The sequence below is a fragment of the Salmo salar genome, chromosome 14 (genome assembly GCF_965601325.2).
Source record: "Salmo salar chromosome 14, fSalSal1, whole genome shotgun sequence".
In the NCBI taxonomy this organism is placed as follows: domain Eukaryota; kingdom Metazoa; phylum Chordata; class Actinopteri; order Salmoniformes; family Salmonidae; genus Salmo; species Salmo salar.
Window position 1 is genome coordinate 37,223,333 of NC_138304.1, and position 143,160 is coordinate 37,366,492.

Sequence of the window (143,160 nt, forward strand, 5' to 3'; positions counted from 1 at the left end):
ACTGTACACTTCCTTAAAATGAGATTAACTTCAAAAAGTAGAATGTTAATGCAAATGTAATTTTGTTTGCTTTTATTTATAAGAATCTTTAAGGGTGCCAATAAAAACAAAACAGAGCATTGTAAGCAGACAACGATCAAAGCTATAAACAGGTGTTGTCAAACAGAATTAGCATAGAAGGTCCTTGGATAGCTTTTCTGAACAGCCCAGTCTTTAGCTGTGCCTTAAACAAGACCAGAGGCTCTGCAGCCCTGACAATGACTGGGAGTGTGCTCCACAGCCGAGGAGCCGCAGTACTGTGTTTCCCTGGGACAGACAGAGATGTCTGACCCAAATCACCTCCCAGAGATGCAGATCATTCTCCTGGGTAAGAAAAGGGCTGATAAGTGTCAGGCAGGCAACACCATACCTGCCCGAGTTGAGTCTGAAATCAACAGCGAGACCGTGGACAATGTAAGGGGACAGAGGGACGTTGGGGGAAAGTGGCAACTCACCGTAGTGGAAACTCTAGGATGGTGGAAGACCTGGCACTGGTGATGACAGAGGTATTGCACAGTGTGTCTCTGTGTCCCCCAGGCCCCCATGCCTTCCTCCTGTTCATTGATTTGGACTCAATACTGGAAGATAAGAGCAGGAGAGCTGTGGAGGAACACCTGAACATGGTAGACCTTACCGTGAAGGGCTTGTCTTTGTGTCCCCCTCGACCCCATGCCATCCTTCTAGTCATTGCTGCAGGTATTGCCTTCACTGAAGCCCACCTGAGGTCAGTAAATGAGCACATCAACGCCCTGGTGATATTCAGCTGGTGTGACACAATGGGTGACACCTCCATACAGCAGTTCATTGAGAGTGATGGGAGAGCCCTCCAGTGGCTCCTCAGGAAGTGTGACAACAGATACCACATCCTCAATGTCAAGAACAGGGTGGATGTCACTCAGGTCATAGAGCTTCTGGAGAGGATTGAGTTGATGGTAAAAGCGAAAGTCAGGGAGTGAAGTCGGGTGAGGTGCATATGTGACAGCCGAAAGTTGGACACTGACATGGCAGTGCCATGTTCATAAAAGTTGTTCTTTATAATGTCGAAATAAACATGTAGAATATATGTGTGTATGCTTCATTGTACAATCAATTGGTGGGAGAGAGCCTCAAATATCACATTAATTTCTACATATCCATTATAAACATGAATTGCAGCAAAGTTGGTTCCTGTTTCAGTCACGTCTTTGGTCACTTTCGTGTGGGTCAAACACAAACAGCCTAATGATTAGTTGACAGTAGAGCCTCCCACAATGCAGGCAATCACTGCAAGTGGACCACAGTCAAAATTCATGACCAGTGATCACATGATTTTTGTCAAGTTCATGCAGTCCACATGTAGGCGCAAGTCAGACAATTTGTATCCCCATAATGCAACAAACTTTGAAAGGCGGGACCAACGATGGTCACCAACTCGACAAAAGTGATCCGCTCAAACGTGCCCAATGCGTTCAATGGCTGCAACACAACCTTGTTTTTCATGTTAGTGAGCCACCTAGTGGACACATTCCTCTTCATGAAGGTTTTACATTTCATAAATTACTGCTTGCGGCTTGGCTGGGGTAGACCAAATACACTCACCTTGAATATGCAAGTGTGACTACCATCTAAAACACAATGCGAGACTATCTACTGGGTTTAATAATAATATATTGGCCTACACAGCCTGATAATAACAGTTGCATTGGTGGGGAGTTTAGTAGACCTACATGTCTGACCAAAGCCTGAATAGGGGCATTATATTTTCATAGACCTGTAATTGTCTGAGATGTGGGATGATATTTTGACTACTAAAAGTTAGGCAGTGGCACTGACTATTGTTAACATTCTTCATTTGCCATTTAAATGTGCTGCATATTTTGCTATAGGCTTACTGCATTATTTTCATTGTCTTTAATGAATTTCCTCTATGTAGCCTACTATGTATGCATTTAGAATAAAATAGAATAGAAGGTTCTATTCTAGGGAGACACATAGGACCATTATAATGTGACCACAAAAGATAGCCAGGTGGAAAAATAACATTCCTCCATTGTAACTTCTAGGGGTAGGCTGGGCCTTATCCAAATTGTGCCTGGGTGTTACACAGGATTTGCACAATGCCCCCATGGGCTAATACGGGAAGATTATTTAATTCGTTACATTTGTGGTTTTCAGAGCAATATGCGAGGCGGTAAAAATGCTCAGTGGGTTAGGCTCGTCTACTCAGGGTCAGACTGTGTCCTAGGCCAAGTCACGGTGGCGACGAATGTCATTAATTATAGAGGGAGAGTGTCCCGATAGGACGGACAGATCGCCAAACAGACAGCCGTCACTGCCGCAGAGACTACAGACGCAGGCCGAGTAGCAGGCCGCCCTCGCCAAATAGTCTACAAAGAGGGTTGAACGGGGAAGGGGAGGAGGATGACAGGAACACTAATCCAATTCCCTTTCGTTACCGCATAGTGGCTTATCTCCTCCCCCGGCTGTTTCTCTGGGTCAGTCAAAACAATGAATTGATGGACTACATTTACGATATCAAATAGTCTCAATTCACGGCGACGATATAAATAAATAATTTAACAATGCGGTGTTCCGCCCGGCTGTCAAAGGGACGACTGCGCATCTTTGTGGCTGTATGCCGGAAAAGGCTATGTTGATGTCCCGACTGGGAGACGTAGCCTATTGCCCAACATATTTTATCATTTTGTAAACCACTATCAAATATCATCGATTCACACATGGTGAGTAATTTCCTTTATCTTATTCATGTCGACGACGCAAACTAAGGATATGAGCAATTTGTAGCGATATTTTAGGGCAGTCATAATAATTTATGAAATCATAACTTGTTATGATCAGTGCGCGCGCAGGGATGCAACAGGTCGCCGGTACAGTAGCGGGACAGCAGAAGTTATCGCGCTGTTCTGACTTGTATGAAAACGTTAGATCGTCGCTTTAAATGTCACGGTGCGATGGAACGAAAAACACAAATGCTTTGTTGGCACAATAGGCTATGTTTTAATAGAATGAAATAGTTTGCGAGACACGCACAACAGATTAAATTTGTCTTTGTATAAACCTTATAAATATTTTTCTAGCTATAATACGCTGTCTAAATATATCGTAAGCCTCTGAAAAGGGAATTCTAAAATGTAGGCTAATGAATGTGTAGGCCATATCAAACAGTCAAATCAGGACATACATCACTGTCCGGCAGCATAGACACGTTGATCCCAAACCATAAATTCCCTTTTCAATGCACAAATTATGGGAGGCAAGGATTACAAATGTGGGCTATTATGACAAATAGGCCCCTAAATATATTTTTTGTATCGTTATTGACTCAAAGCATATGGTGCCAACTGTGAATCGGAAACCTACATTCTAAGAAAAAAAGGTGCTACCCAGAACCTAAATGGGTTCTTCGACTGTCCCCATAGGAGAACCCTTTAAATAAAAAATGTTGATTCCCGGTATAACTCTTTTGGTTTCAGGTAGAACCCTTTCGGGTTCCATGTAGAATCATTTCCAGAGGGTTCTACCTGGAACCAAAAAGGGTTCTCCTATGGTCACCCTTTTTTTCTAAGAGTGTATTTTATAGATACACTTAAATAGGCTTGGTGAATACCAGGCTTTCTTAATTTAATATTTAGATGTTTGTATAGGCCTACAATCCACAATGCTAAATTATAATTACATTTCTTGATATGTACAAGATTTATGTTATCAATCGATTTTCAATTATTATTTAAAACTGATTTGGGGTAACAGCAGAGGGTGCAACACAGTTAAGCCTGGGTTTGTGTGTATTTGGGGGCGATGTCCGCCCAAGATGTGCGGGCCTGTGTGCAGACCAGGACACGGTCAAAATCAGAGATAAGAAATATGCATTATTCATGTACAAACATTTGCAGAATTACGCACAATCATGAACACACATTTGATACAATATAGGCTAGCCTAGGCCTACTGTACATGTATGTAAGTTTCATGTTGGCCTATGTGATAAGTTTAAGTATAACACAGGGAACTGAGCTTGTACCCATATTTGCGGCCACTGGGGCTTAGACTATATGGTAGGTAACCATGCCTAATAAGGCCCTGCATTTCTTTACGGTATTGGCTTGTTTCCAGTTTGTTTTGCGTAAACTTCATTGCAAATCGATTGTGTAACAGGCCTGCAGTATAGCCTATATATTGTGTGTATGAAATTGGGGAGGCAGGTATCCTAGTGGTTAGAGCTTTGGAATAGTAACCAAAAGGTTACAAGATCGAATCCCCGAGCTGACAAAGTAAAAATCTGTCGTTCTGCTCCTGAACAAGGCACTGTTCCTAGTTCGTCATTGAAAATAAGAACTTGTTCATAGCTGACTTAGAAGCGATGCTTGATGTAAAATGTGTGCGTGGTAACGTTCCTCCATCCAGCAGTAACGACTCAAGTCCTATAATCGTTGAGTTGAAATTACCTACAGTAATTTACTGCTTGTTGTGGCTAGAGAACATTTGACTCACAGGGGACCAAATGTATTGTGTGTGCGTGCCTGGGTACGGGTAGGTCCAGTAAAAAAAAAATATGTTTCCCTCAATCTGGCTATCCCTCCTTTTCATTACCTTTCCACGTGGTAAGCAGTAGAGCTCGAGTTTGAAAAGGAAGCATTGTGCGTCGCGTCAGTGGTCCTGTGTATTCGAGAGGCTCGCAGAGGGTGATGCTCATTCAGCTGTGTCCTAGCCCCATTGTTGCGAATTCCTGTTCATTCAGGGGCCTGTTAATGGAGCTCGTGCATCCGAAAGCTGGTAGGGAGGTCATTCGAATTCCAAGTTGGGGTTCCACCAATCACCGTCCGCCAATCATCCTTTCCAAGCAATTGACTGGAATCACCTACTTGAATAGGACATACATAATGAAGGGAGGATGCTATTTTATGGGTAGAGCTACTTGTACCCAAACACTCGCGCGCGCGCGCACACACACACACACACACACACACACACACACACACACACACACACACACGTTGTATACAATATAAAGAGAAACATCTAATCAAGGGAGAGGTGTACATTAATTGGTCTGTTCTTCATCAAATGTATAGGGACTATAAATGTAGCACATGGGGACACAACACTTTAGTATATACTGAAATCAAAACTTTAGTATATACTGAAATCATACTGAAATCAAAACTTTAGTCATATACTGAAATCAAAACTTTAGTATATAATGAAATCATACTGAAATCAAAACTTTAGTATATACTGAAATCAAAACTTTACTATATACTGAAATCAAAACTTTAGTATATATTGAAATCAAAACTTTAGTATATACTGAAATCATACTGAAATCAAAACTTTAGTATATAGTGAAATCAAAACTTTAGTATATACTGAAATCATACTGAAATCAAAACTTTAGTGTATACTGAAATCAAAACTTTAGTATATACTGAAATCATACTGAAATCAAAACTTTAGTATATACTGAAATCATACTGAAATCAAAACTTTAGAATATACTGTAATCAAAACTTTTGTATATATTGAAATCTAAGACAGCACTTGGGATACTCACGATTGTGTTTATCTGAAGGACAGAACGTGATGGCTTTTGTGGGTGAGGTGGGTTACTAGAAGGAGGCAAGTGGAGTGAGGAGGGAGTCATGGCTCAAAAGAAGTGTTCATTCGCCATTTGAATGCAAATGTAGTGGTTGAACAAGAGGACTGTGTGTGTGTGTGTGTGTGTGTGTGCGTGTGTGTGTGTTTTGTGGGAGGAGGAGGGGGGGGGGGGTCTAACGGTGAGTTTGAGAAAAGAAGTCTTGTTGAGAGAAATTGACACATATGCCTGTAGTCTTCACACGTTGTTCTCTTTTACACCAAGATGCCACCAACGGAGTTGAACATTTGTGGCGGAAAATTCACCCGCGCATCGCTTCTAATTCGGGCAATTTAGCTAACCACTTTTGCAGTGTGCAGGGAGAAAACATCTAAGCATTCTGTTGGCCCATGTGCAGCTGAAGCATGTCTCGTCGGAAACAGAAACGGCCTCAGCAGCTCATGAGCCCGCTCCCTTCAGCCTCTCAGATATTAGACTATGGTGAGAAATTGACTACTATTGATATGCAAGTTAACAATAGAATACATTAGCTATTATAGTTTTCTATGTTTTCCAAAGTAGTTCAACGTATTTTCCAATTAATAGTTGTTATATTTTTTGGAAAGCTATTTTTGTGGGTAGTTAATGCCTTTATTTCCTCAACATAACAGATTGTGTAGTGGCACATGTATATAAAAAAACGTAAAGAGGCAGTATATTTCTACGTGTCTGGACAGTTTTGGTGGTAGTTTGATTGAAAATGTTGACTCCCATCACTGACAGTTCAAAATCTAAAGTTATGGCGGTGCTTTGATGTTCCGTTTATTAATGTAAGCAATCATGTAATATTATTTAATTTATGGTGTCTTAGGAGTCTGTTTTCTGATCTTATTTAGATCACTGCCCTCACCAGCCCTCCTCCTATTGCCAGGCTCAGAGGCACAGACCACCCAGTTAGTGGGCGGATAAAGAATAGAAAAGACATGAGAACTTAGAGGCAATAAAGTGTATATAAGATTTTATTTATTTAACCCTTATCAACTCTATAATTCCAAATATTCATACTGAGTTTTGGGAGACTGAGCAATGAGAGGGAAATGGTAAAGGAACGATGACCGTGAGAGGTGCTGTATAAAGTGTAACTGCAATAGCATGCAACCCCATTGTCCATCTGGGCTTTGTGGTTGGGTAGTGAGGTATGAACATACACAAGAACTACTGTGAATCTCCAAGTGTGTGTGTGTGTGTGTGTGTGTGTGTGCTTGTGGGGCTGTGACCAGTCACACAGGGCTAGTGGGGTCTAATAGTGTAGTAACATTGTAGTGATAGGGTGTAGTAATATTGTGTTTGTACATGTAGGTGTGTGTTTGTGTGTGTTAGTGTGTTAGTGGATTCAAATAAAGAATTTCAAGTGTTGTGTGTGTGTGTTAGGGAAGTGTGGTTGTTGATGGTCTGTTTGTTTTCTTGTCTGGTAGCCTGTGTGTTTTATTTTGCCTCCACCTCTTGCCCAGAATCTAGGAGAAAGAATGTGACCCCAGTGTTCTTAAGGTCAAGTATGCCAGCCAATTACAGCCTGACCCCTGATACCCTAAAGGGTAATGGGGGAAGGGTGCACCAAGAGATGAAAGACAGAAAGAAAGAAAGACAGAGAGAGGAGAGAGAGTAGTGTGTGATAGAGTGCATGTGCATGTCTATGTATGGTCAGTTTTAGGGTCAAGGTAGGCTGGTCATGGTGTAAGTTGGAGGGGGGTGCAGACGAAGACGGCGAGGATAAAGAAGGGGAGGGGGAGTTAGGAGGATGAGGTGATGGAGAAGAGAACAATGTGAAATTGGATCTGGATCAGGAGTTCACCTGACAGAATGGTCTCATAATGTATAGTTGTTATCTGAGGGCTTCAGTCCTTAGCTGTTGTGTTTCTACCTATCTGCCATTACTTGCAAAATCACACTTTTAAGAGGGCCATTCTTTTCTATTTGGTTGTTGTTACCTCTATGATTTGCCAGAGTTGCATTTCTGTGCTATCCACTGACCATCATCAGAGTGTGATAAGGTCGACCTGTGGAAAACACTCACAAAAAGGGCATTCTGAGTAGTGCTCACTGCTCGAACAGACTTCCCTGAGGTTTATTTAAGCGAAAGTGGTAACAGTGTGTAAAGTAGATGAAAAGCTCTGTCATGCTCAGTAAGACAATAACTAAGTCAACTTTCTCATGTCTGCTTTCTCTTCTTTTCTCAGATGACCAGTTTTCATTGAAGTTATCCTCCTTTCCTCTGACCACAGATTCCTCTTCTTCATCATCTTCCTCCTCTCCTCAGAGTTACCAGCCATCCCTGGCTCCGCGTCCCTACTTTTGGGGGCTTCACACCCGCTCTCTACCCAGTGAGGGCTCCCCCCTCTCCTGCTGCCCCTGCCAGCCCACCTCCTGCCCCATCTCCCTCACAGACCCCCAGTCCTCCCTCTCCCCTGACTTCCCCCACCCCTCCTTCTTCTCCCAGACAGTCCTGCACCTCCCCAACACCTCCACATCGCCCTCCAGTCAGACCCACCCTCCTCGTTCTATCATGGCCTCTCCCAAACTGGGCGTGTCAGCCACCACTACCACCTCCTCATCCTCTTCCTCAGCCTCCCTCTGCCCCCCGCCCCACCCTGGTAGCCCCAGCCCTGTGCCCGAGGGCCCTCCCAGCCCTGTGACACCCTCCCCCAGCCCTGGTGCTGCCTCTGCAGCCCCGCCCCGTGCCCACCTGAGCATTGCGGTGATCCTGGATGAGCTGCGAGTGCTGCAGCAGAGGCAGATCCACCAGATGCAGATGACGGAGGAGATCTGCAGGCAGGTTCTGCGGCTGGGCGGGGCCTCCTGTGGCCTGGAGGCGCCCCAGATCCTCCTGCCTCCTTTTCCCCAGCTCTGTCTGGAGGGCAGTGAGAGGGCCTCCAGTCCTCCCCAGCCTACACCCACCCAGCCTCCCAGCTCTGTAGCTCCTCTCCTGGCCTGCTTCTCCTCCCTGCTCCCTCCCCAGCCTGCCTCCAAGCCCTCCAAGCCCAGCCACCCACTGTCCCATGTCCTGCGGCCACACAAGACCCAGATGGAGGGTGCAGGAGGGGCTACAGGGTCTTATCTTTACCCTGGGACCAGTATCCGCCCTTCCTCCTCGTCTTCTTCCTCATCTGCCTCCTCAGCCATCTCTACCATGGCATCGTCCAACTACCCCCTGGCCCTCTCCCTGGCCTTGCCTACCCGTTACCTCCATGAGAAATCCCCCAACACCACCTCAGCCAGCGGCCACGGTGGCCTGTCCTTCCTCACCCCGCCCCTGCCCACCACTGCCTCTATGGCACCCCCCTCCTTTCAGGAGCCCCACCTGTCTGTCTCCTCATCAGGGTCCTCGTCCTCCTCCCTGGGGCGTCTCCAGCATGCCTGTCGGTTCTGTGGCAAGCTGTTCAGCAGTGACTCATCCCTGCAAATCCACCTGCGCTCCCACACGGGCGAGAGACCCTACCAGTGCCCTGTCTGCCTCAGCCGCTTCACCACCCGCGGCAACCTCAAGGTGCATTTCCTCCGCCACCGCGAGCAGAACCCAGAGCTCTCGCTCTCCCTTCTCCCCCCTTCCCTGTTTGGGCCGGGCATGGGACCAGCGGGGGGGTCTGAGCCCCAGGGTCAGCCCATGAGCAGCATTGGTCTGAGCATCAGTGCAGCGCAGGCTCAGAGACGTCGTAAACGGCGGGCTGAGGATGACCCGTATGGAGACGGTATGGAGGTGGGAGGTGCCGGAGGAGGCTTCTCTCTGGGGGCGTCCACCAGTGCTCCCCCCTCCTCTCTCCCCCTGCCCCCCAGTGTGGACCTGGCCCTCATCTCCACCGCCCACTCCCTCCTGCGGCTCAACCAAGCTGCTGCTGCAGCCGCTGCTGCATCCATATCCTCTGCTGCTTCCTCACTCACATCCTCCTCTTCCTCCTCTGCGTCCTCCTCCCTCCTCTCTGTCCCCTCCTCGTCCACCTCCGCCATCGCTGGGTTCTTCAAGGGGGCAAAGCAGCAACGCTTTGATGAGAACACGCCCCCTCACCCTCCCATGATGTCGCACTCTGCTTACTCCCAGTTGGCCCACCTCCCTAAACTCCTCTTCCCCTCTGGCTCCCCCCACCAACACCCTGCCCTGGGCCTGCTCCGCCCTCCTCCCCCTGCCCAAGGCTCCTCCCACCTCTCCTCCACCCACTCTCAGCTCTCCTTCCCCTTCTCCCACTACCCCAAAGCCCACGCCTCCACCTCCTCCCCCTCCGTCTCTACCCCCACCTCAGACACCTCCAAGCTGCAGCGGCTGGTGGAGAAGCTGGAGAAGGAGCCTCCCACCTCCTCTCCCTGGGCCTCCTCCTCAGGGGAGACCTCCCACAGCAGCATGGCCTCTACTGGGTTGTTCAACAGCGGCCTCATGGGCGCCAGCACCTCCAGCACTTATGTGATGGCAACCCCACCATCCTCCACCCATGCCCCCACCTCCGTCTCCAACTTCACCAGGGAGATGGTGGCCGCTCTGGGCATGAGTGCAAACGGGGGCAGCGCTCTGGCAGGCGCCATGCTCCCCGGCCTTGGCATCATGAGCACTGGCTCCCTGGCCCCCAACCAGTGTGGGGTGTGTCTGCGTGTGTTGAGCTGTCCCAGGGCACTGCGTCTGCACCAGGCCACCCACCTGGGAGAGCGCCCCTTCCCCTGTAAACTGTGTGGACGCTCCTTCTCCACCAAGGGCAGCCTGCGGTCCCACCTGGCAACACACCGTGCCCGCCCACCGAACTCTCGTGCCCAGAACTCTTGCCCGCTGTGCCAGCGCAAGTTCACAAATGCCCTGGTGCTGCAGCACCACATCCGCATGCACCTGGGAGGGCAGCTGCCACCGGAGGGCAGTGCAGAGTCTCTATCAGAGGCCTCAGCAGAGCCTGCCACTATCTCTGAGCTCCAGACCCATTCCCAGGCACTGTCTCAGTCCCAGCCACAGTCCAATGACACCCCCAAGGTCTCCACTGAGAGCTCCATTGCAGCCTCAGGCAGCCAGTCAAAGAGCTCAGCAGCATCCACACACTTTCAAACCCTAGTAGGAGGCTCTGCCCCCGTATCGGTCAGTGTGACATCACCTAAGTGTGTCTGGGAGCCTAACAGATCTCACTCCTCAAGCCCTGACCTGATCCCTCCCTCTGACCTCACCCCTGACTCCTTCCTAAACTCCACCTCACACACCCCTCCGCCCAGCAGCGCAGACCCCCCAGTCCTGTTTGTCAGTGTGCCTTCCCCACCCCCTCCTCTAGGAGATACAGGCTCCCCAGTCAATGATGACAACCATGCTGAACTCCTTGATTCAACCATTGGTACCATTGGCCCTGCTCCCACTTCCTCCAGTGTTACCAAAACCACCCCCTTGTCCAGTCTAATGATGTCAGACTGTCTTTTGGGTCAGAATGCTCTTCCTCTCAATGTCTTCCTCCCCGGCCCTAGATCAAATCTGGAGGATCTACTGAGCACACCAGCCCTCTGTGCCCCAGTAGCACACCCCAGCCCAGCCCCCTCCTTTACCCCTGTCCTTAGCCCAGAGCATCCCCCTAAACTCCCAACCCCCAAGCCCACAGAGGAATACAGGGTTGAAACCCCCCCGCCTGCAGCACCAAAGCATGACCAAGCTCCTGTATCTGATACGGACCCGAGAATGGCACCACCATCAGAGAGCGCAGACACAAGCGATGCTGAGGCTAGGGAAGTTCCTCAGAAAGCTGTACCCTACACCAGGGAGACGAGTCAGGGGGCGTACCTCGGCTCCCATGGGAAGGAGGATGGGATGGGCGGTGTCAGTGACCAATTGGAAAGCACATTTCCCATCAGTTTGGCTCCCACTCTCCCCCCTCCCCTGTCTCGCCCTGAGAAGAAGACCTACAGCTGTGCCGAGTGTGGGAAAGAGTATGCCAGCCGCAGTGGACTGAAGGTAAGAGGATGTGGGTATAGATTGATGTGTGGGTTGGTAGAGAACTTAGCCATCTCTTATGGACTACATGTTTATGGACTTCATGATAGCTGCTTTGAAGTGATTTATTAATCTGTGGAATTGTTAATGAGATGTCCAAAACATTGCAACCAATGAACCCAACATTACTACTAAAACTATTTTAATCTGTTAGTTAGGTGTCAGGTTACATTTACCTGAAACATTCACTGATGATAAATCTCCTTCCAGACTGAGGGTAATCAGTCAAGCTAAATGTTTGTGATATAAATGTTATTTCCAGCCAGGGGGACACAGAGGTTGGTCGGAGTGGCACTTAAACAATCTGTTATTTTCATATTCATCTACAGGGACACATGAAGCATCATGGAGGGGTTGTCAAGGCACCACGTCCCCCTGTACGGAGCGGTCGCTCAGCCTCTGAGCGACTTCCTGCTAACACACCGACAACATCCTCCAACCCCCCGGCCACCAGGAGCAATGTGGGCTTCTGGAACCAGTACCAAGCCTTTCTCAACACCAGCAACGACTCGGCAGACGACCCGGCACAAGGCCCGGCCAGTGGTAGCCAAGGAGAGGATGGGGAGATGCCCCGATTGGCTAAATCTCCCGTTAGATCCCAGCTGTCGAAAGAACCGACCACTGGAAGGGGTTCAGAAGATGGGTCTGACGAAGGGTCTACTCTAGAGTCAATGTAATTGGTGCTATCAATGGACATTCACTGTACCTTTGAGTCAAATCGTAGGGACTTTTGTATTGTATTGCTTCCAAATTCAGTTGAGTAGTCTGTCGGTTTGTTGTCTGTGAGTAAATTGCTTAGTTAATTTGTGATAACTGTAAGTTGGCCATCCTGGCCTTTTCTTTTTAAAGAGGAGAAAGTTGAAGGATGCATAAAAGACGACATAACTACAGGATTGGAAGATTGAGGAGGTCAGAAGTCACTGTCAAGACAATGAGAGTTGGAGCTGGGCTCTAGAATGAGAGCTCTGTTAGACAAAGAGCTCTACTCTAGATTTAGGGCTCATTTTCCTGAACAGTCTGACTCACTGTTTATGTGATAGATATTAACTCAAATGAAGACATGTATTGGAAAAGGAGGCAAGGTAGAGAGGATGTGATATTGTTCTCACATAAGCAATTCCTTCATTCAAACATAACAGGGAAAAGGAGGTGGAACAGAATGGTAAGGGTCACTAAACTAAACTTGACATGGTAGCTTCAACCCTGGCAGTCTATAGAGATGCAGTCTCTCATCCTACTACTGTATAAAACCTAATCTTTCATGCCATCGTGGTTCACTTTTGAACTCGTGAATACTCCAGACTCCTCCTCCAGCTGATAGACAGAGAAGCACAGAGGAGTGGGTGTTGTGGTGTGCCAGGTGGAGAAAGAAATGGACAGACAGTTTCCTGTGTGACCCATTTTCCTTTGGATCTTGTGAATAAGCTGATTGTCGTTTGGTCTCACAGTGATGTCCGTTCTCTGTAACTTGTTGTCTTTGGTTCATGTTGTATCTTTATAACAAAACAAAAAAAAATCAGAGGTCTATGTCTGATATTGTTGTGAGTTGTACTTTCAGTGTATTCCTGTGAAATAAGGGGGATAAAAAAAGACAAAAAAGCTGGGAAACAGTTTTCTTTTTTGTTGTTGTTGTTGACTGTGGCTGTTTTCTTTGTTTTGGACGTCTATCGTGCCTGTTCTACATTCTCCTGTAGAGCTGTTTTGATATTTGTTTATTTGTCACACACTGCTCTTAGTGACACCAAAACAATGGCACATGCACAAACATGCCAGATGCACACAGCTGTTTTGTGCATATAGTAAGTGTGCATTTGGCAATTTTTTTGTGCAAGTGGGTGTGTGTGTTTGTGTGTGTGAGCGAGCTACATATGTGTGTACGTATGTGCCTATGTGCGTGTGTGTTGGCACAGCAGTGTGTAGTCTCTAACTGCCTCGGCCTTGCCAGGTTTCCTCACACACAGGCCTCATTAATCCCTTCTCTCTCTTTCAACACAATTAAACTTCTCTGCCTTCCTCTGTGTCTGTCACATCAACCAAGAGGAAGAGGGGGGGAGAGACCAGCTGTCCCCACTTCGGACCCTAATCCCCTCAGCAGTGTGTGTGTGTGTGAGAAAGGTCAAAGGGGGGGCTGATGGCTCAGACTGGTCACTGGTCATTGAGGGTTAAAAGGATTGCCAAGGTGTAAGCATCAATTAATTAACATTTAGGAGTGTGGGCACATACAGTAAGGTACTGAATATTATGTGGGTGTGCAGTCTTTGTGGATCTGTTTAGCTGGTGCTCCTTCATCTTACCACTTACAAAAGGGAAAATGTACACTACCGTTCAAAAGTTTGGGCTCACTTAGAAATGACCTTGTTTTTGAAAGAAAAGCACATTTTTTGTTCATTAAAATAACAGCAAATTGATAAGAAATACAGTGTTGACATTGTTAATGTTGTAAATTACTATTGTAGCTGGAAACGGCTGATTTTTAATGGAATATCTACATAGGCGTACAGAGGCCCATTATCAGCAACCATCACTCCTGTGTTCCAATGGCACGTTGTGTTAGCTAATCCAAGTTTATCATTTTAAAAGGCTAACTGATCATTAGAAAACCCTTTTGCAATTATGTTAGCACATCTGAAAACTGTTGTTCTGATTAAAGAAGCAATACAACTGGCCTTCTTTAGAATATGTGAGTATCTGGAGCATCAGCATTTGTGGGTTCGATTACAAGCTCAAAATGGCTAGAAACAAATAACTTTCTTCTGAAACTCGTCAGTCTATTCTTGTTCTGAGAATTGAAGGCTATTCCATGCAAGAAATTGTCAAGAAACTGAAGATCTCGTACAACGCTGTGTACTACTCCCTTCACAGAACAGCGCAAACTGGCTCTAACCAGAATAGAAAGAGGAGTGGGAGGCCCCAGTGCGCAACTGAGTAAGAGGACAAGTACATTAGAGTGTCTAGTTTGAGAAACAGATTCCTCACAAGTCCTCAACTGGCAGCTTCATTAAATAGTACCCGCAAAACACCTGTCTCACTTCAACAGTGAAGAGGTGACTCCGGGATGCTGGCCTTCTAGGCAGAGTTGCAAAGAAAAAGCTGTATCTCAGACTGGCCATTAAAAAGAAAAGATTAAGATGGGCAAAAGAATACAGACACTGGACAGAGGAACTCTGCCAGAAGGCCAGCATCCAGGAGTCACCTCTTCACTGTTGACATTGAGACTGATGTTTTGAGACTGGTGTTTTGCTACCAACTGATTAAATGCATCGCTGTTGATCGCTGTTGATCTTCTGAAATGTCCACTTTCAGACAAACTCGTCAGTTTATGTTCATTAATAAACTTTTGTTTTCTTCTTCAGTTGCAAGCTACTGTAGGTTGAAAATTATTTTGCATTTGGAAGCATGTTTCGTGTCTTGAAATTTGTTGAATGGATTTTTGCAATTAATGTTTTGACAAATAGCTAGTTGAAGAATCAATCAAAAGTCATAGAGGGAAAAACAGTGGCTTGTCATGATGGAGGAATGGCACTCTGGATAGAGGCGTTTGGCCAACTGCTGTTAGTTAAGGGTTTGTAAGTAAGCATTTCACGGTAAAGTCTACACTTGTTGTATTTGGCGCATGTGACAAATACATTTTGATTTGATTAGAGCCGACAAAATGTTAAACCTGAAGTGAGTGGTCAAAATAACATAAAGGAGAATGTTGGCTTTATGCCAACTCGGCCATTATTAAGGCGACCCCGGAGCAATTTGGGTTATGTGCCTTCCTTAAGGTCACATTGACAGACTAACCTTGTCAGCTTCGTGAGTTGAAATAGAACCTTCCAGTCACCAGCCTTACACTCTAACCGCTAGACTACCTGCCGCCCATATAATCACCGCAATAAATACACTGAAGTTTATACCCTACCCTATGTGACAATGTATGCACACATGATCTTCGTTTTGGATAAAAGCGTCTGCTAAATGGCAGATATTATTATTATTTAGAGAATATAGGCAGAGAATATGCTGCTGATGATGATGATATGCATTAAGATGATTTAAACTGTTATAAAGCAATAGGCCCTCCTGTTAAAAGAGTTGAAATCATTTCCCAGGTCTGGGATGTCATACTGTCAGTTAAACTAGCCTCTCGAGACAGACGCTACTGACTGGAGTACACCTACGAGGGTTTTGATGGTTAAAATGATTGCCAAGGTGTACGCATTAATGAATTAACATTTAAGAGTGTGAGCGCACACACAGATGAACCTTTGACATGTTTTATACTTAAGTCATTTAGCAGACGCTCTTATCCAGACTGACTTACAGTAAGTTCATTCACCCTAAGACTCCTAGGTGAGACGTCCACAGATCACAGTCGTAGTAAGGTACTGAATTTTCTGTGGGTGTGCTGTCTGTCTGTGTGGATTTAGCTAGTGCTCATTCATCTTACCACTTACAAAAAGGCATGGCTTTGCTGATAACAACTTTATTGAAGGAAAATGTACTTGCTACGACTGTGATATGTGGTTGTCTCACCCAGCTATCTTAAGATGAATGCACTAATTGTAAGTCACTCTGGATAAGAGCGTCTGCTAAATGACTAAAATGTAACATGTAAAACATGTAAAGCATCAGTGTATGTGCAACTGATCTCCACATGAATGACACGTATACTAAGTAGAAAGGTTTAGTATGGCTGTACAGCAGGTGGCAGTGTCCACTTTTAGATGTTGATCCAGACACCATACACCATACGTAAGGAGGAGCGGTGGACAAAACAGCCCATAGAAAAACCCTAAAGTATGGCTGTCAAGGCATTATTGGAATGTGTCACTTGACTTGGAGGTTTCAGGCGATGCAACATCCACTATGTAAAAAAATTAAGTAGTGTTAAACAAAACCTTCAGGTTAGAATTTTTTTTGTAATATTTTATAACATACTATTGGTTAAAACCACAATATGGCAGTGTTTAGCCAGGCCTTCAACATGAAAGAACCTGTTGGATTGACCAAGTGAACTAAGTGACCCATTTGGGCTGAGGTAAGAATAACCCCTCGTTCATTATCCAATATCAACGGCCCCTTGTGCATACCTGCCTGATGATAACTGTCATTCAACTGGGAGCAACAATCATCTATCACAGGACATTTGAGCATGTCTCCAGACTACTAAATGTTTCAGAAAGAATGTGAAAGACATAAAACAAAAATATTTTTGTCCCCAATGATGAAATCAACCATTTGTTACTCACATGTGATACCAAAGACACCACTTCCCTGATTTTGGAGTCATGGGTAATTGCATATGTGTCTGAAAGTGGAAGTGTCTGCAAAAGTGGGAGGTTCAACAGAAGTGGGTCTATGGAACGCAAATCAGCTAGTTGGGAAGATTTGTTGCCACTCAAGACCGTTTTGCTTGGCTGATTGGGATACACGACGAGTTGATTGTTGACTACTCTAGCATTTTAGCTGAGCCTAACCCTAACCATTTCCTTAACCTTAACCTCAATCTCCTAACCTGTAATGTTAATTCTCCTAAGCTGATACGCATTTTAGCTAAACCCTAACCTTTTTGCTAACCTTGACCTCATTCTGTGTCAGTTTCCCTAGCTAATTCCCTACTTTTCACACGCACACAGTAATAAACAGCTCTAATATAACCAATAATGGAGTGCTGATCTTACACCCAACCCTGTTGAGCCACCCACAGATCTTACACCCAACCCTGTTGAGCCACCCACAGATCTTACACCCAACCCTGTTGAGCCACCCACTGATCTTACACCCAACCCTGTTGAGCCACCCACAGATCTTACACCCAACCCTGTTGAGCCACCCACTGATCTTACACCCAAAAGGGTTATTGAGCCACCCACTGATCTTACACCCAACCCTGTTGAGCCACCCACTGATCTTACACCCAACCCTGTTGAGCCACCCACAGATCTTACACCCAACCCTGTTGAGCCACCCACTGATCTTACACCCAACCCTGTTGAGCCACCCACTGATCTTACACCCAACCCTGTTGAGCCACCCACTGATCTTACACCCAACCCTGTTGAGCCACTCACTGATCTTACACCCAACCCTGTTGAGCCACCCACTGATCTTACACCCAACCCTGTTGAGCCACCCACTGATCTTACACCCATCACTGTTGATCTTTTGAAACACCCACTCTCAGACACACTCCAAGTATGCAGTTACCCACCCATACTGCGATTTTGAGGGAAATTGGATGAATCATGCTCCTTCCTATAGAGATTAGGTATATACACAATTACACTGAAAACTTCGAACAAGCATATCTCCTGGACCGTTTGAGCTACAGTCATGACATTTTGTACATAGGCCTATATGCAGCCTCACATGAGCAACACATTTCCCATTAGGGCCTATAAGCTGCACCCATTCTGTTTTTATTTTTTATTTCCAGCAGGGGAAAAAGACTAGAGTTTTTACTCACCCTCATTAATCCGCGCAACATAAATTTGAATAATTGTCACTAATTGGCCTGGAGGGGACGACGACAGTGACGACGACAATGACGACGACATGTTTACTGCTGCCTTACACAACATATCTCATGTATTGATACTTTTATGGAATGACGTCATGTGTGACTGTAGACAGTGTTGGTGATATATGCTTACTAACTAGTAATAACTAGTAACCCCTTATAAAGGCCTACAGCAGTGGAGGCTCCTCAGAGGAGGAAGGGGAGGACCATACTCCTTAGAGAATTTCACAAAAATGTAAATAGTGAAACATAAAAAAAGTTATCCTTTTGATAAAACTATAATAAGTCACCAAATAATTGATTAAAACACACTGTTTTGCAATGAAGGTCTACAGTAGCCTCAACAGCACTCCAGGGTAGCACCATGGTGTAGCCGGAGGACAGCTAGTTTCCGTCCTCCTCTGGGTACATTGACTTCAATACAAAAACTAGGAGGCTCATGGTTCTCACCCCCTTCCATAGACTTACACAGGAATTATGACCATTTCTGGAGGACGTCCTCCAACCTATCAGAGTTCTTGCAGCATGAACTAACATGTTGTCCACCCAATCAAATAATCAGATAATTAATCTAGTACTGAAAGCATAAGTTACAGCTAGCTAGCACTGCAGTGCTTAAAATGTGGTGAGTAATTGACTCAAAGAGAGAGAAAGACAATAGTTGAACAGTTTTGAACAAATTCATGTAATTAAAAATGAAGGAAAAGCAAGAGATAGACAGAGAGCTAGCTATATTTCATAGTATTTTCTTCACTTTCCCTTAGCTAGCGAATGCAGATAACTAGTTTAGCCTACTCAAACACCCAGCCCAAACAGAGAGGGGTGCTATGTTAGCTAGCTGGTTATGACTATCCAACACAGGAACTCTTCCAAGTCAAGGTAAGCTTTTGGTTGTATTAATTTATTGCCACCAGTGGCCCGCTGGTGTAACTGCTAAACTGCTTACTGGCTGTACACTGTACTGCATGATTGTATCGGGTTAACTAACGCGTTAGTTCTAATAGCTATGTTGATTATGACGCTAGCTAATATGGTGACAACGATGCTGGTTGTGTGTAGCAGTTAGCGGTTATGATATAAAGCTTTTTGTGCCGGGTCACAGGCAGCTGTTGTGTTGTGCACTGAAGTCCACAAGCGAAGGGAAAATGTGAGAGGAGGAGAGCGTGTAGATACGAGAAGGAATTTATACCAGGGGCGCAACTTTCACTGGGGATGGTGGGCTAGTTTTATCATTGCAATGTAACACAAAAAGTGGCAACAGTGTACTTGCGGTCACCTCTGAGTGGTCGGGAAACACTGTTTGCAGTGTTCAGATGGCTGGATTTAAGAGCATGCAGAGTGGGCTGACAGCCGGTGTAAAGGCAAAGCTTCTCGAAGGCTGACTGGACCAGCACTGGAGAGTTGAGCATAGTTCAGTGTGTATGTGTTGCCTAATCATAGGCCTATTTAGGAAATACATTTCCTTGGAAAGATAACTGCCTCGTGCTTCTCCGCCCATGCATAGGATATAGCCTACTCTATTTAACTGAGACCACACGCGCACCTGATCTCACAGGTATAGCTACTGAACTGGAAGCAGCAAGAATTATGACAGCGACACTTGGTAAGTTTTGCATAGTCCTATAGGATATAGCTTACCTTTTAGGAGGACGATTTGCAGGCAGAGACAAATAAATGGGTAATCGATACTTACTGAAAATGAAAAGGTTCAACGCTTGCTCACCATAGTAGCCTAACCTATATGCGCATTGTGCCTTCAATGATGATACAAATTTTTGATTGCACTTTGATTCATGTTGGTTGAGCGCCCTCCACTTCTTTCCATGATCAATATTTATTTACAGACACTGTAATAAACTACAGTCTAATCATATCTAAGTTAATTTCATAATCAATTTAACTGCCACTTGATTCTCTGCCATGTAAGTAGCCTCATCTATTTCAATGAGACCACACATACTAGGTGCACTTGAACTCTCATGCCCAACTAGGAGAGGTAGGCTACTAAAGTTCAAGCAGTGAATTCTGAGTGTGTGAATAATGTTAAAAAGATGTGATTTTAATACAATAGCTAGGCTAACACATACAAAGCAGAAAGAGGACTGTTTCCAAATAGTCTGTGGGACAACTGCCCACTCCAGCCCACAGCATGAAAAATGCAGACCGCGCTGCAATGATCTCTGTCGGACCCGCCGGTCCTGCAGGCATCCTACGGAATGCAGCCCTCTAGTGCAGTCAGTACACATGTCACGTCCTGACCATAGAGAGCTCTTTTTTTCTATGGTAGAGTAGGTCAGGGCGTGACTGGGGGGGTTTATTCTAGTTTTATTTTTCTATGTTGTTTGGTTCTAGTTTCTATTTTTCTATGTTGGGGTTTTTGGATGATCCCCAATTAGAGGCAGCTGGTCATCATTGTCTCTAATTGGGGGTCATATTTAAGAAGTTGTTTTTCCAACCTTTGTTTGTGGGAGATTATTTTGAGTTAGTGCATGTTGCACCTCTGTCGTCACGGTTTGTTGTTTTTGTTTATTGTATGTCTTGCATAGTTTCACATTATAATAAAATATGTGGAACGATATTCACGCTGCGCCTTGGTCCGTTCCTACACACAATCGTGACAACACAACACTATGCTCATCATGTCTTAGCAGGATCAGATGGTGACAGGGGTCCCAGCAGGGTCAGACAGCCAGCGAGCTCAAGTGAATTTAGCAGTATATTAATAATATCAGTGAATGATACAAAGATTCCATCTTGAATTGATGGGTAGACCTAAAGCAGCAACAGGACAGCAGCTTAAGTTTAAAGCTACAGTCTGGGATCTGGGAATAATGGTCATTTCAATTATTGAACCATTGATTATATTCTTGGATAATATAATGTATAAATGTACACCAAGGTAATGCTTTGTCATGCCTCATTTTAGGAGGATCAGATGGTGACAGGGGTCTCAGCAGAGTCAGGCAGCCAGGGAAGACCAGTCTTTGACAGAGGTGAGGTGATTTTTTTACAGATACAACACTTTATTCTCTCTGTGCAGCAAACACTGGACGAGCCAGATGCTATTTTAAGGCAGTCTGACATACCTCCAAAGTTAATTTCCAAACTGTATCAAGGGTTGATAGAGGCTTTTATCGATGACACAAAACATGTAAAACAAAATGTGAGGAAGACCTGGCAGAAGCTATAGATGATGATGAATGGATACAGATATGTTTGAATGCCCAGTCATGTTCATATCATCTCAGACATAAATTACTGCAGTTTAAGACCATCCATAGAAGGTACTATATGCCAGTGAAACTGAATTACATGCACTCAGAAATGTCATTCCTCTGCTGGACTAGTAAAACACAAAAGCAGACATATTTTCATATGTTAAGGTCTTGTGAAGGCTGGCTGAATTCTGGCAAAGAGTATGTTGTTTTATTTCAGCATGTCTACAGATTGTCCCTTCTCCCTGTTTTTGTTTGCTTGGAAATGTTGATACTGGAGACTGTTATCGGAAGAAACTGTGTAACCAAGCATTTATAGCAGCTAAGAAATGCATTGCCATTAATTGGAAGGTTGGTTATCCTCCCACAATGTCATGTTATGTATCACTATATTTGATTTATTACAAGATTAAGGGTATACTGGGCAACTTTCATAAGGTCTGGATGCCTTATATGGAACACAGTACGACTAAAGGAGTCTGTATTGAAAACATGCCCACGTCAGGGGAGATACCTATTTAGGCAATCCCTAGCAGCTGGGCTGCTCAGTGCTGGCCCTGGGGGTCTGCCATCCTGTGGGTTGGCACTATGGCCTAGGCCTAACACACGCGAAACAAAAAATGTATGTTTCACTAAGATCCTAAAGCTGAGTGGGGTGCGTTGGGTTGGGGTGCTGCAGGGTGTTGGACCCCTAGGGACAGGACGGGGCGACCCAGCTATATTGTGTGCAAGTAAAAAGAGCTCTACAGTACAACTAGTCATTTGAGATTAATTATATGGAGGATTTGCTGTTTCTGTGTGTTAATGTATATTTGAGGTGTATGTGTTTATTTTTTTTTATTTTTTTCCAAACCTTACCGTTGGGAATGAAAACATTTTAAGGTGTGACCTGGGAAGGAAATTGTGTTGGGAGAGAGGTGAGTTACTGATTAGACTGGTGGGGGTCGGGCGTGCAGGCGGCTCGGCCTGGCTGGTCGGTCTGGCTGAAATTTGATACAGAGGATGTCTTAATAAACACAATCAAAAGTCTGTATTTTTTCAAGAGTTGTTCATTTTTTAGGCTATTGGTTAAAGGTGCAACACAATATTTATTATTGAATTACCTTTGATCTAGTTCAGTCTTATTAATCACTTAAACATATTTAATAATGATCTCTTAACTAGCTTGATGACTGTGCAAATGTTTGCTGACTTTTTGTTGTAAATAAAGACAGCATATTGGATTGTATGAAAATGCAGGAAATTAGCTTTAGATTCCGAAATAAATTCTGGGGGAGGACACGCAGGTTATGTCCCCCCACACTTCCAAAACCAAAGTGGCGCCCATGATTTATACAATAAGCAAAGTGATCATGCTGTTTGTATGTGGCTGCCATGAAAGTGAACTGTGTTTGTGTTTGATCAGGGGTGTATTCATTCTGACGATTCTGTTGAAAAACATTTCTTAAACAGAAGAAAACGGAACGAAACGGGGATAAACATACCTGAATTTGTCCAATAGAAACTCTCGCTTGCAACTGTTGGACTAATGATTACACCCTTGATCAGCTAGATCAAGGCAAGAGATAGCAAGGTGGTATTGAATGTGTCACTGTCTGTCACCTAATTTTCCTCTGGACCTGTGCATCTACGTTGTAAACTTTCATTCATAGGATAGGAAGTAGCATCCTCATGATGGGTGTAGGGAAAAGTTGAGTATCATGTAGTAGCCTAAACCTATAGATGTTACATTGTGCTTTGTGAATGGAATATGAATGACAGTCATCCAATATGCTGTAATAGAAATAACGCCATGTTCATTAAAAAAATCGTCCTCCCTCATCTTAAACGTTACCGACAGCCACTGGCCTACAGAGGCTGACTGGGCACCATTTGCCCAACATCTCTGCGAAGGTCATCAGCTAAATTATCCATACCCCTTTATGCCAAGGCAGAAGGGAAAGCCCCATGTTGAAGTGGGAGGTCTTAGTAGTTTTCAGCAAAGGCCTCGAGAGGGACTCTCAAACTACCACATCTGCAGCTGTGTGAGAGAGGAATCAACATATCACAAGGAAAAGTTTGGGGAAGATGCAAAGAACTAGATAAAACGTTGAGGACTGCGGACAAAGAGAAACAAGTAGGTCGATTATAGTTAGAGTGGAAATTTAGCGTTAAAACGTCGGATGCCAAATCATTGATGCAACCCGTCGCACCTCTTTCTTTAATCAAGTTAATCCTGCGTTTATAAATATATGTTTTTTCTTTAGAAGCAAGCTACGTTGAATATGTATATTTTCGACATAGGATGCAAGTGATAATAATATTTTTGCCACCTTATTTTGCATTTGAAGCATTTTTCCTATATGTGTAGTCTAGTAGGCTCTTGAAATTTGTTGACAAATACATACTTGAAGAATCTGGCAAAAGTCATAGAGGGGAAAACAGGGCCTTTTTGGACGGGTGTCGTGGTCAAGGAATGGCACTCTGGATAGAGGCGTTTGCCCAACTGCTGTTTCTCGTGTTGGCATGGGACCTGAGCGCACAAGGAGCGGCACCACAAGATGTAAAACACGAGGTGAGTGGTCAAAGAACAAATAACAACGGTAGATGTTGCCTTATTGAAAATGTATGCATGCATGTATGACTGTCACTTTGGACAAAAGTTCTGCCAAATGGCATATATTATTATTAAATATATGCAACAAATATGCATTATTTAAACAATTTGCATTATGATGATTTAATCTGTTATAAAGCAATAGTCCCTACTGTTAAAAAAGTGGAAATCATTTCCCAAGTCTGGGATGCCAGACTGTCAGTAAAACTACGCTTGTGACTAGATGGAGTGCAGCTACGACCAGAAGTTACTTTTCGTAGTAGGTTAGGAGAGAATTTTAGCTAACCTTAACCCTTTTCCTAAACTTAATCTAATTACCCTAACCTGTTACGAAAAAGTCACTTCCGATCGAAGTTGTATTGCACATATTCATAACCTAGCGGGACGGCTTACTTCCAATGTCATTTACACAAAATGTACAGTCATATTCCTCTACATTGTACAGATAAATATCATTTAGAATATTAAAATGGTTCTCTTTAGCCTTGGGTGGTGTAGGTAAAGACAATTATTGTGTTCTTATTTACTTGGATTCAGATACATCAAACATTTGACAAATATAATTCAGTTTTAAATGTTCTGGGAAGAATTCTTTGGAAATAACTTGTCTGACATGTTTATTGTTACACCTCTTGTCCCACAAACACCAGCCACCTATGTATACGCATGGTAGGCAAGGAGATGCATCTGAATATAATAGCATCCCTTTCATGATTGTACAATTTCAAAAGCTTAATAATAATAATAATATATATATTTTAAAAGACTGCTTACTTCCGCAATCTTTGAGTGCGGTTGAGGATATCCAAGATTACAGTAAAACTGGGTGGATGTGGAATTGATCTAACCTCAGCCAAAGGAAGCAGGCCACAATGCTGATGGCTTGCATGACAACACTTAGAAATGCTGAGGCTGCAAAATATGATGAGATGAGAAAAGAAAAAGAGAAGAAAGCAAATGGGAGAAATACCATGGTCTCTGTATTGTGGTCAGGTACAGAGGCACTTTCTGAAAGGAGAGGGCATTTAGAGTTGTGGTATAGTTGCAGTATAGAATCCAAGTTCAAAGAGATGCAGAGATAATTGTTGACATCTGTCCTGAGTTAGGGTTGAACTGGGGGAGGGGAGTTTTACAGAGAGAAGGGCTGCCTCTGAGGATATGATAGTCTGGTGGTCAGCAGTGGAGGAGGACTCGCCTGTTTCGACAACAGGAAGTTACCATGATGTTAAACCCTTACACACCCCACCCTCTACTGACAGACATCTGCCATTTAGGACAATGCAGTTAGCTAGATCATGTCCCAGGAAGCTCTGACTTCATCACTGCCCTTTTGATGTTTTTAATCTGACTGCTGGCGCATTAACTGTAATCTTAGCGTAATGTAGGTGCCTGGATTGTATTTCCAGCTGTGCATATGTAAAGAATAATTGAACTACATTGACCTAGATTAGACTGTCAATTTAGCAGAAAGCAGGCTACTAGGTCTCTCAGAGGGAACTGAAGCACTGATAGTGATAGTTTGTCATTTAGACAGACTGCTTTTTGCTGCTTCTCCTTTAAATGCTTTGGGGTAAATCACCAATAAACCACTTAATACTACTGGTAAAATGAGTCCCTCAAACAGACTCTTACAGGAGTAATGCTTGGCCATCATTTTGCACCAGAACACTCACTAGCTTACACATTAGGTATTGAGAGAGTGATAATACCCTAAATGAACGGTAAATCAAGATCAGCAGTTCTGTTTAATAGTCCGTTAGACTGGGCTCAAAGCAGCTGTGTGAAGACCATAGTACCAGTCATGGAAGGTAGGCAGGTGTGGCATATCCTGTGGCCTCAGGGAGAGATAGGGAGTGGGCATGGGATTTCCTCTTTGCTTGAATTAGTCTCACTGCAGCCTGACCATGACAACACATACAGTGACTGACACAGAGATGGGGGAGGGAGGGGGGAGAAAGGGAGGAGTGTTAGTCAGTACAAAGAGGGAACCAGTTTCAAGGAAATGTGAATGAGTGGGAGATGACGGAATGCCAAAGGAAGGAGAGAGAGAAAAAGAGGGAAGGGGGTACTGCCCACATGAAAAGGAACCGAAAATAAGTCATTGTGATGATGCAATTTGGGAACAAGATGGTTTAGGTTTATGAATGATGTAATTAGGCAATACACAGTGTGACAGGATGTTACTCATAGGTCACATACACTTAGTAGACATCCGCAAGCAGCACTGCTGGGTACTAACATGGCAACGAGTCTACATCCCAGTTTCCTGACCACACAACCTGACCAGGAAATACTCAGGGTCTTAGTTATAACCTTATCATAATGATAATGTAATTAAGTATATTAGACTGACCTTCTTGTTTTTGCTTTTGAGAAGAGGATTCTCTGTTATTAAGATATGCAGACAAATTGGCTAATGCTCAAATGACTTTGGCATCAGTGGGATGTTTCAAAAATGTTACTTATTATACAGTTGAAGTCGGAAGTGTACATACAACTTAGCCAAATACATTTAAACTCAGTTTTTCACAGTTCCTGACATTTACTCCTCGTAAAAATTCCCTGTCTTAGGTCAGTTAGGATCACCACTTTATTTTAAGAATGTCCGAAAAATTGTATAGAGAATGATTTATTTCAGCTTTTATTTCTTTCATCACATTCCCAGTGGGTCAGAAGTTTACATACACTCAATTAGTATTTGGAAGCATTGCCTTTAAATTGTTTAACTTGGGTCAAATGTTTCGGGGAACCTTCCACAAGCTTCCCACAATAAGTTGGGTGAATTTTGGCCCATTCCTCCTGACAGAGCTGGTGTAACTGAGTCAGGTTTGTAGGCCTCCTTGCTCGCACACGCTTTTTCAGTTCTGCCCACAAATTTTCTATAGAATTGAGGTTAGGGCTTTGTGATGGCCACTCCAATACCTTGACTTTGTTGTCCTTAAGCCATTTTGCCACAACTTTGGAAGTATGCTTGGGGTCATTGTCCATTTGGAAGACCCATTTGCGACCAAGGTTTAACTTCCTGACTGATGTCTTGAGATGTTGCTTCAATATATCCACATCATTTTCCTTTCCTCATGATGCCATCTATTTTGTGAAGTGCACCAGTCCCTCCTGCAGCAAAGCACCACCACAACATGATGCGGCCACCCCCGTGCTTCACGGTTGGGATGGTGTTCTTCGGCTTGCAAGCCTCCCCCCTTTATCTCCAAACATAACGATGGTCATTATGGCCAAACAGTTCTATTTTTGTTTCATCAGACCAGAGGACATTTCTCCAAAAAGTACGATCTTTGTCCCCGTGTGCAGTTGCAAACCGTAGTCTGGCTTTTTTATGGAGGTTTTAGAGCAGTGACTTCTTCCTTGCTGAGCGGCCTTTCAGGTTATGTCGATATAGTACTCATTTTACTGTGGATATAGATAATGTTGTACCTGTTTCCTCCAGCATCTTCACAAGGTCCTTTGCTGATGTTCTGGGATTGATTTGCACTTTTCACACCAAAGTACATTCATCTCTAGGAGACACAACGCGTCTCCTTCCTGAGTGGTATGATGGCTGCGTGGTCCCATGGTGTTTATACTTGCATACTATTGTTTGTACAGATGAACGTGGTACCTTCAGGCATTTGGAAATTGCTCCCAAGGATGAACCAGACTTGTCTACAATTTGTTTTCTGAGGTCTTGGCTGATTTCTTTTGATTTTCCCATGATGTCAAGCAAGGAAGCACTGAGTTTGAAGGTAGGCCTTGAAATACATCCACAGGTTCACCTCCAATTGACTCAAATGATGTCAATTAGCCTATCAGAATCTTCTAAGCCATGACATAATTTTCTGAATTTTCCAAGCTGTTTAAAGGCACAGTCAACTTAGTGTATGTAAACTTCTGACCCACTGGAATTGTGATACAGTGAATTATAACTGAAATAATCTGTCTGTAAACAATTGTTGGAAAAATGACTTGTGTCATGCACAAAGTATATGTCCTAACCGACTTGCCAAAACTATAGTTTGTTTACAATAAATTTGTGGTGTGGTTGAAAAACGAGTTTTAATGACTCCAACCTAAGCGTGTGTAAACTTCCGACTTCAACTGTATATATAATAACAATATATGCCTTTTAGCAGACACTTTTATCGTAAGCAACATACAGTCATTTTACATATTGGGGGTGGTGGGAATTGAAACTACTACCACTGATGTTACAAGTGCCATGTTCTATCAACTGAGCTGCTTCTTTTGCTCAGTCTTGTTGATGCTGGCTAGAGGACTGTTTGCATAGACAGCTGGAATCCCATACACACTATGTGCATGTAGAGACGAGTCAGAAGTCAGGGAGGTTTATCAGTAACATCCACATAGAAGATCTATGACGATAATGTTGTAACACCATCCAGACACTTTTATGTTTATTGACTCTTATGATATACACTACATGACCTAAAGTATGTGGACACCTGCTCGTCGAACATCTCATTACAAAATCATGGGCATTAATATGGAGTTGGTCTGGCTTGCAGTCGGCGTTCCAATTCATCCCAAAGGTGTTCGATGGGGTTCGGGTCAGGGCTAGAATGTCATTGTATGCTGTATCGTTAAGATCTCCTTTCACTGGAACTAAGTGGTCTAGCTCGAACCATGAAAAACACCCCCAGACGATTATTCCTCCTCCACCAAACTTTAGAGTTGGGGCAGGTAGCGTTCTCCTGGCATCCGCCAAACCCAGATTCGTCTGTCAGATTGCCAAATGGTGAAGTGTGATTCATCACTCCAGAGAACGCGTTTCCACTGCTCCAGAGTCCAATCTGACGAGCTTTATACCACTTCAGCCGACGCTTGGCATTGCGGATGGTGATCTTAGGCTTGTGTGCCGCTGCTCGATCATGGAAACACATTTCATGAAGCTCCCGACAAACAGTTCTTGTGCTGACGTTGCTTCCAGAGGCAGTTTGGAAATCGGTAGTGAGTGTTGTAACCGACGACAGATGATTTTTTACGCGCTACGCACTTCAGCATTCGGCAGTCCCGTTCTGTGAGCTTGTGTGGCCTACCACTTCGCAGCTGAGCCGTTGTTGCTCCTAGATGTTTGCACTTCACAATAACAGCACTTACAGTTGACTGGGGCTGCTCTAGCAGGGCAGAAATTTGACAAACTGACTTGTTGGAAAGGTGGCATCCTATGACGGTGCCACATAAAAATTCACTTAGCTCTTCAGTAAGGCCATTCTACTGCCAATGTTTGTCTATGGAGATTGCATGGCTGTGTGCTCGATTTTATACACCTGTCAGCAATGGGTGTGGCTGAAATAGCCGAATCCACTCATTTGAAGGGGTGTCCACATATTTTGGCCATGTAGTGTATGTGTGTGTTGTGATTTGTAATACTGTGTGCTGTGGCTCCTAAGCCAAGTGTCTTGTATGGGCCAGATCATTGTGTATCTAGCTATGAGCTATGAGGCTTCTTTCTCATGCTCTGTTGTTGTGTTTGTTGGTAGTCATTGTGACACACTAAGTGGATCAGTAATCTGGAGAACCGAGCCAAATTTCATGTAAGTCTTTTTAAGGTCAGAGAAGTCATATCCTTACCTCTAAAAAGCCTAGGCCTATTAATTTGTTACTTTGTTAATGTAAAATGTCTATATACTAGTTCTGACTCACTCAACTAACTAAAGCAAATAAAGGGACCACTATAACTGCCCACTGCCCACTCACTCTCTAGGCTTCAGTGATCAAAACGACTAGAGTTAGGAGTAGCATACCCTTATTGAAGAACACTTAAAGACTGTTCTTTGTGGACCCACCAATGGGACCATGGATGGGAGGAGTGGGACTCACTAGGCTTATGGTTGAAACAAGTATTCAGTGTTGATCAATGGCTCTCTCGCTCATACATCCATTTTAAATACAGTCTAACAACAACACACACTATGAAAGACCTAGATAGAAGACTGGAATGAAAGATATAGTGGCCTCTGAAACAGCAGCTGTGGCCTTATATCAAGCATAGAATTGAATCTTGTCCTGAAACAAACTATTCCTCTAAGAAATGTCCTCACACCTCCATTATATTTCTATTATCATAATCCATTAATTACACGCTTCACCATCCCCACTTTTTCATGATGAAAGACCTCTTTCACATATTAAGTCTTAACACAGAGAGCAGGGTCTCCCCGAGAGAGATTAGTCCCCTCCATTCAAAGCACGCACACGCGTCTAGAGAATTTTGTGTAATCAATATGACAGATAGTGACACATTCAATACCACCTTGCACACTCTTGCCTGCATCTAGCTGAAGTGGGGTGTAATCATTAGTCCAACAGTTGCAAATAAGAAATTCTGGTATGTTTATCCCTGTTTTCTTCTGTTTGCTTCCGTTTAAGAAAAATGTTTTTCAACAGAATCGGCGCAATGAATACATGTCTTGTATTCAGCTAGATTACTTCCTGTTTATCAATAAAATTAGGTACATTTGTGATTTAGGATAAATATAACTTAAGTAAGAGACGCGGTGTCGCTCATCCCGAACGGACTGAAGGGCCACGGTTAGGAGTCGTGAGCTGTCCTCCACAACACCTGGGCTGGGCTTCACCGGCATGATCACTTTTCTCGTTGTATATATAATTCCTTCTCGCAACTATCTATGCGCGCTCCTCCTCTCCCCTTTTCCCTTTGCTTGTGGACTTCAGTGCAGAACACATCAGCTGTCTGTGACCAGGCGAGAAAACCTTTCCAAGCCAAACCTTCATATCATGACCGCTGACCGCTACACACATCCTACAGCATTGTCACGTCATAGTCTAGAGCGTCATAGTCTAGAACTACTAGAACTAACGCGTTAGTAAACCCGCTACAATCATGCAGTTCAGTCAATGCAGTTTAGCTGTTACACCAGCGGGCCACTGTCGTAATCAATTAATAAAGCCAAAAGCTTACCTTGACTTGGAAAAGTTCTAGTGTTGGATAGTCATAGTCAGCTAACTAACATAGCATCCCTCTCTGTTTGAGCCGGGTGTTTGAGTAGGCTAAACTAGCTAGCTGCATTTGCTAGCTAAGTGAATGTTGAAAAAGATACAACCAAATATAGCTCTTTCTCTCTGAAAAAAAATATATACTTTGAAATATAGTTAGCGCTCTCTCTCTCTTGCTTCTCCTTCATTTTTAAATAAATACTTTTGTTCAAAACTGTTCAACTGTTGTCTTTCTCTTTAAGTCAACTACTGTCCACATTTTATGCACTGCAGTGCTAGCTAGCTGTAGCTTATGCTTTCAGTACTAGATTAATTCTCAGATTATTTGATTGGGTGGACAACATGTCAGTTCATGCTGCAAGAACTCTGATAGGTTGGAGGACGTCCACCGGATGTTCAAATCAAATTTTATTCGTCACATACACATATTTAGCAGATGTTATTGGTCACATACTGTCACGCCCTGACAGAGCCTTTTATTCTCTATGTTGGTTAGGTCAGGGTGTGACTAGGGTGGGTTATCTAGGTTATCTAGGTTGTTTTATGTCTTTGTTGGCCTGGTATGGTTCCCAATCAGAGGCAGCTGTTTATCGTTGTCTCTGATTGGGGATCATATTTAGGCAGCCATTTCCACACTGGTTTTTGTGGGATGTTATTTGAGTTAGTGCATGCTGCACCGCTTATGTTACAGTTCGTTGTTTGTTTCCTTTTTGTTTTTGTAAGTTTCACATAAATAAAGATGTGGAACTCAGAGCACGCTGTGCCTTGGTCCGTCTCTCCAGACAACCGTGACACATACACATATTTAGCAGATGTTATTGGTCACATACACATATTTAGCAGATGTTATAGGTTATATACACATATTTAGCAGATGTTATTGGTCACATACACATATTTAGCAGATGTTATTGGTCACATACACATATTTAGCAGATGTTATTGGTCACATACACATATTTAGCAGATGTTATTGGTCACATACACATATTTAGCAGATGTTATTGCGGGTGTAGCGAAATGCTTGTGGTCCTAGCTCCAACAGTGCAGTAGTATCTAACGATTCACAATACACAAATCTAAAAGTAAAATAATGGAATAAAGAAATATATAAATATTAGGACGAGGAATGTCAGAGTGGCATTGACTAGCATACAGTAGAATACAGTATATACATATGAAATTAGTAAAGCAGTATGTAAACATTATTAAAGTGACTAGTGTTCCATTATTAAAGTGGCCAGTGATTCCATGTCTATGTATATAGGGCAGCAGCCTCTAATGTGCAGGGTTGAGTAGCCGGGTGGTAGCTGGCTAGTGATTGCTATTTAACAGTCTGATGGCCTTGAGATAGAAGCTGTTTTTCAGTCTTTTGGTCCCAGCTTTGATGCACCTGTACTGACCTCGCCTTCTGGATGGTAGCGGGGTGAACAGGCCGTGGCTCGTGTGGTTGATGTCCTTGATGATCTTTTTGGCCTTCCTTTGACATCGGGTGCGTTAGTTGTCCTTGAGGGCAGGCAGTGTGCCCCGGTGATGCTGAGGCCTGCGGTTGCGGGCGGTGCAGTTGCCATACCAGGCAGTGATACAGCCCGACAGGATGCTCTCAATTGTGCATCTGTAAAAGTTTCTGAGGGTCTTAGGGGCCAAGCCGAATTTCAGCTTGTCAAGTTGTCATAATTACTGTGTAAGTCTATGGAAGGTGGTGAGAACCATGAGCCTTCTAGGTTTTGTATTGAAGTCGATGTACCCAGAGGCTATACCATGGTGCTACCCTACAGAGTGTTGCTGAGGCTACTGTAGACCTTCATTGCAAAACAGTGTTTTAATAAATAATTTGGTGATGTGAATATATTTTGTATAGTTCTAAAAATGAGAACTTGTTTAATGTTTCACTATTTTTATATATATGAAATTCACTGAGGAGGATGGTCCTCCCCTTCCTCCACTGAGGAGCCTGCACTAGTATAATGAAACTGCTGACATTTTACTGTTGATAGAGAAAATGCTGAAATGGCATCATTACTAGTTAATTAAAAGTGTTGTGTTCTTTATGTTCCTGGAACATGGACACCAACCTACCAGGCAGTTACATACACTATGGTAACGATATACTGGCTGTGCACAGGGTGTGGTTGTTCACAATTATTTACCCTCAGGCCTTTGGGTTTTCCATATTAGAAAAGAGAGGGAGAGGGGAAGGAGGAGTGGGGAGAGAAGAGGACAGAGAGACGGGTAGGGGGGAGTGGTTTTGACTTTGAGGTTTGGATGGGATCATAGAGAAATTCCCAGTAAAATGACTGACTGACTGAGCTGTTTCCATAGAGACTGACATTAATGCAACTGAAGAGTTTAGTCTACATTTGTGAAGAACTAAATAGTTCAAGGTCAAACATACAATCAAACAAATTGTATTTAGAGTTGTGAATAACACTTCCTGGCTGTGTGCTAGCTTATTGACAATGTTCAAGTCAGGATGTGTTCGGTAAAGAATATCAGAGAGGTATCAGCTTTCACTACCTCCAACTCCTGTTTGGGGGGGAGAGAATGGGTAGAGATTAAACTGCGTGGGAGAGGTTTGGTACCCAGCCACTGGTTCTGCTCCAAATAGGGAGAGGGAGGCACCAGAGTTTAATAAGCTTCCAGGGGAAAGTAAGGTCAGATATATAATCATTCGGCACCTTCTCTAGTGCAGCTAAACACTGTAATCTTACAAGGAGAAGCCTGGAAAGCAAGGCCACCCTAGACCTATAGGGATGTAAGGACACCCCTTACTGAAGAGGCGAGACTCGAATAAAAATCTCTGCTCAAACAATTATGACATATATTTGGAGCATGGTCTCGATGAAAAACTATACCGCTGTAGTCCAATAGAGACCATGTTTGCCATGTACACACAAACACAATGAAAAAGCCACCAGAGTCCTAGAGTTCGTAGCGTATAATGTGGACATATTTTACCAACAGAGTGTTTTCAGTTTCACTGTTCAGTTTTTGTCTACCAGGATTTTGAATTTTCCCTACAAGGGCTTTAGTGAAATCTGAGCTGTCTTTGTAGGTGCCATTTTGTCCTGGTTTGGTTTCAGTACATCAGCTTTGGTCAAATTGACCAGAATCCCATTGGGCTGGCTGGACACAGTCACGGAAGAGTAGTGTTGATGTTTGAATACTTTTATACTTACCCATTGGAATGACCAGCACCTGTTTGTGGACATTGTGCTTCTCCTGCAAGCCAAAACATATGAAAACCTAAATTAGAGCTTATTTGTTCTTTATGTCATTGTGAAATGTATATCAACACCAGAGCCCACTCTGTCTTATTTGAAGACATTCAACAGATGTTGAATGAGCATCCATATACTATACATACAGTATTCTGATTTATTCATAGTATATTAATTCTTCACCCATTTGAGACATGTTGTAACAGTACAACCTCCATGTTTCAGGTGTGGTTGCAGCAATATGGCTACCTGCCGCCAGGTGACCTGCGGACACATGCTGCCCGCTCCCCTTACTCCATCACCACGGCCATCACAGCCATGCAGAGATTCTACGGCCTGACCATCACCGGCTCTATCGACAATAACACTTTAGAGTGAGTCCCTTTCATGCTGAACAACTGTTGCAGGTTCAGTACCATATTACCCTACTTGTAGGAGTTTTTTCTGGTCAGGTCATGTGGCAAGGAAAATGCATGGTCTTACCTGTGTGAACTCACTGATTCAAAGTTAAATGAATCAATGACCTGTTTCCAAGATAGAGATTCTACTGGGCATTGTGTGACCAGTCCCTGAATTGTGTTTGCCAGGGCGATGAAGCGGCCGCGCTGTGGAGTTCCAGACAAGTTTGGCACTGTGCTGAAGAGCAACCTGAGAAAGAAGCGCTATGCTATCCAGGGCTTGAAATGGGACAAGACCGATCTCACCTATTGGTAGGTTAGCCCTCCAACTCTAAGTGCATGTGTAGGGTAAAAATGAAAAGAACACCCACAACCCATATGGTGAAGTCATGTCAAGTCATACTGTAAATTCCCCTCACCTCAACCAGATTTTCAGAAATTCCCCAGTGACTTAATATGCCAGTAAAGTGTATCACCGTTTCCTCTCTTATTCCCCCTCTGTCTCCATCTTCCTCCTTTCACAAACTGTTCTCTTTTCTCTCTAACGGTGCCTCCTCTCTCCCTCTCTCAGTATACAGAACTACACCCCTAAGGTGGGGGAGTATAATACCAATGAGGCTATCAGGAAGGCCTTCAAGGTGTGGGAGAATGTGACCCCTCTACGCTTCAGGGAGATCCCCTACAGTCACATACGGGACAAGGTGGTGGACATGGCAGACATCATGCTCTTCTTCGGTGAGGGTTTCCATGGCGATGCCAGTCCCTTCGATGGCGAAGGGGGCTTCTTGGCACACGCCTACTTCCCCGGTAACGGCATAGGGGGAGACACTCACTTTGACTCTGCAGAGCCCTGGACGGTCGGCAACAGTGATCTGTCAGGTGAGTGACCTTGAGTGTTTGGAAGAGGAACATTATGACGGGAAATTCATGTTTGATTCCCGATGTCAGGAAAACCAGTTTAACCTGTTGAGAGTTACCATGCTCCCCGGGCAGTTGTGAGCAGCAGGCCATAAAACACACCATCAACAGGCCCCAACGTTTTTGTGTTTTGAACTTATCTCCAGGCCGTGTTTGTGCGGGGAATATGAATGATCTACAGATTTGTTTAGTTTTTAGTTTTGATGGTGAAAGAGAGGCCTGCTATTTAAAACCATAGAAATAGGGTGTCGATACTTTAGATGCTTCTAGTCAGTTACATTTGAATAGTGCTTTTGCTATACATGCACACTTAAGCTATTGTTATACAAGATTGAATTTCATGGGACAATTTAAGGTGATGGTGATGACATGGTGCCTTCTTTCTAAGATACTGTGTTATGGTATTGACATGGTTCTGTTGGTCTTAGGCAATGACGTGTTCCTGGTGTCGGTACATGAGCTGGGTCATGCTCTTGGCCTGGAGCACTCCAACGACCCCTCTGCCATCATGGCTCCATTCTACCAGTGGATGGACACCGAGAACTTCCAGCTGCCTGAAGATGACCTCAGGGGAATACAGCAAATCTATGGTGAGCAAAGGCTAAGAGAAAATGCATTATCATTCATTATCATTACTGTTAGTTGTTCTACTGTATCTAGGCTGTAACTAGGGCCCAGAGTTCATTTTTATCAGATCACAAAAGAAGAGCCTATGTAATGATAGTAGTAGAGGATTACATTGACCATTTATTTCTATCTCCCGCTATCCTGCAGGGGGTAGATCAGGTGGTGGACCTCGCCCTCCTCCACCTACCCCACGCTCCCCTCACCACCCCCCCAAACCCACTCACACCCCATACAACCCTGGCTTTGGTCCTGACATCTGTGAGGGACACTTTGACACCATCGCCATCCTCCGAGGAGAAATGTTTGTGTTCAAGGTACTTAATTACAGATATGTATAGCTGAAATCAGCTTTGTCGTTGTGTGTACAGTCGTGGCCAATAGTTTTGAGAATGACACAAATATTAATTTTCACAAAGTCTGCTGCCTCAGTTTGTATGATGGCAATTTGCATATACTCCAGAATGTTATGAAGAGTGATCAGATGAATTGCAATTAATTGCAAAGTCCCTCTTTGCCATGCAAACTGAACTGAATCCCCCAAAAACATTTCCACTGCATTTCAGCCCTGCCACAAAAGGACCAGCTGACATCATGTCAGTGATTCTCTAGTTAACACAGCTGTGAGTGTTGACGAGGACAAGGCTGGAGATCACTCTGTCATGCTGATTGAGTTCGAATAACAGACTGGAAGTTTCAAAAGGAGGGTGGTGCTTGGAATCATTGTTCTTCCTCTGTCAATCATGGTTACCTACAAGGAAACACGTGCCATCATCATTGCTTTGCACAAAAAGGGCTTCACAGGCAAGGATATTGCTGCCAGTAAGATTGCACCTAAATCAACCATTTATCGGATCATCAAGAACTTCAAGGAGAGCGGTTCAATTGTTGCGAAGAAGGCTTCAGGGCGCCCAAGAAAGTCCAGCAAGTGCCAGGACCGTCTCCTAAAGTTGATTCAGCTGCGGGATCGGGGTACCACCAGTACAGAGCTTGCTCAGGAATGGCAGCTGGCAGGTGTGAGTGCATCTGCATGCACAGTGAGGCGAAGACTTTTGGAGGATGGCCTGGTGTCAAGAAGGGCAGCAAAGAAGCCACTTCTCTCCAGGAAAAACATCAGGGACAGACTGATATTCTGCAAAAGGTACAGGGATTGGACTGCTGAGGACTGGGGTAAAGTTATTTTCTCTGATGAATCCCCTTTCCGATTGTTTGAGGCATCCGGAAAAAAGCTTGTCCAGAGAAGACAAGGTGAGCGCTACCATTAGTCCTGTGTCATGCCAACAGTAAAGCATTCTGAGACCATTCATGTGTGGGGTTGCTTCTCAGCCAAGGGAGTGGGCTCACTCACAATTTTGCCTAAGAACACAGCCATGAATAAAGAATGGTACCAACACATCCTCCTAGAGCAACTTCTCCCAGCCATCCAGGAACAGTTTGGTGGCGAATAATGCCGTTTCCAGCATGATGGAGCACCTTGCCATAAGGCAAAAGTGATAACTAAGTGGCTCGGGGAACAAAACATCGATATATTGGGTCCATGGCCAGGAAACTCCCCAGACCTTAATCCCATTGAGAACTTGTGGTCAATCCTCAAGAGGCGGGTGGACAAACAAAAACCCACAAATTCTGACAAACTCCAAGCATTGATTATGCAAGAATGGGCTGCCATCAGTCAGGATGTGGCCCAGAAGTTAATTGACAGCATGCCAGGGCGGATTGCAGAGGTCTTGAAAAATACGGGTCAACACTGCAAATATTGACTCTTTGCATCAACTTCATGTAATTGTCAATAAAAGCCTTTGACACTTATGAAATGCTTGTAATTATACTTCAGTATTCCATAGTAACATCTGTCAAAAATATCTAAAGACACTGAAGCAGCAAACTTTGTGGAAATTAATATTTGTGTCGTTCTCAAAACTTTTGGCCACGACTGTATATACATGTATATTTAGTTTGTAGAGGTATTGATCCTGTCTCTCTCTCCTTCAGGATAAGTGGTTCTGGAGAGTCCGCAACAATGCGGTTCTGGATGGGTACCCAATGCCAATAGGCCATTTCTGGAGGGGCCTGCCGTCAAACATCAATGCTGCTTATGAAAGGGATGATGGCAACTTTGTATTTTTCAAAGGTAAATTTGACTTTACTCTGTTTACATTACAACCTCTGTTAAGGCTCCGTCACAATATTTACGTAGCCTACTATTCCCATTAAATTAGATATCATTACTGTATAAAACCACTCATTCAGATTCTCTCTCTCACTCTGTGTAGGAGCCAGGCACTGGGTTTTCAAGGAGTCTCTTCTGGAGGATGGCTACCCCAAGCCTCTGAAGGAGATTGGAAGTGGTCTACCCAAAGACAAAATAGACGCTGCTCTCTTCTACACCCCCACCGGCAAGACATACTTCTTCAGAGGACACAAGTCAGTCTTTTTGCATCTGATTGTCTCTGTGTCTTTGTTTAGGTCAACATTACATGACAGAGTGGAGTGGAGCGTACAAGACTAAAGAACGTTGAAAACATCATATTTCTCTGTCATGAATTGCTCTATTTGGCCATAAGATGATAGCAAATTTCCCAAATAAGTGCCTCTGACTTTTGAGATGGAGAACTAAAACCAGTGATGTGAAACACAGAAATGGTACAATGATACTATTCACTATTCAGTTTCTCACTGTTGCCGCTTGCTATAGACCTCTCTCTGCCCCCAGCTGTGCCCTCGATACCATATGTGAATTGATTGCCCCCCATCTATCTTCTGAGCTTGTGCTACTAGGTGACCTAAACTGGGACATGCTTAACACCCCGGCCATCCTACAATCTAAGCTTGATGCCCTCAATCTCACACAAATTATCAATGAACCTACCAGGTACAACCCCAAATCCGTAAACACGGGCACCCTCATAGATGTCATCCTAAATAACTCGCCCTCCAAATACACCTCTGCTGTTTTCAATCAAGATCTCAGCGATCACTGCCTCATTGCCTGCATCCGTAATGGGGCTGCGACCAAACGACCACCCCTCATCACTGTCAAACGCTCCCTAAAACACTTCTGCGAGCAGGCCTTTCTAATCGACCTGGCCGGGGTATCCTGGAATGACATTGACCTCATCCCGTCAGTAGATGATGCCTGGCTATTCTTTAAAAGTACCTTCCTCACCATCTTAAATAAGCATGCCCCACTCAAAAAATGTTGAACTAGGAATAGATATAGTCCTTGGTTCACTCCAGACCTGTCTGCCCTTGACCAGCACAAAAACATCCTGTGGCGTTCTGCATTAGCATCGAATAGCCCCCGTGATATGCAACTTTTTAGGGAAGTTAGGAACAAATATACACAGGCAGTTAGAAAAGCTAAGGCTAGCTTTTTCAAACAGAAATTTGCATCCTGTAGTACTAACTCAAAAACAATCTGGGACACTGTAAAGTCCATGGAGAGTAAGAGCACCTCCTCCCAAATCCCCACTGCTGTGTGGCTAGGAAACACTGTTACCACCGATAAATCCACTATAATTGAGAATTTCAATAAGCATTTCTCTACGGCTGGCCATGCTTACCACCTGGCTACCCCTACCCCGGTCAACTTCCCGGCACCCTCCACAGCAACCCGCCAAAGCCCCCACCATTTCTCCTTCACCCAAATACAGATAGCTGATGTTCTGAAAGAGCTGCAAAATCTGGACCCATACAAATCAGCCGGGCTAGACAATCTGGACCCTCTCTTTCTAAAATTATCTGCTGAAATTGTTGCAACCCCTATTACTAGCCTGTTCAACCTCTCTTTCGTATCGTCTGAGATTCCCAAAGATTGGAAAGCTGCCGCGGTCATCCCCCTCTTCAAAGGGGGTGACACTCTAGACCCAAACTGCTACAGACCTATATCTATCCTACCCTGTCTTTCTAAGATCTTCGAAAGCCAAGTTAACAAACAGATTACCGACCATTTCGAATCCCACCGTACCTTCTCCGCTATGCAATCTGGTTTCAGAGCTGGTCATGGGTGCACCTCAGCCACGCTCAAGGTCCTAAACGACATCATAACCGCCATCGATAAGAGACTTTACTGTGCAGCCGTATTCATCGACCTGGCCAAGGCTTTTGACTGTCAATCACCACATTCTTATTGGAAAACTCGACAGCCTTGGTTTCTCAAATGATTGCCTCGCCTGGTTTACCAACTACTTTTCTGATAGAGTTCAGTGTGTCAAATCGGAGGGCCTGTTGTCCGGACCTCTGGCAGTCTCTATTGGTGTGCCACAGGGTTCAATTGTCGGGCCGACTCTCTTCTCTGTATACGTCAATGATGTTGCTCTTGCTGCTGGTGATTCTCTGATCCACCTCTACGCAGACAACACCATTCTGTATACTTCTGGCCCCTCTTTGGACACTGTGTTAACTAACCTGCAGACGAGCTTCAATGCCATACAACTCTCCTTCCGTGGCCTCCAACTGCTCTTAAACGCAGGTAAAACTAAATGCATGCTATTCAATCGATCACTGCCCGCACCTGCTCGCCCGTCCAGCATCACTACTCTGGACGGCTCTGACTTAGAATACGTGGACAACTACAAATACCTAGGTGTCTGGTTAGACTGTAAACTCTCCTTCCAGACTCACATTAAGCATCTCCAATCCAAAATTGAATCTAGAATCGGCTTCTTATATCGCAACAAAGCATCCTTCACTCATGCTGCCAAACACACCCTCGTAAAACTGACCATCGTACCGATCCTCGACTTCGGTGATGTCATCTATAAAATAGCCTCCAATACTCTACTCAACAAACTGGATGCAGTCTATCACAGTGCCATCCGTTTTGTCACCAAAGCCCCATACACTACCCACCATTGCGACCTGCACGCTCTCGTTGGTTGGCCCTCGCTTCATACTCGTCGCCAAACCCACTGGCTACAGGTTATCTACAAGTCTCTGCTAGGTAAAGCCCCGCCTTATCTCAGCTCACTGGTCACCATAGCAGCACCCAATCGTAGCATGTTTCTCCAGCAGGTATATCTCACTGGTCACCCCCAAAGTCAATTCCTTCTTTGGCCACCTTTCCTTCCAGTTCTCTGCTGCCAATGACTGGAACGAACTGCAAAAATCTCTAAAGCTGGAGACTCATATCTCCCTCACTAGCTTTAAGCACCAGATGTCAGAGCAGCTCACAGATCACTGCACCTGTACATAGCCCATCTGTAAACAGCCCATCTATCTACCTACCTCATCCCCATACTGTATTTATTTATTTATCTTGCTCCTTTGCACCCCAGTATCTCTACTTGCATATTCATCTTCTCCACATCTACCATCCAGTGTTTAATTGCTATATTGTAATTACTTCGCCACCATGGCCTATTTATTTCCTTAACTTACCTCATTTGCACTCACTGTATATAGACTTTTTGTTTTCTTTTGTTCTACTGTATTATTGACTGTATGTTTTGTTTATTCCATGTGTAACTCTGTGTTGTTGTATGTGTCGAATTGCTATGCTTTATCTTGGCCAGGTCGCAGTTGCAAATGAGAACTCGTTCTCAACTAGCCTACCTGGTTAAATAAAGGTGAAATAAAATAAAATAAATAAAACTGAATATCAGTTATCCGGCTGAACTCAAGAGGCCAAGCTAAGAGAACCAGAACATCTGTCTCCGGCAGGTTTTGTCTTTCAGTGGCTCACCAGGCTTACATCTCATAACCCAGAGCATACCAGCTGAGCAACCACATCTTTGGAAGAATAATAGGCCTGTAGGTGTGAGGTCAGCACAGACCAGAGATAGAGCGATATGCGGATGCACTGAGGTTGAACTGAAACATGTCTATCTCTCCCCATGTTAGGTACTATCGATACAATGAGGACTCACGCTCTGTGGACCCTGAATACCCCAAACCCATCAGTGTGTGGCAGGGCGTCCCAGACAATATTAAAGCTGGCATCATGAGCAGAGACCAAGGTAACCATCCTGTGTGTTTTTGTGTACGTGCGTGTGGGTGCATGCATGCGTGCAGTGGGTCTTTTTTCTGTTTAAATCTAGAGGAAAAAAAGTTATCCCAACTCTGGATTTATTTTGTTAATCTTTATCTCCACACTGTATTTGTCTCTCAGGACACACCTACTTCTACAAAGCCAATGAGTATTGGAAGTTCAACAACCAGAAGCTTCGTGTTGAGCCTGGATACCCAAAGTCTGCTCTTAAAGACTGGATGGGCTGTCCAGAGGAGGACCCCAAGACTGATGGAGGGAGAGGGGGTGGAGGACAAGACCGGGAAGACAGAAAGGAGGATAGAGATGAGACGAAGGTGATCATTATCGAGGAGAAGGGAGGATCTGGCGGAGGTGCGGGCGTGGCGGCGGCGGTGGTGGTTCCCCTCATGCTGCTGGCGTGTGTGATCCTCACTCTGGGGGCACTGCTGTTCTTCCGCAGGTACGGCACCCCACGCCGTCTCCTCTACTGTCAACGCTCACTACTGGACAAGGTGTAGAGGGGAGGAAAGCGAGAGCGAGAGAGAAGGAACGAGAGGAGGTTGAAGAGTGGAGAGGGACTGTATATGAGAGAAAAGAGCAAGCAGAGGGAAATGCGAGTGGAGATGAGGGAGAAAAATGAGAGAACTAAAGTCAAAGGGATCTGTGGACTGTGAGCGAAGGTTAGCCAGAGCAAGATATATTTGTTAGCTGTAGCTTAGATATTCCTTACCGGGGCAACTTAAATATGGAATAGATTCCTTTTTCTCTTTCACTCCCACTCTGTTCCTCTATTTCTGCCCCCTCTTCTGTTCTCTCATTGTGGTTGTTGACGCCAGCTCATCGCTGTTTGTTTAGCCTTTTTAAATTTTGTTTTTCAGTTGTTGTCGTCAGTGTTTGTGTCCTGGTAAATTTCAGCTTTATTTGAACATAATTATGTTCAGTGCCTCCATCCATTCATTCCAGCCCCTATTGTGTTAAAGAATACAACCAGCGTCATGTGATGTTCTGCTCCATGTTAGTAGAGGATGCTAGATTCTGTCAAAGCCAATCACCTATTAAGTGTTGCCTCATATACAGTATCTCAGTTATATCACATGAACTATGAACGGTCTGAAGAGAGAGGGGATAAACACTGAGTTTACCAAACATTAGGAACACCTTCCTAATATTGAGTTGCACCCTGCCCTTTTGCCCTCAGAACAGCCTCAATTCGTCGGGGAATAGACTCTACAAGGTGTCGAAAGCGTTCTACAGGGATGCTGGCCCATGTTGACTCCAATGCTTCCCACAGTTGTGCCAATTTGTCTGGATGTCATTTGGGTGGAGGACCATTCTTGATACACACAGGAAACTGTTGAGCGTAAAAAAAACAGCATCGTTGCAGTTCTTGACACAAACCGGTGCGCCTGGCACCTACTATGGAATTGGGGGGCCAGACCCTGCTTTCTACACAATGAGAATAGTCTTTACAGCAGATACTGTTTTGCTGTGAATTATTAGTATCTTTCATATGAATCTTAACCTTGTGACCCATTCTATACATCTGGGATTTGTCATGAACATCCAGAAGGATGGACTTTTCTATCAAATGCTGTGGCTTAGTCCTGCTGGTTGGGCTCTCATTGAATCACCTACGGGGGGCTCGTTGACAAGCTCCATTACTGCAATAATGAAATAATAAAGTTGACTTGTTTTGAAGAAATGTAAAAGTCTCTCCTTCTGATTAGAATGATTCCACGACAGTGCTTAATATTCTTTAATGTCATGCAGTGTTTTAATGATTATTATAATGATTATAATTATGATTATTATTATTATCAATGATGAAGTCATTATTATTATGTCTAGTACTATTGTTTTTTGTTCTCCATGTATAGAATGTGTTTTGTGTACATTGTCATTAAATGTCCTGCTGGACAGGGAAGTACATTTTGAAAGTGGCCTTAAATGTATATTTGATTTGGGGGAAAGGGAATGGGATGGGGATATTATTTTGTGAAACTTGATTGTTTTTCCATCTCAATGCAATAAATAGAAGATATGAAAATGACTCCTTTTTGTCATTGCACTTGTTTACAGTTCTCAAATCATGGTGCTGTTTTTATTTTTCAGGGACGCAAAGGTTTACTAGTATTTAGAACAATAATAATGATATCCATTTTTATAATTATAATAATTATAACTACTGTATTTAAAGTATTTGAATAAGATTGTGCCTATCTTTTTCACTTTAATACTTTTCTTTAAAATAAAATGTTTTTAAAAATGCATAGTTATATGTGCTCTTTATTTTTGTTTCAGCACTAAGTGGTCAGTCACAGACATACACAGGCATATACACTCACGCACTCAGAGGCACTCCTTAACAAATGACTTCGTAAACAACTTACGCAAGTAAAATCCTAACTGAAGCTCAATATCACCCTGGTATTGTAATCATTCACCCTTACTGCTTACCTACTCTCCATATTGCTCCACCTTACCATCGTTCAGCAACTGGTCCCATACTCACCCTTCCTTTACCTCCAGGGTTCTTGCTCCCCAAAAGCTCCACTCTCTTACTGCTGCTTGGCAACTGCCAGGCCTGAAACTGGGTCGGAAAATAAAGACCATGTCCAAGGATTAAATGAAACTAGGAATGAAGAGGATTGTGTAAACCATATGGCGTTCATGGCAGGAAAACATATCTCGGCTATAGGGGTGTGTGTGTGTGTGTGTGTGTGTGTGTGTGTGTGTGTGTGTGTGTGTGTGTGTGTGTGTGTGTGTGTGTGTGTGTGTGTGTGTGTGTGTGTGTGTGTGTGTGTGTGTGTGTGTGTGTGTTATATGAGCCAATAAAGCAAAAACAATCAAATCATGAAGCAACTGGCTAAGGCGTCTCCTAACCGCTAATGAGCCTTTGACAAACAAGTGATTTGTGCATGGGAGAAAGAGAGAGAAAGGAAATCATTTTAGTTAACATATTCAATGTTATGATTAAAGCATGACGTTTGGGCAATTATGTTGAGGTAGTGCATTTTCCTATTGTGTTAAAATGATTTAGGTCGACCAGCCTTTCCATCTGCTGGAGACAGTGTGTTGTGGAGTTGAGTTTTGAACTGGGGAGAGAGTCATGAGGCTCACTTGGTTGGGATGGGGAGGGAGAGGGAGGGTTTAATCACATTTGGAAGCCAGAGATGGAGAAGAATTCCATTAACAACATCTGGAATTCCAACTGCATCTGAACTGCCAGACACACAGCAGGCCAACAGGATAGCGGTTGGAGGGGGTATTTCCATTGTGTATGCTGAGTATATCACTGTAAATGCACAGTACATGTTTTATGTGTATGAGTCTACCTCCATGCCCTGCGAACTTGTCAGACGTGTGTTTGTGGGGATTTGTGTGTGTGTGTGTGTGTGTGTGTGTGTGTGCACATACTCTTTTCCCAGCTGATTCTTCAGTATGAAAAACAACCTCAGCATATTCCTCCCCACAACTCCCTTTCTATCTCTCTCCCTCCCTCTCCTTCTTCCACTCTCTCTCTTTCCTCTCTGTGTAATTGGAAACAGTTTCTTCCCTTTTGGCTAAATGACAAACTTTTTTCACAAGCCCTAACAAAGACCACTCCGCTCAATAACCTCCTCCTCTCCCTAGCCCTCTTTCATCATCCAGCTCTCATTTCTCTTTCCAAATTGATGAACAGATGAAAACCCACTATTTTCTTAATCTCGCTCTCTTATCCATCCATCTCTCTTCCCCTCTCTATGGGGCCTACATTTCTTGCAGTCTGACACATTATATGCATTATATGCACCCCAGACAATGTCCCTGCTCTCTCTTTCTTTTGCTTTCCCTATATTTCCCCAGTCTCTCTATCTCTCCAGGAGAGACTTCCTGGGGCTGTTTTAGTTGCAGTGCCGCAGACCTGCTAATGAATGGGCCTTGGTGATGAGGAAGTCACCGTCTGTCTGCCACAGAATGACATCACTGTCTGGCCAGGCAACCCATGATGAATAGGACCTAGAATCTTTGCTGACCACATGACTTGAACAGGCAAAACTCTGGCCCCAAGGCCAACTGAAGTTGTTTTGGTCAGGTCAATTGGTCAGGAAGAACAGGATGGTCTCATAGACTAGACGAATCATAGTAAATGAAAATCTGGGACACTCAAATGAGCATGATATGTTATGTTTAATAAGGCTACATAAGACAGAAGATTACTTAAGACAAAAACAAAAGGAGGGTGGTTGGTTGGGGGTTGGGGGGGCGTATAAAACAAGTGTCTAGCAACCCAAAGGTTGCACGCTCTAATTTCATAATTGACAACTTTAGCACTTTGTGACATCTGCTGATGTAAAAAGGGCTTTATAAATACATTTGATTGATTGATTTTAGCTAATTAACAACTTTGCAACTACTTAGCTAACCCTTTGTCACGACTTCCACCGAAGTCGGCCCCTCTCCTTGTTCGGGCGGCGTTCGGCGGTCGAAGTCGCCGGCTTACTAGTCATCACCGATCTATGTTTCCCTGTTCGTTTTGTTTTGTCTTAATTATACACACCTGTTTATGATTCCCTGATTAGGTTCATTATTTAACCCTCTGGCTTCCCTGGTTGTCTTGTCCGTGATTGTTCATGTTTTATGGTTGTTGGAGGTTGTCATGGATGTCGTAAGAATTGGACCAAGGTGCAGCGGGAACGTGTATGCACATCTTCTTTATTAAATAAAAAGAAGGAGAAAAACAAACAAAACACGTATACAAACGCAACGAACGACACTAACAGACCTGTCAGGCGAACATACACTAAACAGGCGACAACTACCCACAAATCCCAATACAAAAACACCCCTATACATAGGACCTTCAATCAGAGGCAACGAGGAACAGCTGCCTCCAATTGAAGGTCCATCAAAACCCTAAACATAGAACTAAAAGGACTAGACTAGAACATAGAAATAACTAACATAGAACATAAACCAAAAAACCCCGGAACACATAAACCAAACACCCCTCTACCTAAATACATAGCCCGAACCACATAAAACAAACACCCCCTGCCACGTCCTGACCAAACTACAATAACAAATAACCCCTTTACTGGTCAGGACGTGACAGTACCCCCCCCCCCCCCCCCCCCCCCCGCCAAAGGTGCAGACCCCAGATGCACCTCACACAACAAAACAAAAACCCTAATAAAAAATTTTCAAAAAAAGTAAAAAAAATAAATCCCCAACTAAAAGGAGAGAAAGGAGGGTGGCTACCGTCACCGACGTCTCCCTTGCTACACCCCCCCTCCCTAAACCTCCAATATTGGAGGTGGCTTAGGCCCCGGCCTTAGTCCCCAACCTAACCTGTCCTCTCCCGCTGAAGACACAAGGCTAAGGCATGTCGCTGGACACCTCGGGCCGAGGCGCGTCGCTGGAGACTCAGGGCAGATGAGCGTCTCTGGAGACTCAGGACTGATGAGCATCTCTGGAGACTCAGGGCCGATGACCGTCTCTGGAGACTCAGGGCCGATGAGCGTCTCTGGAGACTCAGGGCCGATGAGCGTCTCCGGAGGCTCAGGGCCGATGAGCGTCTCCGCAGGCTCAGGGCCGATGAGCGTCTCCGCAGGCTCAGGGCCGATGAGTGTCTCCGCAGGCTCAGGGCTGGAGGGCGACTCTGGTTGCGCCGGTCCCGAACTGTAGGCCGACTCTGGCTGCGCCGGTTCCGGACTGTAGGGCGACTCTGGCTGCGCCGGTTCCGGACTGCAGGGCGACTCTGGCTGCGCCGGTTCCGGACTGCAGGGCGACTCTGGCTGCGCCAGTTCCGGACTGTAAGGCGACTCAGGCTGCGCCGGTTCCGGACTGTAGGCCGTCTCTCTCGGTTCCGGACTGTAGGCCGTCTCACTCGGTTCCGGAATGTAGGCCGTCTCACTCGGTTCCGGACTATAGGCCGTCTCACTCGGTTCCGGACTGTGGGCCGTCTCTCTCGGTTCCAGACTGTGGGCCCTCTCTAGACGGGGCACTGTCGCCGAACACTCTGGACGGGGCACTGTTGCCGGACACTCTGGACGGGGCACTGTTGCCGGAAGCTCTGGACGGGGCACTGTTGCCGGAAGCTCTGGACAAGGCACTATTGCCGGAAGCTCTGGACGGGGTACTGTCGTCGGAAGCTCTGGACGGGGACTGCGCACTGAAAGCCTGATGCATGGGGCTGATACTGGAGGTACCAGACAGGTGTAGTTTGCGAGAGGACGTTCGTAGGGAGCTAGCCTGCAGGGACACCACCCTCAACCTGGACCAGCTGGTGGACTTATCTATCCGGCTGGATAACCTGTTGGCCTCCCGCAGACGTCCAGATCGGGGTCCGTTAGTTCCATCCCCCAGCCCCTTAGACCCAACACCTATGGAGTTGGGAGGGGCTGCGACGAGGGGGACCGGAGGGGGGACCATTCCCTGCACTAGCTGTGGCCGCAGAGGGCACACTGCTGGTCGGTGCTGGGGAGGTTCTCCAGGAAGTCGAGGTGGTAGGCGGAACACTGGTGGTTCATCTCAGGTGAGTAGGTACACGACTCACCCAGACCCCCCTGTTGCTCACGTGGTTATCTATAGGATTTCCGGGGTTTTCCCCGCATTCCCAGCATAAGGCGCTGGTAGATTCAGGCGCAGCTGGGAACTTTATTGATCGGTCCTTGGCCCATAGATTAGGGATTCCTATTGTTCCCGTTGATGTTCCCTTCCCTGTACATGCCCTAGATAGTCGTCCTTTGGGGTCAGGACTAATTAGGGAGGTCACAGCTCCCATTGCTATGGTAATGCAGGGGAGTCATGAGGAGAGAATTAGTCTCTTTCTGATCGACTCTCCTGTGTTTCCCGTTGTGTTGGGTCTTCCCTGGTTGGCTTCTCATGATCCTACTATTTCGTGGCAACAGAGGGCTCTCAAGGGATGGTCCTGTCAGTGTTCAGGGAGGTGTGTAGGTGTTTCCTTAGGTGCCACTACGGTGGAAAGTCCAAACCAGGTTTCCACCATGCACATTCCCCCTGAATGTGCCAATTAGGCAATCGCCTTCTGTAAAAAGAAGGCGACTCAATTACCACCCCATCGACCGGGGGATTGTGCGATAAATCTCCGGGTGGGCGCTGCACTTCCCAGGAGTCATGTGTATCCTCTGTCACAGGAGGAGACAGCGGCTATGGAGACATATGTCACCGAATCTCTGGGACAAGGATACATTCGGCCCTCCACTTCACCTGTCTCCTCGAGTTTCTTTTTTGTGAAGAAGAAGGATGGAGGTTTACGCCCGTTCTCTGACTATCGAGGTTTGAACCAGATTACGGTAAAATACAGTTACCTGCTGCCTCTCATCACTAGTATGACAGAGTCATTGCACGGGGCGCGGTTCTTCACAAAAGTGGACCTCAGGAGTGCGTACAACCTGGTGCATATCCGGGGAGGGGATGAGTGGAAGACGGCATTTAGCACCACTTCTGGGCACTATGAGTACCTCGTCATGCTGTATGGGTTAATGAATGCTCCATCCGTCTTCCAATCGTTTGTGGATGAGATCTTCAGGGACCTGCATGGGCGGGGTGTAGTGGTGTATATAGATGACATTCTAATATACTCCACTACCCGCGCTGAGCATGTGTCCCTTGTACGCATGGTGCTTGGTCAACTGTTGGAGCATGACCTTTACGTCAAGGCGGAGAAATGTCTGTTCTTTCAACAGTCCGTCTCCTTCCTAGGGTACTGTTTGTCCACGTCAGGGCTGGAGATGGAGACTGACCGCATTTCAGCCGTGCGTAATTGGCCGACTCCAACCACGGTAAAGGAGGTGCAGCGGTTTTTAGGGTTTGCCAACTACTACCGGAGGTTTATCCGGGGTTTTGGGCAGGTGGCAGCTCCCATTACCTCCTTGCTGAAGGGGGGACCGGTGTGACTGCGGTGGTCGGCTGAGGCGGACAGAGCTTTTGGTCACCTGAAGGCTCTGTTTACCACGGCTCCAGTGCTAGCGCATCCTGATCCCTCCTTAGCGTTCATAGTTGAGGTGGACGCATCCGAGGCTGGAATAGGGGCTGTGCTATCTCAGCGCTCGGGTAAGCCACCAAAACTCCGCCCCTGTGCTTTCTTTTCGAAGAAGCTCAGCCCGGCGGAGCGAAACTATGATGTGGGGGATAGGGAGTTGTTGGCTGTTGTCGGGGCTCTGAAGGTGTGGAGACACTGGCTTGAGGGGGCTAGACACCCTTTCCTCATTTGGACTGACCACCGAAATCTGGAGTACATTCGGGTAGCGAGGAGACTGAACCCTCGCCAGGCAAGGTGGGCCATGTTTTTCACATGCTTTGTTTTCATCCTTTCCTACAAACCAGGTTCCCAGAACGCGAAGGCAGACGCACTGTCCCGGCTGTATGATACAGAGGAGTGGTCCACGGAGCCCACTCCCATAATTCCAGCTTCTTGCCTGGTGGCACCGGTGGTATGGGAGGTTGGCGCGGACATCGAACGGGCGTCACGTGCAGAACCCACTCCCCCCCAGTGTCCCGTTGGGCGCGAGTACGTTCCGTTTGATGTCCGCGATCGTTTGATCTGTTGGGCCCACACATCACCCTCCTCTGGTCATCCTGGTATTGGTCGGACGGTGCGCTGCCTTGCGGGGAATTACTGGTGGCCCATGTTAGCTAAGGAAGTGAGGGTTTATGTCTCCTCCTGTTCGGTATGCGCACAGTGCAAGGCACCTAGACATCTACCCAGAGGGAAATTACAACCCCTTCCCATTCCGCAATGACTGTGGACACACCTATCGGTGGATTTCGTGACGGATCTTCCCCCGTCACGGGGTAACACCACGATCCTGGTCGTTGTGGATCGGTTTTCTAAGTCCTGCCGTCTCCTTCCTTCTGGCTCTCGACCCTTCACCTGCCCCTTCACCTGCCCTGCCGGAAGCTGGGTCCGCGGTTTGTGGGGCCATTCAAAGTCCTGAGGAGACTGAACGAGGTTTGTTATAGGTTACAACTTCCTCCTGATTATCATATTAACCCCTCGTTCCATGTGTCTCTCCTCAGGCCGGTGGTGGCTGGTCCGCTCCAGCAGTCTGAGGTGCGGGAGGTTCCTCCGCCCCCTCTGGACATCGAGGGGGCCCCGGCGTACACAGTACGAGCCATTATGGACTCCAGACGTCAGGCGAGGGGCCTTCAGTACCTCATGGAGTGGGAGGGGTACGGCCCGGAGGAGCGAAGCTGGGTCCCGGCAGAGGACATCCTGGACCCATAGTTAATCCAGGAGTTTCATCGCTTCCGCCCGGATCGCCCTGCTCCCCGTCCTCCAGGTCGTCCCCGAGGCCAGTGTCGGTGCTCTGCTGGAGCCGCGCGTCAAGGGGGGGTACTGTCATGACTTCCGCCGAAGTCGGCCCCTCTCCTTGTTCGGGCGGTGTTCGGCAGTCGACGTCGCTGGCTTACTAGTCACCACCGATCTATGCTTCCCTGTTCGTTTTGTTTTGTCTTAATTATACACACTTGTTAATGATTCCCTGATTAGGTTCATTATTTAACCCTCTGGCTTCCCTGGTTGTCTTGTCCGTGATTGTTCATGTTTTATGGTTGTTGGAGATGTTTCTCCCAACCCTGTTATTTTGCTGTGGGAGAAGTTTTATTGTGGTTTTTTGAGTAAACACGTTTGTTTGCACTCATCCCTGTGTCCTGCGCCTGACTCCGCTACTTCTCCAAACGAAAGCGTTACACCCTTCCCCTAATCCTTTAACCTAACTCCTAACCATAACTTTAAACCTAACCTTAACCCATAGTCTAGCTAACGTTAGCTACCTAGCTAACGTTAGCCACAACAAATTATAATTTATAACATACTGTTTCATACAAATTGCATCTAAAAATATCTGTTCAAAATGTAATTCATAACATATGCAAATGGATCGACATCCACAAATTAATACATACCTTACCAAACGTAACATGTAATAATTTGAGTGTCCCGGATTTTTCTTTACTGTGTTATGTTTATCCCTGAGTCCAGGTTGAAAATTGAAGGTCCTACTCATGACCATTTCTGTAAAACAGTGGCGGTCAGTGACGTTTAATTCGTGTGTCATTCATATTCCATTCACCCAGCTCAATGTAACATCGATAGGTTTAGGCTACTACATGATACTCAAATTTTCCCTATACCCATCATGAGGTTGCTACAATCTAGCCTATGAATGAAAGTATACAATGTAGGTGCAGAGGTCCAGAGAAGAATTTGGTGACAGACAGTGACACATTCAATACCACCTTGCACTCTCTTGCCTGCATCTAGCTGATCTAGAGTGTAATCATTAGTCCAACACTTGCAAACAGGAGTTTCTATTGGACAAATTCAAGTATGTTCATCCCCGTTTTGTTCCGTTTGCAAGAAATGTTTTTCGGCGGAATGAATACACCCCAGATCATACGCAAGCACAGTTCACTTTCATAGCAGCCACATACAAACAGCGTGATCATTTGCTTGTTGAATAAATTCCTTCTCGCATCTACGTGCTCTCCTCCTCATACACCTTTTCCCTTTGCTAGTGGACTTCAGTGCACAACACATCAGCTGTCTGTTACCAGGTGAAAAAAAAATTCCAAGCCAAACCTTTATATCATAACCGCTAACCTCTACACACAGCCTATATCGTTGTCACCATAATAGCTATTAATCAACATAGCTACTAGAACTAACGCATTAGTAAACCTGCTACAATCATGCAGTACAGTGTACAGTCAGCAAGCAGTTTAGCATTTACACCGGTGGGCCCCGGTGTAAATGAATTAGGGCTGACCCCATTTAGTTGACTGGTTGATTGTTTGGTGAATAGGCTGTTGGTCAACCGAGAGTTCTTTCATCGAGCAGTAGCAAAAAATAAAAATATATATATAAATAATATAAAAAAAATAGATAGTTGTTGCTGTCCGTGGGTCAGACACACATCAGTGCGCTGTTGAATTGACACCTTTTCCTAGACCACGTTGCTATGTGCATGATAGCAAAGTTAACCAGCATATCGGTGTTGAGAACAACGCAGCAGAGGCAGCAGCAGGATGAGTAGATGAGAAAACAGCCCAAGCCTTAGGAGAGAGGAAACCCCAACTTAGGTCTATAATCAATAGTCTAACTTCAAATGTGCCTGGCTTTATAAATCATCAATATATCTACGAAATAAGACAAATCCTGCTTGCGTTGCATATTTAAGTCTGTGTTTAATAGTCTACTGATTCCGTAAGCACCAAGCCTGTAACAACATGTCAAGTAAACAATTTTACAAATTCTGCTGTTTTTAAGCTTTGCTTTGCTGTAATAAAGGCTTTACACTTATTTTTCGTCAGAACAGCCTCTCTGGTATTATTTATAATTGATTTAGTGTTATTTACACTGTTCCAAATTGTCAGAAAAATTATATTTAGAATGATAATAATAATAACACTCATTTTTCTTGATCTCCTTATTGTTATTATTACTATTATTATTATGATCATAAGTAATGTCATTATCATTAGTAGGCTTAGTATAGCAGCCTTGTATAACCACCATTGAGCTGTAGGCCTAACAGCGCATCCTGTTTAGTCCTAATACCATAACTTACTTAGGCCTATATTTCAATATTTATATAGGCTACTGTATCAATCAATCATACATTTTTTCATGTCATCACACAGCATATGACTCATTCATAATTTAAAATGCAATCAAGCATTTTAGTTTTAAAATAAAATAAAGCGAGCCTTGAATAATTAGCTTAAACAATAAATAAACCGTTCCATTTTGGAAATTGCATTCACAAATGAATGCGATTGTTTTTAGTCTTTGCGGTAATTAAAGCTTAACATAAAAATGTTGCAACAGACTCTCTGGTAGGCTTAAAATGTATTTAGTGTTGTTTACATTGTTCCAAGCGGTGAGAAATTATATTGTAATTTATAAAACACTTGTTTGGCACACATCATATGCACGCAGCGCCTGCTCCTTACCTTCTTTTCTTGATCTTACATTTGTTTCCACAACTAGTCAAATGTATTCCACACATCTGACTTTCCCATAACCTCCTGAGCAACCAGTAAACATTCACACGTTTCAAGTTTATTTGTCACGTCCTCTGCATTCATTTTGAGGTCAAACAAAATACAATTTTATTGGTCACACACACATATTTAGCATATGTTATTTGCGGGTGTAGCAAAACGCTTGTGTTCCTAGCTCCAACAGTGCAGTAGTATCTAACAATTCACAACAATACACACAAATCTAAAAGTAAAAGAATGGATTTAAGAAATATATAAATATTAGGACAAGCAATGTCGGAGTGGCAATGACAAAAAAAATACAGTAGAATAGAATACAGTATATTCACATGAAATGAGTAAAGCAGTATGTAAACATTATTAAAGTGACTAGTGTTCCATTATTAAAGTGACCAGTGGTTCCATGTCTATGTACATAAGGCAGCAGCCTCTACTGTGCAGGGTTTAGTAACCGGGTGGTAACTGGCTAGTGATTGCTATTTAACAGTCTGGTGGCCTTGAGATAGAAGCTCTTTTTCAGTCTCTTGGTCCCAGCTTGGATGCACCTGTATTGACCTCGCCTTCTGGATGGTAGCGGTGCGAACAGGCCGTGGCTCATGTGGTTGATGTCCTTGAGGATATTTTTAGCCTTTCTGTGACATCGGGTGCTGTAGGTGTCCTGGAGGGCAGGCAGTGTACTCCTGGTGATGCGTTGGGCAGACCGCTCCACCCTCTGGATAGGGTTGCGGTTGCGGGCGTTGCAGTTGTCATACCAGGCGGTGATACAGCCTGACAGGATGCTCTCAATTGTGCATCTGTAAAAGTTTGTGAGGGTCTTAGGGGCCAAGCCAAATTTCTTGAGCCTCCTGAGGTTGAAGAGGCGTTGTCTTCACCACACTGTCTGTGTGGGTGGACCATTTCAGATTGTCAGTGCTGTGTATACCGAGGAACTTGAAGCTTCCCACCTTCTCCACTGCCGTCCTGTTGATGTGGATAGGGGCATGCTCCCTCTGCTGTTTCCTGAAGTCAACGATCAGCTCCTTAGTTTTCTTGACATTAAGCTGTCTCGTCATTGTTGGTAATCAGGCCTAATACTGCTGTGTCGTCTGCAAACTTGATGATTGAATTGGAGGCCTGCGTTGCCATGCGTTGTCATGCAGTCATGGATGAACAGGGAGTACAGGAGGTGAAGGTGTTGTTTCCTACCTTCACCACCTGGGGGCGGCCCATCAGGAAGTCCAGGACCCAGTTGCACAGGGCGGGCTTCAGACCCAGTCTGAGGTTAATGATGACCTTGGAGTGTACTATGGTGTTGAAGGCTGAGGTATAGTCAATGAACAACATTCCTGCATAGATATTCCTCTTTTCCAGATGGGATAGGGCAGTGTGCAGTGCGATGGCAATTACATCGTCTGTGGATATATTGGGGCGGTATGCAAATTGAAGTGGGTCTAGGGTGTTAAGTAAAGTGGAGGTGATATGATTTTGATCTCCCAAGTGGTGCAGCTGTCTAAGGCACTGCATCTCAGTGCTTGAGGCATCACTACAGACATCCTGGTTCGAATCCAGGCTATATCACAACTGCCTATGATTGGGAGTCCCATAGGGTGGCAAACAATTGGCCCAGTGTCGTCCAGGTTTGGCTGGTATAGGCCGTCATTGCAAGTAAGAATTTGTTCTTAACTGACTTTCCTAGTTAAATAAAGGTTAAATAAAAAAAATCCTTAACTAGCCTCTAAAGGCACTTCATGATGACAGAAGTGAGTGCTGCAGGGCGATAGTCATTGAGTTCAGTTACCTTTGCTTTCTTGGGTACAGGAACGATAGTGGACATCTTGAAGCAAGTGGGGACAGCAGACTGGGATAGGGAGAGATTGAATATGTCCGTAAACACTCCAGCCAGCAGGTCTGAGCATGCTCTGAGGACACGGCTTGGGATGCCGTCTGGGCCAGCAGCCTTGTGAGGGTTAACACGCTTAAATGTCTTACTCACGTTGGCCATGGATAACGAGAGCCCACAGTCCTTGGGAGCGGAATCCTGGATTCATTCTCTGATCCTTTGATTGGGTGGACAACATGTCCGAGCTCTGATAGGTTGGAGGACGTCGTCTGGAAGTTGTAATAATTACTGTGTAAGTCTATAGAAGGGTGGTAAGAACCAGGATGGGGGTGAGAACCATGAGCCTCTGAGGTTTTCAAATCAAGTCAAATCAAATTGTATTTATCACATGCGCCGAATACAACGGGTGTAGACATTATCGTGAAATGCTTACTTACAAGCCCTTAACCAACAATGCAGTTTTAAGAAAACTAAGAGATAAGAAGAATATTTACTAAATAAACTAAAGTAAAAAATAAATGAGCAATAATAAAATAACAATAACGAAGCTATATACAGGGGGTACCGGTACCGAGTCAATGTGCGGGGGTACCGGTTAGTCGAGGTAATTGGGTTAATATGTACATGTGGGTAGGGGTAAAGTGACTATGCATAGATAATAGATAATAAACAGCAAGCAGCAGCGTAAAAAAAGGGGGGGTCAATGTAAATAGTTTGGGTAGCCATTTGATTAGCTGATCAGCAGTCTTATGGCTTGGGGGTAGAAGCTGTTAAGAAGCCTTTTGGACCTAGAGTTGGCACTCCGGTACCACTTCCTGTGCAGTAGCAGAGAGAACAGTCTATGACTAGGGTGGCTGGAGTCTTTGGCAATTTTTAGGGCCTTCCACTGACACCGCTTGTTATAGAGGTCACGGAGGTCAAGAAGCTGGACCCCAGGGATGTACTGGGCCTTACGCCTTACCCTCTGTAGCGCCTTGCGGTCGGAGGCTGAGCAGTTGCCATACCAGGCGATGATGCAACCAATCAGGATGCTCTCGATGGTGCAGCTGTATAACTTTTTGAGGATCTGAGAACCCATGCCAAATCTTTTCAGTCTCCTGAGGGGGAATAGTCGTTGTCGTGCTTCACAACTGTCTTGGTGTGTTTGGACCATGATAGTTTGTTGGTGATGTGAACACGAAGGAACTTGAAGGTCTCAACCTGCTCCACTACAGCCCCGCTGATGAGAATGGGGGCCTGTTAGGCCCTCCTTTTCCTGTAGTCCACGATCATCTCCTTTGTCTTGATCACGTTGAGGGAGAAGTTGTTGTCCTTGGACCACACTTCTAGGTCTCTGACCTCCTCCCTATAGACTGTCTTATCGTGATCAGGCCTACCACAGTTGTGTCACCGACAAACTTAATGATCGCGTTGGAGTCGTGCTTGCCCACGCAGTCGTGGGTGAACAGGGAGTGCAGGAGGGAACCAAGCACACTATGGTGGTCTGCTTGAAACATGTAGGGATTACAGACTCGGCCAGGGACAGGTTGAAAATGTCAGTGAAGACACTTGTCAGTTGATCAGCGCATGCTCAGAGTACACGTCCTGGTAATTTATCTGGCCCTGCGTCCTGTTTAAAGGTCTTACATCGGCTACGGCGAGCGTGATCACACAGTCGTCTGGATCAGCTGGTGCTCTCATGCATGCTTCAGTGTTGCTTGCCTCGAAGCACGCATAGAAGTAATTTAGCTCGTCTGGTAGGCTTGTGTCACTGGGCAGCTTGCCACTGGGCTTCCCTTTGTAGTCTGTAATAGTAATAGTATTGAAGTCAATGTACCCAGACGAGGACGGAAACTAGCTGTCCTCTGGGTACACTGTGGTGCTACCCTACAGAGTGCTGTTGAGGCTACTGTAGATGTTCATTGCAAAACAGTGTGTTTTAATAAATTATTTGGTGACGTGAATATATTAAGTATAGTTCTATCGAAAAAGGATAATTTTAATGCTTCACTGTTTTTATTTTTATGAAATTCACTGAGGATGGTTCTCCCCGTCCTCCTCTGAGGAGCCTCCTGTGCTGTAAAACTATCCTGAGATATAACACAAATTGAATTTACTGTACTTGTACAGTTTTCCCCAAACCTCTCCTCCAGTACCCCCAATCATTGCATGTATTCAGTGTATTCCAGTACCCACACAGGGTAAAGGCCTGGTGTAGCGAGTGAGTATATAGGCTACACATGACTTCATTTTCAAACAGCCATGCCACATCCTGCACAAGCTCTAAATACACAAAATAAAACGTGTCATTATCTATACTCAACACCACACATGTTCATTCAAATAGGCACACTGACACAAAGACACCTTGTACACACAGAAACAAAGACACCTGCACTTGTTTGTATGGTATTTGCCCTGTGTGCATATTTGTGGTGTGTTGCTGGACTCAATGGAAAAGAGAAAGGGTGGAAAGAAAGATGGTATGTCTAATATTCACAGTCTTCAATTACATATTCTATTAGTTTCACTGGAAAGACAATTTCCTCACTTATAGGTCTATAGTGTGTGTGTGTGTGTGTGTGTGTGTGTGTGTGTGTGTGTGTGTGTGTGTGTGTGTGTGTGTGTGTGTGTGTGTGTGTGTGTGTGTGTGTGTGTGTGTGTGTGTGTGTGTGTGCGTGCGTTTTTGTTAAATTATCCTTGTGGGTACCAGAAGTCTTCACACGGATAGTAAAACAAGGAAAATACGGACAAGTGGAGACAACAAATGTGTATGTGTGTAGCTTGTATTACTATCCTTGAGGTTACCGGAAATCCCCACCAGAAGTCCCCACAAGGATAGTAAAACTAAATTCTCCCTTGTGGGGGAAAAGGCTATTTTAGGCTTAGGGTTTAGGGTTAGAATTAGGGTTAAGAGTTAGGAGTTAAGGGGTTAGGTTTAGGGGTTAAGGTTAAGGTGTTAGGGAAAACAGAATTTTGAATGGAAATCAATTTTAGGTCCCCACAAGGATAGTAAAACAAACGTGTGTGTGTGTGACTGCATGTGTGTGTTCTTGCAGATGTGCTAATATTCCTCTTTTTCTCCAATTCAATAAATCATATCTCCTTACCAACTGTTTTATTTCTAATCATTTCTCTGTTTTCCTTTGTGGTGCAATATGTCTCTCTCCCACCAGTGATGAACCTGCACACAGCTATCACGGTATGGTCGAAGTGGCTGCATTAATGTGCTATGCTATGTAAGTTATACCGTCTGTCTGCACTTTGACTATGGTGTGGTGTTAGTTATTTTTAGTCAAACAAGGTATTGTGTGAATATAATACAGGTGGTAGGAAGTTGAACAATCATGCTTTTTTTCTTATATAGCACCGTTTCCCAAACTAAGCAAGAAGAGACTTCCCAGCAAGAGCTGCTGAATCACTCTCCCTCCTTCCCTCCTCTCCTAAACCCCAGCCACCCTTGCTCTGACTCAGTCACATCCGTTAGGAAACCCCCTTGCTTTAATCTGGGCCTGGTCTGGACTACTGGCACTTTTAATCTGGCAGCAAAATATGCACACAATGTTAGTCTAGAGCACATGAGAGGGCAGAGAGACGTCTTTTACCTCATGCTGTTTCCGATTACCCAGATATCACTCTTTCAAGTTGTCTGCATCTTATCTCTGCATTGTCCTACAGGTCAAACTCTTGTCAGAAAAAGGACTAGAAGAAAAGAAGAGCAAGAGCGAAAGAGAGACTGTTCTGAGCAGCCACATCAGAGGTAGCCTTTGAAAGTGGAGCCGTGGGCCCGTCAGTGTTATGTTACAGTGAGCGCTGGTCTGGAATCTGGACACAAAGAACCATGTGGGCCTAAACCATGTTTTTATTGCCCAGTCATCAGAATGGATTGGCCTGGCTCAGTTTCCAGGGAGGGCTGGAGAGGCCTGTACTGACGAGTATACTCCTGACAGAGGTGGGGAGAGGTTCTGTTAGATTTAGCTACAACCAGAGAGCCATGCGTTTGAGCTCCATCTTCCCATGTTCGGGAAACTAAATTGAGTCGGACTATTGGCAACCCAGAGGGCGAAAATAGCCAAGCATCCTTGTCCTCCTCGAGGCCGCCTGGCGCTGTGTCCTGTAGAGCACTTAGCCTACTTGGCCAGCGGACCTTGGTCCTTGTCCTCTTCAGTCTCTCTTTCCACAGAGAGGTTTGCCAAACTCTCCCGGCCTCACTGCAACTATTGTCTCATACACCATCGCAACAGACTCCAGGCCCACAGAACATGTACAAACCCCACACCCTCCATACTGTACACCAGGGTTCCCCAACTGGCAGCCCACGGGCCAAATTCATGGTTTTATTTGGCCCCCCAAGTTTTCTGAGCAAAAAAAACATTTTTATTGTTGGACATAATATACTAAATTCACTAGATCAACTCCGAGTGATTTTAATTTCAGAAATCTGTTCCCAAGTATTCCCACACAGAGAGAAACGTGATCATATACAAACGTATACAAGGTTTGAAATAATGTTTTAGTCAAACATATCTGTTTGGGCTTCTAGCGGTCAATTTGCCATTTACAAATTATTTGTAATTATGTTCTGGACCCTTGACCATCTGCTTGCGGCTGAATCTAGTTGATGATCCCTGCCGTACAGCCACCCACACTGTCAACACTTTGCTCGACCTTTAACCTCAAACCTTTATTGTTACTCCCAAACACACATAATAATTGTAGGAACAGGCTCTCATCTCATCCTTCGGTCTTCACTCGGTCTGACACATAAATGAGCACACATGGCTGTTGTTAATCGAGTAAAACACTATCCTGCTAGATAAGCACTTAATTGAAAGATATGTGTCAAACACAATTGTCTCATTTCTAAAGTGGGGTTTTCCATGGAGTGAGCTGATCACAGGCTGGCAGGAGTGTGCTGGCTGGGCCGGGGTTGACGGAGCCAGGAGGGTCGACCCAGTTCAGTTGAGCCGTCCTGCACACAGAGTTGCATCAGGGCACAAAAATGTTCCGCTCAGCGACCAGAGAGCCGTAATTATAGAGGAGCTCTGCTGAGCTCGACAGGAAAAACGTCAAGGCCTGAGAGAAGTAGCAAGGGACGGGCCAGAGGAAGAGGGCACTTCATGATGCACAAAATACTAATGAATGAGAGGAAGGGTGGGAAAGAGGAAAGTGAGGTAGAGGGAATTGTGTGTAAGGGGTGAGATTATGTTAAAAATTGTAACTTGTTAAGTTTCCATTGTAGTCTCTCAATTAACTTAAAACTGTATTTAGTGGTAGATACACAAAGTAATTAGGGGGTTTGGCAGGTCATGTTTCAGAGGACACATGACTCGACCTTCGCCTCTCCCGAGCCCATTGGGGAGTTGTAGCGTTGAGACAAGATCGTAATCGGATATCACAAAATTGGGGGTAAAATACAAAAATAAATATTGGCAGCATTGCAGAGCAAAATGCATGTATTTTATTGGCTTGACAAAGCCATATGGGGGAAAAGCTATTCTAACCATCACATATTCCTCATCTGACAGACTTTTTAGAGCCATTTGCTTTCAGTAATAAATAAATGCACTCCCCCAAAGTGTATGCCAGAAAACCTTTCCATTCATCTTTCCTATTAATTACTCATCTTCATCATGGCCCTAAGCCCTTCCTACAAATGCCTGTTGTCCATCACTGACACCTTGTGGATCTCCAATATTACTGCAATTTTTTATTTTTTTTGACCCGGCATTGGTTTAAGGCATTTCCATGTTCAGCTTCTTAGTAATAGCGGATTAAGAAATGAAGAAGTTACCTGGAACATGAAAAATGTTCAACAGTTTAAAAAAATGTATCCATTTCACTCTTTGTTTTGCTACAATGATCTTTATAAGTATGGGCATCTCCAACTGATAGAAGTTAGCTCTTGCAGAAAACAAGTGCAAAAGCTTTTTCAAACTTATTTTATTTGTACATTCACAGGAGTAAACAAAAAAAAGTAAGCTTTAATAATGATTTAAAAAACTATTAAAACCATTTGTGTGGAGTTTTAATATGCACCCTTCTCCAGCTTGCGTTGACCGTAGAGGGAGAACTATTGGACGAGCAAAGAAGCGTTTAGAAGATGAAGAAAAAAAACAGATCAGAGGAGCGTGTAATTTCTAATATCTTGCAGATAATATAGTCTCATCCCTCAAACTAAACAAAGACAGAGGGGACAGAACACTGCACAACCACATCAGTCCTCCCTAGGACACAAGGCTGAGGACAGTGGACTGGGACAGCATGCAGCAATGATGAAGCACCCCACAGAAACCAGTTGTGGAACACACACACAACACTGGTGAAGGCCAAAAACCAGTGTGTGTATGCATAGAACTCTACGTAAAGCACTTACGCATGGGGGGGGTGGTTGCCTTACTGTCAATCTCACAATAATCTTTTTTTATTTTTATTTAAACGAATAAGAAAACAGTCAGGCAAAATTAAATAAAATCTAAACTTTCAGACTAGAGCAAGACAGATAGCAGCATGGGGAAAAACACTACTAAACCATGGTCCCTATCTGTATGTGTGTTGATGAGTGTTTTAAAAAAAGTGACAGATAGTGACTACATCTGTTGGTCTACTGTAGGGTCTTATATTGTAACAAAGTAAATGTAGTGATGGGGAATGGAGGGGGTTATTTTAAGACAGTTCCAGCCACACCGATTCCCTCTAGCGTCGTCTGTCACGAGGTGGGGGGTCACTGCGGCTACGGGAGCGTCTGGCCCCCCCTGCACTGCGGTAGCAGTCTTCTCTGTGTTTGTCACTCTCTCCATCTCTGCCCCAGTCTCTCTCTCGCTCTCTGTACCGCTCCCCCTCGCCTCTTTCTCCAGATGCGGCACTTGCGGCTTTCATCCTTTCTTTGCGCTCTTCCTCCCTTTTCTTCTCCACCTCCTCTTGCTGCTCCTTCCTCCTCTTCTCTCGCTCCTTCATCCTCTCTTGTCGAGCTGTCTCCTTCTGTGCAAACTGGCCACAAAGAGACAGAACATGGGAGAACGTCAGAGATGTGGACTGTGAACAATTGAAATCAATACTTTCAACAAATTTAAGGAAGGACACGTGGAACCCATATCAATAAGAAATGAATGCATGATCTTGTTCAGATAGTGGAGTTGCGTGTGTATAACCGACCTGCTCTTCTGTGAGGGGGAGCCAGTATATACAAGGGGCTGCTTTGGTTTTATTAAACAGTTCATCCAGCAGTTTGACAGGAGGTTCGTCTGCAGCTTTCTCTGAAGAAACAAACACAAAGAGTAAACATACAGCTGACACAACAGGGCACAGATCGAAAGCCCCATCTTTCCATCACTAACTCGTCACCTTTCTTGTCCATCTTCCTCTCCTTGCGTTTCCTCTCTCTGGAGCAGGATCGTCTGGAGACCGCTTCCTCTCCAGGCTTTCCTGGACCAAAGTCCCGGACCTTGTCCCTGTCCCACTCCCTCTCAGCCCGGGTCCTCTCCCTGTGCTCCATCTCACGCTCTCGCTCCGCCCACTGCTCCCGTTCGGGCAGGGCCGCTCCCTGACCAGGCACCGCCGCAGCCCCCCGCTCACCCTCCCCAGCCCTCTTAGGGGGAGGCAGGCCTCTGTGGAAATCCAGCTACAGACAGAGGAAGGGGAGAGTTACCATAACGATATGGGAATGATATCCATCATCAGGTAGGGCAAAACCATGAGAACGCAGATAGTCTTACCTCCTCTTGCTGAATGAAGTCCAAACTGAGGAACTTGGGGTTGCTCTGAGGCCATTTCACCCCATGCAGTGCTGCACGAGTGGCAATTGACTCCTCTGCACTGGAGTACTGGAAGAAAAAGGAGAGCAAGACAGGACATCCATGAGGAACAGTGAGGCTTGCCTTAGATAAGACAGAATATGGAGATGTAGGTGCTGTTCTGGGCTGCACCTCAAATGACACCCTCGTCCCCCCCATAGTCAAATACACTAGCTTTGACCACAGCCTCCGACGGATGATAACAAGAAGTGTACTATATGGAGAATAGGATGTCGGTTGAGACACAGCCCTGGATCCAGGATGACGGCCAACAGACAGAGACGTACTGTGACGTAGCAGTGAGATTTGATCTTGTCGATCCAGAAACCGTCCTCGAGCACGGTGCCGGTCCTCCCGAGCAGCTCCTTCAGCTGGCCCAGGGTGAACGGACGAACCAGGTTGGACAAGTGGACGATGTTGGACACTTTGCCTCGTGGAGGAGAGGGCTGCTTGGCTGTGCGGACAGGGTCATCTATGGTGATGGACACGCCAGACTTCTGCTGGCTGATGGAGCGACGGATCAATGTGTCACTGGGGGTCACTGAGGGGAGGAAAAGAGAGAGATACATCAACCTGAACTCACTCAACATATCAAAGGGTAGAATCTAGCCCAGGGTTAGAGGTTTTGATCTGATAAGAAAATGAAGTTTGATCCAAAATTGAAGATAATCTATCACCTGTTTTCATCTCCATGTCATGGCTGGGGGGAGAGTGGCATTGTGTCTCCGTGGAGTCTCTCTGGAATGAGCCATCCATCTTCTCCTCTCTGTCTCCTTTAGCCTCCCCTCCATCCTCTCGGTCTTCCTCCTCATGTTCACTCCTCTTGGACTCCTTCTGTCCATTCTCCTGGGTCACTGACGGGACCACCTACATTACAGGTGGGTGGGGAAGAGGCGGCACACACATTTTAATATGACATTCACAAATGCTAATACCTTTGGGTCAATTAAGGATGTTAGCCGTTATAGTAAATCCTACTGAATGCACCTTTATTAATGAGTGCAGCAAAACCAATTTCCAGTAATACATTCCTACTATCCTTGAAACTAGATAAATGTATAGTCCACAGACCAGGTGAAGTTAAAGTTGAACTCTGACCTGTGTGACTGTGCGTCTGATCTTGAGGTCCTGCTCACCCCGCTCCCTGCCCCCCTCCTCCACCCCAGAGAGGTGATCCTCCTCTGGGTGCAGATCCACCACCATCTTCTGGCCTGGACACAGTCTGATGTCTGGGATCAGAGACTGGGGACAAACAGAATCAACAGATTAGGGGTGGGAGAAGGGGGGGAAGCATCAAGACTCAGATAGTAAAACGTTTGTAAGTTTTCATTCTGAGGTGTTTTAGATAAGTAATATGTACAAGAGTATTTTTTGCAGTGTACTGATGCTATACCTTCAGAGAGTCTGTTGTGATGCTCATGGATGATTTCTTGGCTGTGACTGCAGTGCTGGATCCCCATCGCCTCTTCCTCCCAGCCCCAGACTCTGTCTCGCCCTCTGCACTGACAGCTCCTGGAGAGGCCTTGCTGCCTGGAAGACATAGGGGAATTGAACCATGGCCAAACGCACAATCGCAAGCACACACACACACACACACCACCGCATATATAACTGGCTCTCACTCACACATATGCAAACTAAACAAAAAACCAAGACTACCTACTGGGCTGAAAAAACAAAAACAGGCATGAGCGTTTAGAGGGAGGTATACTCACTGCTAAGGGAGATCCTACGGGCTGTGAATGCCTTTGGTGTCTCACACTGAAACAAAAAGGAATAAACACCCCAAAGTACAGAGGGGAAAAGGTGAGCGGTAGAGATGAAGAGGTGCATGGACAGATTGAAGGGAAGACAGGACAAGAGAAAGTGGGTGGGTGAACAAGGGAAGAGAAACTAGATGAGACTGCAGGTCACTTTCCACCTCAACATAACCAGAGTCATATAGAATCGCTATACATGTCTCTCAATGGCACACTGTAGTGAGCATACTGTGGATTATATATATGCTTGGTCTCAAAACAGTGCGTATGACTAAGATAATGACTGAAGCCAATGTGTTTATGATTGGTGTAGAATGGTGTTAGGGGAGCCGAAGTCTCACACACACAGAAAGATATAGTAGCCTGATGACAATACTGCAGTTTAAATTCATTTCACTTTCATAGAACATCTGAATGGTGTAGGTGGTAAACCAAGAAGCTGCCAGGATTACTGAGTCATAAAACAAGACTATGAAATATTGGGTGGTTTTTAACCGTTTTTCATTCCAAACTGCAGTAGCCATAAATATGTAAATTAATACATTTGGATTTGACAATTATGTCAGAATCAATTCCCCCATTTTAGGGTAAGAGGAGGGAGTCAACAAAATAAATATAGTTTTTTGGTAAAAAATAACATTGAGAAAATTACTACTTATTCCCTGGTACCACTGACACCTGATCCTTACTGGGATGGATATGGCCCAATCTTGACTGCATGTACTGTATCTAGGCAACAAGGGTCCAATCAAAGGAGGTTGTCAAGTTTGGGTGGAAATCTGACAGCTGGTTGGCAGGCAGGATGGGCTCTGTAGTTCAGTGGTGGCGGGGCTTGAGTGGCTTTTGAAAAGGTTCTGGAGTCAAGTCCTTAAGAGCTCAGATATCAGTCCTTTCAGATCTTTGTCATGCCTTTCTGTTGTGACTGTCCAACTGAGGTTCAATGGAGATGGGATAAGGATAATCAATAATTAACAAGAGTCACTCCAAAAACTAGAAGGGGCGTAAGCAGACACCCTCTTCCTCAGGGGCATCAGGAGACAGTGTTGAGTGACAGGTAGTAGCAGAAAAAGGGATCCAATTGGCAAGTCCCTTTTTCAGCCAACAACTAGACATTTGGTTGTGAGTCCAAAGAAATGCTGAAGACCATTGAGAAAGTTAACAAATGTCCGAGATCATGTCTTTGAAAAACAGCCATGAAGAGAGGCCCCAAGTTGTCCTCATGAGAGATTCATTTGGATCCCATTCTGAACAGTTGGAGAACAAAATCCCAAAATGTCCTTTCTCAGAGAAACGGCTTAGTCCAGAACAAATATTGACCAGTTAAACTGTCCATTAAGCAGCACATTCGTGTGTAGATGGTGAGAAGACAAATGTACTGAAGTGACCCCATGGGAAGACATCTACAGGCCTGTCGTTGAAGGGTTTCAAACAGTCTATTGAGTGTCTGCCTCTTCATCTTCAATCTGACCCCTCTGTGTGGTGAGATTGTATGTGGCCATACAGGTGTGTATGAACCAGTTGAGCCAGGTGTTGGTGACAGACAGACGAGATCAGTCATCCCAAACCCTCAGCCCATTAGTCCAATCAAGTGCCATCTCCGTGGCAACGTGGCTTTTGTTGCCACAGCTGTTCCACTGCAGTGCAGACTCGGGGGCCTATCTGTGGTATACCCAGGGCTCTTGGGGACAGTAGTAGTATGCAGGTACCATTATGGGCAATGGAAGAGGCATGAGCACCTTTATAACAAAGCAATCAATGGGGTTTTAAACATCAGCCACAGTAAGAGCATATCCCCTGCTGGTTCTGTCTGAGAGAGCATCAGCAAAGGTTAAAAATAATACACAGCTAAGTAAAAAAAAAATAAACACCTTGCTCATTAAACTTTTTTTTTTTTTTAAGACGGGGCAATGTCACCGAATCAGTATCTTAACACTACAAAAAAAAAAGATGTAACTTTCATTTAGAAATAAATAATATATAAATAATAATAATAATAATAATAATAATAATAATAAATATATATATATATATATATATATATAAAAACACACACATCTTATCACTTAGAATTTTTCATGACCTAAAAGCACTTAATTGCCTACAACGGGACAGGGGATTTAAGCAAAAAGAAAATTAGACATTCTTAACTGGAGAAGATGGAGCACTGGTACGCTCAATAGTGCCACCAAAAAATATGACCAAAAACAAACACCTCATCTCTAATTCCTCACTGATATGGTTCATTTTGATGGCTGACACCTGGAGTGGTGCCTCACTGGTTGGCTAGCGACAGTCCAAGCCCTCTTTACAGAGTCATGAAGTCCCAGTGTTCCTCAGTGGCCTTACCTCCTCACTGCTCTCAGGAGCCTTCTTAGGCTCAGCCATGGCAGCCTCATTCACCTCCCTATGGAGAGAATGAAAGAATTGAAAATGAGTGATGACAGGATGAAAGGTTAATGAGACAGGAGGATTGGGGGGGGGGGGGGGGTTCTGGTTCATGGCAAAAAGGTATTCAGAAGAGGGTCAAAAAATATATGCAATATGGGGATAGGATGTACAAGCAATATGGTAGTGTCCTGTCCAAAAAATAATGGCCTGCCTAACAGGGTGCTCCATGCAGATTGCTGTAGCAGAGACAATAAGAGCTGCAATATCTGGTGCAACTACTACATATAACCAAATAAGGTGGGAATCCCTCATCTGCACATTTGCTTTTTAAGCATTTACTTCCATAAGAGAACAAGCCTCATTGATAAATTATTAGGCGTTTGTTTTGCGCTAAATCAAAACCTAGAACTTGCTCTATTAGAATGTAATCACGCTTCTGTAAAAATATGTACTTGATGTATGAAATGAGGTCTGCTAAAAAAAAAATAGACAATAGATCAAAAAATGTGTATGCTTATGGTTGCCATTCGCGCATTCTCTTTCCAATTCATGCAGATTCTGCAGTCACTTTGAAAAGCAAGGCACTTTGGAATATCCTATTCAAGCGCAATCCCTTTTCACTTGGTTCATTCATTAATTCAGTCAAGGAGCGGCACAGTACAATGAGAGCGGTGACTGAACGCCCCCCATAAACCTCCCGTCCACACACCATCATTCAACAGGAGGACTCTTGTGCTTCGCATTAAGAATCTGACAGCGCAACATTTATCGCTACAAAATTGCAATGGGTTCTAAAAGAGCTGGATGAGAAACAATGTCGCTACAATGCAACACTGCAAACTGGGTGTTGCTATAAAATCCAAGCGCCACGACAAACAATCTCTTCTCTTCCTACCTTATGCTGAACGGCTTTTAATCCCCCGGGACAGCATTTTTACTAAGCCCGGTAGAGAGCCAAATATCTCAGTCCGATTAAACCATACAAGGAGACACGCTTTGCAATGAATTAGGCTGCTGGCCGATGCAATGCGTTGTCATCGGTTACAACCAAACCATACATGCAGCACAGCCATATTGAATTGAATGAAAAATGAGACAGGAATAAGGACCCGCATTTTCTCAGTCACACCGGTTTCTAGGCAGTCACATTAAACGCCTGACAGGAATTGTATTAACCTGTGATTCTTCCATTGACAACACATTTAATAATAGGGGGTCAAGCACCGCATGTTTTAATGGTATTGTTATTTTCCTGCTGTTTTGTCTACAAATAGAGATGGTAAATCTTGCGAGGTTGACACTTGTATTCTCTGGTATTTTTCAGATTGGCTTTATGGAGTTAAGTGTTTGGAATAGCAAACTTAATAAGCAGTATTCTGAATAGACTGTACACAAAAGTTAGCTATATTTTTTAAGATAATCATTTTATGTGGAGCATTGGTGGCCTGGAAATGAATTTGAATAAACTGGGTCAAATTGGAAACCTGTTGCTACTAGACAGTTATCACCCTATTTCAAATAATTTTACTTGGCTTGCTTGAATGATGAGCCAAGCAGACAATAACCAACATGACCTTGAGTTGATGGCAATGTTCCTTCTAAACTGCGGGTGGGCTCGCAGTAGCTCCGAGACTGCTGCGAGCAGAGTGCAGAAGAATTAACAGTCCATGGAGAGAAGCACAAGATACAATTTAACTCAACTTTCTAGTTTCCCCAGTTAGTTAACACTATCAACTTTTCCCCCTTTACTGTGGCAATTGTGATCGAATCAACGCAATATTAGCCACTTTCGGTGCAACATATTGAAACAAAACTATGCAAAAGATTTTGTTGTAGTGAGAAAGCATCAGAGTAGGATCATATTGCCCCGGACTCAGCCCGTACTCTACACAGATTGGTGTGGCATAACCAATCAGAGCTGCAGTAGGCCTATATGCAAATAGAACTGTGCTATTTATTTTGAAATAAACTGTTTACAGCTGTGGTCTTGAGTAGATGCGCTTGTTTTGAGAACAAAGCAAGAGCTGCATGCAGCAACGTGTGCACATTTTGTTCATATCATTTGCTAGTTAGTGAGTTATTAGCATGGTTATAGATCATTTGTAGTCAGCAATAGGGGAGTGATTGATTCCTACAAGAGCACAAAGTGTACATTTGTAGACATATTTGAAAAGCAAGTCAAGTAAAGAGCTTTTTTTTGGTCAAAAGGGGCAGTGTTGCATTAGCCAATAGCCAGAGGGTAGCATCATTTGTCTGATTGTCTAACAATAGTATGGAAATAATAATGCATTTTATTTGTAAAGTGGTTTCTTGCGTCAACCACATCATTTCCAGTCACCTCCTTGTCTGAAGGACAAGTGGATAAACAGGTTAATGTCAAGCCCTGTATGTTTCTTTCCCAAAGGTCTCATGGAATGTAGGCCTACAATGAACACCACACATTGGCTGCTACTGTAGGCTGAAAGATAGTACAGCTATTTCCATGTTAAACGGTTATGGGATGCACCATATATAGGTATCGCCGATATTATCTAAAAATGCCAACATCAGTGTCAGCCAATGTTTAGTTTAACACTGATGTGCAAAACCGATGTCAAAGCTGACATGCACACTTACATAATGTAGGTAGGTACATGACGTAATGTCGCCAGGTAAAATTATACGCTACACGTGCAACACAGCATTCCTAAACTAGCCCACAATGTCTGCTGTGTGGATCGAGCAGTCAATTGAAAGAGTAAGAACATTTCAGCGAGACAACTCAAAGGCGAATCCATTGAAGCCAAGATAATGGGATTCATTACCCTTGACATTCAACCGTTCTCTGTCGTGGGTGATGCTGGTTTTCGCCGACTGGTCGAGCACCGGTACACACGAAAAAGTGTATTCTTTTTCAGATGTTTCCCTACCGGAGTTACACAGTAATAGCATCACTGCTATTAGCTTCACGACATGCATACTATAGAACGCCATTTGGGTCTTTGCGTGTCAAAAAAAAAGCTGTACAAAAAAAGCAAACACCAGCCACGAACGATGCGTTTACAATACCGCGTTGGTAATAAAACATCATTTGTTCGACTGCAACTTCTGGGGTAGCTAGCATTAGCTTGGTACCTAGCTAGCACCAATACAACCAGCCTGAAAACAATGACCAGTAGAAATTGCAGTCATTTTCATTATTCTTAGCAATGATTTAGGAATTCCTGTAAGTTTTAGCTAGGTTGCCACTTGTTGTTCACCTATTGAAATTGAACTTCAGTTCATGAAAATAAATAGCTAGCCTGCAACTTAACCCTGTTGCCCAAAGCTAACATTATAAGCAGAACGGGTTATGTGTTGTAAAGCTAGCCACAATAAGGATTTGGCACAATAGTGGAATTTGCGGTTTGTCTTCAAAATAAAAGCAAGTCATTGACAGTGATGCAAATAGTACAATTATGCCATACTTTGATTTTGAAGGCTAGCTGCAAAGTCCACTATTGTGGCTAATCCTTATTGTGGCAAGCTTCACAGATGGGTCCAACCACCATTAATCAAATAAGAACTGTCTTCTAAATTAGGGTGATTTTAGATGACACCTAGCTATATAGTTAGCCAGCTAACTATAGCCACTGAAACAGATGTTTTGCTATGTTTTTGGGGAAGAACATTGTTTGCATCCATGAGCTAGCTAGCTTTTTTATGACCAGTACTGTAGGTTCACGAGAGAACTTTACCAGCCTCATAGCATACGTATCGATGAATCGTCGTAACGTATGAAATCCTAGTGCTAGTGTAATCAATGTGTAATAACTACATTAAAAAAATTATGAATGCGTTAAATAATTATGTGAAGTGCAGTCATATTCAGGTCCTGATTGGTCAAATAGTGTTATTTGATGCGTGTCTTTTTTGACACACAAAGACCCAAATGGCGTTCCATAGAAATCCTGGATGAGAATGAAACAACTGAACAACGAAACAGCACACCAAGTAAGTGAAAGAAATAGGTTTTGATTATGTTTTACTGATAATGGGGACATATGTAAATGCAAACAAAATAACGTTTTGGTCAGTGTGGTGTGTGTAACCTTTATTTAACTAGGCAAGTCAGTTAAGAACAAATTCTTATTTACAACGACGGCCTACCTCGGACGACACTGGGCCAATTGTACGCCTCTTGCACTGAGATGCAGTGCCTTAGACCGTTGTGTCCATGTGTGTGTGTTAACTATTTAACTGTACTAGAACGCTTAAAATTCCGCATAAATGTTAAATATCGGTATCAGCTTTTTTTGGCAAGGAAAATATAACATCTCGGTATCGGCCAAAAATGTCATATTGGTGCATCACTCAAGGCAAGGGGTGGCTACTTTGAATCTCACATCTAAAATACATTTGTTGATCACTTTTTTGGTTACTACATGATTCCATATGTGTTATTTCATAGTTTTGATGTCTTCACTATTATTCTACAATGTAGAAAATAGTCCCAAAAAATTTAATAAAAATAGAATGAGTAGGTGTGTCCAAACTTTTGACTGCTACGGTGTCTGTCTTTTGCACCAATTCTATGAACTCACCTTGTAGTGTCTGTCTTTACCTCCCCTCCCTCGCTGTCCTTCTGCCCATTGTCTTCTCCAGCATGTATTCCAAGGAATGGTTTCTGATGGTCATAAAGAGGGTGGTGTCAGAGGGGAAGAAATTTGTAGAGAATAAAGAGACCACAGTTTGAATCTCTGCTGACCTTCCTGTGTCTGGCTCCATCAATGTTTATGTCCTCTTCCTCCTCCCCAGATACTCGCTTTTTGTGCTGTGGAGCTTTTGGGGCCTCAGTTGGATCCTCAGGTTGACTAACCGTTTCCGTATCCTGGGATATGGTGTTTGTCTGAGGTTTCTCAGGCTAAGGGAGAGCGAGAACAAGTAAATTAATTGTATATTGTGCAAAATATCAAGACATGAGCAGCTGAGTCACAGTTGTAAGTATACATCTGTCATTTAGCCAACTTATGGTTAACTTGTTATGGATAGGGGGCAGTATTTTCACGGCCAGATAAAAAACGTACCTGATTTAATCTGGTTATTACTCCTGCCCAGAAACTAGAATATGCATATAATTAGTAGCTTTGGATAGAAAACACTCCAAAGTTTCTAAAACTGTTTGAATGGTGTCTGTGAGTATAACAGAACTCAAATGGCAGGCCAAAACCTGAGAAGATTCTGTACAGGAAGTACCCTGTCTGACCATTTCTTGGCCTTCTTTGTCATCTCTATCCAAAACAAAGGATCTCTGCTGTAACATGACACTTCTAAGGCTCCCATAGGCTCTCAGAAGGCGCCAGAACGACTCTGCAGTTACTGGCTGAAAAACAGTAGCGCATTTGGATAGTGGTCGATCTGAGAACAATGAGACGGGCGCGCGTGTGCACGTGAAGAGTCCATTTTACTTTTTCAGTCTTTGAACGAAAACAACGACTCCCGGTCAGAATATTATCGCTATTTTACGAGAAAAAGCGCATAAAAATTGATTTTAAACAGCGTTTGACATGCTTCGAAGTACGGTAATGGAATATTTTGACATTTTTTGTCACGATACGCGTCCGCGCGTTCCCCTTTCGGATAGTGTCTTGAACGCACGAACAAAACGCCACTATTTGGATATAACTATGGATTATTTGGAACCAAACCAACATTTGTTGTTGAAGTAGAAGTCCTGGGAGTGCATTCTGACGAAGAACAGCAAAGGTAATCCAATTTTTCTTATAGTAAATCTGAGTTCGGTGAGTACCAAACTTGGTGGGTCAAATTAGCTAGCCCGTGATGGCGAGCTATCTACTCAGAATATTGCAAAATGTGCTTTCACCGAAAAGCTATTTTAAAAATCGGACACCGCGATTGCATAAAGGAGTTCTGTATCTATAATTCTTAAAATAATTATGTTTTTTGTGAACGTTTATAATTGAGTAATTTAGTAAATTCACCAGAAGTGTTCGGTGGGAATGCTAGTTCTGAACGTCACATGCTAATGTAAAAAGCTGTTTTTTTTTTATATAAATATGTACTTGATTGAACAAAACATGCATGTATTGTATAACATAATGTCCTAGGAGTGTCATCTGATGAAGATCATCAAAGGTTAGTGCTGCATTTAGCTGTGGTTTTGGTTTTTGTGACATTATATGCTAGCTTGAAAAATGGGTGTCTGATTATTTTTGGCTGGGTACTCTGCTGACATAATCTAATGTTTTGCTTTCGTTGTAAAGCCTTTTTGAAATCGGACAGTGTGGTTAGATAAAGGAGAGTTGTCTTTAAAATAGTGTAAAATAGTCATATGTTTGAAAAATTGAAGTTTTCCGATTTTCGAGGAGTTTGTATTTCGCGCCACGCCCTATCATTGGATATTGGAGTGGTGTTCCGCTAGCGGAACGTCTAGATGTAACAGGTTAAAATAAGAATAATGGGCGTTTGTGTTATGCCATCATTACGTTTCGGCTCGTCTTAAAAAAAAAGAAAAAAAAAGCTAACATTATTGAGTAAGCAATGCAAAGACAAACAGTACATGACAATGGACTTGATCATCTTTTGATATTTCATCATTGTTTTGCTGCAAGTTGTTTCACGTTTATTGTGATTTACAAGTACATCATGTAGGCTTAAAGAGTCCAGCAAGAGCACACCTAGACCTATACCATGTACTTGCATACACACGCACACAGAAAACCCCTTTGCCTCCATCTGTTACTACTAGAGCAAAACATGTTATTCATAAATCAGAAACCTTCCTGAAACATCTTGAACATCTGGATTTTATCACTTCGACAAGGTTACTTTGAACATGAATGAAATAACAGCTTCTGATCTCCAATGACCATTGATTGTCCCTGCTTGGATGGTCTTGTAAAACCTAGGCACTGACAAAATGAAAAACAACCTAAAGAAAATCCAAGTACTAGGCTACATGGTTAATGAACATTAGTATTCTCATATTGCTGTTGGATCATCATTTAATTGATTAAGAGAGAAAGAACACCTATAGACCACTCACCCTTCTACCACTGGGAGTGATGTGTGTTTTGCCCTGGGATGATGATGAACCAGACGAACCTGAGGACGACGACCCAGAGTCAGAATCTGAAGAGTCATTCGACGAGGAAGACCGTCTTCCCAGCTTTTCTTCTTTCTTTTGACTTCTCGTCCTTCCTTTTTCTGCCTTGCCTTCCACTGGTTGGGGTGAGGGAGGTAGCACAGCTCCCGCTGGACCTGAGGGGGCATTTGCTTCTCTGGTCGTTTCTCCCACCGCCTGTTTGTCTGTCTCCTCTCTATGTGCTTGGACATGTTCCTCTGACACCAGGCTCTTACCCTTTTCTTCTTCAGGACTCTTGCCCAGTGTGGCCATCACTGGGGTCTCCCTCTCTGGCCCTGTCGTCCCCGACGTGTCTGCTCCAGAAACAAGGACCCCCTGTCTTGCAGGCTTCTTTGGTGCTGCTTGTCCAGCAGAAGGCTGGGCCCCCTGCTGAGTACCTTTCTGCTCTGGTTCCCCAGGTTTGCTGGGGGACTGGAGAGCTAAGGACTGAGGATGGGGGCTTTCAGAGAATGTACGGGGCCTCTTGATGACCCTGGATGCAGAAGATTGGGATAGAACTATGGGGTCTCTCAAGAAACGGAACTTCTTGAAGGACGACTGGGGTGACAGAGACGTTGCTAGAGATAGTGACAGGGGCGTACCAGATTCAGCTGGCTGGTTGTCTCTTAATGCTTTTTGGGGCATGGATGGCACTTTGGGCTCCCCACCCTCTGTTGCCGCCATCTTACCTGCTCCTGTGGAGAGGGGAGGAGTAGGCAGGGGGGTAAGACCAAACTCACGACTACGCTTCCATGGAGGAAGATGACTCTCCCTCTCTACTTTCTCTCTGTGCAAGGCCTTCTCCTGTTCCAAAGCTCTCTCCTCCTTCTCCCTCTCTCCCTGCAAGGCCTTCTCCTGTTCCAAAGCTCTCTCCACTTTGTCTCTCTCCCCCTGCAAGGCCTTCTCCTGTTCCAAAGCTCTCTCCCTCTCCTCCTCTCTGTGCAAGGCCTTCTCCTGTTCCAAAGCTCTCTCCCTCTCCTCTTTCTCTCTCTGCAAGGCCTTCTCCTGTTCCAAAGCTCTCTCCCTCTCCTCTTTCTCTCTCTGCAAGGCCTTCTCCTGTTCCAAAGCTCTCTCCCTCTCCCCTCTCTCTCTCTGCAAGGCCTTCTCCTGTTCCAAAGCTCTCTCCCTCTCCCCTCTCTCTCTCTGCAAGGCCTTCTCCTGTTCCAAAGCTCTCCTCCCCTCTCCCCTCTCTCTCTCTGCAAGGCCTTCTCCTGTTCCAAAGCTCTCTCCCTCTCCTCTTTCTCTCTCTGCAAGGCCTTCTCCTGTTCCAAAGCTCTCTCCCTTTCCTCTTTCTCTCTCTGCAAGGCCTTCTCCTGTTCCAAAGCTCTCTCCCTCTCCTCTTTCTCTCTCTGCAAGGCCTTCTCCTGTTCCAAAGCTCTCTCCCTTTCCTCTTTCTCTCTCTGCAAGGCCTTCTCCTGTTCCAAAGCTCTCTCCCTCTCCTCTCTTACTTTCTCCATGGTTCTTTCTTTCTCAAGGGCTTTCTCCATTTCGATTCTTTCTTGCTCCAAAGCCCTCACCTTCTCCTCCCCCTCTCTCTCCAAAGCCCTCACCTTCTCCTCCCCCTCTCTCTCCAAAGCTGCCTTCTCCTCCTCCCTCTCGCAAGTCTTCTCCAAAGCCTTCTCCTTCTCCAAAGCTTTCTCCTTCTCTCTCTCCTGCTCCAAAGCTCGCTCTCGTTCCATGGCTCTCTGCTTTTCTAATTGCATAGCTTTTTCTCGCTCTTCCCCGTCTTTCGCCAAAGCTTTCTCTCTTTCCTCCTCTTCTCGTTCAAGAGCTTGCGCCCTCTCTCGTGCCAAAGCCCGCTCCTTCCTTTCTCGCTCCAAAGCTTTCTCTCGCTCCAAAGCCTTCTCCCTCTCCTTCATCTCTCGCTCCAAAGCTCTTTCCCTCTCTTGTTCCACAGCACGCTGTTGCTCAAATATTCTCTGCCTCTCCAGTCTTTCCTGCTCCATGGCACCAAGTCTCTCATGCTCTAGGGATTTTTCTCTTTCCGTCTCTGCCTGCAGCTCCCTTTCCTTGTTTTCTTGCTGCCATGCAGCATCTCTCTCTTCCATAATAGTGGGCCTAAGCACACTCACAGGAACTTCACTGTGTGGGAGATGGCCTCCAAGAACTCCCTGGTTTGTTACTGGAACCAGTCTGGGGAAGGGCAAACTGGCTGCAGCATTGGTTGTGTGGATGATGGCAGACACAGTGCCCTCATGAGAACCTCTACCAGAAGACAGTATTGCAGTTGCAGCATTGTTGTCCTGCCTCTCTGCATCCCCACGTCCATGCCACCCAACTCCAGAGAAAGCCCCCTCTGATGCCATTTTGCGTGCCAGCAGGGTCAGTGGGCCAGGCTTGCGCTCTGTGTTGCTTTGTGGATCTGGGCTGCTTCTACAACTGCCACTGCTAGAGGAGCCAGAGCTGGAGGTACTGGAAGTACGCTGCCTAGCTGGGGGCTCACCTGGACTAGGGGGGCTTTGTTTAGGGGTATCAGGCAGTGGGAATGATAACTCTGGGGGAGGGGAGGGAGGAGGGGTAGGCTGTCGAAGCTGTGGAGACAATAGGGGGGGAATGTGCTGTGGGTGTTGGCGGGATCCTCCAGACCTCGCTCTTGCTAGCTGGCCTCTTGGTGGCTCTCCTAGATTCCTCCTCCTGGCACCGCTATCCCAGTCCTCATCAGCGCCATCATCATCGCTATCTGCTGGAACTTGACTAAAGGTTGGGACTCTCTCCGGTCGCTGCTCGCCAACAGCTACATGCACAGCCAGAGAGGCAACGGCAGCAGAGGTAGGGGCAGGTGGAGCAGACACATGGCCGTCTCTGGACATGTGCCGCTCTCCCTCGCTTGCTGTGCCTGCTAGTCCATTTCCCTCGGAGAGGCCAAAAAGCTTGTGCTGGTCAACCAACACGGGTGCGACATCCTGATGAGGTCAGAAAGAGAGTTGAGATTGAGTATGTTGTAGGACTATGCCAGAGTTTCTCCCATGCAAGCAATTATTCAAGCCTTGATTAAACTGCATGTAAGATCGGGTCAATCATGCAAGATTCTCATACATTCAAGATGTACAACAAGAGACTTAAAAACCCGAAAGAATACAGTGATTAGTCTGCAAATAACCTGGTCTGGGGCAGCACAGGCAGAGCGGTTATTGTCCTGTGTGTGGTCCTCTTTGTCTGTATCTGGAAAAACATAGTAGTGATATGTAAGAGGTGAAAATACCCTTAGCAAGAAATGAGTCAGCTGATCTGATTTGATACACAAACAAAGCTCTCTCAATAAAGGCATGGAGCGGTCATGTAAACTACTCGAACATAAACCCAAAGCCAATATGTACAGGTGAGGGGGGGCACTGCCAACTTACCATCATCTTCAAGTGCTTCCCGGGCCTCCCTCTCCAGACGCTGCCTCAAGAGCTCCTGCTGTTTCGCCAAATACTGCTTTATGAAGCTGTTCTGGCTCATCTCTTCACCAATCTGAAATACACAGACAAACAGAGACTAATAAAATCCTTACCGATAACCATCCTCTTGAAGAAGTAATCAGAGAAACTGCCAAATATCTACACAAGGAGACGATTTAATTATGTTATGGTTGAATCTAAAAAAATATACAAAAATAAGGAAGAAAGTCACACTATACATACTCCCAACAATTTAATGGGTAAACCTAACCAATGTTATTCTTAATGGTGCTAAAACATGATCCTTGCTATGCAACATCTTGACAGGTCTCACCTGGGAGTTTGGCTGCAGTCCTATGTGATGGTGTGAGGTTCTCTGGAGGTTCTCCAGCATGAGAGCCTGTCACAAACATAAGAAGGGATTATGACAAACAGTAAACAACAGTTAACTCCCTAAATAAATAGTAGTTGTTGTATTGCATCTGATAATCATGTTGTTGAGCTTGCTCCACGATGTGCTCAGAGGAAAGCACACACACAGGCATGTGTGAACCAGTATCTGGGCCAAGGAGGACACAATGAATATCGTCCTTCTCTGCCCAGATACTGGTTCAACAGGCATGCAACACTTCAGCAAAACATCAAAGTCAAGACTGGCCGATATAATACAACACTTAACTAGTTAGTAGGACTTAAAATATATTTAAAAACTACGTGTTTGTTAGATGTATCTCACGCTACTTGCAATCCACTTAGAAGATGTAATGTTAGCCATCCAACTTAACAATCAAGCAAGAATTCCTAGATGATCCGAGGCCCAAAACCAAATAACATTTACTTATTATTATTCATTATTTTCTTTACTACGCTTCCCAAAAGCTTACTAGCTTAAAGTACAGTAAATAGCATATTACTTTGCAGGCTCGTCCACGTTGTATAACCTCCCCCCCAACAAAGCGCAGACATTGCCGCGGTCGATTAAACTAGTCATCACCAGCAATAGTTAGTTATCAGACATGTCTCATATAAACAACACACGTCTATTTAAACTTCGGTTAACAAGTTATTCATCAAACGAGCCATAATTGTTTTTACAACATAGTACAAAGCTTCCAACGACGACAAAACATCAACACCACATAAAGTAAACGGCACACATTTTTATTCTCAAACTAGGCAAGCACTCCGGCCTGCAAGACAAGCATCCGCCAGTCTACTAGCCAACACCGAGGGTTTAGCGACTGCAGGTTATAAATTGTCTCAGATCCTTAACGAAACGTACCCCTTTGAGTCTCTTAACGAGAGTATTTTTCTGTCCGCTTTTAGGAAGTCCGCGCTCCTCTAAAGCAGCTTTCAAATCCGCCACGCGAAGAGATTGTAGCGGCCTACCGTCCAGTTTAACGTCTTCGAGGTCCGCCATTTTCCCCTTTCCACTCGTTCGCGTCAGCAACGCCTTCCGTCAACCAACGTCAGAGTAGACAACTTCCGGTAGAAGTGTAAACTGAATGACATTCTTAGATTTTATTAAAATAGGATACATACATTAGATAGTGGATTGTTGTCCATACACGCTATTCACTGTGAATTTGCAGAAATAACATACCTAAACATTATTTTGAAATTGTCATTTCCTACATTATGTTATTTGTGCCGACAGGGGGTACTCTTTCACATGTCCAAATCATCTTTGGGCATATCAAATAAAAAGGGTCTGACCACAGACAGAAGGGGTAACCATAATTATCTTTGGTCTGACCGCCGCCGTGTCTAGAGAAACTAAAGAGGAAGAGAGCGGCCCAACTCGGCGGAAAATTTGTCTCCCTCAAGCAGGTGGCTATTTTTCATTGTTTCGCACACCAAGCAAGGAGTTTTTGTATGGAGATCACTGAGTTTGAGTTTTTACCAGACAGTCATGTTAGGATATCTGTTATCCTGTTAACTTTTGTGCCGAATCCACTGCAGTGTTTATGGTCATGTTGCAGAAGTGTGTAGGAGGGTGCTTCCAAGATGTGGGAAGTGTGCAGGAGAGCATGGGACAGAGGATTTTGTAGTTTTGGTGGATAAAATTGTGTCAACTATAGGGATCCTCATGTTGCTGGGGATCGGAAGTGTCCGGTGCAATAGAGGCAGGTTGAGGTGACCAGAGTCAGAATAGTGCAAAGGAGTTGTATGCGGAGGCAGAGAAGAAAGTAGAGGATGTGTCAAGGGTGAGAGTTCTGGAGAGGATCCTTGTGAGTAGTAGATCTGTGCCAGTACAGATGGACAGGCCAACGAGTGATATGCCTCGGTAAAGTTGGCTTCTTAGCATGCATAGCAATGGTTATCCACTGTATGTGCGAACGCCATGATACCAAAGAAGAAGAATACAGGGCCATAATTGCTGCAGCATGACTACAAGAGCGTCCTGGCCCTGCAATACATGAGCCACTCGCTGTCTGTATGACACTTGTCGTTGATGCTAGTACCCACGCCTTGTGATGAGATGCGTATAGGCTCTGACTCGGCAGTAGACAAGGTCGTCTCCAACATCCTTCAATAACACCCGTCCGACTTTGTTACTGTGTAGGTATTGGTACGCCTCCGAACTTTAAGTTGCTCATCGCCTTACATCGCAAGCTACGGATTCAACAAAGTAAGTAAATATGCTACCGTACGTGATACAAGGCCACTTATTCACGTCATCTTCCCAACCATCAATTACGGAGGGTAAAGGTAGGCTAATATGACCCTTTTTGATCTCCGTCAGGTTGTGTTCCTATATCATTATTCGTTTTTGCAAGCTCTTCATGAATGTTTGCTTACTTCGAACCGGAAATAACGCCCATAATTTGCGCAAGGCATCATGGGACACGGGAAACTCATGCATAGAACAATGAGATAGATATTTCACCGGATGTATAAATGTGAAGCATCCGGTTCGCGTTTCCACTCACGACCAAAAGTGAGAGGAAGCCCAGTGGCCAACAGTGGGAGAAGGTGGAACTACATGGATTTTGGCCGAGATTCTGATAATTTACTCATCGGTGAAACATTTGATATCAATAGGTTTTTCCCCCCCCGTCCCAATACAGTTATGTTCCCGAAACTAGAATCTCTTACGAACAGAGTGGACAAAGTTTTGTAAACTTGACCCTTTGCCAAAATGTCCAAAAATTGCGTTGTTTAAGAGTGCAAATGCGAATTGAGTTATTGTACACGCAGACTTCAGAGTATGCGTTCCCCAACTGGGAAATGTACAATAAAACGCGCCAATAAGATTTCGCTAGCTCGTACTTGGCTTGGCCCACCTTCTTGCTTGTTCTGCCCACTATGGCTCATTTGTTCCCGTTTGAAACGACAGGCTGTGGTCTATCTTGGTTTACTTATAAAAAATATTTGGTGCCAGTGCTGCTCGGTTCAGTTGGAGGTTGCAACATGTTGAAAATAATAACGTGACTTGTAAAAAAAAAAAAAAAACGGTTAATGGTGAGGAATAATGTGTTTTGGATATCTAAGCATGTCTGGTGGTTAAAAGTCGTTAATTTTCCATATCAAATGTTACCGGCGTTCGGTACACAGCTAACTAGCTACCATACAAGGAAGTGCCATTACTGTCTAGTTAGCTACTGTAGCTAGTGTTGTGGTCGAAGCAAATAGAATAAACACAAACAACTGGTTACGATAGCCAGCTATCAATATGACATGGTCGAAGGGGATGTCCAAGTTCGGTGGTAACTATCCCTTGATCATGACTATCAATTCTATTACACATACAAGTAATTGGACGAAGGCGTATTCTGTGGGGAGTTTTGTTACGAGCCACGTCGCTTGTGGTACGGTTTTGGAAACATACGGACCTTATCCATCATATAGGCCACAAACAATTGACCAAAAACAAAAGGTGAAATTGATACACACATGTTATAGGGTTCCCACACAGACATTAGCATGTTACAGAGCTTGTTTACGGAAGCCAGAGTTGACTACCAGTGCTAATGAGCTATCTGCATCTCTGAACACTTGTGTGTAAATGGAAGTCAGACGGTACAAATATGTTGGCCCTGGAAAAATAGTTGGCTGTGTTTAAACGGTGTACTGCAGAGGAGGTTTGTGGCACCTTAATTGGGGAGGACGAGCTCGTGGTAATTGCTGGAGTGGAATAGTATCAAACACATGGTTTCCGTGTGTTTGATGCCTTTTCATTTGCTCTGTTCCAGCCATTTATTATGAGCCGTCCTACCCGCAGCAGTCTTCTGTGGTGTACAGTAAGTGTGTTTTGCATTTGTTATTTTTTTCCCCCCAGTGAAATGAAAGTAGAGGAATTTGTTTCTGATAATCGATTCATGTTTAGATGGAGCTTGTGGCTGTTTTGGCTTCCAGAGCCAATTTGCCCTTTAAACAGAACATGTAAGGTCCTTGGACTAAGGATTAATATTATGCTCAATTAGTCCAATATTGGGCTAGGTGATAACTAACATATCCTGATCCTGTAACTATTAGGCTAGCTAGTTGGACATGCCATCTCATCTGTTTATGTAAACATGACATGAGATATTTTTTTTACCATGTTTTTATTCTGTTTTTCCAAAGATGTCCTGGTTCTTCCATGTCAATCAAGGCTCAAACCAGCAGCCCCCTGTCATGATGCCCCCAGCTGCTGGTGCCCTGTCTAACAACACACACTATCCGACCATCAGTAGCAACACACTGGATACAGCTAACACTGCTGGGCAGGGTTGGCTCTGCACACAGTCCAGTTCCTCTTCACCCAGCCTGGCAGACTTTCCGTCAGTACCACAGGGTTTAGTGCCTCCCAGCTTGGAGAACCTATCTTGTACCTCTCTGAAGTCAGCGGCAGGCAGAGAGCCCCTACCACTCTCCTACGTAACTCTTCAGGAGCAGCGTTGTGTATTGAGCTGGTTCTTGAGCTGGAGCACTGCCCAGAGGGAACGGTTTCTGCAGGACCTGTTGGGGAAAGCTGTGCCAGGGAAAGTGTGTACCCTCCTCGAGTCGCTCAATACGCTACAGGTACAACCCATCCTGCTATCACAATTATTTAATGGTTTGTCCTACAGTTAGTTACCAGTTACTAGTAATGTAACAGTCATGTCGATCTCATTTGCACTGAAAGCTCGCCACCATCTGTTTCTGATTCTAGGTTAAGGACAGCCCACCAAATATCTTTGAGTGCCAACTGCGCCTCTGGACCCAATGGTTTGAGTCATGGAGTGAGGAGGAGAGGAACAATTTCCTGCACATTCTAGAAGAGAGGGACCCAATCTTTGTTGCCCACTTCTACAGAGGTGTAGCTGGGACAGCAGGCAGGGATTAAGGGATACAGGAGAAGAGGGTGTAGAATGGATAGGCAATGCGTGGGTGGAAGACAGATAGAAACAAGTTAGGTTGGAGTGGTACATAGGGAAGCATATGTGTGGAGACAGTGAAGAACGGGCCAGTGGTTAAGAGCATTGGGCCAGTAACTGACAGGTCGCTGGTTCGAATCCCCGAGCCAACTAGGTTAAAAATGTTGACGTGCCCTTGAGCAAGGCACTTAACCCTAATTGCTCCTGTAAGTCACTCTGGATAAGTGTGCTAAATGACTAAAATATATGTAAAATCATTTTGTCTGGCTAGGGCTGAGATGAATCTAGTAACATATGAGAAAGCCCTTATAGTATTGATACATTCTGTTGACCACATACTTGAGGGTATTACAGAAGACGGACTGAATAAGGTGAACATATTTATTTAATTCTCTATTACCAAACTAATGGATAGATGTGATATCCTTATGGATCAACCTTTTTTCCTCTTCTCTAAGTGTAGTTACACCATGGCTGTGTTCAGGTAAAATGGAGTGAGTGTAGACTAGAGGTAGATAAAGTGAGAGACCAGGTCCAATTCTGTTACCAGTGGGAATGCTTATACTTCTGTAATGATCTTGAACAGTTTTCTACAATGCCAGAAATAAAATGCCATTTCATAGATCAGTTGCAATATTTTATTTGTTGAATAATTGAAATTATGTCATCTTGAATCAATACCACAGAAATAATTAATTTTTTAAAGATTATTCTTTGTGAAGAAAAGCAATGTGATTTTATACTGAAATTCATTTGATGTCAAATGCATTCTCTACTGTATCCATGACACTGAACCAACACGAGTTAAGACAATCGGAGCATCCTCATCATTAGTCTCCAGACAGTTGTTGAAGAATGGATATAGGTTATCCGTGAATCTATTGCCTGTGAATGTATGGAGAAGAGACCTGGTATCTGCATTGTAGAAAGAGACCTCTCCCTTCTTGTAGTCTAATAGTATTCCAAACTTCTGGGGGAGCACATGCAGCTGAATATCAAGTGGCCGAGCTGCAAGGGCTTTGAGCACACCTTGTTTTGTCAAGATTATGGTCCAGTAGCCTTCTGCTGGTTTTAGTTTCAGCTGCCCCTTCCTATTAGCTGATCCTCTGGCAACTCCGATGTTGTAACATGTCTTCCCAGCCACTTCAACCTCCCAGTAATTTCTCCCCCTGTTAAACCCAGTCTTTCCAAGAGCAGCAAGAGACAAGTCATAACGCCCTGGATTGTTGGGGACATTCTGTCGCTGTTGTGCTACAGACATTTCTGTCTCATCCGCTGACAGAATGATTTTAGGATGGGCTGTGTCCGGGTCTAAGGCCACCTTAGCTGTGGGTAGAGAGGAATGGATATAGTAATGGTTTCTACTGCACAGAGCCAGACATTCATGCAATATCCATTCAATGTCAATTATCTTCCAGACTTACTGCTATGGACAATCGTTTCTGGATCTACCAGAAGATCTAAGAGAGGAGTGCAACCCAAACACATTGTATTAATTCACAATAAAAGCTTTGACATGTTTTTGTCTGATAAAGGTAAAAATACACATCTTACCTTGTAAATTCATCTTGAGTTTGTCATTCTCCTCTTGCAAACCTTTATAGAGTGAAAGAAGGGGAGAGACGGCAAACGAGACAACCCCTCAAAATGATTTACTGTGATGAAGGCTATTGTTGAACTCTTTTACATGTTCAGTATTTGGTTACATTATCACTGTCCTATTGATTGGTCAATGATAATATGAATATCTCACCCTTATTTCTCCCCTGTAGTCTGGCATTGTCATCCTTGCTGTCTCTCAGTTGCTGCTGCAGTCTATTGAAGGCTGCCTCCTTCTCTTGCAATTGCTGCTGCATTTTAAGCAAGTCCTCTTGGTTTTGATCATTTTGAAGCTGTACCTCTGGGTGATAAATGTTGTTCAGTACACCACATTCAGCAAATCATTCAAACTCCATACATCTCATCAAAGGACAATCTCACCTTTGCACCTGTGCTGGATTTCATCACATTCCATTTTGATTTCCTTCTGAAATTTCTCCAGCTCTAAAGAGATGAAAGAGAGAAGTTAAAATATTTTCCCCCAAAATGTCCCAAGATGACCAGAAAGGATTTCATGGACCTGTGTGTCACACCTCTGTTTTTGGAGTCTAGTCTTGCATTCAGCTTCTCCTTGGCCTTAAGTTGTTTCTGTATCTCTGGGTAGAAGGAAAGCTAAATTAATCATAATGACAAAAGAGAACGATTTCCCAAACCCATGTATTTTTTAACACTATTCAACGTGAGATGATTATACATCAGTGGAACATGGACAAACCAGAGATTTCTGATGCACTTTCATCTTTGCCTTTTGAAGCTTCAATCTGTATCGCATTCATTTGTTTCTGTAGTTCAATGATCTTCAGAACTGAAATAACAGATCAAAAAGGCACTGTTTAATCCAAAACTAACATCAAATCATGGTATTCAACCTTTCAGAAGATTATAAATGTTCAATGACTTCTAATGACTACTCTTGTCAACATACTCTGTTCTGCATTTTTGGCATCTACAGCCCTCAGTTGTGTAGTGTTTTCTTCAAGCTGCTTGCTCTTCTGCTTCAGTAGACTCTGTAGATCTGAGGAGGAAAGATATTTATTTACAGTGCATTCGGAAAGTACAGCCTTATTCTAAAATGGATTACATCATTTTTCCTTCTCATCAGTCTACACACAACACCCCATAATGACAAAGCAAAAACTGTTTTGAGAATTTTTGGAAATTCATAAAAAATAAAAGAAAAGACGAAATCACATTTACATAAGTATTCAGACCCTTTACTCAGTACTTTGTTGAAACACCTTTGGCAGCGATTACAGCCTCGAGTCTTTGTGGGTACGACGCTACAAGCTTGGCACACCTGTATTTGGGGAGTTTCTCCCATTCTTGTCTGCAGATCCTCTCACGTTCTATCAAGTTGGATGGGGAGTGTCGCTGCACAACTATTTTCAGGTCTCTCCAGAGATGTTCGATCGGGTTCAAGTCCGGGCTCTGGCTGGGCCACTCAAGGACATTCAGAGACTTGTCACAAAGCCACTCCTGCATTGTCTTGGCTGTGTGCTTAGGGTCGTTGTACTGTTGGAAGGTGAACCTTTGCCCCAGTCTGGAGGTCCTGAGCTCTCTGGACAGGATTTCATCAAGGATCTCTCTGTACTTTGATCCAATCATCTTTCCCTCAATCCTGACTAGTCTCCCAGTCCCTGCTGCTGAAAAACATCCCCACAGCATGATGCTGCCACCACCATGCTTCACCGTATGGATGGTATTGGCCAGATGATGAGCGGTGCCTGGTTTCCTCCAGACATGACACTTGGCATTCAGAGCAAGGCCTCATTGGTGGAGTGCTGCAGAGATGTTTTTCCTTCTGGAAGGGTCGCCCATCTCCACAAAGGCCCTTCTCCCCCGATTGCTCAGTTTGGCCGCTGATAGGCCAGCTCTTGGAAGAGTATTGGTGGTTACAAACTTCTTCCATTTAAGAATGATGGAGGCCACTGTGTTCTTGTGGACCTTCAATGCTGCAGAAATGTTTCGGTGCCCTTCCCCAGATCTGTGACTCGACCACAATCCTGTCTCTGGGACTCTACGGACAATTCCTTCGACCTCATGGCTTGGTTTCTGCTCTGACATGCACTGTCAACTGTGGGTCATTATATAGATAGGTGTGTGCCTTTCCAAATCATGTCCAATCAATTTAATTTACCACAGTTGGACTCCAATCAAGTTGTAGAAACATCAAGGATGATCAATGGAAACAGGATGCACCTGAGCTCAATTTCGAGTCTCACAGCAAAGGGTCTGAATACTTATGTCAATAAGGTATTTCAGTTTTACTTTTTTAATAGATTTGCTAAAAATTCTAAAAAACATTTTTCTCTTTGTCATTATGGGGTATTGTGTAGATTGATGAGGAGCATTTTTTATTTAATCCATTTTAGAATAAGGCTGTAACGTAACAAAATATGGAAAAAGTGAGGGGGTCTGAATACTTTCCGAATGCACTGTATCTTACCAATTATAATCTCCCCTGTGTTAAGATAGCGTCCACTTTAAACTACATTTTTCCCTTCACATCAACCCAACAAGACGTTCAATAGTATTTTAATTAAGCAAAATGTACCTTCCATCTTGTCAGCACTTGTCTGTTTGAGCTCTGATAATGTTCTTTCTAACTCTGTCAGTTTGTTACGAAGTCCCATGATCTCTGCAACTGAAAAATAAAAGCATGCCACTCTGGATGAAGCATTCAAAAACAGAAGTCACCCTCCAAAAAATGTAGAAATAATTGACTTGTAGATTATAGATAAACTCCTTGAAACATGCTTGACAACTTACTGAGTTGTGGAATTCTACTGTCAGTTTCTTTCAGCTCGTCTTTCTTTTCATTCAGCTGGTCTCTCGTCTCCTGTAGCTGATTCTCTAGCTCTGAGACATACACATTATTTCAAATGTTATCCTCTTTCCACCACAAAGTTTTCTATTATACGGTATGCCTACAAAAAAGCTCTTAATGGTAAATATAAGGATAATAAACTTTCCAGCACAATTGTAAGAGTACTGAGGATAAAGAAACATTACAATGGCACTCACCAGCAATCTTGGCCTCAGATGACTGATTGAACTCGAACTCTTGCCTCTGCAATCTTGTCACTTGATTTTGGAGTGCAATGATCTGAAGAACTAAATGAGCAGGGATATGCAGGATGTCACAACATTCAACATTTGAAGTAATGTAGAATATTCAAATCACGATTGCAGCCAACTCTGAAATGATAAGGCTTTTCACACTCACTCTGTTTACAGTTGCCATTGTTCTTCTCCTCGATTGTGGCAATCAACGCATCCAGTTCATTCTCAAGTGCTGTGGACAAGAATAATTGAAGAGCTTGAATGTTACAAGCATAATGGGATTTGAAAACTCCATGAATGTGCAAAATGCAGTGTATTGCCATCACACCATCCTATATTTCTACCAGTGAAGGACTATCCCTTTGAGGAAACATGATAACTATTGGTATTGGTCTAACGTGCTGAACACATAGAGACTCATATGTTCTTCAGAACGCCTGCTACTCACCAGCAATCTGGTCAAAGTTTGTCCCATTGCTAACTCCTTTTTGCAGGTTCAAGATCTCATTCTGTATTGCAATGATCCTTAGAACTGCAACAAACAAACAGCTTAACAATTTGAGGAATATGATATACAGATAAATACTGAGCAGGCTGGACCTAAACTGTAAATGCTGTCTGTTCAGCTGAAAACAGACTATATAAAGGAAAAGGCTAAAAACTACTAACCATTCTCTGGTTGAGGAGCGTTATCCTCCAGTTCCTGTGTTTTCTTTGCCAGTTCTTTGATCTTCTCATCCAGCAACTTTTGGAGCTCTGAAAGACGAGGAAACATCATGATGGGATCAATGCTAACATATGCAGACCTTTCAAAACAAACATGATTTGCTATGAATAATGAGCAGCAACAGGGATACTCACCATTGATCTTAGCTGCAGAAGTCACAGTTCTCTTCTTTAGATCGTCTACCTCATTAGTCAGGGTCCATACCTCAAGAACTGATAGAACACATTGAAATGAGCTGAGTAGTATTCTGAATCAGAAAAATAAACGAGACTACTCGCCTCATTCATCTGTGGGCGCTGATGTATATTCATCCGCTCACCGAGTTTGTCGTTGTATCCAGTTACATTGTCCAGTTTATTCATTGCAGAACCAAGCTTATCTTGCAGACCTGTGAGAGACCAATACAAATCAGCTGTTGACTAGGTTCTATTGAATAGGGTTCATATTATTTAGATCACTCAGTGTCATCAGCAAAAGGTAGAGAGAGGTGAAGCTCACTGTCATATCGGTCCTGGAGTCCAGAGCACTGTGCATCCTTATCGCCCAGCCTCTTCTCCAGGTCTGGTTTGAGAAAAAAATATTAGACTGATGAGATGTGTGCTTCTGTTTCTTTACCTGTAGTTATGATTCAAGCAGCTTTGCTCATCAAGCGTCTAGTTACACAAACTGGTGAACCAGACTAATATCAGAAGGACCTGATCTTGGCTTACCTTTGTTCTGGGCCTGACATCTGGCGCTCTCTTCCTCTCTGGCCTCTAGTTGTTCCTGAAGCGCTGTAATTGAAGTACTAATGTTAGCATATTGCTACATATACTCGGTACATCATGATGACTATACATAACAATTTCCCCAAACACACTTATTTTTAACACTATTCAGCATGTGAGATTTTAATGATCATACATAAGTGGAACATGAGACAAAATAGACAAACCAGAGATTTCTGATGCAATTTCATTTTTGCCTTTTGAAGCTTCAATCTGTATCTCATTCATTTGTTTCTGTAGTTCAATGATCTTCAGAACTGAAATAACAGATCAAAAAGGCACTGTTTAATCCAAAACTAACATCAAATCATGGTATTCAACCTTTCAGAAGATTATAAATGTTTAATGATTTCTAATGACTACTCTTGTCAACATACTCTGTTCTGCATTTTTGGCATCTACAGCCCTCAGTTGTGTAGTGTTTTCTTCAAGCTGCTTGCTCTTCTGCTTCAGTAGACTCTGTAGATCTGAGGAGGAAAGATATTTATTTACAGTGCATTCGGAGAGTACAGCCTTATTCTAAAATGGATTACATCATTTTTCCTTCTCATCAGTCTACACACAACACCCCATAATGACAAAGCAAAAACAGGTTTTGAGAATTTTTTGGAAATTCATAAAAAAGAAAAGAAAAGACGAAATCACACTTACATAAGTATTCAGACCCTGTACTTTGTTGAAACACCATTGGCAGCGATTACAGCCTCGAGTCTTTGTGGGTACGACGCTACAAGCTTGGCACAACTGTATTTGGGGAGTTTCTCCCATTCTTGTCTGCAGATCCTCTCAAGCTCTCTCAGGTTGGACGGGGAGCGTAGCTGCACAACTATTTTCAGGTCTCTCCAGAGATGTTCGATCGGGTTCAAGTCCGGGCTCTGACTGGGCCACTCAAGGACATTCAGAGACTTGTCACAAAGCCACTCCTGCATTGTCTTGGCTGTGTGCTTAGGGTCGTTGTACTGTTGGAAGGTGAACCTTTGCCCCAGTCTGGAGGTCCTGAGCTCTCTAGACAGGATTTCATCAAGGATCTCTCTGTACTTTGATCCAATCATCTTTCCCTCAATCCTGACTAGTCTCCCAGTCCCTGCCGCTGAAAAACATCCCCACAGCATGAAGCTGCCACCACCATGCTTCACCGTATGGATGGTATTGAGCAAGAGAGGAGCAGTACCTGGTTTCCTCCAGACATGACGCTTGGCATTCAGAACAAGAGTTCAATCTTGTTTTCATCAGACCAGAAAGTCTTGTTTTTCATGGTCTGAGAGTCCTGTCATGTGGGCTGTCATGTGCCTTTTACTGAGGAGTGGCTTCCGTCTGGCCACACTACCATAAAGGCCTCATTGGTGGAGTGCTGCAGAGATGGTTTTCCTTCTGGAAGGTTCGACCCATCTCCACAAAGGAACTCTGGAGCTCTGCCAGAGTGACCATCAGGTTCTTGGTCACCTCCCTGACCAAGGCCCTTCTCCCCCGATTGCTCAGTTTGGCCGGGCGGCCAGTTCTTGGAAGAGTCTTGGTGGTTCCAAACTTCTTCCATTTAAGAATGATGGAGGCCACTGTGTTCTTGTGGACCTTCAATGCTGCAGAAATGTTTCGGTACCCTTCCCCAGATCTGTGACTCGACCACAATCCTGTCTCTGGGATCTACGGACAATTCCTTCGACCTCATGGCTTGGTTTCTGCTCTGACATGCACTGTCAACTGTGGGTCATTATATAGATAGGTGTGTGCCTTTCCAAATCATGTCCAATCAATTTAATTTACCACAGTTGGACTCCAATCAAGTTGTAGAAACATCAAGGATGATCAATGGAAACAGGATGCACCTGAGCTCAATTTCGAGTCTCACAGCAAAGGGTCTGAATACTTATGTCAATAAGGTATTTCGGTTTTACATTATTAATAGATTTGTTAAAAATTCTAAAAAACATTTTTCTCTTTGTCATTATGGGGTATTGTGTAGATTGAGCAGTATTTTTTATTTTATCCATTTTAGAATAAGGCTGTAACGTAACAAAATATGGAAAAAGTGAGCGGGTCTGAATACTTTCCGAATGCACTGTATCTTACCAACTATAATCTCCCCTGTGTTAAGATAGCGTCCACTTTAAACTACATTTCTCGCTTCACATCAACCCAACAAGACATTCAATAGTAATTTAATTATGCAAAATGTACCTTCCATCTTGTCAGCACTTGTCTGTTTGAGCTCTGATAATGTTCTTTCTAACTCTGTCAGTTTGTTACGAAGTCCCATGATCTCTGCAACTGAAAAATAAAAGCATGCCACTCTGGATGAAGCATTCAAAAACAGAAGTCACCCTCCAAAAAATGTAGAAATAATTGACTTGTAGATTATAGATAAACTCCTTGAAACATGCTTGACAACTTACTGAGTTGTGGAATTCTACTGTCAGTTTCTTTCAGCTCGTCTTTCTTTTCATTCAGCTGGTCTCTCGTCTCCTGTAGCTGATTCTCTAGCTCTGAGACATACACATTATTTCAAATGTTATCCTCTTTCCACCACAAAGTTTTCTATTATACGGTATGCCTACAAAAAAGCTCTTAATGGTAAATATAAGGATAATAAACTTTCCAGCACAATTGTAAGAGTACTGAGGATAAAGAAACATTACAATGGCACTCACCAGCAATCTTGGCCTCAGATGACTGATTGAACTCTAACTCTTGCCTCTGCAATCTTGTCACTTGATTTTGGAGTGCAATGATCTGAAGAACTAAATGAGCAGGGATATGCAGGATGTCACAACATTCAACATTTGAAGTAATGTAGAATATTCAAATCACGATTGCAGCCAACTCTGAAATGATAAGGCTTTTCACACTCACTCTGTTTACAGTTGCCATTGTTCTTCTCCTCGATTGTGGCAATCAACGCATCCAGTTCATTCTCAAGTGCTGTGGACAAGAATAATTGAAGAGCTTGAATGTTACAAGCATAATGGGATTTGAAAACTCCATGAATGTGCAAAATGCAGTGTATTGCCATCACACCATCCTATATTTCTACCAGTGAAGGACTATCCCTTTGAGGAAACATGATAACTATTGGTATTGGTCTAACGTGCTGAACACATAGAGACTCCTATGTTCTTCAGAACGCCTGCTACTCACCAGCAATCTGGTCAAAGTTTGTCCCATTGCTAACTCCTTTTTGCAGGTTCAAGATCTCATTCTGTATTGCAATGATCCTTAGAACTGCAACAAACAAACAGCTTAACAATTTGAGGAATATGATATACAGATAAATACTGAGCAGGCTGGACCAAAACTGTAAAAGCTGTCTGTGCAGCTGAAAACAGACTATATAAAGGAAAAGGCTAAAAACTACTAACCATTCTCTGGTTGAGGAGCGTTATCCTCCAGTTCCTGTGTTTTCTTTGCCAGTTCTTTGATCTTCTCATCCAGCAACTTTTGGAGCTCTGAAAGACGAGGAAACATCATGATGGGATCAATGCTAACATATGCAGACCTTTCAAAACAAACATGATTTGCTATGAATAATGAGCAGCAACAGGGATACTCACCATTGATCTTAGCTGCAGAAGTCACAGTTCTCTTCTTTAGATCGTCTACCTCATTAGTCAGGGTCCATACCTCAAGAACTGATAGAACACATTGAAATGAGCTGAATAGTATTCTGAATCAGAAAAATAAACGAGACTACTCGCCTCATTCATCTGTGGGCGCTGATGTATATTCATCCGCTTACCGAGTTTGTCGTTGTATCCAGTTACATTGTCCAGTTTATTCATTGCAGAACCAAGCTTATCTTGCAGACCTGTGAGAGACCAATACAAATCAGCTGTTGACTAGGTTCTATTGAATAGGGTTCATATTATTTAGATCACTCAGTGTCATCAGCAAAAGGTAGAGAGAGGTGAAGCTCACTGTCATATCGGTCCTGGAGTCCAGAGCACTGTGCATCCTTATCGCCCAGCCTCTTCTCCAGGTCTGGTTTGAGAAAAAAATATTAGACTGATGAGATGTGTGCTTCTGTTTCTTTACCTGTAGTTATGATTCAAGCAGCTTTGCTCATCAAGCGTCTAGTTACACAAACTGGTGAACCAGACTAATATCAGAAGGACCTGATCTTGGCTTACCTTTGTTCTGGGCCTGACATCTGGCGCTCTCTTCCTCTCTGGCCTCTAGTTGTTCCTGAAGCGCTGTAATTGAAGTACTAATGTTAAAAAATTATTAGATATATAAAAGGTACATATTCAAAGAGTGTATGAGTCATATTTTAATAAGTTAATGATATGTTAAAAAAATCAATAAAATAATGATATATTTATTATGCTTGATGAAGTCGAAACACTCACCAGTAACATCAGCAGCATTTTCATTGAATTGCTGAGATGCAGCATTTTGTATGTCTCTGAGTTTCCTTTGTAGATGAAGAATTTGCATAACTTCGAGTACAAAATAAAGTAGTGAGTTACAGTATTTTAAAGTGGCACTAAATAAATAAACGTTATCATGGAATTTTTAGATAAGTCTTTGTTCTGTTGAGAACAAGGTAAAAAAGTACTTAAGCAGCATGTCCATTATATTCAAAATATGCAGTGGGCCATTTTTAAAACAGTCGTTGGCTATTTCAGGTTCCTATAGTAACTCACTCAGGTAAGAATTATTGCTGTCTTTCTTCTTCAGTCTTTTTATGTTCTCCTCAAGCTGCTTCTCGCTTTCCTTAAGCTGTGTTGTCAGCTCTGAGAGATGGAATTTAAAAGGTCATGTCCCAACCTGAGAAATCTGACTTTATCATAATTAATTCTACTTTGGGCTCTTTTCAATCTGTATCACTGAAGCATTCAGATTGCGCGCTAGAAATGTAAAGGTAATTTCTGATTGAGCCGACTTAAGCAGTATTTACCATGAATGCTGACACAAACATTGCCTTTAAATTTCAATCAAGTTGTAAAGCTGAATTTCCGCAATACGGATTGAATATATCCCTTTATTTATATACAGTACCAGTCAAAAGTTTGGACACACCTACTAATTCCAGGGTTTTTCTTTATTTTTAATATTTTCTACATTGTAAAACAATAGTGAAGACATCAAAACTATGAAATGACACATATGGAATCATGTAGTAACCAAAAAAGTGTTAACCTGTTTGGGATAGGGGGCAGTATTTTCACGGCTGGATAAAAAACGTACCCGATTTAATCTGGTTACTACTCCTGCCCAGTAACTAGAATATGCATATAATTAGATTTGGATAGAAAACATTCTAAAGTTTCTAAAACTGTTTGAATGGTATCTGTGAGTATAACAGAACTCATATGGCAGGCAGAAACCTGAGAAAAAATGCAACAAGGAAGTGTGAAAATCTGAGGTTTGTAGTTTTTCAAGTGATTGCCTATACAGTATACAGTGACTTAGGGTTCATTTTGCACTTCCTAAGGCTTCCACTAGATGTCAACAGTCTTTAGAACGTTGTTTCATGCCTCTACTGTGAATAGGGAGAGAATAAGAGCTCCTGGAAGTAGATGAGTGAGAAAATGACATGAGTTCAGTGGCACGCGCTCACATGAGAGTTAGCTGTGTTCCTTTTCTTTTTTGAAGACAAAGGTCTTGTCCGGTTGGAATATTATGGAAGATTTATGATAAAAACATCCTAAAGATTGATTCTATACATCGTTTGACATGTTTCTACGAACTGTAATATAACTTTTTGGACTTTTCGTCTGAACTTAATGCGCGAGCACAGCGCATTTGGAGTACTCGACCGAACGCGCGAACAAAAAGGAGGTATTTGGACATATATATCGACTTTATCGAAACAAATTAACATTTATTGGGGAACTGGGATTCCTGGGAGTGCATTCCGATGAAGATCATCAAAGGTAAGTGAAGATTTATAATATTATTTCTGAGTTTTGTTGACTCCACAAAATGGCGGGTTTGGTTTCGTGTCTGAACGCTGTACTCAGATTATTGCAAAGTGTGCTTTCGCTGTAAAGTTGTTTTGAAATCTGACACAGCGGTTGCATTAAGGAGAAGTGTATCTATAATTCTTTGAATAACAGTTTAATATTTTATCAACGTTTATGATGAGTATTTCTGTAAATTGATGTGCTCATTCACCGGAAGTTTTGGGAGACAAAACATTTCTGAACATTACACACCAATGTAAAATGTTTTTTTTGGATATAAATATGAACTTTATCGAGCAAAACATACATGTATTGTGTAACATGAAGTCCTATGAGTGCCATCTGATGAAGATCATCAAAGGTTAGTGATTAATTTTAGCTGTATTTCTGTTTTTTGTGACGCCTCTCCTTGCTTGGAAAATGGCTGTGTGGTTTTTCTTGTCTAGGTGCTGTCCTAACATAATCTAATGCTATGCTTTCGCCATAAAGCCTTTTTGAAATCGGACAATGTGGTTGGATTAACGAGAAGTTCATCTTTAAAATGGTGTAAAATAGTTTTATGTTTGAGAAATTTGAACTATGAGATTTTTGTTGTTTTGAATTTGGCGCCCTGCTATTTCACTGGCTGTTGGCAGTGTGTCCCGCCGGTGGGACGCTAGCGTCCCACATACCCCAGACAGGTTAACTGTGAAAATGGCAACCATTGGTCGAGTACCAAAGTTTGAGTCTACAAAAGAGGATTTGAATTCCTATTTAGAGCATTTTGAGTGTTGGCTGAAATCAAAGATGAAAAGAAAGCAGACGTATTTCTCAGTGTTTTGGGTACAACTGAGTATGGATTTCTGAAAGGTCTCATTGAACCAATAAAAGCAGTGGAGTTGACCTATGCAGAACTGACTGAAACTCTTTCAAGGCATTTCAAGCCTAAGCCAATTCTCATTGCAGAATGTTTCAGATTTTACCAACGTCACCAGAGTCAAGGGGAAACCGTGGCTGACTACATCCTTGCTTTGAAAAGGCTGGCAAGTACATGTGATAGAGATAATCATCAGCACAGTGGATGTCGATTCCAAAATGAAAAGTGCCACAATTGTGGAAAGGTTGGACATTTACAGAGTGTGTGTAAAGCTCCAAAACGCACAGCAAGAGCGCACAAGGTGTCAGATGCAGCACAAGAAGAGAAAGGTAAAACTGAAACAGTATTGGAACTGTTCACAGTGTACACAGCTCAACAACAAAAAGATGTAATCTATCTCAGCATGGAGTTAGCGGGAAAACCAGCAAAAATGTAGCTGGACACTGGAGCGTCTGTATCTCTTGTTCCAGAGAGACTCTACAAAGAAAAACTGAAAGAGTGCCCTCTTCAGCCAGCGTCCATCTGCCTTTCTTCATACACTGGTGACACTATTCCTGTGTTAGGGCAGATCCAAGTACCAGTCCGGTATGAGAGAAAGGAGTGGACGCTACCGCTTGTCATTGTTAAAGGAGAAAAATCAGCCTTGCTAGGCAGAAACTGGCTCCAAAAGATCAAGTTGAACTGGGGAGAAATCTTCAGTCTGAGAAATGACAAACCAGTGAGTCAGGCTACACTCACTAACATGCTGGAGAAGCACAAATAACTTTTCAAAGATGGCTAAGGCGAAATACAAGACTTCACAGCAAAAGTCAGAGTGCAAGAAGGAACCAAGCCTATCTTTCACAAACCACGTCCAATTCCCTATGCTCTGAAGGAAGAAGTAGAGATGGAACTGGACCACGTACAGAAGAATAACATCATCACAAAAGTAGAGGAGCGACTGGGCCGCTCCGATCGTTGTAGTCCCAAAGACCGTCAGAATGTGCGGAGACTACAAGGTCACAGTAAATCGCTGCATACTAACAGAGGAATATCCACTACCAAACGCTGTAGATCTGTTTGCCACTCTAGCTCGTGGGAAGGTTTTCAGTAAGCTGGACCTGTCATTCGATTATCAGCAACTGAAGCTGGATCCGGAGATAGAACAGTATCTGACCATCAATACACACAAGGGGCTATTCAGATTCAATCACTTGGCCTATGGAATCTCAACAGCTCCAGCAATATTCCAACACACAATAGATCAGATCTTGGTCCCCACAATGCGAAGAAGCATTCAAGACTTGCAAACAGCGTCTGCTAAAGAGCAAGTCGCTTGCCCAATACGACACAGAGATGAAGCTGAGACTTGCGTCTGATGCATCTCCATATGGAGTAGGAGCCATCATCTCACATGTTCTACCGTCAGGTGAAGAACACCCTATTGCATTTGCATCACCAAGTGAGAAAAATTATGCTCAAATTGAGAAGGAAGCCCTGAGCATAATATTCGGAGTGAAGATGTTTCACAAATACCTCTACGGAAGAAAGTTCCAACTACCTACAGATCTGTCACGACTCCTACCGAAGGTGGCTCCCCCTCCTGCTCGGGTGGCGCTCGGCGGTCGTCATCACCGGCCTACTAGCTGCCACTGATTCCCTTTTTGTTTTCCCCCTTTTCGTTATTAGGTGCACCTGTTCTGAGTTGGGCTGATTAGCAGGCTTTGTTAGCCAGTAGGCCTGCCTGCTCTTTGTGCGGGATTATTTCATTGTATGCGGTGCGTGGTGACACGCTGTTTGTTGTACATTTTCAGTGGTGCGTGTGTTTTGCACAAGCTGTGTTTTTTTCCCTTTTGTTTGGGGCACTTTGTTTTGTAGTGCGCTCTGTGCGCTGTTTGGGTTGGCTTGTAGTTTAGTCATTGTGCCTATTAAAGCCAATACCCTGAATCGCTGTTTTCCTGCACTTGATTCCTCGTCAGCAAACACCCACGCCTTACAAGATCACAAGCCTCCTTGGACCAAAATCAGCCATACCAACCCTTGCTGCACTTCGAATGCAACATTGGGCTCTGTTTGTCTTGTGTAGTTTCTTAATCATTGTACCTAAACTGTATGTGTAAACATGTATTCGCAGGGCCCAGCTGTAAAATATACCTTGGTCTCAGTCTGTGTTCCTTGTTGAAATAAAGGTATAATATTGCTAGCCTACAACTATGAGATCGAGTACAGATGATCCAGTGATCACGCAAATGCAGATGCACTATCAAGACTACCATGCAATAGTGACTCCGACAGTGAAGAATGATAGAGCAGTCTTCCAGATCTCTCTTATCGACGAACTGCCCATATCTGCTTTAGACATAGCAGAGGAAATGAGGAAAGACCCAGTGCTTAGGCATTAGGCAGTTGGCCAACCTTCGTAAATGACGATAACCTTCGTCCATTCATCGACAAGAAAGACCAGTTGTCTACTGATCAAGGATGTGTTCTGTGGGGATCAAGGGTGGTGGTAACTCACAAATTCCAGAGGAGACTGCTATCTGACCTGCATGAGGGACTTCCAGGGATCACTCGAATGAAAGCACTCGCCTGCAGTTATCTGTGGTGGCCTGGACTGGATCAGGACATTCAGCAGCATGTAGGCCACTGCTCACCTTGTGAAGCTGTTTGAAACAAGCCTGCTGCTGCACCTCTTCATCCATGGTCCTGGGCTGCTACACCATGGGAATGCATCCATGTGGATTACGCCAATGTTGACAAACAACATTTCCTTGCTGTGGTCGATGTCCATTCCAAGTGGATGGAAGTGTTCCCTACTCAATTGACCACAGCTGAGAAGAGTATCAATCTTCTCAGACACCTGTTCGCATCCTTTGGACTAGTCAAGGAGCTCGTATCGGACAATGGCCATCCTTTCACGTCAAACGATTTTGAAATGTTTCTCAAGAACAACGGAGTAAGGCACATCCTGTCACCACCTTACCATCCGGCATCAAATGGAGCAGCGGAGAGAGCCGTGCAAACCTTTAAGAAGGCCTGGACTAGACTCAAGGTTCAGTCTGTGCCCACCCAGCAAAGGCTTCCCCGTTTCCTGTTTACTTACCGTAACACACCACACACAGTAACGGAACATACACCAGCTGACCTGTTTCTGAAATGCCAAACACGTACCCACCTGACATTGATGAAACCAGACTTGTCAAGCACTGTGGCAAAGCACCAGCTACAGCAGAAGAAAGCTCATAACAGACACTCAAAGACTGTCAGAGAATTCAAAGAGGGAGAGAGAGTGATGGTACATGATTTCAGACACCCCAAGCACCTGTGGAACTCAGGTGTGATCTTGCAACGCAGAGGACCTTTGACTTACCAAGTTGGTCATCGCCATGTCAACGTTCATGTGGATCATCTGCTGTGGTCCAACACCCCAGCAGAGACATGCCAAGAAAACAAGAACAATAACGACCCCCAGGACTATTCTCCTGAATAGTGGACGTACGGAAGAGACAGAGCCTGATCTTCCACCAGAACCTGGCCCACCATCGGAAGCCCAGTAGGAGCGGAGATATCCTATTTGACAGCAAAGGGCACCTCAAAAGCTTGACCTGTGAGTTGAGCTGTTTCAGGAGGTAACAGACAGTAAAACAAAGAAACACTTTAATATGTCCTAGATAAAAGGAAAGAAAAAGGACATTACCTGGGTTAGTTATTAGGACACAAACTCCATCTTCAGGGCAGAATAATCCCCTGGATTTGTCCTGGGCTCTGAAAGACTGCTTCAACCCAGTAGTTGAAAAATGTTTAAGAATGCATTGTTCAGATATTGCATTAGTAGTTCCCTAACGTATTTACCTTGTTCTCTGGGAGTTAATCACTATGGGGGAGGAGTGTCGTATCTGTGATCTATATCTGTTTGTATTAGTTACTATGCTGTTACTAAGCAGTAATGTATTACGGCAGTGTTATATTACTACACCTAATAGGAAATGCACATGTGCACTATTGGACCGGGGCTGTAGAGCACGAGAGGATTTGACTAAACAAAACAAACTGTACTCCCGTCTCCTGCCTGGTCATTTCTCTACAACACAAATATTACAGTGACAAGGTAGAGGTGGTATACAGAAGATAGCCCTATTTGGTAAAAGACCAAGTCCATATTATGGCAAGAACCGCTCAAATAAGCAAAGAGAAAGGACAGCCCATTATTACTTTAAGACATGAAGGTCAGTCGATCCAGAAAATGTCAAGAACTTTGAAAGTTCCTTCAAGTGCAGTTGCAAAAACCATCAAGGGCTATGATGAAACTCGCTCTCATGAGGACCGCCACAGAGAAGGAAGACCCAGAGTTAAGTTCATTAGAGTTACCAGTCTCAGAAATTGAAGCCCAAATAAATGCTTCACAGAGTTCAAGTAACAGACATCTAAACATCAACTGTTCTGAGGAGTGAATCAGGCCTTAATTGGCGATTTTCTGCAAAGAAACCACTACTAAAGGACACCAATCAGAAGAAGAGACTTGCTTGGGCCAAGAAACACGAGCAGTGGAAATCTGTCCTTTGGTCTGACGAGTCCAAATTCAAGATTTTTGGTTCCAACCGGTGTCTTTGTGAAACGCAGAGTAAGTGAACTGATGATCTCTGCATGTGTGGTTCCCACCGAGAAGCATGGAGGAGGAGGTCTGATGGTGTGGGGGTGCTTTGCTGGTGACACTGTCTGTGATTTATTTAGAATTCAAGGCACACTTAACCAGCATGGCTACCACAGCATTCTGCAGCGATACGCCATGCTATCTGGTTTGCTCTTAGTGGGACTATAATTTGTTTTCCAACAGGACAATGACCCAACACACCTCCAGGCTGTATAAGGGCTATTAGACCAAGAAGGAGAGTGATCACTGCTGCATCAGATGCACTGGCTCCCACAATCACCCAACCTCAACTCAATTGAGATGGTATGGGATGAGTTGCATCGCAGAGTGAAGGAAAAGCAGCCAACAAATGCTCAGCATATGTGGGAACTCCTTCAAGACTGTTGGAAAAGCATTCCAGGTGAAGCTGGGTGAGAAAATGTCCATTGTGGGCAAAGCTGTCATCAAGGCAAAGGGTGGCTATCTTGAAGAATCTCAAATATAAAATATATTTTGATTTGTTTAATACTTTTTTGATTACTACATGATTCCATATGTGCTATTTCATAGTTTTGATGTATTCACTATTATTCTACAATGTAGAAAATAGTAAAAATAAAGAAAAACCCTGGAATGAGTAGGTGTGTCCAAACTTTAGACTGGTACTGTATATGACACAGTTTTATTGATATTACCAATGATCTTGGCTTCAGGATTTTCTTCTTTTAGCTCTGCTATTCTCTTTTCTATTTCACTTATTTGATTCTCAAGGTTTGACATTTTTGGACCTGAAATGAAAAATGAGATATCATTTAACTCTGTGTAACTGTCAGACATTACAAATAAAAAATGTTTGTCTCCTGAAGGAAACTGTGTCAGTGGGATGGATCCACTTAGTCTGTTCATCACCCATTCCACTCTGCTCAACCAGCTTGGCCAACTGCTTCTTCTTATCCTCCAATTGCTTCTCCAGCCCTACCAGAGATATGAAAAAGAAAAGGACCACCTGAAAAACTAAGACTTTTACGTAAAAGAGAAGTAAGTTGAATCACATTAAAATAGTGAATAGAGACGACACTTACGAACTATCTGGGCTGCGGTTGACAGACTGAGAGCTGACAGCATTCTCTGTAGGTTGACCACCTCACTCTGTAATGTGGTTATCGTCAGAACTAAAAAGTAGAGGGAGAAGAAGATGAAAGACAGACAGTCAATAAAGTTGTTGAGCTCCCGTAATTTAATCTTGCCATCACACCCACTGGGCACACCATGTCATTTCAACATGGAGAATTGGGTAATATTTGGTAGATACGTTGATCAATGAGATTCCAACCTATTTCACCCATTCAAAAAGACTGCCAAAAGTGTGTTGAATTACCAATGTGTTATCACTATGCTTTCAACCATCTTAAAGCACAACCAAATTCCAAAAGAAAATTGATGTCAGATTTTTGGTGTAGATGTCACCTGAATGTGTTATCACTGCGCTTTCAACCATTTAAAAGCACAACAAAGTTCAAATGGGAATACAATGTCAGATATTTTGTTTATAACAACTTACTGTGTTATCACTGTGGTTAATCTAGCAGCACAAACCAATAACCTGTTTTGTAGTTAATATTACATTAATGTACACAGTGCAAATGATCAATGCCGTTTCAGATTCTGTACAGATTATTATAGCAATTGTGAAGATTTCCACAGACCTGTGACCCTAAACATGCAAGCTTTTTATGATTACATAAGAAGACATTTATTGTTATAGTAACCTCAAAATGTGGCCATGGATGTCTTACTCATTTTAAGGTTGAATAAATACATACAGTACATCAGTTTTAGCTCATTTATTGTCTTACAAAAGTAGTATTGAATTGTGTTTGGTTGACAACACAACCAAATATCAACATTTAAAGGAGATGTATCTACTGCTTGGATAGTTAGATCTGAGCCCCTGTCTGAATCTTATTATTTTATTTTTTATACTTTTATTTTTGGTTGAGATGGAGATGTGAATCCAACATACCCAAGAATAGTAAAGCCCCCTTTACTGGCTCAAATAGCCGACCAATCAGCCTGTTACCAACCCTTAGTAAACTTCTGGAAAAAATTGTGTTTGACCAGATACAATGCTATTTCACAGTAAAAATAAAAATGGACACTTACACAAATGACTGATGATTGGTTGAGAGAAATTTATGATAAAATGATTGTGGGGGCTGTCTTGTTAGACTTCAGTGCAGCTTTTTACATTATCGATCATAGTCTGCTAATGTGGAAATTGAGTAAATTGAGGTGACTAAACTGATTGGAGTAACCCTGGATTGTAAACTGTCATGGTCAAAACATATTGATACAACAGTAGCTAAGATGGGGAGAAGTCTGTCCATAATAAAGCGCAGCTCTGCCTTGACAACACTATCAACAAGGCAGGTCCTACATGTCCTACAGGCCCTAGTTATTCATTCCTTTTCAATTTTAGTAGGCACGCTTATCCAGAGCAACTTTTTTATTTATTATATATTTTTTACTTTTTAGTGATATCCAATTGGTAGTTACAGTCTTGTCCCATCGCTGCAAATCCCATACGGACTCAGTAGAGGCGAAGGTTGAGAGCCATGCGTCTTCTGAAACACGACCCCGCCAAGCCGCACAGCTTCTTGACAGACTGTTCACTTAACCCGGAAGCCAGCTGCACCAATGTGTCGGAGGAAACACCGTACAGCTTGCGACCAAAGTCAGCGTGCATGCGCCCGGCCCACCACAAGGAGCACTAGAGCGCAATGGGACAAGGACATCCTGGCCGGCCAAACCGTCCCCTAACCTGGACCAACTGTGCATGGGTGACATGGGTCTCCCGATCATGGCCGGCTGCGAAACACAGCCTGCGATGCAGTTCCTGAGACCGCTGCACCACTCTGGAGATTTTTGGTTCCAACCGCTGTGTCTGTGTAGGTGAACGGATGATCTCTGCATGTGTGGTTCCCACCGTGAAGCATGGAGGAGGAGGTGTGAGGGTGCTTTACTGGTGACACTGTCTGTGATTTATTTAGAATTCAAGGCGCACTTAACCAGCATGGCTTCCACAGCATTCTGCAGCGATACGCCATCCCATCTGGTTTGCGCTTAATAGGACTATCATTTCTTTTTCAACAGGAAAATGACACAACACCTCCAAGCTGTGTAAGGGCTATTAGACCAAGAAGAAGAGTGATGGGGTGCTGCATCAGATGACCTGGCCTCCACAATCACCCGACCTCAACCCAATTGAGATGGTTTGGGATGAGTTGGACCACAGAGTGAAGGAAAAGCAGCCAACAAGTGCTCAGCATATGTGGGAACTCTTTCAAGACTGTTGGAAAAGCATTCCAGGTGAAGTTGGTTGAGAGAATGCCAAGAGTGTGCAAAGCTGTCATCAAGGCAAAGGGTGGCTACTTTGAAGAATCTCAAAGATAAAATATAATTTGATTTGTTTTACACTTTTTTGGTTACTACATGATTCCATATTTGTTATTTCATAGTTTTGATGTCTTCACTATTGATCTACAATGTAGAAAATATTAAAAATAAAGAAAAACCTTGGAATGAGTAGGTGTGTCCAAACCTTTGTCTTGTACTGTATATATATATATATTTTTTTTATTATTATGAATTTTCAGGGGGTGCTGCAGCACCCTCAGCACCCCTACCTCCCGCGGCTATGATTCCACGTCACAATAACTTAACAAATGACATTGAAACAACTTTGAATTAACCAGTTTGTGCCCAGTGGGATGTTCAGCTTTCCTGTCCATCCTATTATCAAAATTCACCCAGTTTTGAGTCGTCATCGGCCTTGTCCTCCATTTCAGCAGTCAGGTCATTCAGCTCTTTCTGTAGCGCTGTGCAAAAGATGTACAATCGAGTTACAAATGTGGTTGAATAATGTATGTCTCATGAGTGGTTTTACACTAAAATAATCAAAGTATTTCTCTGGAAAGACATTGTAATTAATTAAATGCTTTTTTCACTCACCTGCAATCTGGTAAATGTTGCTCTGAGTAGCCACTCCTTTCTGGAACTCCCATATCAAATTCTGCACCTCAATTATTCTCAGAACTGAAAAAGGACAACCAAATTTGAAACAACCTGACTCGATTGAATTAACCTAAAATGTAGAATTTGTCTCATTTGTAATTCGTCAGTGTTTTATTTATTATAATTGCATAGCATTACACGTGCTCTCTCAGGATGGGTTAAATCAGTGGAAAACTTACTCCTTTGTCCGTTTGAACTTTTTTCCTGCAGTTCGTTGCTCTTCGTTTTTAATTCTCGGTTCTTCTGCTCCAGTTGCTTCTGCAGCTCTGAGAGACAGATACAGTTAAGATATAACAAATTAAACCATGACAGTTTTTCTTAACAGAACAACCCTTCTGCAGTGCATGGAGTAATGATGGGGAAAGCACTGGCAGTGACACTCACCATCGATCTTGTCTGCGGCTTCTGGAGAAATGATTTGAGTCCTCAGCCACTTCACTTCATCATTCAGAGCCACGATACTTAGAACTGTTAGAACCAAAATGATCTACTATTACTATACAGTAAGCTGCTGTCAACTGTAGAAAACACAATGTACCTATTACAAATTAGCAGAAACTGTCCAACTGGCCTCACTCACCTAGTTTGGAGATGCCTGAATTTTGACTGTTAAGTAAGTTGATCTTGTCCTCTAATTCACCCCTCACCCCTGTGAGAGGCACGCACAAAACAGGCTTAGGATCATAAAAGGGAGTTTCAACATCTCAGAATATCATGATGATGTGTGAGAACTAGTTTAGTCAAAATGTTAAATGTTGAGGACATGGTGAATGAAACATATTTCCAGGTAGAATGTTCTGGCTTTAGTGATAGGAAGAAGAAAGAGTCTCACGGTCATATTTGTTCTCAAGACTAAAACACGTTGCATTATTCTCCTTCAGCTGTTTCTGCAGGTCTGTTTTAAAAGGAAGGAGCATAATCTATCAGACATTCTTATCAAAGTAACACAACAATCAAATAAAAAATGAAATTTAGGACACTGTGGGTTTTACACCTAAAGTAATGATTAGAGCAGACTAGCGCTGTAGGCCTGTAGTGATAAACAAGACAGGAACAGAGGAAGTGGTCTTTACCTTTGTTTTCAGCCTGAACTCTGTCAATCTCGTCCTCTTTGTCCTGAACTTGTTGCAGAAGTGCTGGAGTTCAAACAGTTCATTTTGATACACATTAGAAAATTAGAGCATCATACTTCACACAACCCAATGAGGGTGTATTCACAGGAGGGTGCATTCACAGGAGGGTGCATTCACAGGAGGGTGCATTCACAGGAACATTGGAGATAATGACAATAAAGATCTCACCAGTGATCTGGGCTGCTGTTGTCTGCATCTGCTGTGTTGTTTGTATCTGTAAATCCCTCTGTTCCCTCATTATAGAAATTATCTTCATAACTGGACAGAGAAAGAAAATGAGCAAAGTAACAGGGTGGGATTATTTTAGTCTGTATCCCTTCTTCAAATCATATTTCATAAATTGTTGAAAATAGCTTTTCTATTTTCTGGACAGTTAGATATGATCAAAAATATCAAATTTGCTGCTTCACTCACTCAGCTGTACACTAGTCTCGTCCTCCCCCTTCAGTTGTTTCTTCCAAGCTTCTTGTTGTTTTTCCTTGTTGTTCAAATTCTTCTGAAGCTCTAATAAAAACACACAATGCTTTTGACATTCTTCCAATCATGCAACATTTAGTGCAAAAGGGTTCACAGTCAGTGTTGCAACCAAGAACAATTACAAGTAGGGTTGGCATGTACCTGCATGTTGGGCATTGGTCTTCTTTTGTAGGTTTGATATTTGTATGTATAGGTTATTTATTGCATTCTGCAACGCTAAAATCTCCTCAGCTGAAATAATCAAGAACAGAGCAGTTAGTAGGACATGCAGAGACACTCGATCCTATTGCAGCATATCTCAGTCTAGGATCATTATGGAGAGAGACTTGTTCACTTACTTAGTTCAGTGTTAGTGTTGTTGTCAGGCAGTTGTAATATCTTGTCAATTAGTTGCTGGTTCATCTCCTTCAGTTGCCTCTGTAGATCTATTTTTAAAAAGCAGTTTAGCTTTATCAGAGATCAGTTCAACTCAATGTCCAACTCGGGGGGGGGGGGGGGGTGGGGGGGTGTCTGTCTATAAAATAATAACTATTTAGTCACCAGTCATTTTAGTTTTGGATTCCTCAGTGAGCTCCGAGATCCTTTTCTGTAGCTCTGTAACCTCATTCTCCAATGTGATCATCATCACCACTGAAAAGCCAAGAGAGATAACTTAGCAATGAATTTTGGAAGACATTCTCCTCTGATATTGTCAGTATGCTTTGTGAGCTATCTTGTGTGAGTGGGCGTCTGTTTGCCCAACAAACGTTTTTTTTTACAGGTGAATCCGTTTCAGTAATCCAACCCAATCAAACTGACCTATTTTGGAGTCATCACTCCCTTCGGAGTTGCCCTCCAGTTCATTGATCTTGGCCTCCAGTTGTCTCTGTAGAACTAGAAACAACAATAGTTAAATTATTTCCGGGTGCCAGGCTTTTGGGAAAGGAAGAAGGAAAGTATTCTATGGTAAAAAGAAACGCAAGGGATTCAGTTAAAGTAAAAATACAAAGCTGTCTGAACATTTCTAAATCTTGAGTAGTTTAGATTATACTGTACCAGTGATTTGGGTTAAAGTCTCCTGACTGTGATTTGTTTTCTCTAACTCCCAGATCTGGGTCTGCAGTTCAATAATCTCAAGAACTAAAAAATAACAAATGTCATAGTCAAGTGAAATTACACATGCATGTTTAAAATGTCCAAAACTGCTATCCTGCATTCTTTCTGAGAAACTGGACTGAAAATGATTCCCTGATTCTGAACCAATTTTACACCATTCACCACTACTGAACAGTAACATGAATGCTGAAATAACAGGTTTCTTCTCTTACTACGTTGAGCGCTGCGACTGTTCCTTTCCAGTTGTTCTGTTTTAAACTGCAATTGTTTGTTCTTTTCCTCCAGCTGGCTCAGTAGGTCTAAAAGACAAATATACATCCTTCATAAAGAACCAGTAAGGTAGTTGTTAACATTTTCATTTTAACACAGTTCAGAACGGTACAAAAATCATTACCTTGATTTGATAGACCACATTGGAAAATACATTGTTTCACTAGGTTTCATAGTGACTATGTGGAGATAACTTACAGCAGCAAATTATACATTGTAACAAATGTTGAACAGAGTGGAGTTGGAGGGTGTCTATGTCATTTTTGGGAACATGGTTATGGTCATGGAGAGAAGACATAATAAACAACATTCTTACCAGTGATCTTGGTGGAAGTTGAGGTGGATGTGTTCTTCTTCTGTAGTTCATTCACTTCATAGGTAAGAGCTGTGATCCTCAGAACTGTAATGAGAAAAATAGGAAAATTAAATAAATATGAGTGATAGGGTTTCTACCAGTAATCTAGCATCTATGGAAATACCAATCAAGTCAGCTCCACTCACCCAGGTTTCCATTGTCATGCGACATCTGTTCCAGTTGACTCATCTTATCCTCCAACTGAGCTTGCAGTTCTGTTAGATATATTACATTGTTTCAAGCATTAACAGTATTTTACCATAGTAGAGTTGTTCTATAAGAAGTTGTTTGACATATCCCCCTTATGACTAAAAGATAAAAATTGCAGTGGTGAGGTAACACTTACTGGCAATGTGATCTGATGTTTCCAGACCGCAGGTTGCAGACTTCACTCTCAACTGTCTCACTGTGATCTTCAGTCTAAACACTTCTTGTTCTAAAATGAATAATAAAGCGTTTTAGAGCCATATAATTGGTCCCTACACTGGACATCGAATATTTGGTCTTAGATGCCCAAAATTAAATTAAAGCTTATTGGTCGCATACAAAATTTTGCAGATGTTATCGCAGATGCAGCGAAATCATGGCTGGCTTTAGCCTTTAGGGGGCCCTACGAGGCCCCCCACCTCGCGGGCAAAACATTTTAGTGGACCACCCTTGACGGCAGAGATAAAAAATATTTACATTTTAAAGTTAATTTCCTGCAATTCTACACATTTTGCCACGAGGTGAAGAGAAAATGTTGCAGTTTTAAAGCAAGTTTTCTGCAGTTCTACACATTTTGCCATGGGGCGGAGAGAAACATTTTTCAGTTTTGCAGCTAATTTCCTGCAATTCTACACATTTTGCTATGACATCTTTATCCGATGTTAATGATATCTGAGTGAAAGTGACTAACAAAATAAATGGGGGAACCCTGGAGGTCAGGGTCGGTATTTGGCATTGATCACTACAAGTTTAGATAGCTGGCTAGACTAACTTATCAATCTAAAAATTGTTAGCTGACATGGGTAATTGATTGGCTGTCAGTGATTGACATAACAAGTAAGTTGAGACCTCGACTGAGTTGCTGAAAGTATTCAAAATAATTTTTGGGGGGTTGCTTAAGTAGGTTATGCCTGGAGCTGGCCCTGAGCGAAATGCTTAAGTTTCTAGCCCCAACAACGCAGCAATATCAAGCAATACAATAACAACATACAATTAAGACACATCAGAACGAGCAATGTCAGAGTCCGAAATAATAATATTAGAAACATTCTGAGCAAATAATGTAAGTAATAATACAAAAAAATAAAAAATACTGCAACGTTGGCTAGGAGCTACAAAAAGGGTGACTGCGCTGTAGGTGACAGGTAGGACCAGCAGCGATACAACAGCTCACCCAGTTGAATGGTGTGGCTGGTTTTCTCCTGCAATTGTCTGTTTGTGTCCTCCAGTTGCTCTTTCAGACCTGTGAACACAGTTGTGTTAAAATAACATAGGTTCAATAGAATAATTTGTCACATCACATACAGGTCTCATCTATTCAGATTATATGATAACACTCATTTTAGGTAGGCATATGCAACAATATAATCTATTATTACCACATTATGTATTTCAATTCCCCCCACCCCTCGCTGAATTGCTGTAAAATTGGTGAACAATATGCAGCATCTTATGATACCAGTATAATAATAGATTTGACATGAAGAGGTGTTTGCAAAAGCAAGGTACTCACCCTCACAGCTGTTCACAACAGTGCACTGTAAAGAAAAATGTAAGTTGATCCAACATTTTTTTAAATTAAGGCAACCAGGTGCCACACCATTTCTAGTTTGCTCAACTTTGAGGCAGGAAAGTTTTGCTAACATACAGATAACAGCCAAAATAAAGGAAACACCAACATAAAGTGCCTTAATAGGGCACACTTTTGTTGGTGGTGAAAAAAGCTGTTTCAGGAGCCGCTCCAGAATCTCCCATAAGAGTTTAATTGGGTTGAGATCTGGTGACAGATGGCCATGGCATATGGTTTACATTGTTATCATGTTCATCAAACCATTCAGTGACCACTCATGTCATGCTCTGTGGATGGGGGCATTGTCATCCTATGGGGGCATAACCATGGTAGCCAAAATAATGACCTGCCCTGCAGGGGAGGGCTGAATTTTTTATTGCGCCACAGAAGACTATACTGGTCTGCTAATACAGGACTAGTAAAGGCCTGGTGCACTAATTTTGTAAAAAAAATGATTGTTTCAAAAATACATATTTTTGTTTTTATTATGATTTTTCAGGGGATGCTGCAGCACCCTCAGCACCCCTACTTCCCGCGGCTATGGTTACCGGTACATTCCTGAGTTATCACAATGTGTTGTTTGTGTTGTTTAACTTCAATATGAAAATATATCATCAGCTGAACAATACATTTTAAGTTGGATGAACTATAATATCGACTTTTGCTCAACTATGTAAATTATTTGTATATTGACACATGAATGTTGTAAAGTTGTTATTTTGTTTGAGTATATTAATGTTGTCCTTAGTCACCTTTGATTCCTTTCTAGTTCTTTTAAATATACCTTGACTAACTACAGACCATATAAACAGGTACAACAATCTCCCCAATGGGGAAAACAAATCCACTTGCTTTTTTGCTATATCTGTTCTAATACATCCGATTATAAACGGGTCCCTGACAAGTAAATTGAAAATAATAAAGTAAAATACAACTTCCCAAAAGGCAGATAAGAAAACATGTATTAATAAGAAGACTTGTATTTTAAGCCAACACAGTATATTAAGTAAAAACTTGTTATGTAATCAACTTAGTTATTTGTGTTACAAAGGCAAAGTTCATACAAGTTCTTACCTGACCAAGGTAGCCATTTGGTAGAGTGATCTGAAGGTAAGAAAAACAGAACATTACATCATTCTAACACCCAATTTCTAACCTAATCACATTGAACATTATTATCGGGCAAGTGGAAACCAGACAAACCTGTATGGACAAAACAACCAAGCTTGGTTTAAAAATGTGTGTATTTTGGAGTAAGAGACAGAATGAATAAGGCTCTTATGTAACAGTGTTGCTTTCTTCCCTCTCCTCGCCCCAACCTGGGCTTGAACCAGGGACCCTTTGAACATATTTACAACTGCCTTCCCACGTAGCATCGTTAACTATAGCTCCCACCAAAAAATATATATCACCGATTGAAATACTACTAGCATGCACCGTTAACTACCTAGCCATTTCACACCTATTACACTTACATTGTGCTTCCTGAGGATTGCGTCTACATCCGTTACATGAGTTATTGGCCCCTGTAAGACCACAGGGAGATCTACATTCTTTATGTCTCTCTGGATGCGAGGTTGCAAAGCGTGGCCACCTTCATGAGGGACTGACAAACAAAACACATTAGTGTTCAATGACTGTCCTTAACCATTTAAGCGACACATAGAAATGTATATATTGTATTCTATTGCTATTTTCCAGTAGTACAATATCTGTCTATGCTGTGAAAATAGCTTGAAGCAATACATTTTCAAACTCAGTTGTGTCTTACCATGTTTACTTAAAGAATCCTGAAAGAGACAGGGGAGAAGGAGGCAAATTAAAGTAATCTGTATTCTTGCCATAATTCTCAGACAGACTTATGCTCGTCCCACAGTCGTCTAGCTTTTATAAAGCTGGCTGCTCCCAACGTTTGTTAAAGTTTCTCAATACTCTTCTAAAGACCTCATCCAAGGGGGGAGGGGAAGAAGTATCCAAGATACTCTCCAACTAATTTAAACATTGTGTAATTTCGACCTATTTCCAAATCAGGAAAACAGATAACTTGACAACCAGCCTAGATTAGAGCAATATTTAGAGCAAATAGCCTTATCAGAAAATAGTCTTGCTGACGGGAAACAGGAACAGGAATCCAAAGTTCATTTAACTGTTATGCTATATTAACCAACCAATGGGTAGAGGTCTGGTTGCGTCCACACACTCATCTGGACAAAGGCCATGGATGTGCAGTAAATTAAGGGGAGCTGCTGGCACTGGACGATTAGGGACAAACAATCACGGTTTATTCATTGCATATTGCACAGAAATATAAACACAACATGTAAAGTTTTGGTCCCATGTTTCATGAGCTGAAATAAAAGATCCCAGAAATTTTCCATATGCACAAAAAGCTTATTTCTCTCCAATTTTGTGCACAAATTTGTTTACATCCCTGTTACTGAGAATTTCTCGATTACCAAGATAAACCATCCACCTGACAGGTGTGGCATTACACAGTTGCACCTTGTGCCGGGAACAATAAAAGTTCACTCTAAAATGTGCAGTTTTGTCACATACCTGTAGCACATTGCCACAGGGAGCATGCAATTGAGGGAGCGTGCAATTGGCATGCGGAATGCAGTAATGTCCACCAGAGGTGTTGCCAGAGAATTCAATGTTAATTTCTCTACCATAAAACGCCTCAAATGCTGTTTTACAGAATTTGTCAGTACATTCAACTGTTCTCACAACCCAGACCACGTGTATAGCATCGTGTGGGCAAGTGGTTTGCTGATGTCAACGTTGTGAACAGAGTGCCCCATGGTGGCGGTGGGGTTATGGTATGGGAAGGCATAAGCTACGGACAACGAGCACAATTGCATTTTATCTATGGCAATCTTAATGCACAGAAATACCGTGACGAGATCCTGAGGCCCATTGTCGTGCCATTCATCCGCCGCCATCACCTCATGTTTCAGAATGATAATGCACAGCCCCATGTCGCAAGGATCTGTACACAATTCCTGGAAAATTCCCAAATTCCAATTCCTGGAAAATGTCCCAGTTCTTCCATGGACTGCATACTCACCAGACATGTCACAGATTAAGCATGTTTGGAATGCTCTGGATTGACGTGTACGACAGCGTGTTCCATTTCCCGCCAATATCCAGCAACTTCACACAGCCATTGAATAGGAGTGGGACAACATTCAACAGGCCACAATCAACAGCTTGATTAACTCTATGTGAAGGAGATGTGTTGCGCTGCATGAGGCAAATGGCAGTCACACCAGATACTAACTGGTTTTCTGATCCACACCCCTACCATTATTTTAAGGTATCTGTGCATATCTGTATTCCCAGTCATGTGAAATCCATAGATTAGGGCCTAATAAATATATTTCAATTGACTGGTTTTCTTATATGATCTGTAACTCAGTAAAATCTTTGAAATTGTTGCATGTTGCATTTATATTTTTATTCAGTATAGTTGGATCTGTTTTCACAGAAGTATGATTGGTAGCAGAGAGATTAAAATAATTAATGGCTTAGATAAGATTGCTTTAGCTGGAGTCAGAGTGATATTATGGAGATACAAAATTGACAAACTGTGACACTGGATTGACATAAAATGGTGAAAAGTTTAGATGATTATGAAGATTATGCATAGGTTATTGAGGAACACAGCCCACTAACACTTGTATGACCTTTTCAACAGAAATATGGAGAAGACTTACAAAACAATTCTTTCCAACTGTGACCCTGGATTGACATCAAAAGGTGAGATGTTCAGATGATCATGAATATGATGCACTGTCATAAATGTCTTGCACAAGAAGAATACTGCAGAAAAAGGCACATCCAATACCAGCTAAATTTGTGTGTATCATGTGGCCAACACCCTTATTTTCCATGATAAACAGTAGATAACCAGTGTAGTCAAGGCACATAGCCTCTAAACAGCTACAAGAGTAATACCATACAGCTAACCCAGTGCTGCTCAGTGACGGAAATATTAACAAGTCCACTATTTTCACCGTTACAGGTATTAACAACAAAATAAGTTAATTTCAGTTCACTACAGTACGTGTTCTCTCACTCTACTAACAACTCAGTGTAAACACCAGATCAAATCAATTTGGAAACTGAATGAAGAAATGTTGGTCACTTGTACTGTGGAGTAGCCTATGGCTAGTTGAGCCACTGCCATGGGTAAGCCTTGCTCACAACACTTATTGTAGTGTTGTAGTATTGTGGACTTGATATTGTAAATGTGTACTAATAGATTAATAATGTATTAATTTCTAGTATGATGTATTGTTTTATTTAGGATGTAGGCCACTGGTGTCAAACCAATTCCATGGAGGGCTTTGTGTCTGTTGGTTTTTGGTTTTTCCTTTCAATTAAAGACATCCAGGTGAGGGGAGTTCCTTACTAATTACTGACCTTAATTCATCGATCATCTACAAGGAGGAGCGAAAACCCGCAGAGCCTCGGCCCTCCGTGGAACGAGTTTGACACGTGATGTAGGCTGTTGTGTTTCGCTGTGATGTAATTGTTTTAACCCTGTTTGGACCCCAGGAAGATTCGGGATCCTATACTAAATACTGGAGAGTCTATACTAAATATTAATAAGGGGAACAAAACAATGCTATCTAGTCTATTTCAACAGCACTATCTGTCTATGCTGTGAAACACACCTGAAGCAATACATTTTCAAACTCAGATGTGTCTTACCATGTCTACTTAAAGAATCCTGAAGGAGACAGGGGAGGCAAATTAAGGAGGCTGCTGAGGGGAGGACAGCTCATAATAATGGCAGGAACGGAGGAAATGGAATGGCATCATGACGTATTTGATACCATTCCACCTATCCCACTCCAGCCATTATCACCAGCCTGTGTTTGCAAGCATCCACACCAGAGGAAATTGTAATCCTACAGCCTACACCTGTCAATCAACTGATCAAAGCATCCTACTGCACGCCTATTAATAAGGTGGTAACACAGACCATTCAAATCAAAATACATCACATTTTATTGGTCGCATACACATATTTAGCAGATGTTATTGCGGGTGAAACAAAACAGAATTACAGAAATATTAGGATGAGCAATGTCAGAGTATATATATATATATATATATATATACACATCCTAGATCTGAATGAATGAAATAATCTTATTAAATACTTTTTTCCTTTACATAGTTGAATGTGCTGACAACAAAATCACACAAAAATAATCAATGGAAATCCAATGTATCAACCCATGGAGGTCTGGATTTGGAGTCACACTCAAAATGAAAGTGGAGAACCATACTACAGGCTGATCCAACTTTGATGTAATGTCCGTAAAACAAGTCAAAATGAGGCTCAGTAGTGTGTGTGGCCTTCATCAGGGCATGCTCCTGATGAGGTGGCGGATGGTCTCCTGAGGGATCTACTCCCAGACCTGGACTAAAGCATCCGCCAACTCCTGGACAGTCTGTGGTGCAACGTGGCGTTGGTGGATGGAGCGAGACATGATGTCCCAGGTGTGCTCAATTGGATTCAGGTCTGGGGAACGGGCGGGCCAGTCCATAGCATCAATGCCTTCCTCTTGCAGGAACTGCTGACACACTCCAGCCACATGAGGTCTAGCATTGTCTTGCATTAGGAGGAACCCAGGGCCAACCGCACCAGCATATGGTCTCACAAGGGGTCTGAGGATCTCATCTCGGTACCTAATGGCAGTCAGGCTACCTCTGGCGAGCACATGGAGGGCTGTGCGGCCCCCCAAAGAAATGCCACCCCACACCATGACTGACCCACCGCCAAACCGGTCATGCTGGAGGATGTTGCAGGCAGCAGAACGTTCTCCACGGCGTCTCCAGACTCTGTCACGTCTGTCACATGTGCTCAGAAGTTGGATCAGCCTGTAGTGTGGTTTTCCACTTTAATTTTGAGTGTGACTCCAAATCCAGATAATAAGATTATTTCTTTCATTCAGATCTAGGATGTGTTGTTTAAGTGTTCCCTTTATTTTTTTGAGCAGTATATATATATACAGTTGAAGTCGGACGTTTACATGCACCTTAGCCAAATACAGTTAAACTCAGTTTTTCACAATTCCTGACATTTAATCCTAGTAAAAATTCCTTGTTTTAGGTCAGTTAGGAACACCACTTTATTTTAAGAATGTGAAATGTCAGAATAATAGTAGAGAGAATTATTTGTTTCAGCTTTTATTTCTTTCATCACATGATTTCTTTTGATTTTCCCATAATGTCAAGCAAAGAGGCACTGAGTTTGAAGGTAGGCCTTGAAATACATCCACAGGTACCCCTCCAATTGACTCAAATTATGTAAATTACCCTATCAGAACCTTCTAAAGTCATGATATCATTTTCTGGAATTTTCCAAGCTGTTTAAAGGCACAGTCAACTTAGTGTATGTAAATGTCTGACCCACTGGAATTGTGATACAGTGAGTTATAAGTGAAATAATCTGTCTAAACAATTGTTGGAAAAATTACTTGTGTCATGCACAAAGTAGATGTCCTAACTGACTTGCCAAAACTATAGTTTGTTAACAATAATGTTGTGGAGTGGCTGAAAAACGAGTTTTAATGACTTTAACCTAAATGTATGTAAACTTCCGACTTCAATTATTTTTGTGTGTACGTACGTACGTATGTGTGTGTGTGTGTGTGTGTGTGTGTGATGTATATCTGAAGAATAGTATATGTACAGCAATAGATAAATAGGTTAGGCCTTGACTAGAACACAGTATATACATATGAAGTGGGTAAAACAGTATGTAAACATTATTAAAGTGACCAGTGTTCCATGACTATGAACATAAGGCAGTAGCCTCTAAGGTGCATGGTAGTACCCGGATGGTAGCCGGCAAGTGACAGTGATTACATTTTTTTTACTACTCTTCCTGGGGTCTACTTGACATAATACAGAGCATGAATAGACAAGAACAACTTATTAAGGACAGAACTACATGCAATTAAAGGGTGTCAGTGTGTGTGTGTGTGTGTAAGTTGACTATGCAAACGATTTGGAATTTAACACATTAATGCTTCTTCTATAAACAAAAAGTGATGTAGTCAGTCACTCTACTTTTAGCCATGAGAGTCTTGCATGCATAGAATTGAAATTAGCCTTCTGATTACAGTAAAGAGCAAGACAACCGCTTAAACGTCCTGTTTTGAAACAAAGACTGCCGTGAGCCGTAAAATAGTAACACAAGAGGAATAAAATACACAAGAACGGAACCCAAATGTTCTTTATATATACTTGTGTTCCCCATGTACTATTTGTATTGATTTGTTGTTAATTTTAAAAAACGGGCGAATTGAGGAAGGAATTAATTTTAAATGGACCGCCCTTGCCCGGAAATTCGTCACTCGTTCGTCCCGCGACGATTGTTTTCAGCCACCGGTAGCTTGTGGGTGCTTTATATGCACTACAGTCAATTATGATTGCATGTCTACTTATATTAACTATATAATGATTAATATACGTATGATATCTAGCAAATTAATTCGTTAGTTAACGTTAGCCTGCCTAACTACTTCTGAAGAAGGAAACATTTTTATTTCTACAATTTCCAAACGCTAACTAAACAAAAACATTACTTTTACGAGACGCGTTTGTGCATTAGTAGCACAATTTCTAACTTATTTACTTTCGTTTTTACTTACACTTGTATGTTGACTCCATATTGACATTGAGGTTTTGGCAGACTTTTCTTAGCGGATGTACAATCTTCGCGAAAAGAATTATGGTGCGTTTCAGGCCCAGAGTACACTTTTTGTTTATATAAAGTGAAAAAAGTTAGGTTTTGAATTAGACCATTTGCATTTGTGAATATGAAATTTACCTAGTATTATTAGCAGTTGAATTAAATATACTACATCTTTATCTTTGTCAGAATTTCTGAAATAAATCATATCAAAACCATTAAATAGTCCTATTTTTTTTGTAACAAAATTCTGTATGTCAATCCAAAGAATTCTACTATTAATACAGGCAAAAAAACAAATGCAAAATGGTCTTCTCCATTCCAAAGAAATCGCATGTATAGTCAATATTCAGCTTGAATCTTTCCAAAACATGTTTCACAGGATAAATTCTATGTAACATTTTAAATGAAACTTCCTTTACCATGTTACTGATACAATATTTGTTAGCAATTTTCCATGCATTCCCCCATTGTATATCACCATAGATATTTGACCAAAATAATCTTGCGGAGGGAATTGTAGTATCACAAACAATATTCCTAATCTGTTTATTACTACATTTAATCTTTGATGTTAATATTGCCAATTCATATATTATCATGTAAATCTGTTACTTACATCAACCACAGAGGAATTTAAGAGATTACAACCCCCTTGGAATCGCATCAAAAACAATTGCATATTCTTTTGGGGTTATTGGAATTTTAAATTTACCAAGAAATTCCCCATATAAAGTTTGGACTGCTTTCAAAAAAAAAGTCACCAAATCCCCCAAAAACATTGCTTTGTACATAAACTCATGTTCTACAGTGTCAAAATCTTTATAAAAAACAAACATAAGAAAACTCATCAAGAATGAGGTCATTATAGTCAATCATATCTAAGAGCAACCTGATGTTATTACTAACATGTCGACCATGCATAAAACCAGATTGTTCTTCATCATATTTACCTTCATATTTACCTTTCATAAATAAAGGTAAATAAAAAAAAAATCTATTATATGATGCCAGCCTTGTTTCAACCTCTTAGCAAATACAAGAGCAAATAATTTCCCATCATTATTCAACAGGCTAATGGGTCTCCAGTTGTCAATATAAAGACTATCCTTATTAGGTTTGGGAATCAAAGTAATTACACCTTGCTTTAAGGAAGCCGGTAACTCCCCTTTTTCTATTGATTCTTGGAACATAGCAAGAATGAAAGGAATCAATTTATCATTGAATGCTTTATAAAACTCGCTTATTAAACCATCATTTCCAGGGAACCCATTGTCCTTAAGGCTTTTAATACAGTCTTTTATCTCAATTTCAGATAACTCATCACAAAAATCCCTGAAATCATTATCTATCTTCTTCGCAATGTTTGTTACATTGTCTAAGAAAAGATCCATATTGGAAGTTGACTGCACTGATGTATACATATTCTGATAAAACTGGGCAACATGCTGAGCGATTTCTTTTGGATTTTCATTGGGAGTATTATTAATCATTAATTTACATATGGAAGTCTTTTCACCTGCCCTTTTTTCTAAATTAAAGAAATATTTTGTATTTTTCTCTCCCTCTTCCATCTTGACCTTACAAACGCTCCCCGGGCCTTTTCCTCGTAGATACAGTCTAACTGTATTTGCAATGATGATAGCTCCAGTAATTCCTGATTAGTTAGTTCAGTTTTTTTAATATGATCCATTATTCCCTTTATGATGTCATTTTCTCTCTCTCTCTCGGCACAAGCAATTTCTTTCCCCATTGAAATAGTCAAAAGCCTTATATCAAATTTCATTAGCTCCCAGTAACTCCCGAACCTATTCATAACACAGGCACAATTCCATTATTTATCAATCATTCCTGCTACTTCCTTCTTAAATACTTCACTATCTAGTAAAGTCTTGTTCATTTTCCAGTAACCTTTACTAACTTTTTTTGTTGACAAAACATGCATATTTATCTTTATTGAGATCCCTTTGTGGTCTGTTAAAAATTGATGGTTCAATCGAGACTGTATCAACCTTGTCAGCCATTTCTTCAGATATCCGCCAGAAATCAATACGGGATTGTATAGATACATCTTTGGTACTCCATGTAAACATAATATCTGGGTTCTTATGTCTCCAAATATGTAGAATACCTAACCTTAGACATATATTCCTTATCTCACAAACAGAATTGCTATTCTTAAGAGGCCATCTATCTAGATTATCATGTAATACTGCATTAAAATCTCCACCCCATATTACTTTGGCCAATGGAAATTTAGACAATGTTACTTATTTTCCTCTCAATGTCTCTAAATAAAATACAGTTACTTGACTTGTTATTGGAAGCATAAGTATTTACAACAATGAATTGAATGTGGTTGGCATCTACCAATAGTATAATCCATCTCCCTGTATTATCTGCTTCATGACTCAATATATGACCCTTAAAGTTGCCTTTTAAAATAGCGACACCTGCTGACCGATTAGTACCAAATGAAAACCAAATATCATTCCCCCATTGACCCTTCCAAAACGCAGCATCTGTGGAACAGGCATGAGTTTCTTGAATTAAATAAAAGTCGGCACTCTTACCCTTACAATACAAAAAAACTATTTCCTTTTCAAAATATTACGGATTCCTCTGGCATTAATAGAAAAAACAGAAATGGGCATTTACTATCACAGTGACTATATGAAGAACATTAAAACTTGTTTTCCCATGAATCGGGTTCTCACAAAAAGAAAAGTTCTTACAAAAATAAAAACAGTCCTTTGCACCACGCAAGTGGTTGACCTAAATTATATATATTTTTGTTTTATACAATTGCAAATAACATTGTACCATAGATTGGTAAAACGAATAGCCATCAAGATAACACTAAGTGTCAGTGCGAATTTCCCTGACATAAAATATATATATATATATATAAAAATCTTGGCTCACACAAACAATGCTCTTTCCTCAAGAAATATAAAGTTTTATCAGATGCAAATAAAACTCAGTCCTGCATAACTCACTTGAGCAGTCAATCCAGCAGTCAACAAGCTAGGCATCAGCGTCAATTTCCCTTCCATTAGCAAAAGCCTTGGCTCCCGCAAAGTATGCACTTTTCCCTTCCTTGCTCTGTCAATCATCGGCCACAGACGATTCCCGAGCTTCCTTTGTCCTTCACTCTTGCTTCGATGTTCTCGTCAGATTTTTCTGCTATTGCATAAATTCGAAGATTCCACCTCCGACCATACCGGTCATTCGTGTTTACCTTTGACTCCATTTCAGTGAGTTTCTGCTCCTGCTTTGCAACCTGAATGTTCAATGTTGCGTTCTGCTGCTTCAGAGTTTTTACTTCATCAGCACTGAAATCAATCGCTTTCTTCAGGTTAACGATACTGACAGTGTTCTTTTTCACCAAATCCATGATGTCATCTGCGCTCTCTTTGATTTTAACCGTGAGGATACCGACGATGTTGTCCTGTAGCTGGCTCAGTGATGGTTCACTTCTCAGCTTCTTTGAAAGTTGCTCTTTGGTTGCGGTATTCGGGTATGAATCACATTTACCCCCTTTTTTACACTGCAAGCATATGAGTGAGTTTCAACAATGTCTCTTTTCTCCTTGGAAGTTTCAATATCCATTATCTCAGCAACAGTTTGGCCATGTCCTGATTCCATGCTACTAGATGTGAAGACGTTAGCAAGCTAATTTAACTACACATGCTGAAACTTTGATAGCTAGCTTGTTCGTTGGAAATCGTCAAAAAATATATTTCAATGGTTTGATTAATTACAAAATGATTGAAAATAGCTACATTGTATGGTTAGATATCATTTTCTTGTGAAAAAAACTAATTTCAACTGCTGCCTAAAACTATTAACTTTGAGAGAACCCTAAAATTGTTCTTCAGCTAGAAATGTTACACCCTCAAATGCCGCCATCTTGACCCCTTGGTCAACTTTAAACAAGTTTACCAAACCCTCCATGCTTTTTATCTTGACTATGATATTCGTATCCTATCCTCTTCAGTGTGACAGGCTAGCTGCAGACACAGCCATTGAGCTGAGAAGGGGAGTGGCCTCTGTCAGTCTATGGCCTTGAGCAGTTCAGACAGAGTTGGTGTCTCAACTCATCATCGAGAAGGATTCTCCACCAGGTATTTATCCTAAGGTAGATGATAAACCATTTGACAGTATTGCTCTTCAATATGAATTTCAAAGACTGATGCTGTTTTCTTCATGATTTTCTGAATTATACATTTTCATAGGCTTTACTAGTCCTTATTATTTCACTGTAGTGACTTTGTGACAAAGGCATTACCCCGTTTCTCTCAATTCAGAGATGTCTTTGCCAATGAAGACACCACAGAGCTGAGTGGGAAGTGCATTGTGGAGCTGGCAAAAGGTACATTACATTTACATTATACTACAGCATGTACATGGTCATGCACGATTATACACTCAGTATACAGATCAGTTTATTAGGTACACCACCCCGTTCACAAAAATGGTTAGCTCCTACAGACAGTGAGTCACGTGGTCGTGGCTTGCTATATAAAGAAGGCAGACAAGCATCAAGGCATTCAGTTACTGTTCGATTAAACATTAGAATGGGCAAAACTAGTGACCTGAGCAACTTTGAGCGTGGTATGATCATCAGGTCAGGCGCGCTGGTCCCAGCATCTCAGAAACGGCCGGCCTCCTGGGCTTTTCACGCACAACAGTGTCTAGGGTTTACTGAGAATGGTGCGACAAACCTAGGATCAAGGGAGACACTCAAGTGTTTTAGTACTATATCTCTTGGCACAATGATGAAAATAATCATGGCCTCTAAACCTTCAAGCTGCATACTGGACCCTATTCCAACTAAACTACTGAAAGAGCTGCTTCCTGTGCTTGGCCCTCCTATGTTGAACATAATAAACGGCTCTCTATCTACCGGATGTGTACCAAACTCACTAAAGGTGGCAGTAATAAAGCCTCTCTTGAAAAGCCAAACCTTGACCCAGAAAATATAAAGAACTATCGCCCTATATCGAATCTCCCATTCCTCTCAAAAATTTTAGAAAAAGCTGTTGCGCAGAAACTCACTGCCTTCCTGAAAACAAACAATGTACCGTAATTTCCGGACTATTAAGTGCACCTGAATATAAGCCGCACCCACTGAATTAAAAAATATATATTATTTTGAACATAAATAAGCCGCACATGTCTATAAGCTGCAGGTGCCTACTGGTACATTGAAACAAATGAACTTTACACAGGCTTTAACGAAACACGGCTTGTAACAAAAATAAATAGGCTTTAACGAAACACGGCTTGTAACAAAAATAAATAGGCTTTAATAACCTCTTACATCTAGACGTTCCGCTAGCGGAACACCTGCTCCAATATCCAATGATAGGCGTGGCGCGAATTACAAATTCCTCAAAAATACGAAAACTTCAATTTTTCAAACATATGACTATTTTACAGCATTTTAAAGACAAGACTCTCCTTTATCTAACCACACTGTCCGATTTCAAAAAGGCTTTACAGCGAAAGCAAAACATTAGATTATGTCAGCAGTGTACCCAGCCAGAAATAATCAGACACCCATTTTTCAAGCTAGCATATAATGTCACAAAAAACAAAACCACAGCTAAATGCAGCACTAACCTTTGATGATCTTCATCAGATGACACGCCTAGGACATTATGTTATACAATACATGCATGTTTTGTTCAATCAAGTTCATATTTATATCAAAAAACAGCTTTTTACATTAGCATGTGACGTTCAGAACTAGCATTCCCACCGAACACTTCCGGTGAATTTACTAAATTACTCACGATAAACGTTCACAAAAAACATAACAATTATTTTAAGAATTATAGATACAGAACTCCTTTATGCACTCGATATGTCCGATTTTAAAATAGCTTTTCGGTGAAAGCACATTTTGCAATATTCTCAGTAGATAGCCCAGCCATCACGGCTAGCCATTTAGACACCGACCAAGTTTAGCCCTGATCAAACTCCGATTTACTATTACAAAAGTTTCATTACCTTTGTTGTCTTCGTCAGAATGCACTCCCAGGACTGCTACTTCAATAACAAATGTTGGTTTGGTTCAAAATAATCCATTGTTATATCCAAATAGCGGCGTTTTGTTCGTGCGTTCAAGACACTATCCGAAGTGTAAATAAGGGTCACGCGCACGACGCATTTCGTGACAAAAAATTCTAAATATTCCATTACCGTACTTCGAAGCATGTCAACCGCTGTTTAAAATCAATTTTTATGACATTTTTCTCGTAAAAAAGCGATAATATTCCGACCGGGAGTGGTGGTTTTCGTTCAAAGATAAAACATGGAGTAGACTCGTGCACGAGCCTGAGTCTCATAGTACTGTGACTGGCCACTATCCAAACGCGCTACTGTTTTTCAGTCAGGGCCTGCAAAGTCACGATTCAGCTTTTTGCCGCCTTCTGAGAGCCCATGGGAGCCGTAGGAAGTGTCACGTAACAGCAGAGATCCCCTGTTTTGGATAGAGATAATCAAGAAGGCCAAGAAATGGTCAGACAGGGTACTTCCTGTACAGAATCTTCTCAGGTTTTGGCCTGCCAAATGAGTTCTGTTATACTCACAGACACCATTCAAACAGTTTTAGAAACTTTGAAGTGTTTTCTATCCAAAGTGAATAATTATATGCATATTCTAGTTTCTGGGCAGCAGTAATAATCAGATTAAATCGGGTACGTTTTTTATCCGGCCGTGAAAATACTGCCCCCTAGCCATAACAGGTTAACGAAGCACGGCTTGTAACAAAAATAAATAGGCTTTAACGAAGCACGGCTTGTAACACAAATAAATAGGCTTTAACGAAACACGGCATGTAACAAAAATAAATAGGCTTTAACGAAACACGGCTTGTAATAAAAAATACAAAATTAGCAGTAAACAGTAGCCTACCAAGAAAGTCATTGGTCACTATCTTCCTTCTCCTGTGCACTGAAACCACTGAAACCATCTCCTTCGGTGTCGGAGTGGAATAGCCTCAGAATTGCTTCATCCGATATTGGATCGTTTTCATTGTCGCTCTCGTCACTTTCATCCGGAGGCAAATCCCCCGCTGAGCCCTCTTCAACACGCAGCAGTCCAGCCTTTCGAAACCCGTTGATGATAGTGGATTTTTTGACAATACTCCACGCTGTCAGGACCCACTGGCAGACTTGACCATAAGTTGCTCTTCGCATGAGGCCCGTTTTAGTGAAGGATTTCTCCCCACTTGTCATCCAAGCCTCCCGCTGAACACGGAACGCCACCTGTAATGCACGATTTACACTGATGTCGAGTGGCTGCAAATACTTTGTTGTGCCCCCAGGAATCAGGGTGACAAAATGACTACCGTAATCAGAATGATGGGAAGTTTGAGAGCGCTCGATTTAATCTAAACAGTAAACAAAAATAGTTGTTTGACCTTAACCCGTTCGGCAATTTCATTGGTCTAATGAAAGCTTCATGCCGCCAAAAAACTGAGCACGTCACAGAAGGTGTTTTTAAAAAAATGTTTTATTGAAAGCGGGAAAAATCCATATATTAGCCGCGTCATTGTTTAAGCTGCGACGTTCAAAGCCTGGGAAAAAAGTTGCAGCTTATAGTCCGGAAATTACGGTATACGAAAAGCTTCAGTCTGGTTTTAGACCCCATCATAGCACTGAGACTGCACTTGTGAAGGTGGTAAATTACCTTTTAATGGCGTCAGACCGAGGCTCTGCATCTGTCCTCGTGCTCCTAGACCTTAGTGCTGCTTTTGATACTATCAATCACCACATTCTTTTGGAGAGATTGGAAACCCAAATTGGTTTACATGGACAAGTTCTGGCCTGGTTTAGATCTTATCTGTCGGAAAGATATCAGTTTGTCTCTGGATGGTTTGTCCTCTGACAAATCAACTGTAAATTTCGGTGTTCCTCAAGGTTCCATTTTAGAACCACTATTGTTTTCACTATATTTTACCTCTTGGTGATGTCATTCGGAAACATAATGTTAACTTTCACTGCTGTACATTTTGATGAAACATGGTGAAGCCCCAAAATTGCCCTCGCTGGAAGCCTGTGTTTCAGACAAGGAAGTGGATGGCTGCAAATGTTCTACTTTTAAACTTGGAAAAAACAGAGATGCTTGTTCTAGGTCCCAAGAAACAATGAGATCTTCTGTTGAATCTGACAATTAATCTTGATGGTTGTACAGTCGTCTCAAATAAAACTGTGAAGGACCTCTGTGTTACTATGGACCCTGATCTCTCTTTTGACAAACATATCAAGACTGTTTCAAGGACAGCTTTTTTCCATCTACGTAACATTGCAAAAATCTGAAACTTTCTGTCCAAAAATGATGCAGAAAAATTCATCCATGCTTTTGTCACTTCTAGGTTAGACTACTGCAATGTTCTACTTTCCGGCTACAATGATAAAGCACTAAATACATTTCAGTTAGTGCTAAACACGGCTGCTAGAATCTTGACTAGAACCAAAACATTTGATCATATTACTCCAGTGCTAGCCTCTACACTGGCTTCCTGTTAAGGCAAGGTCTGATTTTCAAGGTTTTACTGCTAACCTACAAAGCATTAGGTAGGAGCAAGCCCATGTATCTTTCCGATTTGGTCCTGCCATAGATACCTACACGTACGCTACGGTCACAAGATGCAGGCCTCCCTACTGTCCCTAGAATTTCTAAACAAACAGCTGGAGGCAGGGCTTTCTCCTATAGAGCTAAATTTTTATGGAATGGTCTGCCTACCCATGTGAGAGACGCAGACTCGGTCTCGACCTTTAAGTCTTTATTGAAGACTCATCTCTTCAGTAGGTCCTATGATTGAGTGTAGTCTGGCCCAGGAGTGTGAAGGTGAACGGAAAGGCACTGGAGCAACGAACCACCCTTGCTGTCTCTGCCTGGCCGGTTCCCCTCTCTCCACTGGGATTCTCTGCCTCTAACCCTATTACAGGGGCTGAGTCACTGGCTTACTGGTGCTCTTCCATGCCGTCCCTGGGAGGGCTGCGTCACTTGAGTGGGTTGAGTCATTGACGTGATCTTCCTGTCTGGGTCGGCGCCCCCCCCTTGAGTTGTGCCGTGGCGGAGATCTTTGTGGGCTATACTCGGCCTTGTCTCAGGATGGTAAGTTGGTGGTTGAAGATATCCCTCTAGTGGTGTGGGGGCTATGCTTTGGCAAAGTGGGTGGGTTATATCCTGCCTGTTTGGCCCTGTCCGGGGGTTTCGTCGGATGGGGCCACAGTTTCTCCCGACCACTCCTGTCTCAGCCTCCAGTATTTATGCTGCAGTAGTTTGTGTCGGGGGGCTAGGGCCAGTCTTTTATATCTGGAGTATTTCTCCTGTCTTATCCGGTGTCCTGTGTGAATTTAAGTATGCTCTCTCCTCTCTCATTCTTAATTTCTCTCTCTCGGAGGACCTGAGCCCTAGGACCATGCCTCAGGACTACCTGGCCTGATGACTCCTTGCTGTCCCCAGTCCACCTGGCCGTGCTGCTGCTCCAGTTTCAACTGTTCTGCCTGCGGCTATGGAATCCTGACCTGTTCACCGGAAGGGCTACCTGTCCCAGACCTGCTGTTTTCAACTCTCTAGAGACAGCAGGAGCGGTAGAGATACTCTGAATGATCGGCTATGAAAAGCCAACTGACATTTACTCCTGAGGTGCTGACCTGTTGCACCCTCAACATCGACTGTGATTATTATTATTTGACACTGCTGGTCACCTATGAACATTTGAACATCTTGGCCATGTTCTGTTATAATCTCCACCCGGCACAGCCAGAAGTGGACTGGCCACCCCTCATAGCCTCGTTCCTCTCTAGGTTTCTTCCTAGGTTCTGGCCTTTCTAGGGAGTTTTTCCTAGCCACCGTGCTTCTACACCTGCATTGCTTGCTGTTTGGGGTTTTAGGCTGGGTTTCTGTACAGCACTTTGAGATATCAGCTGTTGTAAGAAGGGCTTTATAAATAAATTTGATTTTGATTTGAATCAGAGGTAGTCCTGTGGGTGAAAACGGCTAGTTGATGAGGTCGAATGAGAATGTTAAGAAACATGCAAGCTAACATGCAGGCCACAAACAGGCAAATAACAGCACAATACAACAGTATCTCGGGAATGCACAACTCGTCGGGCCTTGTCACGGATGGGCTATTGCAGTAGACAACCACACCGGGTTCCCCTCCTATCAGCTAAAAACTAGAAGCGGCGGCTCCAGTGGGCACACGATCACCAACACTGGACAATTGAGGAGTGGAAAAATGTTGCCTGGTCCAACGAATCCCGTTTCTTGTAGCGTCATGCTGATAGCAGTCAGGAATTGGCATTCACTTGTGTCAACGGTACAAGCTGGTGCCAGGGGTGTGTAATGGTGTGGGGAATGTTTTCCTGGCACACATTAGGTCCCTTGATACCAATTGAGCAATGTTTCCATGCCCTGAAGAATTCAGGCTGTTCGGGAGGCAAAGGGGGTCTCGACTCGGTACTAGATGAGTGTACCTAATAAACTGTCCCGTGAGTGTATTTCTGCAGTTAATTATAAAGCCTTATTTAACAACAAAACAGGCTGAATATCGTTTTGAAGATTTGTTTGTTTTAGATCTGGGCTCTCACCTTAACTGTTTTTTGATTTGCTGATGTTTTTCAAAGTTGAAGTTCTGTTTTGCATTCCGTTTCTGATTTGAAGATAACCTTATGTCGCTTTCAGGAAACGTGTTGACCTGGTTAGGGGCTATAGGATACAAGATGTTGACGGTAGGGAGATAATCTATTTGCACGCTATACACCAGTCTCTAACTTACTCTCTTTATTTTCAGGTCGGAATGTGACAGACCACACCTCCTTCAAATTCCTCCTTACCCAGGTCCCATATCTTTCCTGGCTCTCCTAGATGGTACCCTCATTTTTCCGGGTTCCTCGGTTTGTTCTTACCCTCACCATGGACGCTTCTGAGACTCCTCAAACTCTTCTGTGACACATGGATTACTGCAGTGGCAGTAATGTACATTACACGGTATTCCTATACATAGAATACTAAATCATTATAATTCCGTGTTCATATTCCTATGGAGGATCTGCACCATTGTTCTTTATTGAGTATTATGAGTTTTACCAATTTATAAGCTTGCATGTGATTAACCTTGCCAAACTATTGCCGTAGATTTACAAACGTTGGGAGATGCTACTGTAACCGATGTGAAATGGCTAGTTAGTTAGCGGTGGTGCGCGCTAATAGCGGTTCAATCGGTGACGTCACTCGCTCTGCGACCTGAAGTGGTTGTTCCCCTTGCATAGCAAGGGCCGCGGTTTTTGTGGCGCGATGGGTAACGATGCTTTGTGGGTGTTGTTGATGTGTGCAAGGGTCCCTGGGTCGAGCCCAGGTTGGGGCGAAGAGAGGGACGGAACCTACACTCTTACACTACCACATGTCTAAACACAAAATGACTGATAAAGTATACTTTATGTATTTAGAGACATGCCAGCTGTGATTTTTAGCTGCACCTAAAAACGCTAACCAAATGTGAATGTATTTTGTAATACTGATAGGAATAAAATGATCTACATTCCTATACCACTTAGCACTAATATGTTGTGTGTAGCAGAGTAATTGTTATTGCATGAGTTTATTTTAGGCTCTTGTTGTGCACTTATTTAAACAGTTATTTAAATGTTTTATTAATAGCCTAATCAGAGAGGAATGTGAAGCCAGAGGTTTTACTCAGCCCAAAATCTGTCCACGAAAATAAGCCCATGAGGTGAGGAATTTTTGTATGGATATCAATGAGTGTTGAATTCGGTCAACAAACATGGAATTGCTAATTTGCTACGTGAGGCTTATTTGATCAAATAGGAGTTCGGAAATTGTTAGGTTGTTATTAATGTACTGATGTACGTGGACGCACATTGATTGCATTTCGGTAATTTAGAATAAAAAAATAACTTTATATCTGAGTTGTGTCTGTTGTCATGGAGATAGAGGAGTCGTCGTGGATATATCGAGGTTTACCTTGCGAACGGTTTGTACTGAACGACATGTTTCTCCAAAACATTCTTGAACAGACTTTGAGGTATGTTTGCGCCCGTTTGGTGGGTGTGGTGAGGTGTGGCTTGAAGTAACTTGTTTAAAGGGAAGTGGCCATGCAGACAGTGTTCCACAACCCAACCCCTCCCCGTTTTTTCAACTGGTTCAGTTCAGCAACGTTTCCGTTCAATTGAACGTCCCAGAGCGTAAAAACGTACTGAACGCAGCTCCACTTTAGCATGGACATTGCCATCGAGGGCTTACACATGTTTTATGTAATAAACTAGGTGGGGATTCCTATGAGTTGGGCGCAATCAACAAATTAAGAAAATTGACTAGGCCTTGCTCAATTGCGCTGCCCATGTTGTCACAGAGACTATAATGGCACAGATACAAAGATGAGTCATCTATCTCTATGGCCTGTTGTTCACACGCGTCTCTGCCCTCTCATTGGCTAGAATGGTCCCACCTGATCTCGTTCCTCCCGCCTGCTTTCGATTACATGTACTTCCATTGTTAGAGCGGTCACTTGACTATCTTGTCAATATAATAGACCATCGTTGGCCTAATGCGCTCACTGGAATCTGAACGTACTCTTTCTAAACAACTAAGACAACCTTACAAACATGGCGATTGCGGTTCCTATAAGCGTGTAATGGAATAGTTATTTTGCCGACCAGTCCCAAATGACAGGCACCTCCTTCTTCCAATCCCTGTCTTACTTTGCATAGAATGGCACACCCTCTTTACCGTCACTCGGGAGATACTGAGGGAGGGGGGTGCTCTGAGTTCCTGGTCCTCCTAGCCTCGATTTGGCCGGACACGACACACTTTCGGATTTACAGAACAAAAGCAACAACGGACCAAGGGGGGTAGGTACAGTAAGGAAACAATTTCAAACAATTAACACATCGATTATTCAATTCTAAAGCCGTATAATATCAAGTATCAGTTTGGGTCTCAACTTGAGACAGCTACAAAGTTCTAGAATTGTTTCCGAAACGAGAACCCGTTTGACGTTCGACGGATAAATAAAGCATCAGGGTCAGACAAACGGTATTGTTCTCTCCAACTTCAGCCATTAACAAAAGAGAAGATTGGGATATTTTGTTTCACTTTATCCAACCCCAGAGAAGACGGGGTGAAATACATGATTCCGGTAAGTTTTTATTTTTGTTATTACTGAAGCGTGTCCGTGTGAGTGCGCTTGTGCAGTCTGACCATTTTAGCTAGTACGCCACAAAGGATCAAGACATCGGAAGGGTAGGCCTATTGTCATAGCCACTGCTCCAACCTGTGAGCTGTTTAACATCGTATGCTGTCTTGATGTATGACATAAGGCCTGGTTACTGTTAACAAAGCGCCGACTATCTTTCTGTCGTCGGCAATATATAAAATGTTAACGGGCTACTAGTTTGCTCGCTCCCTGGTTGGCCCAATCATTTTTGGGATATGAACTAATAACTTCCGAGAACCAGTTCCAACAGAACGCAGCAGGATACATTTAGTTCGCTAATCACTTGAGTGATTTGGTTCTGGGTTCCGATACTAGATATTCCAGACCGTCAGGCTCTTAAATTGGTCAGCTTAACTTGATCTAACTTCTCAAATACTTCACTCCCAGTTTCTTTTCGTGTTAGTTTGTTTATTATGCAATCGCAGGATTTCCGAAACTCGGTCCTGGGGCCTCCCAGGGGTGTATTGGTTGTTTTTTTGCCTCAACACTACACATCTGATTAAAATAATCACCTCATCAAGCATTGATTATTTAAATCAGCTGTGTAGTACTAGGGCAAAAACTAAAACGTGCATCATTGGGAAGACCAAGGGCTGAGTTTGGGAAACCCTGTGCTGTGGTAATCATCATGTGAAATCCGAGCTGGAAGGACACAGGGTGTGCGTCATTTGTCACAGCCCTGCACACTTATTCATTCATCATACACACCTGATTCCGCTAACGAAGGTTCGGTATTGGTCATCAAAGTAAGTTGAATCGGGTGTTACAGTGCCAGTCTGGGACATGCACACTGTGGCCCGCCAAGGTAAATAGACCGCTTGAGTATGGGCACTTGGATTAAATCCCAGTTTTGTGTGTTTGTCAGGGGGAAATTACTTTAAATTTACCCCTGTTGCATGTCATAATTTGCTCTGTGAATTGACAATGAACTTGTGCTTTTGGTCAGATAAGGACAGAGGTTGCACATAAATTCCTTCAAGTTGGCCTTTTGTATAAAGTCAATGCCTCTGCTTTAGCAGTTTTTTGACAATGTTTTATTTATGTGTGTTTTATCATGTATGAATTGCCTACACATTGAATATGTCAATTGCTCAATCTCTTGTCTTTCCATAGGTGTTTCTGCTGTGCCTCACTGCCTCTGTCGGGGGGGGGTCAAACTTGATTCTGAGGACTGACGACTTGAAGGGAAACAAGGACGACGGAACAAAGCCAGTGCTGGAAACGGGTAAGAGAAGCGCCTGTGGCAGATTTCTCACAGCCCCCCCCCCCCCCGAGACCCCGACTATACACCCCACCCTCACAACACAAAAGTCAATCACCACACTTTGGTTCCAAGGGGGAGGGGAGCACAATCTGGACAGAGGGTATACGACCAGCTTCATGGTGAGACTTTGAGAAGGGAGTGTGACTTAAGAGGGGGGAGGGGAAACAGCTGTCAGGTCTTTGACTTTGGGAATAGAAAGTCCTCCTCTAGATACTTTCATCCAGACTGTGACTCATATACTGCTCCTTTGACACATTTTCCCCTAAAGCACATGACACCATTATAGTGTCTAGACATTGGCAACCTCCAGTGTGATTTCTCACTGTTAATGTTAAAATCAATTTATAAAGCACACAATGTATTTGATATCTTTATCGTATCTCTACCAGACTGGAGTAACGGGCGGTGACATCACCGATGGCAACACACGTTGACTGTAACAGAAGAATAGGGCTGGAGGTAAACATGAAGGAGTTATCCCAGTGTGATGTCACATGGACAGAGAATGAAGGAAAGCATGCCTCCCCGCATTCCTCCAAGACTTCACACTATCAGATCACCAATGGAAAGAGCAATCTATCCTCTGACCCCAGTGCAACAGACAGTGATGTAAGCGAGGGCAGAGATGGGGGTGTTAGTTTCAGCACCAACCATAACTCTGTGGTGTGCCTGCCTTTGGTCTCTGAGGGCCTGAAGCTAGTATGGACACAGTCAGATCAGACACGTGAGCTTGACACCATCCCAGAGCTGGTCCAGGCATTCAATGTGTTCCCATACCCAACATCTCGTGAGGTGAATGCATTGGCACGGCTCTGTGCCCTGCCTCTGGACAAAGTCAAGGTCTGGTTCATGGTGCAGAGAATCAAATATGGCATCAGCTGGGCCTCAGAGGAGATTGAGGAGACGCGTCGCAAGCTGGCCGGACCTGAGCGGACTAACGACTATGCAAATGAGAAGGAGATAAAAATGAGGAATGGGTGTGGGGCAATATCTGTGGAGGCAGAGGACGATGATCAAATTAATAATGGTCTTCACTCCTACCTGCTTCACCCAAGAAAACGAGCCAGACATGAGACCCCAGAACCCTGCAAACCAGCCGCCACTGTCCAACATTTCAGTTCCTCTCTCCCACCCCCTCAGGATTCATACTACTACCGCCCTCCTGTGGACATGCCAGCAACTACCGCAACTGATGCTTCCCTGAGCCTCTCTGAGACCTCACTTGGCTCTCCACAGCAACAACAACGCGGACGCTACAAAAAGACCAAAGCCCAACTTGCAGTCCTTCGCAGCAGCTTCCTGCGGGAAAACTGGCCAGCAGAGACTGAGCTCCGACGCCTACAGGAGGAAACCAGCCTGAGCCGCAATGACATCCGCAAGTGGTTCAGCGACAGCCGGTACCAGCTTAGAAATGGGCGTGGACTGCTTGGAACATCCATGGTCTATCCTCAGTTGACCACAGGAGATGCAAAGAACGAGTCTCAGCAACTTCGACCTCTTCCACTCGTAGCACACAGGCCTCGGGATCAAGAATATGGTGTTGAAGTGCAGGGAAGGGCTCAAGAGAAGGGAGCTCGCAGCAATGGGGTGAAAGATTCACACTTCTTCCAGAACTTTCTGTCAAACAGCTTGGAGGCATTTGGGGAGGGAGCAGTGGGAGTGGAGGCGGAGGAGGACGAGGTTGCGGAGGAAGCCTCAGTTCACACTGAAACTGTTAAGGAAGAGAACGAGGGGGTGGTGAAACAAGAAAAGCCTCTACACTTTAGGGGCAGTAAGAACCCAGAGGTTAAACAACCACCATCAGCTGTTACCATCTCCACTTCCTCCCCCACCTCGTATTCTACCACCCCTTCAACTTTGACTGCTAATAAGCGTAGTTCTACTAGCACCAGCACGGTGCAGAGGTCTGCTCGCTCAGCCAAAGCCTCACTGACAGCCCTGTCTCTCTCCAGTCCTCCCTCATCCTCGTCTCCTCTTCTTACACCCGCTGGCCGACCACGGAAGACCAAGGAACAACTGGACATACTAAAGGAGCACTTCTTGCGGTGCCAGTGGCCTAAGAGTGAGGACTACACCCAGCTGGTAGAGCTCACAGGCTTGCCTCGTGCAGACGTCAGCCAGTGGTTTGGGGATACGCGCTATGCTGTTAAAAATGGTCAGCTACGTTGGGTGCAGGGGGTCCGTGAGCAATTCCGAGAGCAATTCCTGGCTGAACTAGCCACACAGCAAAATGGCAGTGGTGGAAACAGTTCTAGTGGAACCCCTCGGGTTACGGGTAGCCGCAAACGAAAGTCTCAAGTGAATGGCGCAACAGCACCAACATCCACTGCAGATTCCCCGGACATCAATCCGCTGGAGGTTTACCATCGCTCGACAGGGGTTCTTCACGAGAAAGACCTTGATGCCCTTTGCAAAAAGTCACGAATGAGCTACCAGCAGGTGCGGGACTGGTTTGCATCTCAGGAGAGCAAGGCAATTGACCCAGAGCCCAATGTTACTGATTGAGATGAGGAACTTGTGGGCTGGTAGGGGTTGGAAAGTAGCAGTGTCTCTCTCTTTTACAGAGGACAAGACTGATCATGTCTTACCCAGAATTTCACATAAATTTGACAAACTTTTCATATTGAATTACTTTGCTTTAATGTGAGCAGGTGTGACTCTTAAATGCTTACTATCAGCACAGATTTTGCAACTGTGCTGAATTATTGCTGCATTCCTTTTTTTCATAAGTTTGGACATTAAATCCTGATGGTGCTGCCTACTGTAGACAGGACAGTACATAGTACACTGGTTCAATTACCCCCCCCCCCCCCTATTTTGTGTTATATAATTTGTAGTCCAGTGTTGTATAAACATATTAACTGGATAAAATGTATGGATTGGTTGGAGCTCCTTAGGTACTGTAGTTTAGTTCTGTATTTTACAGAAGTGAAACTGCACTGGGAAAACACAACATCATTTATGAGTCTTAGGGTAAAGACACTGATTAATCACTTAAAGTAGTAATCATTCCTTTACAACCTACATGTCCTTTTTACAAAAACAAACTGGACATCCACACGTAATACTTCTGAATAGACAGGTTGCACTTGAATTTTTGAGCCCTGACATTTTAGCTGTGATGTTTATTAAATGCATTCCTTTTCAGAAAAATTGAATTCCTATTAAAATTGTTATGCAGTTTGCACTGACCTGCAATGTTTTAAAGTGAAGTTCAAACCATATTTTGGATAAACTGAAGATACTGAACTGCACTCTTTGGTCCTGTATTTATAACTCTGCTCACCTGTCTCAATTTCTGTTTACCTGTGAAGGGCTGCAACATAGGCTTATTTTATCGTTGGGTTTTCAGTTTATTTCACCTAGGTCCATGCCCCAGATTGGTGGGGACAGTATTCGTCCTATATTGAGCATTTGTGTGAGGGGATTGAGGGGCAAAAGAAGTCACTGGAATTGTGTAATCCAACCAAATTCAGTTCAGCAGAGAAGGGACTGAAGCATAATAGATTGTTTTAGTCCACTTTAATCCAAAGCAATAAGTAGTGTTTTGTGCAGGCCATTTTCTATGCCTCTGAGAGGAAAATGACATGTTACATTCATCCAGGTATACCAGTAAAAGTATTTTAATCAACATTAAGCAACATTTTCTACAGTGTAAATGTTTTTTTTCCTATTAGCTATGATAACATTACAAAGGATGTACAAGAATGCTGTAGAGGGTTGAAGGAGAAATGTTTGTCTTAACACTATTCTCAGTTACCGATCCCTTTAATTGTAGTTGTAAACAGTTTTTCAATTTTCTACTTAACTGGACACATGGCACTCATTTCAAAAGTCAGAGATTCTTCAGTACTTTTGTATCTTTTATATTTAGTAGTTGTGAAAGTAGCACTCCCAAGCCAAAAGTGGTCCCTGAAAATTGGGTACTACGTCATTGCTCTCTACTGTTTCCACTGAGTCGTTGGGCCCGTCCTGCAACCTCATTGGATAATGCTGGGCAGGCCTCTTGCTAGCTTCCACTCAATGCAAGGGCTAGAACTCAAATTGTTAAGAGGCTGGTCCATGTGGGGTGAAATGTAGGGGAAATGGTGCTGCACAGTTTCAAGAAAAGTATTTTCAAACTAGGGATTTTGTGGCTAACATTAATTCTGCTCATAGATTATGCATATATGAACTACACTTTGACAAAGCGGGAGGTAAAAAAATTTTTTTGCCAAAGTACCGGAGCATGTCTTTTTAATGTTGTATTGTTCAATTTAACATTTGCACAACTGCATCACTGGAATCAAGTAAAAAAACAAAAACAATTTTGTGTGTGTTAACTGCTTCCCTGTGCTTTTTGAGATCGGGGTCAGCTGTTCATCAGATTCTGCAGAAAAAAGTAAGAGTGCCAAAATAGTTAAGGACACGTATTGAACCCAAAGTTGGGTCTTTGCCATTTCAACTCCAGTCACTTTAGGAGCTACTTAATTTAAGACCTAAATTCCACTGGATTTCAATTTTGTCACGAATTGAAATGAAGTCGGTATGAGACAGCATGACACAATAACCTACCGGTTTACTGGCCATTTCTGAAAGGCCTTGGGGAGTGCAGCGATGGCCCAGTCAAGAACTGGAAAATGTTCGGAGTCAGATTCTCAGACCTGAGAATTGGGGAGATAGGTTTGCTCATTTAGCTTTGGGCCTCTACACTAAACTACTTTGATGACACAGTCCCAGGAATGATACTTTTGTAGTGTAAAGAGACAGATCTAGATTCAGCTCTCTGAGAGATGTCTCCCACACAACTCTTCTGCAAAGGATTCAGGTAGGGTAGTTGTGCTTCCTAGAGCTGAGGAGGCGAGGACACTCCACTCCACTTCATTCCTGCTAATTTATAATGAACAAAAATATTCCAACATGCAACAATTTCAAAGATTTTACTGAGTTACAGTTTATGTAAGGAAATCAGTCAATTTTAAATAAATTCATTAGGGCCTAATCTACGGATTTCACATGACTCGGAATACTGATATGCATCTGTTGGTCACAGATACCTTAAAAAAAAAAAAAAAAGTAGGTGCATGGTTCAGAAAACAATGAGCCTCAAGATCTTGTCGCGGTACAGTTACCCGGGTTTCATCCGCAAAGAGCACATTTCTCCAGCATGCCATCGAAGGTGAGTTGTGTCCACTGAAGTCAGGTCGAGACCCTGATGAGGACGACAAGCACGCAGATGAGCTTCCCTAGACGGTTTCTGACAGTTTGTGCAGAAGTTCTTCTGTTGTGCAAACCCACAGTTTCATCAGCTGTCCGGATGGCTGGTTTCAGACGATCCAGCAGGTGAAGAAGCCGGATGTGGAGGTCCTGGGCTGGCGTGGTTACACGTGGTCTGCGGTTGTAATGCCAGTTGGACGTACTGTCAAATTCTCTAAAACTACGACGGAGGCAGCTTATGGTAGAGAAATGTTCAATCAATTATCTGGCAACAGCTTTGGTGGACATTCCTGCAGTCAGCATGGCAAAACTTCAGACATCTGTGGCATTGTGTGCCAAAACTGCACATTTTAGAATGGCCTTTTTTTGTCCCTGGCACAAGGTCCACCTGTTTAATGATCATGCTGTTTAATCAGCTTCTTGATATGCCACACCTGTCAGGTGGATGGATTATCTTAGCAAAGGAGAAATGCTCACTAACAGGGATGTAAACAAATTTGAGAGAAAAGCTTTTTGTGTGTATGAAAATGTCTTTACATGTTGCTTTTATATTTTTGTTCAGTGTAATTGACACAGCCAATGATCAGTTTCTGGGTCATGAAGGAGTGAAAACGGAGGAATCGAGGAGAGGACTGTCTTTTGTCCAAATGAGAATCTCCCACACTACATGTACCTGTAAGAATTACCTTAATACCTGTAGATAGCATTTTTTCTGTTAGCCAAACTGCAAATTAAAGGCTTAAAATATTAACACATTTGTGAATCATTGAATTAACCAAGAGTGCAACATTATGGTTTAGATGAGATGCTTCTGTATAGTTTGATGTGCGTTCCTTATTTTGTTTGTCTATATACTATGGTATTTACGGTACGCTAATAGGTGCACACACATGCATGAAGCAGGAACGTGGCTTTGGTCACACCACATCCAAAGGCTGAAGTAAGGATAGCGAAAACAGAAAAGTAGCAAATCTGATATTGAAGAGCGATCTTACTACAGCGTTACTAATGTAAATCCACCCTTACCGCTACTTTCAACGATGCACCATGGAAATGGAAATCAACTGATATTCATCAATTCTTACCGGGTGGGAGTGCTAATAATGGTGGGAGTCCCTATAAGAAGAGAGAAAAAAATAAACATTTCAGTCCCACATTTGACAGTTTGATGTTCAAAGTGATTTACAGAAAAATAGATGTGTTGCTTGAATGAACTACCATGGTATGCTAAGACAATTCTATGCCAATCTTTAACCATCCGTTTGTGGATTGTTGATATATTTCTGTGACATCTTTCAAAAATGTTTGGCATGAAAATGTTTTGTGCCACTCACTGAAGCCACCACGCTCGTGCAGAGAGCTCAGGCTGGAGATTGATGTGGCAGAACCAGGCGGAGTCTGAAAGCGGGAGCAGGAGAGATAAGAAAAGACACTTACTGGAGGAGGGTTTCTCAGTCTGCTACAGTTAAGACAGAGAAGGGACATGAAAACTGCTTTAGCAAAGAAGGAATGAAAACTCACTGCAAGGGTGAGCCTAGGGTTTCTATCTCTGAATCTCTCCTGGGTTTCAGCAAAGCTTTGGTGGCTGAAACACAGTTATTGACAGGTGAAAATATCTCTGAATTTAATAAATTGAGAGAATATAGGACATCGTGTTTGAAAGACTGCTGTGTTAGACAGTCAGTGTGATGTGTGTATGCATACATGCCTGTCTGTGCAACCACATTCATATATCTCCTACCTAACAGGACGTGAGCGAGGGGTGACTGTAAGTGTAAGGACAGATAAGGAAAGTTACACACCATTGCTCATCTGAGGTTTAAAATGGAATGGAATTTCTCCTATTGGGGATTCATTTAAATTGTATCGTCTTGCTAAGATCTCTGAAATGCCTCTGACCACAACCCATCAACATTCATCTTTACCTGGGGAGGTAACAGCCACTGGAAGAGACATCCTTTGGGCACTGCTAGGGAAACAGATCAGTTGTCAGTAAACGCTTTGGGCTTATGAGATAATGACAACATATTGAAAATATTTTTCTCAGATGTGATAAATAGTAGACTTATACCCATTTGTTTGAAATTGTCCAGGTGATGCCTGTGAAAAGAGAGGAAAGTCTAAAATGAGTATTGTGACAGCAATAGCATACTTGATTAATCAAAGTCAAAAGACAGTTTTTGCTAATGCTCAAAGACATTCGATGCTAAACACACTGAAAATCATACCCTCCTCTGAGAGAGAGGTTTCTTCAACTCGGCATTCTCTCTTTTCAGCTCTAAAACTTGCCTGCATAAAGGTTATGCGAGAGAAAGAAATGTCACTGTAATTGACTGAAGACAGAAGAATAATAGTAACATACTATCAGTTGTTGTTACTGAACCTGTAACACTGATCTGTGACATCCTTCAGTCTCCTCTCCAGCTCCATAGATTTGTTTTTGAAGTAGACAATGACCCTTTCCTTCTGCCTTCGCTGGAATAGAGCAATCTGATAGGCAGAGATATCATTGTACAAATAGGTGCTGCGCTGGTAGACCCATAATAAACATTTGTGTTTAACTTTAATTTTTACACTGCTTTTACCCCGCAACCTTTATATCAAATACACCTAACACAAAATGTAAAACAGAGTTGAACCTGTGCTATGTGCTCCAGACGAGAATGAATGAGCTTCACAGGGTCTTTGAAGAACACCTGCTCCTGAGGCTTCATCTTCCAATATAGGAAGAGTGATGTAGGGAGAAGAAAGTATGTAGAGATGAGGGACACTTGATTTACTGGGTAGGCTACATGTTGCTGTTGATGAATCAGTGACAGTCATTGAATTGAAAAAATTAAACCAACCTGGTCTGAGATGGCCAGGTAATTGCAGCTGGCTCCACACACAGTGCAATGTTCTGAGGGGGGGAAAAAGGCTACATTTCGAGACAACACAACAGTATGAAATAAGAAAAGATCTGGGACCATAGGATGGGTGGGACCATAGGATGGGTGTGGGCGGGGGACAGGGAAATGACAACAGTCATACTTTTATTAGGATTGATGCAGCCTTCACAGCAGATGTGACCACAGCTGGAGACAGCAAAGTTCTGCCCCTCTCTTCGGAAGCAGCTGTTACAGTGGAACCAGTCCATCCCAATGCCTTGTTCTTTACTAGCTCTTGAATCTTGACACAAAACCGTGGAGAGAAAGGATAGAATTCAGGATGACTGGATTCCATCATGATAACGTTAACTAGATATATTCATGCATTTTAACCCGGTTTATTGTCTCAAGTTTGCGTATCAATTGGACTTTTGTGTCGCTAGCAAACTAGCCAGCTAGCTAACATGAGATATGATCAAATGACTGGTTTGAAACCTAGTCTGAGTATGACTAGCCAGTAATCCTAGCTTAGCAGCTAACGTTACCTAGCAAAACCAGCTAGCTAGCATAAGGTTGTAAAGTGATGCAGGGCAGAGAAACCACGTCAGACACACTCAAATATGAAATATGACTAATTCCAATGTTGTTGACTACCTTCGTTTCGAAATGTTGACCATCAACGTGAAGATGAGGCGCTGAAAAGTCTGCTTTATTTTATATTTTTACTGTAGCTACTAGTCCTGTTCTCCTGCACCTCAGGGTGTTGGTACCGTTGAATGCGCGCGCGTCGTTGATTGGTCGAGTCCTCCATAGCGCGCTAAATTAGTAGAAGTATGGATGGTTACCCAATTTTATCCCTTCACATGATACGGTAACCGTGCAGAGAGAAATTCCAGTGAACAAAATTACCTGGACTCCTGCTAAGATATGTCTTTGATGAGAACTATATGGTTTATAAAATATTAAAAGTGTATTCCATTGTCAATATTGTATGACAAGACCGAGCAAAAACACGTGCGCAACAGATGTACCTGTCACAACAGTATCAATACCCTGGTCATTGTTTGCTCAATTTCACCTTGGATTTCCAAAATATCCATGTTTAAGCAGGAAAAATGACTAAACTAAGAACAGTGGCTAATCATTAATCCTGTTGTTAGTCTTTCACATTTGTGTAGGCCTGCAGCGCATTGGTAAAGTATTTTAGCCTTATTCTAAAATGGATTCAATAGTTTTTTCCCCCTCATCAATCTGCACACAATACCCCATAATGACAAAGCAAAAACAGGTTTTTGGAAAATGTTGCAAATGTATAACAAAAATAATTACGTAAAAATTACATTTACGTAAGTATTCAGACCCTTTACTCAGTACTTTGTTGAAGCACCTTTGACAGCGATTACAGCCTCAAGTTTTTTGGGGTATGACACTAATCTTGGCACACTTGTATTTGGGGAGTTTCTCCCATTCTTCTTTGCATATCCTCTCAAACTCTGTCAGGCTGGATGGGGAGCATTGCTGCACAGCTATTTTCAGGTCTCTCCAGAGATGTTAAATCGAGTTCAAGTCCAGGCTCTGTCTGGGCCACTCAAGGACATTCAGAGACTTGTCCCGAAGCCACTCCTGTGTTGTCTTGGCTGTGTGTTAGGGTCGTTGTCCTGTTGGAAGGTGATCATCCTAATCTGAGGTGCTGAGCGCTCTGGAGCAGGTTTACATCAAGGATCTCTCTGTACTTTGCTCCATTCAACCTCCCCTCAATCCTGCCTAGTCTCCCAGTCCCTGCCTCTGAAAAACATCCCCACAGCATGATGCTGCCACCACCATGCTCCACCTTAGGGATGGTATTGGCCAGGTGATGAGTGGTGCCTGGTTTCCTCCAGATGTGACGCTTGGCATTCAGGGCAAAGAGTTCAATCTTGGTTTCATCAGACCAGAGAATCTTGTTTTCTCATGGTTTGAAAGTCATCTAGGTGCCTTTTGGCAAACTCCAAGCACACTGTCATGTGCCTTTTACTGAGGAGTGGCTTTCGTCTGGCCAGTCTACCAGAAAGGCCTGATTGGTGGAGTGCTGCAGAGATGGTTGTCCTTCTGGAAGGTTCTCCCATCTCCACAGAGGAACTATGGGGTTCTGTCAGAGTGACCATCAGTTTCTTGGTCACCTCCCTGACCAAGGCCCTTCTCCCCCAATTGCTCAGTTTGGCCAGCTGTAGGAAGGGTCTTGGTGGTTCCAAACTTCTTCCATTTCAGAATGATGGAGGCCACTGTGTTCTTATTGACCTTCAATGCTGCAGACATCTTTTGGTACCCTTCCCCAGATCTCTGCCTCGGCGCTCTACGGAGAATTCCTTTGAAAAAGTGAAGGGGTCTGAATACTTTCAGAATGCACTGTATAAAGGAATGCTATGACTCAAAAGGTTTTAAGTGAGGAGGTCAGGCAGTGGTGGAAAAAGTACCCAACTGTCCTACTTGAGTAAAAGTAAAGATACCTTAATAGAAAATGACTCAAGTAAAATTGAAAGTCACCTGGTAAAACTACTTGAGTAAAAGTATAAAAG

At 43.1% G+C, this 143,160-nt stretch overlaps 7 protein-coding genes across 11 annotated transcripts; 4 read left to right on the plus strand and 3 right to left on the minus strand.

The window, feature by feature from the left end:
* The first annotated feature begins 5,802 nt into the window (after positions 1-5,802).
* Positions 5,803-14,024, plus strand: sall2 (spalt-like transcription factor 2). The gene is made up of 3 exons (XM_045694270.2): positions 5,803-6,112; positions 7,849-11,570; positions 11,939-14,024. The coding sequence occupies exons 1-3, from the start codon at positions 6,037-6,039 to the stop codon at positions 12,284-12,286; spliced, it is 4,146 nt and encodes a 1,381-aa protein (XP_045550226.2). The 5' UTR covers positions 5,803-6,036; the 3' UTR covers positions 12,287-14,024.
* A 9,251-nt stretch (positions 14,025-23,275) lies between these two features.
* LOC106569443 (matrix metalloproteinase-14) lies at positions 23,276-44,296 on the plus strand. Its single transcript, XM_014140798.3, has 10 exons — positions 23,276-23,883; positions 34,344-34,492; positions 34,706-34,828; positions 35,088-35,395; positions 35,863-36,024; positions 36,209-36,375; positions 38,051-38,189; positions 38,332-38,482; positions 41,900-42,015; positions 42,168-44,296. The coding sequence occupies exons 1-10, from the start codon at positions 23,785-23,787 to the stop codon at positions 42,542-42,544; spliced, it is 1,791 nt and encodes a 596-aa protein (XP_013996273.1). The 5' UTR covers positions 23,276-23,784; the 3' UTR covers positions 42,545-44,296.
* Positions 44,297-61,763: 17,467 nt separating this feature from the next.
* On the minus strand, positions 61,764-80,721 carry LOC106569440 (uncharacterized). The gene is made up of 19 exons (XM_082961391.1): positions 79,545-80,721; positions 78,597-78,662; positions 78,224-78,335; positions 77,980-78,041; positions 75,659-77,782; positions 75,569-75,574; positions 74,802-75,437; positions 72,504-72,659; positions 72,340-72,422; positions 67,736-67,793; positions 65,345-65,390; positions 65,023-65,159; positions 64,728-64,871; positions 64,307-64,496; positions 63,917-64,170; positions 63,552-63,659; positions 63,181-63,457; positions 62,992-63,092; positions 61,764-62,826 (listed from the first exon to the last, which is right to left on the minus strand). Exons 1-19 carry the CDS (start codon positions 79,680-79,682, stop codon positions 62,533-62,535), a joined length of 4,992 nt encoding a protein of 1,663 aa, XP_082817517.1. The 5' UTR covers positions 79,683-80,721; the 3' UTR covers positions 61,764-62,532.
* An 872-nt stretch (positions 80,722-81,593) lies between these two features.
* On the plus strand, positions 81,594-84,228 carry c14h14orf119 (chromosome 14 C14orf119 homolog). Of its 2 annotated transcripts, none has more exon segments than NM_001146476.1 (3): positions 81,594-81,727; positions 82,832-83,269; positions 83,400-84,225. In NM_001146476.1, coding segments are annotated over 3 exon segments (615 nt in total). In that variant the 5' UTR covers positions 81,594-81,724; the 3' UTR covers positions 83,574-84,225.
* Positions 84,229-112,235, minus strand: LOC106569441 (uncharacterized). Its single transcript, XM_045694272.2, has 58 exons — positions 112,078-112,235; positions 111,782-111,912; positions 111,381-111,410; positions 110,250-110,274; positions 109,911-109,979; positions 108,876-108,965; positions 108,676-108,744; positions 108,491-108,574; positions 108,117-108,203; positions 107,845-107,928; positions 107,608-107,682; positions 107,350-107,439; positions 107,148-107,234; positions 106,951-107,040; positions 106,747-106,836; positions 106,501-106,590; positions 106,273-106,335; positions 106,032-106,094; positions 105,780-105,848; positions 105,584-105,667; positions 105,379-105,465; positions 105,137-105,220; positions 104,935-105,003; positions 102,208-102,297; positions 102,035-102,100; positions 101,821-101,913; positions 94,398-94,487; positions 94,101-94,190; positions 93,882-93,944; positions 93,670-93,732; positions 93,491-93,559; positions 93,306-93,383; positions 93,114-93,200; positions 92,893-92,976; positions 92,608-92,676; positions 92,406-92,495; positions 92,151-92,240; positions 91,936-92,025; positions 90,138-90,227; positions 89,928-90,017; positions 89,704-89,766; positions 89,492-89,554; positions 89,313-89,381; positions 89,128-89,205; positions 88,936-89,022; positions 88,715-88,798; positions 88,430-88,498; positions 88,228-88,317; positions 87,973-88,062; positions 87,758-87,847; positions 86,129-86,218; positions 85,919-86,008; positions 85,737-85,799; positions 85,585-85,647; positions 85,358-85,504; positions 85,159-85,200; positions 85,029-85,064; positions 84,229-84,930 (listed from the first exon to the last, which is right to left on the minus strand). Exons 1-58 carry the CDS (start codon positions 112,148-112,150, stop codon positions 84,377-84,379), a joined length of 5,043 nt encoding a protein of 1,680 aa, XP_045550228.2. The 5' UTR covers positions 112,151-112,235; the 3' UTR covers positions 84,229-84,376.
* An 18,273-nt stretch (positions 112,236-130,508) lies between these two features.
* homeza (homeobox and leucine zipper encoding a) lies at positions 130,509-135,796 on the plus strand. Of its 2 annotated transcripts, XM_045694278.2 has the most exons (4): positions 130,509-130,913; positions 131,120-131,200; positions 132,392-132,503; positions 132,932-135,796. In XM_045694278.2, the coding sequence occupies exon 4, from the start codon at positions 132,960-132,962 to the stop codon at positions 135,045-135,047; it is 2,088 nt and encodes a 695-aa protein (XP_045550234.1). In that variant the 5' UTR covers positions 130,509-130,913; positions 131,120-131,200; positions 132,392-132,503; positions 132,932-132,959; the 3' UTR covers positions 135,048-135,796. The 2 variants fall into 2 exon arrangements, with proteins under 2 accessions (XP_045550234.1, XP_045550235.1); XM_045694279.2 differs by lacking the exon at positions 131,120-131,200.
* A 251-nt stretch (positions 135,797-136,047) lies between these two features.
* On the minus strand, positions 136,048-141,566 carry rnf212b (E3 ubiquitin-protein ligase RNF212B). 3 transcript variants are annotated; one of them, XR_014380352.1, is made up of 14 exons: positions 141,260-141,566; positions 140,769-140,906; positions 140,585-140,637; positions 140,378-140,452; positions 140,122-140,228; positions 139,967-140,027; positions 139,810-139,838; positions 139,664-139,707; positions 139,480-139,504; positions 139,260-139,323; positions 139,073-139,136; positions 138,765-138,854; positions 137,097-137,185; positions 136,048-136,911 (listed from the first exon to the last, which is right to left on the minus strand). XR_014380352.1 is itself a non-coding variant. In XM_082960949.1 (14 exons), exons 2-13 carry the CDS (start codon positions 140,872-140,874, stop codon positions 137,101-137,103), a joined length of 741 nt encoding a protein of 246 aa, XP_082817075.1. In that variant the 5' UTR covers positions 140,875-140,906; positions 141,260-141,537; the 3' UTR covers positions 136,048-136,911; positions 137,097-137,100. The 3 variants fall into 3 exon arrangements, 2 of the variants coding, with proteins under 2 accessions (XP_082817075.1, XP_013996266.1); XM_082960949.1 differs by having other exon boundaries at positions 138,824-138,854; positions 139,664-139,704; positions 141,260-141,537; XM_014140791.3 differs by having other exon boundaries at positions 138,824-138,854; positions 141,260-141,537.
* Between the last annotated feature and the right edge of the window lie 1,594 nt (positions 141,567-143,160).

Excerpts from the sequence above, each read along its gene's own strand:
- sall2 (XM_045694270.2), top strand. The coding sequence starts at position 6,037 with ATGTCTCGTCGGAAACAGAAACGGCCTCAGCAGCTCATGAGCCCGCTC. Across the intron at positions 6,113-7,848 it reads CTCTCAGATATTAGACTATG|ATGACCAGTTTTCATTGAAG; the intron begins GTGAGAAATTGA and ends TTCTTTTCTCAG. Across the intron at positions 11,571-11,938 it reads CCAGCCGCAGTGGACTGAAG|GGACACATGAAGCATCATGG; the intron begins GTAAGAGGATGT and ends ATTCATCTACAG.
- LOC106569443 (XM_014140798.3), top strand. The coding sequence starts at position 23,785 with ATGGCACTCTGGATAGAGGCGTTTGCCCAACTGCTGTTTCTCGTGTTG. Across the intron at positions 35,396-35,862 it reads CGGCAACAGTGATCTGTCAG|GCAATGACGTGTTCCTGGTG; the intron begins GTGAGTGACCTT and ends TGTTGGTCTTAG. Across the intron at positions 42,016-42,167 it reads CATCATGAGCAGAGACCAAG|GACACACCTACTTCTACAAA; the intron begins GTAACCATCCTG and ends TTTGTCTCTCAG.
- LOC106569440 (XM_082961391.1), bottom strand. The coding sequence starts at position 79,682 with ATGGCGGACCTCGAAGACGTTAAACTGGACGGTAGGCCGCTACAATCT. Across the intron at positions 72,660-74,801 it reads TCACTCCCAGTGGTAGAAGG|CCTGAGAAACCTCAGACAAA; the intron begins GTGAGTGGTCTA and ends GCTCTCCCTTAG. Across the intron at positions 63,660-63,916 it reads AATCTCACTGCTACGTCACA|TACTCCAGTGCAGAGGAGTC; the intron begins GTACGTCTCTGT and ends TTTTTCTTCCAG.
- c14h14orf119 (XM_014140772.3), top strand. The coding sequence starts at position 81,939 with ATGACATGGTCGAAGGGGATGTCCAAGTTCGGTGGTAACTATCCCTTG. Across the intron at positions 82,143-82,831 it reads CAATTGACCAAAAACAAAAG|ATGTCCTGGTTCTTCCATGT; the intron begins GTGAAATTGATA and ends GTTTTTCCAAAG. Across the intron at positions 83,270-83,399 it reads AGTCGCTCAATACGCTACAG|GTTAAGGACAGCCCACCAAA; the intron begins GTACAACCCATC and ends TTCTGATTCTAG.
- LOC106569441 (XM_045694272.2), bottom strand. The coding sequence starts at position 112,150 with ATGGCAAGAATACAGATTACTTTAATTTGCCTCCTTCTCCCCTGTCTC. Across the intron at positions 107,929-108,116 it reads CAGTCGCAGCGCTCAACGTA|TTCTTGAGATTATTGAACTG; the intron begins GTAAGAGAAGAA and ends GTTATTTTTTAG. Across the intron at positions 106,336-106,500 it reads AACAGCAGCCCAGATCACTG|CACTTCTGCAACAAGTTCAG; the intron begins GTGAGATCTTTA and ends TTTGAACTCCAG.
- homeza (XM_045694278.2), top strand. The coding sequence starts at position 132,960 with ATGGCAACACACGTTGACTGTAACAGAAGAATAGGGCTGGAGGTAAAC.
- rnf212b (XM_014140791.3), bottom strand. The coding sequence starts at position 140,874 with ATGGACTGGTTCCACTGTAACAGCTGCTTCCGAAGAGAGGGGCAGAAC. Across the intron at positions 140,638-140,768 it reads CTGCATCAATCCTAATAAAA|AACATTGCACTGTGTGTGGA; the intron begins GTATGACTGTTG and ends TCCCCCCCTCAG. Across the intron at positions 140,453-140,584 it reads ACCTGGCCATCTCAGACCAG|ATGAAGCCTCAGGAGCAGGT; the intron begins GTTGGTTTAATT and ends CTATATTGGAAG.